At 33.8% G+C, this 108094-nt stretch overlaps 7 protein-coding genes and 3 long non-coding RNA genes across 12 annotated transcripts; 7 read left to right on the top strand and 3 right to left on the bottom strand.

The window, feature by feature from the left end:
• Positions 1-7367: 7367 nt before the first annotated feature.
• On the top strand, positions 7368-37656 carry LOC144555376 (putative peroxygenase 5). Of its 2 annotated transcripts, none has more exons than XM_078303679.1 (6): positions 7368-7539; positions 7803-7919; positions 8079-8164; positions 8247-8341; positions 9008-9133; positions 37402-37656. In XM_078303679.1, exons 1-6 carry the CDS (start codon positions 7521-7523, stop codon positions 37559-37561), a joined length of 603 nt encoding a protein of 200 aa, XP_078159805.1. In that variant the 5' UTR covers positions 7368-7520; the 3' UTR covers positions 37562-37656. The 2 variants fall into 2 exon arrangements, with proteins under 2 accessions (XP_078159805.1, XP_078159804.1); XM_078303678.1 differs by lacking the exon at positions 37402-37656 and adding an exon at positions 9376-9704 and having other exon boundaries at positions 7381-7539.
• Positions 10381-14391, bottom strand: LOC144555974 (uncharacterized). Its single transcript, XR_013512165.1, has 3 exons — positions 14136-14391; positions 12461-12558; positions 10381-10651 (listed from the first exon to the last, which is right to left on the bottom strand). It is a non-coding gene; the product is annotated as an uncharacterized LOC144555974 (long non-coding RNA).
• LOC144555190 (putative peroxygenase 4) lies at positions 35061-37069 on the top strand. The gene is made up of 5 exons (XM_078303433.1): positions 35061-35139; positions 35406-35534; positions 35690-35775; positions 35867-35961; positions 36949-37069. The coding sequence occupies exons 1-5, from the start codon at positions 35118-35120 to the stop codon at positions 37067-37069; spliced, it is 453 nt and encodes a 150-aa protein (XP_078159559.1). The 5' UTR covers positions 35061-35117.
• A 2386-nt stretch (positions 37657-40042) lies between the features above and the next one.
• On the bottom strand, positions 40043-41128 carry LOC144555735 (uncharacterized). Its single transcript, XR_013512095.1, has 2 exons — positions 40586-41128; positions 40043-40530 (listed from the first exon to the last, which is right to left on the bottom strand). It is a non-coding gene; the product is annotated as an uncharacterized LOC144555735 (long non-coding RNA).
• Positions 41129-47251: 6123 nt separating this feature from the next.
• On the bottom strand, positions 47252-48337 carry LOC144555712 (uncharacterized). The gene is made up of 2 exons (XR_013512087.1): positions 47795-48337; positions 47252-47739 (listed from the first exon to the last, which is right to left on the bottom strand). It is a non-coding gene; the product is annotated as an uncharacterized LOC144555712 (long non-coding RNA).
• A 13111-nt stretch (positions 48338-61448) lies between these two features.
• LOC144555378 (putative peroxygenase 4) lies at positions 61449-64319 on the top strand. 2 transcript variants are annotated; one of them, XM_078303680.1, is made up of 6 exons: positions 61449-61586; positions 61782-61898; positions 62394-62479; positions 62571-62665; positions 63363-63479; positions 64007-64319. In XM_078303680.1, the coding sequence occupies exons 1-6, from the start codon at positions 61568-61570 to the stop codon at positions 64152-64154; spliced, it is 582 nt and encodes a 193-aa protein (XP_078159806.1). In that variant the 5' UTR covers positions 61449-61567; the 3' UTR covers positions 64155-64319. The 2 variants fall into 2 exon arrangements, with proteins under 2 accessions (XP_078159806.1, XP_078159807.1); XM_078303681.1 differs by having other exon boundaries at positions 61498-61589; positions 61785-61898.
• An 8326-nt stretch (positions 64320-72645) lies between these two features.
• On the top strand, positions 72646-76124 carry LOC144555375 (plasmodesmata-located protein 6-like). The gene is made up of 4 exons (XM_078303677.1): positions 72646-73368; positions 73791-73998; positions 75493-75591; positions 75713-76124. Exons 1-4 carry the CDS (start codon positions 72802-72804, stop codon positions 75718-75720), a joined length of 882 nt encoding a protein of 293 aa, XP_078159803.1. The 5' UTR covers positions 72646-72801; the 3' UTR covers positions 75721-76124.
• Positions 76125-78868: 2744 nt separating this feature from the next.
• LOC144555607 (HSP20-like chaperones superfamily protein) lies at positions 78869-79702 on the top strand. The gene is made up of 2 exons (XM_078304004.1): positions 78869-79164; positions 79296-79702. Exons 1-2 carry the CDS (start codon positions 79023-79025, stop codon positions 79577-79579), a joined length of 426 nt encoding a protein of 141 aa, XP_078160130.1. The 5' UTR covers positions 78869-79022; the 3' UTR covers positions 79580-79702.
• Positions 79703-84811: 5109 nt separating this feature from the next.
• LOC144555754 (uncharacterized) lies at positions 84812-85340 on the top strand. The gene has a single exon (XM_078304174.1). The coding sequence runs from the start codon at positions 84890-84892 to the stop codon at positions 85286-85288; it is 399 nt and encodes a 132-aa protein (XP_078160300.1). The 5' UTR covers positions 84812-84889; the 3' UTR covers positions 85289-85340.
• A 7128-nt stretch (positions 85341-92468) lies between these two features.
• Positions 92469-95882, top strand: LOC144555374 (mitochondrial metalloendopeptidase OMA1-like). The gene is made up of 4 exons (XM_078303676.1): positions 92469-93109; positions 93739-94090; positions 94941-95092; positions 95425-95882. The coding sequence occupies exons 1-4, from the start codon at positions 92598-92600 to the stop codon at positions 95672-95674; spliced, it is 1266 nt and encodes a 421-aa protein (XP_078159802.1). The 5' UTR covers positions 92469-92597; the 3' UTR covers positions 95675-95882.
• Positions 95883-108094: the final 12212 nt, after the last annotated feature.

Here is a 108094-nt window from a genome sequence, read left to right as displayed (position 1 = left end):
TACATAAATGTTTTATTTTAAATGTACCCGGAAATAAACTCGGCTGACTGGATTTTTTGTAAAGATTTATTTAATATATCATGTCATTTTTGTGGTTCTTTTTAATCCACTAATCATCTTTTTGTGCAATGCACCTTCTCTTTTCAAATATGGAATTGGATTGTACAACATAATAACTTTATGTTTAAGGGATCTACTATGGTTGATATATGGTTTATTAATGCTTCTATTCCTCTTAAAGATAAGCCACTAGTAGAGCTTGTCTGTGGTGCTGTGCTTTGGTGTATATGGCTTGAATGAAATAAGCTATGTTTTCAACAATCTCATATGCCTACTTTAAAGGCCCTTGGTTTCAAAATTATTGCTTTAGTTACATTTTGGTGTAAGACTTTAAATAATGGCTCATTACTTAATTTGTCTTTAATTATGCCTTTGGACACTAATGCCTTGCCTTCTCAGTATCTGATTGTATTAGATCAACAAGAAACAGTTCAGGAGGGGGATTCAAAGATAGAGGTCGAGCACCCTATACTGACACCAGAAGATTTAACCCATATGCTTGGGTTAGAGTTTCTAAATGACTAGGATTGTTTCTTTGTTGTCTGCTGTTGTTAGGAGTTTTTTTTCGTTGGCTGCTGATTGTTTTTGATGTTTCAGTTCTACTCTTTGGGCGTTTGTTTGCCTAGGCTTGTTTCTATGGACTAGCTTTTTTGGTTTTTTTTGTTTGTTTGTTTTTTGGTACAACCTGTATGCATTTCCTTCTCCAATTATTTGGAGATTGGAAGCAAACAATTTTATGGTTTCTAATGAAATCGGTAGGTAACCACTTTTTCAAAAAAAAAAAACAACATAAATGTTTTATTTTTTATTTTCTTAATTTAATTTTGTGATTTCTTTTCTTAAAGTTTATATATCTCAATTATCCAACAATTATTTATTTCGTACCTGTATTCAAATCCGTATTCGTAGATTATCCGTTCCATATCCATATCCGTTTAAGGCAAATTTGATTTTGAAATTTAATTAAACTCTTTTTATATGTATTAGCCCTCTATTTTATTTTTAATATGTGCTACTACCATCTTTTTTGGCGTGTTAATTTAATTCTTTGATTTTCCTTTTCTTTTCAGCACAATAATTATTTTTATTAAATATTTCTGTTTAATTTAATAGCATATTTTTCAAAAAATTTAAGTAATACATAATATTTTAATTTTAAAGGACTACAAATTTCCGTGAAGAATCTTATTAGTTTTTAATTGAAATAACTTTTAACAATGACATTAATTTAATTAGTCTCCTAGATATTTAAAATCCTAGTTTTTCCCCTGGTTTTTTGGATATATGAGCATAGAACCGATTTTTTTATTTATATCCAAAAATTAAATCAAATTACAAAAAATAATCGAAGCACCGTTGAAATTCGAAAACTACCCAATCCGGTTACTCAATAACTGGATTTTTTTTTTCCGGTTACCCAATTCCAGAAATTAGAAAAAATGTCCGGTTATTGGATAACCGGAAATATGGTTTTGGTCCGGTTATCCAATAACCGTTTTTTTTTAACTCATTTTTTATAACCATATTTATATGTATATGTATATGTATATGTATATGTATATGTATATGTATATGTATATGTATATGTATATGTACATGTACATGTACATGTACATGTACATGTACATGTACATGTACATGTACATGTACATGTACATGTACATGTAGATGTAGATGTAGATGTAGATGTAGATGTAGATGTAGATGTAGATGTAGATGTAGATGTAGATGTAGATGTAGATGTAGATGTAGATGTAGATGTAGATGTAGATGTAGATGTAGATGTAGATGTAGATGTAGATGTAGATGTAGATGTAGATGTAGATGTAGATGTAGATGTAGATGTAGATGTAGATGTAGATGTAGATGTAGATGTAGATGTAGATGTAGATGTAGATGTAGATGTAGATGTAGATGTAGATGTAGATGTAGATGTAGATGTAGATGTAGATGTAGATGTAGATGTAGATGTAGATGTAGATGTAGATGTAGATGTAGATGTAGATGTAGATGTAGATGTAGATGTAGATGTAGATGTAGATGTAGATGTAGATGTAGATGTAGATGTAGATGTAGATGTAGATGTAGATGTAGATGTAGATGTAGATGTAGATGTAGATGTAGATGTAGATGTAGATGTAGATGTAGATGTAGATGTAGATGTAGATGTAGATGTAGATGTAGATGTAGATGTAGATGTAGATGTAGATGTAGATGTAGATGTAGATGTAGATGTAGATGTAGATGTAGATGTAGATGTAGATGTAGATGTAGATGTAGATGTAGATGTAGATGTAGATGTAGATGTAGATGTAGATGTAGATGTAGATGTAGATGTAGATGTAGATGTAGATGTAGATGTAGATGTAGATGTAGATGTAGATGTAGATGTAGATGTAGATGTAGATGTAGATGTAGATGTAGATGTAGATGTAGATGTAGATGTAGATGTAGATGTAGATGTAGATGTAGATGTAGATGTAGATGTAGATGTAGATGTAGATGTAGATGTAGATGTAGATGTAGATGTAGATGTAGATGTAGATGTAGATGTAGATGTAGATGTAGATGTAGATGTAGATGTAGATGTAGATGTAGATGTAGATGTAGATGTAGATGTAGATGTAGATGTAGATGTAGATGTAGATGTAGATGTAGATGTAGATGTAGATGTAGATGTAGATGTAGATGTAGATGTAGATGTAGATGTAGATGTAGATGTAGATGTAGATGTAGATGTAGATGTAGATGTAGATGTAGATGTAGATGTAGATGTAGATGTAGATGTAGATGTAGATGTAGATGTAGATGTAGATGTAGATGTATATTTTTCTATAATTTTAAATTTCAGATTTGATTTACAAATTTTTTTTGTATAAATTTGATAAATCTAAATACGTATTTTATTTTATATGTGTATGTGTATGTGTATATAATATTCTAGTTCGAAATAGGTCCCACCCAGTCACAATTTAATCCACAGAAGACAAAGTTGCAACAATTTAATCCACAGAAGATAAATGCCGCCCAACCATAAGTCATAACTTGTAAGTCGTAACCCTCGCTCTCAGTTCTAAAACCCTAAACGACTTTCATCTCTCACTTTCAGCGACTATGATCACTCTTCCTTGTCGTAAAAAAGTTTGTAATAGATTCAAAATTGAGTTCGTAAAAAATTCAATTCGAAATTAATTCAAACCAAACTTAGTTCAAAATTAATTCAAACTAAACTCAAACTAAGATCAGTTTGATTCGGTTCGATTCGTTTGCAGCCCTATAGGGGAAGATTGAGAATACACCATTTTGGATGCCTAAGAATTTTAATCAAAATTCTTAGGCATCCAAAATGGTGTATTCTCAATCTTCCCCTATAGGGCTGCAAACGAATCGAACCGAATCAAACTGATCTTAGTTTGAGTTTGGTTTGAATTAATTTTGAACTAAGTTTAGTTTGAATTAATTTTGAATTGAATTTTGAAGCCAAACAAGATTGATTACCAACCATTGTTGGCATCAATCCAAAACAGATTGGAAGGATGGAAATCAAATTTCCTATCTTATGGTGGACGAATAACTTTGGTAAAAGCGGTGCTCACGGCGATGCCATTGCATTACATGCAAGCACTAAAGATCCCAAAAGGAATAGTGAGGCACATCAACAGAATGAGGAGGTCCTTTCTATGGAAGGGCAAAGACACATGCCGAGGTATAAACTGCCTTGCAAATTGGAAATTAGTGTGCGCACGCAAGAAAAATGGGGGTATGGGTATCATTGATCTAGAAATTCAGAATAATGCATTACTAACCAAGTGGTTGTGGCTTATTCACCATAATCCAAATGGGTTATGGGGCTCCACCTTACAGAGATTATATGTCATTACCGAAACTTCACAACTAGGTACATCTGCAACATCCTCGTACTTCCTCAAGGATTTAGCTGGCCTACTCCCGTTTTTTTGCGTCTCAGTGAATCACGATGCAATAAACCAAAAATGGGTCTGGCGATGGTCACCGACGAAGAATTTTACATGTAAATCAGCATATAATATGATGTGCAACCCAGGGGTAGTATCAGCATACCATAAAGTCCTGTGGAAAATGAAAATCCCGAAAAAGGTTCAGGTTTTCATCTGGTTGATGCTTGAAAATAAAATCCTAACACAAGAAATCCTGATGGTAAGAGGATGCACGGTGCCGTTCGGATGCAAACAATGCCATAGTGAAGAAATGGAAACAAGATACCATCTTCTATGGGACTGTAGCTTTGCCTTAAGGTTCTGGAGAGGGTTGTGTGCACAATTTAATATCAGGATGAGGGATGCCCGGGAGGTTCGCAACATGTGGCTAGGCTTACAGCATCTTTCTAGCCGAATGAAGAGACAACAACGAGTAGTCTGGGCGGCAGGAGCATGGGCAATTTGGAAAGAAAGGAATAGAAGACTCTTTTCGGACAAGAGTAAACCAGTGGATATTTTAATTAATGAAACATCCATTATCATCATGCAGTGGTTGTGTAATATTTAAAGAAGGGCAAAGGAGTAAGGGTAGGGGTTTGCTCTCGGGTAGGGTACGGGTACCTCGGGTATACCCGGGACAGGTAGTCGGGTAGGGCGGGTACGGGTAGGACGGGTAGTCAGGTAGAACGGGTAGTCGGGTAGAACGGGTACGGGTAGGTCGGGTAGGTTTTTAAAAAAGTGTACCCTACCTGTTTCAAACCCGTGCCCGTCTCGGGTAACGGGTACCTCGGGTACGGGTAATCGGGTAGGGCGGGTAGGGTACGGGTATTTTTTTTTTTTTTAGTTTTTTTCGTTTTTTAATACTGTTTTTTAGTTTTTTTTTCTGTTTTTAATACTATTTTTTTTGGCGGCAAAATAATTTTGAATTTTGAATTTTAAAAAACGGGTAAAGGTACACAGGTAAACGGGTAAAGTTGGTCGGGTAAACGGGTGCGGGTACGGGTAAAACGGGTGCGGATAGACGGGTTTCGGGTACGGGTAAAACGGGTACGGATTGGACGGGTTTTTTTCCCAAATCATTGAGTCCGGTCCGTCTCAAACCCGTACCCGTTTACCCGCCTATACCCGGGCACAGGAACGGGTCAGGTAAAACGGGTAATACCCGAATGGGTATTAGCAAACCTCTAAGTAAGGGTATGAGCCAGGTGGGTGCATACGTAACACAATTGGCGGTTTTATCAACGATTTGAAAAACGGAGCGAGCTCTTCTTCTTTTTCCGTTTACCTTTTTTCTATCTTTCTTTGTGTAAATGGAGTGGTTGTGAATACTTATTGTACATAAATTTTTTTTTATCAATATATTGTTGATCTAGGCCAACCTTCAAAAAAAAAAAGAATTTTGATTAAAATATGTAATATTTGTATAGATTTATTCAATTTTACATTAGTATTTGGATAACTATTATTTCATTACTTGTCTTCATGATAATTTTATAATTTTCCAACATCAAACATTTGTTATTAATAAGAGAAAATTGATTATTTGTCACTCCAAAACCTTCAAATTGTAAAAATGTCATTCCAAAATTTGAAATTATAAAAATGCCACTCCAAACTTTATTAATTTATAATTTTACTATTACAAATAATTAATGACTAAAATACTCTCCTCCTCTTCTCCTGCCTCCTCTACAGAAGGCGGCCAGGTGTTCTTTGTTCGTTCTTTCTTTAAATAAGCGATTAAATAAATCCCCAATTTCACAACAATGCAATTTAATAATCCCCAATTTCACAACGACCAAGTGATTCAATAAATCCTAAACCCTACAGAAGGCGACCAATTGGTCGTTAGGAATCGCCAATTTAATAATCCCCAATTTCACAACAATGCACTTTGCATTGACCAATTTAATAATCACGTGACCAAGTTTTGCCTCTTCTCTTTTTGCTCGTTAGGAAATTGGAGGTCAGAAGAAAGTTTTGTTTTTATTTTGAAGGCGATTTATTATGCTCTCTCTACTTTTGTCCTATGTTGAATTTGCTTTTAGATTTTTGAATTATATATTTGTATCATATATCTGAGGTTTGCTAATTTGGCGCGAATGCACCTGACCTTCTCCTCACCTCAGCCAAATAATTATTGGGTTTGTTTTCTACTGGCACTAGATTCGCCATGACAGGAGAAGAGGAGGAGAATATTTTAATCATTAATTATTTAAAGTGACAAAATTATAAATTAATGAAGTTTAGAGTGACATTTTTACAATTTCAAATTTTGAAATGACATTTTTACAATTTAAAGGTTTTGAAGTGACAAATAATTAATTTTCCGCCAAACATATTAAGATCCAATGGAGTGCAAAAGACAAACTCAATATTTGATGCACAAAAAATGAAAAAGAACCAAACAAGTTCTTTTGGGCCTTAAAAATATTATTTTGTACATATATTATTTGGGCCTTACAATTGTTTTTGCATGTTTTATTTTTTTTCTTTTAATAATTTTTGGGTTTATCTCATTCAGCCGAACCGCTTAATTGACAATTTCGGCGGTGGATCAAACAGACGAATCTGGTAAAGCTAGGTTTCAGGTGTGTCTCTGTTCCGTGATCGAAGAATTTTCAATTCAGTCTCTAAATTTTATTTTTATTTTTTGGAGAGATCGAATTGGAGATACGGTCTCTACATTTTTCTCTGTTTCGGTTAGTTTCAGCCTATTTCAACTTTTTGTGAACACGCTGTATTTATGTGATGTATTTTCTCTATTTCGGTCCCTGTTTTAAGCTATTTTCGCCAGAGACAGTCACTGTTTTGGTCTATTTCAGTTAGAGACAGCCTCTCTGTTTCTTTCAGAAATAAGTTATTTCTGTCAGGGACAACTCCTGTTTCAAATTAATAAAAAGAAAAAAACAATCATACTGCTTTACTAAAATTAATTTAGTTAATTATGATTTATAAAAAAAAATTCGTGGTCGAATCTCTTTTCCTCAAAAAAAAAAAGAAAAAAGAAAAAAAAAGAAGAATCTCTTTTTCTCTAAACGACGCTGTCTTGGGCTCTTAGCTAACCTGAGGTTGCTTTCCAGACAGGGTTCCAGCACCTAATCCTCCACCGAGTTATATTTGTAGGGAGATCACGCCAAGCGACTCATCACTTGCGCTGTTGTGCACAAACAAGCATATATCTTTCTTATCGCTTGCTTACTCCGACATCTTTGCAAGATAAAGAGATACCTCCTTTGATTGCGAGGAGGGAAGCAAGCAACCCATAAAGTGTGAAATAAAGCGGCGCGTGGGGCACACGCGCTCTCTGTCCTTTTGTTGTTCACTTGTTCACATCACTTTTTCTAAATATCTTTCCCTTTTATAATTTCGCTCCCAGTTTACCCCTTTCTAGTCGCCTCTCACTATCTCTCTCACGATCGATCGTTCTATTTTAAGCCTATTTTTCCCTTTCAATTTTCTCAAAGCTTTCTCTAAGCTTCGTCTCCGAAGGGATTTATTGACATGGCGTCTTCTTCTAAAGGTGGTGCATGTGATCCTTTTTTCCTTATTTCGTTTCGATTCTTTCTGGTTTTGTTCTGTGGGCAAAGTATCGTCCCTTTTAACGCATGTATCTATAATTCTATTGAAAACAGGTGAGAAATTTTAGGATGGTTTCCGAGTGTACGGTTTGTTTTTATCACTCTTCAGCAGTGGCTGAAAGTTTTGGTGCTCCTGCAATAATTTAATATGTAAATATACTGTAGCTCTTTGTTTAAACCGTGTGTAATCGTTCTTTATTTGCAGAAGGAAAAAAGTGCGAAGAAAAGTTGAAGTATGAAGATATGACGCCATTGCAAAAGCATGTAGCATTCTTTGACAGGAACAAGGATGGGCTCATCTACCCATGGGAGACCTTTCAAGGTATATCTTTCGATCTATGATCTATCTCTTTCAATTTGACCACACTCTATTAATTTTGTTTTGTTGGAAGTCCAATTTAAGGCTTAAAAGTATATATACCTTCTGGGTTTATGGTTACAATAATTTCAAGCTTAATTGATGTTTAATCGTCGGTCTCAGGCATGCGTGCTATTGGTGCTGGTATTGGCTTGTCCACAGTGTCCGCAATCTTCATCAATGGTGCTCTCAGCCCCAAAACAAGCCCTGTACTTTCTCTCACACGCCTCTTTAGATTGTATGATTAAAAATTAATAAGATATTTTCTGAACCAAACCATTTGTACACCAGGGAAAATTGCCATCACTACTTTTCCCTATTTATGTGGAGAACATCAGCAAAGGGAAGCATGGTAGTGATTCTGGTGTCTATGATTCAGAGGGAAGGTATGTGTATTTTTTTTTTTTTTTTCCTGATCATTTCTTTCAAAAACATTGACAAATCATTGGTTCAACTAGAAACAGATAGTAATTTTGTTTTCTGTTTCCATTAATCATGGGAGTTCACTAACAATAATTTGGTTCCCAATAATAATGGAAATGAGGAAAATATTTTGTTCTTTTGATTAGAATATGGTAATTGTGTTATGCTTGTAAGAGCTAGGATTATGTTGGACTTCCTATAATTAAAAACATCTAGTCTTTTCTTTTCTTTTTTTTGAGCTAGATTCAATATATCTAGTCACTTATTATGATCAGAAAGAGGGAAAAGGATAAAAGAGAAATGGGAGGACAGAAGGGCAAAAACTGCATCTACGTATGGTTGGCTTTTATCTATGATAGAAGCAATCATTATTTGAAGAATTTGTGATTTGGAATGGTGGCCAAACAATTAATTTCATTTTGTTTGTTTCTTTTAATCTGTTCTCTGATTCAATGTAGTTTTTTGAAATGTAAATAAAATATGCCTGCTTACTCTTGACTACTGTTCATACAAATTCATATGTATAATAGGAATTAGCTCCTTAGGAACTGGACAATATGATCATAAAGAGTGCATTCCTGAACTCTGTTAGAAAGTTCTTGGAGCCTAACCTAATTGTGAAATTATAGGTTTGTTCCTGAAAAATTTGAAGAGATATTTAAGAAATATGCAAAAACAAAACCGGATGCACTCACATCAAAGGAGTTGGAAGACATGCTTCAAGGAAACAAAGAACCAGCAGATGCCAAGGGGCAGTAAGTTTTTGCCTCTTAATTAAACAGATTCTACCTTGGATTTTTTTATTTTGTTAGTATAGGTTTAATTTGAGTATTTAGAGTTGCTCTGTTTTGGATCAGGCTATTTAGCAGTTATCTTAGGCTTGACCATAAATAGTAGTAGTGGTAGTGTGGTACATCCAAATAAAAATTATTAGCAAACTGGTAATGATATATACGAAATTTTGTTTTGCTATTACTTAATTTATTGTTTTTCTCAGTTTTGCTGCTAAGACTGAGTGGAAAGTTCTATACCTGCTTGCCAAAGATAAAGATGGTTTTCTCAGCAAGGACATCATAAGGGGTACGTATGATGGCAGTCTCTTCCTAAAAATGGAGCAGGAGAGATCTTCTTCCCAGAAGAAATCATATAAAGAATAGTGCTGACAATGTTATTGCTTCAATCGGCAACATTAGTGGGTGAATGTTTTTTACATGGCTTGGTTGTTACTGAAATTTCTTTTGTATGATTGATGTTGTTGTCTTGATGTGAACTTGTGAAGAATTAAGTTTTAATATTGTATAGTCTAGTAGAAAGCTGTAAGTTGATTTGTTGCCCAAAAAAAAAGGTGATTTGTAATGTATTCTTTTGTCAAACTGTTATTAGATATTTTTTAGGGACGTTTGATGGGTCACTAGTACAGAAAAAAGCATAAACTGCATATTATACATGTTTGTTCAAAATTCTCACTAAATCTATCTCTAAAGCAGAAAAACATTGTTTTGAAAATTTTCTCTGAAAATATAGTCAAATTGTACACGGTTTTACTGTTTATAACCGTGTATAAATGTGCTCCAACATTCATACACAATTGTAAATAGTAAAATCATGTACAATTTGATCAAATTGTACACGGTCGTGTATGAACATTGGAGGGTACCTTCGAAAGTTTCAGAGTGCATTTTCAAAAGGTCATTTTCGGATACTCCAACAATTATATACAGTTTTATTGTATAGTCCGTGTGTGATGAAAGAAATACAAATTTTGCCACATCAATGATATGTATTTTCATGTTATAATGCATCTCTCAATTTTTTCCAAGTTAATTTAAAACATCTCTCCCTTGTAGTCATTTTTAAGTCGAGTAAATATAAACAGGTGAGACTAGGGTAAGGGATAATGTCACACCCCAAACCAGAAATTCTGGATTAAGGTGTGATCAACCTCGCCTCGTGCTTAATTAATTATTAAGCACGCAAGGCTAATCATCAATAATAAATCAAATAGCAGCGGAAGCAAAATAATATAAATATCAAGCATCAGTCACATAGCAAATAAATAAACATACACATACATAACATATAATTCGATCCATCTCGGATCCAAATCACACCATCTATAGAAGGGGATACATGATCTATCGAGCCCGTATATATAACACAGAAAATACGGGACTCGTAAACCTAATCAAAAGCCTAATCCTAACTAGGTCAAGTGGTGTGGCCCTCGGGGACAGCTCCTGACATCTCCTGCTGCGGACCGCCAGAACCTGTACCTAAAACCCACGAAACAACTTGTGGGTGAGCGATGAATCGCCCAGTATGTGACCCAGAATTATCCCCTCAGGGATCCTCTACGGTCAAAGCACTTTTATTTGTATAAATTTCGTACAGTTATGACTACAATTAAATATGCACAAGTGTAAACCTATCTCAATATCTAATAGTCATAAAACACTTTTAATTAATGCCATGATGCGATTGTTCTAATATGCCAACATGCAAAATAAACCCAAAGTCAAAAATACAATATCAGATAGCAATCAATTCAGAGTCCAGTACCAAAGCACTGTGTGAACAAATATAATAATAATAATATTACGGATTTAAGTAAATCACCCCGTGCTGTGCCAATAGGATAGAAAGAATCTGAATGATATAATCCAAGGACTGTGATCAGGGAACAATGATACACGTTGCCTAATGACATCGCGCATTGCCCGCAAGATTAGCATTACACTAGCACACTAGCCGATGGTTATACCCTTACCAAAAAGAATCTGAATAATATAATCCAAGGACTGTGATCAGGGAACAATGATACACGTTGCCTAATGACATCGCGCATTGCCCACAAGATTAGCATTACACTAGCACACTAGCCAATGGTTATACCTTTACCAAAAAGAATCTGAATAATATAATCCAAGGACTGTGATCAGGGAACGATACACGTTGCCTAATGACATCGCGCATTGCCCACAAGATTAGCATTACACTAGCACACTAACCGATGGTTATACCTTTACCAAAAAGAATCTGAATAATATAATCCAAGGACTGTGATCAGGGGACAATGATACACGTTGCCTAATGACATCGCGCATTACCCACAAGATTAGCATTACACTAGCACACTAGCCGATGGTTATATCTAAATCCGGTGTGTCATCTCACCTAAACGATTCATCAATCAAACATATAAAATAGGAGAAATCATACCATGCAAGTCATAAAATAAGTCAATCAAAAGTAGTGCCAGCCTCGAACTGGTGCACTAAAGTGCCACGGCCTCGAACCGTGCAACACAACGCCACGACCTCGAACCGTGTAGCGTAATATCAAGGCTGTCAGTCCAGCTGCGCAGCCCTGAAACAATGCCATCGGGGCCTCGAACCACCGATGGGGTAAATCACAGGATCAATAAGTAGTGCCAGCCTCGAACTGGTGCACTAAAGTGCCACGGCCTCGAACCGTGCAACACAAATCCGCCATGGAACTCGAGATCGGAACCATGCGGTAGCGTAAAACAGACCTACACAGAACTCGAGATCGGAACTGTGCAGTCTCAATAGTAAAAACATGCCACCACGGAACTCGAGATCGAAACTGCTCACGTCAAATAGTAAAATGATCGAAAATGATATATAATCAAATGTTTATACATATAATATAAATCCTAAAGCCATCCGAGAGTCAAGTGACGCTCGGCTCAGTGGCTGTCGGGCTGTCCCATGCCAAGTAACACCAAGACAGAACGAAGTCACTCGGCTCTACTCAGCTCTCACCAATGCATGCGTATGCACGTAAAATAATAATAATATATTGTCTTCCACGAGAAGAAGACAAACTAGTAATCTAATATTCTAATAATACATATATATAATATTATTTAATTACTCTACTCCTAAAATATAGTAAATTCGGATTTTTCAGGGTTATGCAATTCTACCTACAGTGCAGAAAGGATAAACATGCTCTATAATTTTAATGCAACTACTTAAAAATAAAGTGCGGATGTCAGGTCAGATGGATCGACTGGTAAGAGTACGCCCACGAAAGAAAATAATTCAGATATCCCACACCTGAGGGGGCTGGAGTCTCTGTCGCTAATAATCAGCGTGCTCCGCGTATGCTCCCAACTGCGGGTCAGTCGGATCGGACTCGTACGGAGTCAACTGATCTGAAATTACGAAATTATAACTAATTAAGATCTACTCTAAATTATTCTAACCCTCGCCCCAATTAATGTGTAAGTCGAATTCTCGATTATTTTGATTTTATAAAAATTACCAATTCAGTCAATCTGACTGAACTGGTTAGACAGATATTAATTATTTACTTTGATCTAAATTAATCTAATTTAATTCTAAAATAATTTATATTTTTAATAATTTAATTTGAAGATAAATTGCTTGTAAAAATTCTAATGTCGAAATATTCGCAAAAATAATCATTTGTTAGTTACGGTAATTTTAAACGTGTCTTACATATTAATATATCCTAATTACTTATCTATTTGATTTATGTTAGCTTAACTCTAATTATTTGAAATCGATCGAAATGCGATTTCAAAGGTTAACTTATTATCAAAAATTCCTAATGTTATTTATTTTTATAAACATGCATAAATTATGTAGTTATTCCTAAACTAATAAGTATTAAAATATACTTTTAGTTATATTATAATTTAGATACGTAAATTAGTCTTACAAAATTTTAGATAATAAATGTTTACCTATTGTACGTGTTTTTCTAATTATTCCTAAGTCGAGCAATTCATTATTTTATAACTAATCTAATTCTACGCGTAATTAGTCGTTTCGAATCTAAGTCAAAAATAAATATTTCTCGTTGCTAATTAATTGTTCTTGATTAATTAGCAACGAGTTTTTGTACAAGTTCGAAAATGTTTAAATACATATTTTAATTTAAAAAAAAAAAAACTTATTATGAAACTTTTATTTTATTTTAAATATGTGGAGTGCTTTAATTTTATGCGATTCTTTATTTTAAAAACCTAAATTTTAAAGCCGCGTTTTTATCCGACTAATTACGTCTTTTGACCTAAGTCAAATTCCATAATTTAATTCAAATTCCTTTTAATCCAATTCTTTTGTATTTTCGGATTGGGCCTATGCCCAATAAAATTAAAAAGGCTCCCTCAACATTTATCTATTAAGGTCTACATAAGCAAAGACCCAAGGGCCTCAATCAATTTAATTAATTAGTTCACAAGCCTAACAGCGAAGGTCACAGCAAAGGTCACGGCTCCAAACTCAAATTCCATCACATTTTTCAGATTGGTCCTTGATTAATATAATTTCACACAAGGGCATATATTTTACCAAATCAGCCCCTAATAAAATTTAATTGTAAATTGGTCCCTACCAATTCAAATACTGGTCTAATACACCATAACAAAAAATCTCCCAATAAGCACAAATCAAGGCACCATTCAAGTTATGGACAAATACCATACCAGATTAGACAAGGAAACCCCAAGAATTTTCAGAACCGAGAAAAGATACAAATCGACATAATCAAGTCAGAATACACAAGTTTAATTTAGGTGAAAGAGGCATAAGGGGTGCCCAAGTCTAGGTTGTTGCCAAGAACTGAAATTGTTCCTTTAATCAAGATCACACAAGCAATTTAGGCAAGCAAAAGGGCGCAGGTCAACACAGGTCCAGCCGGGAAAATCAACAACCCGAGCAAAGAACAAAATCCGATCAATTAAATGAGCATTTCAGAATTTACCCGATTAGAGCTAGCACAAGATGGAGAGGGAAAGAAACGGTCGGCTCCAAGCGAGGCTTGCGTCTCAGCCGTCCTAGGTCAACAATCGTAACGACGAGGGAATGCTCGGCTTAGAAACACTTCAAGGACAGCCAACGAGCAAAGGATTTACAGTCACACAGAAAATCAGATAATAAGATAGGGGATTTTTCTCAACACATAAGAGATAGGCGGAAAGAGAGAGAGAGGGGGAAAGGGAGACCCAAAAATCCATCAAACAACCATTATATAGGTCGAAATTACCAACCATGCTGCCAGTGGACGGGACAGAGCAACCAAAGTCGCAAGAGGGGCGTGGGTTCGCTGACTAGCGAAGGGACGGGCGTACGGCGCCACAGAGAGAGCGGAGCAAAAATCAAACCGCGAAATCCTTCTCCAGGAAGGAAGAAAAAGAGAGAGCACGGGAGACGTGGGCCCTGCGGATCAGTGAGAGAAGAGAGGAGAGATCAGGTGTGGGGTGCGCCACACAGAGACAGAAGAGAGGAAGAGGGAGGCCTTGCCTCCTTGCGCGAAACAGAGAGGAAGACGAAGAGAGGGAGGGGGTCTGGTGGACCCGAAATGGGCATTTAATTTGGTTAAATCCAAATTTTCAACTTTAATTCAAGCTTCAAGATTCGTGCAAACTTAAAGATAAAACAAGTGAACGAATTAGAATATTTGGGCGGACCCGAACTCAAAATTTGATTTGGTTAATTCCAATTCTTTAATATAAAATAAGCCTTGAGATTGGTGCTAGATGAAAAATGAACGGTTGAGATTTTTCAAAAGAAACAAATATGCATACATAGATGTATATGGTGCGAATCCATTCCGACGGAATCAAAGGGATATGTTATAAATCATTCTCTTTTAATTATTGATGTATATGTATATGGTGTGAATTCCTTCTCTGTTAATTATTAAGTTTCTTTTATAACTTCGAATCGAAGTTTTTTAAAATATTATAGTGTCGTACGAAGATTATTATGTGTTTTATAATTTGATTCTAAAATTCAAATAGTTCAATATCAAATAGTATATAAGTCATACTTCTATAATTTATAATAAATCATGATTTATAAATTTTATAATATAATATTTTCAAATATTTCACGTGTTTAATCTCATTTGTAATCTCGAATAATTCGATATTAAATTATGTATGTTTTTACATAAATATTTATCTATTCAATTTCTATACTTTATTTATTTATACGAATCTTATTATTATTTTTTTTTTTTCCTAACTCTTATGTTGGTAACGAATTTCCATGGATAGTTATAAAAATTATTTTAAGTCTGTAATATTAATGTTTCTAATATACATAATATCATATTTGGTTTATATTACGAAATTTTAGATTCGTTTTATATTGGTCAGATAAATCTGAGCATTCGTTAATCTAATAAAATTTTATTTAGGCGAAATGATCAATTTAACAATTAAATAATGTTTTAAAATTTAGGAATATAACAGATAAGACAAGAGAGACGAAAAAGATGATTTTAGATGGAAAACTCCAAACGGCTTTCGAGTGTCCGATTTCAGCAAATGACCAATTTTCGGAAAGTTTGTGTGAAATTACATGCGTTAATGACCGCTATGTCGTTTTCGAAAATTTAAATTGCAAAAAAACATGGTAATAGCCTTAAAAGTTGAGTTGAAGTTTTCGATTAAGTTTTTTATTTTTAATTTTCAATTTTTTTGTTGTTTACCATACTTTTTTCTTAAACATTATTTATATAAATGTATAAAGTCTCAGATATAGTATTTTTTTTTTGTTATATATTCATATTTTTTAGTTAGAGTGTTATTTATGTAACTAATAATATGTGATGTAATTATAATTGTTGTTTATATATTGGTAAATGTAGTATTGTAGTGTATATTTGAAATTTAGTTTAGTGTTTTTGATATTTAGATGTATGGTTTAATTTGAATTCAGATCTAGAGTTTGATTTGAATTAAGATCTAGAGTTTTGTATTAAAAACCGTATAGGATGTGTTTTTATGTATGGTTTTATTTTTATAAGTGCATGATAACTTTTCACAAAAAAAATCAATTATTATTATTATTATTTTTAGATTGTACACGGTTAATAAAAAATCATATAGGATTAGTATTTTTGTACACAGTTTGAAAACTGTGTAAAATTTAGAAGAAAAAAACATACACGACTCGTAAACATGCACAGATCGAAAACTATATGAAGGTCCATTTTTTGCTTGTGGTTAGTAGCGTTTTCTGTAACAGGTCGTAAACATACACAATTCCCGATTTTTTTATTTATATTCAAAAAAATATATAAATTTAAAAAACTAACCAAACCACTTGTTTATTTCGAAAACTACCCAAACCGGAATTTTTTTTTCCGGTTTCAATACCAATTTCCGGAAATTGAATCCTAAATCCGGAATAATTTTTTCTGGATTTAGGATTTCTTTTTCTTTTTCTTTTTTCCTAAATCCGGAATAATTTTTTCCGGAATTAGGATTTTTTTTTTAGGAAATTTCTTTTTCCGAAATTTTTTTTTCAGGATTTTTTTTTTCATTTTTCAGTTTTTATTTATAATTTATTTATTTTTTGTATTGAACTATTACAAATATTTAATATATTTTTAAAAAATAGATGGAATACTATATAATTTGATTTATTCGAAAGACTGCTACAAATAATCCGGATCAACATTTTTCATGCCTGATTTTTTACGGCCGTAAGAAAAAATAATATAATATAATATATGTATATGTATATGTATATATAATATAATATATGTATATATATGTATATATAATATAAGAGGAGGGTTCCAATGCCTCATTTTTTTCATACCTCATCATACCTCATATTTTATATTTTCGTTTTCAAAGTCCAAATTGTCGATCCGAACCGTTCAATAAAATATTTATACTAAAATATGCATGAAGATGAAATTTTATATTTTTTGGAATTTTTTTGGCATTTTTTAAGATAGGTACAAAATTACTGTTTTTGAACCATTCAAAAAACAGTGATTTTCTACTCATCTTAAAAAATAGCAAAAAAAATCCAAAAAATATAAAATTTCATCCCTAATCATATTTTAGTATGGATATCATGTTGAACGGTTCGGATCGACAATTTAGACTTTGAATATGAAGAAAATGTAGATATAAAATATGAGGTATGATGAGGTATAAAAAAATGAGGCATTGGAACCCTCCTCATAATATAATATATATGTTAAAATTTTTATTCGACCCGAATTGTTCAAAAAACAGTGATTTTCTACCCATCTTAAAAAATAGTAAAAATTTTAAAATGTGCTTGCATATCAAATTTTACATTTTTCTAAATTTTTTTACTATTTATTAAGATGGGTACAAAAATTCAATGGTCTGAATATAACGATTTTATTAAATACTTAATAAATAGTAAAAAAATTCAAAAAAATATAAAATTTGATATGCAAGCACATTTTAACATATATATTATATTACATATACATATATATACATATATTATATTATATATACATATACATATATTATATTACATATACATATACATATACATATACATATACATATACATATACATATACATATACATATACATATACATATACATATACATATACATATACATATACATATACATATACATATACATATACATATACATATACATATACATATACATATATTATATTATATTAATTTTTCTTACGACCATAAAAAATCCGGCATGAAAAATGTTGATCCGGATTATTTGTAGCAGTCTTTCGAATAAATCAAATTATATAGTATTCCATCTATTTTTATAAAAAATATATTAAATATTTGTAATACTTCAATACAAAAAATAAATAAATTATAAATAAAAACTGAAAAATGAAAAAAAAGAATCCGAAAAAAAAAATTTCAGAAAAAAAAATTTCCTAAAAAAAACAAATCCTCATTCTGGAAAAATTTATTCCTGATTTAGGAAAAAAAAATTCCTAAATCCGGAAAAAATTATTCCGGATTTAGGATCCAATTTCCGGAAATTTTTTTTCCGAAAATTGGTATTGAAACTGGAAATTTTTTTTTCGGTTTGGATAGTTTTTTAAATAAACAAGCGGTTTGATTAGTTTTTTAAATTTATATATTTTTTTGGATATAAATAAAAAAATCGGTACACGACTCCCGTAAACATGCACAGATCGAAAACTATATGAAGGTCCATTTTTTGCTTGTGGTTTGTAGCGTTTTCTGTAACAGGGGATACTCGACATTATTCATTTCCTGTTGTACAAGGAAAGAATGAGCGGATCAAGTGTCGTCGATCAAATGAATCCAGCAAAACACCTAGCCGTGTCTCTCTGCTATTACTCATCAATTTTCATCCGTATAGCGCGACACTATATATTATATATTCACTCGTGGATTTTACATTTCCAAATCATATTTTTGAATAGTTGATTTATGACAGCGAACTGCCACAGAGGGATGGACGGACAAGGGGCCGGGTCTCGCTGAAAGTAAGAAAGCATATAGTAATACGTACGTGTCTCATTAATTAGCTGTCTGAATCAGCCTAAATATCTCAAATTAGATGAACCAGTGATTCCTACCGGGTTTAATTTTTTTTTTCTTTTTTTTTTCAGCAAAACTCGTAGATGATTTTATTAATTTAAATAGTTACAAATCAGCTGTTATATAAGATGAGACAGAAAATGTGTTAGAAACTACTCAGCTGTAAGCAAACTAAAAATACACAGTGATATGTGCATCATGTGGACACAATTTTAGTCATCCTTGCTTGATTGAAATGATGCGCATAGTTGTTCTGCTAGCAGACTTCATTGTATAAGGCACTGAATCAAATCATATTTGGAACTAAATCAATCGGATCAGGACAATCGCCACTCAGAATTCCCAAGAGATGTACTAAATCAAATCGGACTTGGAACTGAATCAACCAGACTGGAACAGTCACCATTCAGATGTCTCAGTGAAAAACTGCCAGTATAGAAAACAGAAAAGAGAGAGAAGAGGAGTAGAAGAAAGAGTGCACATAAAACAAACCCAGCACAAACAACATATAAAATAAGTAACTATATGTACAACTCGTTTCACTCACTCTTCCATTGCTAATGAGGGGACGAAGAGCTCAAGAGAAGATAAGAAAAAGTGAACCACTGGTATTGGAGAATAAAACCCCACACAAAAACGATGCAATTAAAGAGCGGTGACCAGATCCACGAAGCGGAAGAACCAAAAAATAGTTGCCAAATCTGATAGATGGAGGCACCGGCTCGAATGACGACGGAGGAATGAGCAGTGGCCATATCTACTAGATAAATAAACCATTTAATCTTCTGATTGATTGATTGATTTTGAAAACAAATGGTTAGTTTTTTTTTTATCTGTAACTCACAAACAAGCATATGCTTAAAATGTCATGTATCATAACTAGATAAATAAATCATTTGTCATTCAAAAAAAGATAAGTTTGAAGTAAAACAAAAAATATGTTTCTTAAGCAAACTATATACTTTTTTTAAATAAATAATTAAATAAGTACTCTGTAAATATAAAATGAATTTTGTTAGAAGGGTCAACTAATTGAGAAAATTTGTGAGTTTTATAATTTTTGAAGGGTCGTATAATATTATGGATTTTTAGAATGGGGATTGTGTAATTTTGAGGTTTTTGAAAAGTATACATGAAATTCCCCTTAACTTTTATGATATATCCAACTATTATAATATATATTTAAAGGATATTATTCAAGTTTTTGATACGTCCAAAGGGTATGGTAAAAAGCTTCAATACAACGAGATGTACCTTTTAAATCCTAAATACACTTTTGGTTCAGATTGCAAGTATACAATCCTATCAAAGTAGTATATTGTCGGGTATCGATCCAAGGGAGTATGATAAATACTTAGTTTAAACTTTACTAATTAATTTCAGAAAATAAAAGGAAAGTAAAGTGCAATAAAAGTAAATTGGGTGGGGGGGGTTTGTTCTAATTAATCTTAACTTTGGGTTCAATACCCTCAAGAGAGGAATTAAAAACAATTAAAGTAAATAAAGGAAAGAAAGATTGGTTTGCTTTCAAGTAAAGGAGATCTAGGGGTATTTGGTCTACAATCCCTTGCTAACTCTATTTATTCGGTATTTGTTTAAATTCATGTATGATTTGATGAGGTTTCTAACCTAATATGTTATTAAGGGTTACTTTCGTAAATTAATAACATGTCTAGGTAACTCGAACTTCTCGATTAAATCCCCCACCCTAGCTACCTAGATCCATTGAGCTCTTGTTAGTCTCTCCTCTCCTCAAATATTGGTATTTCACAATTAAGTCCATCATACCAATACCCGATTCGAATTGAGATGTCCTAATTAGGGTTTGACTTCACGGTTAGGTTCTTTACCAAGTCCCTAACCTTAATTTCTATAGTTCCGGCTTAGATTAAATTGGTTACAATCTTAATCTAAACCTAGGGTATTTGCATTTATAATTTGGTACTATCCTGTTGATCACAGTCAATTTTGGTTCTTTCGAATCCAAAACGGGATACTACAATTCAAGTACTAACTATGTAATTAACACAAATTATTAAATCACAGAAATTAACAATCAAATCCCATAAAACAATCATAATAAAAACAAATAACCGAATAAAATAAAATTAAACAAGTTCATGCATTGACCTAAACCCTTAGAGAGAGAACTACTCTCTCTTAGAGAGATCCATTACAAAAAGTTGGCAAAGTAAGAAAAAATGAAATAAAGAAATGATTATACCCTTTATTGAATCAAGAATCTCTATCTTGCCGAACTCTTCCTCAGGACCCTTCTTCTCCTTGCTTGAAAGCTTTCCTTACTTTATAATTTATCGCTAAGTATTGTGTGTGTGGAGAGAGAGAATGAGATGATGAATTGATTTTGATTGGAATAAACCCCCTCTTTTATAGCCAAGGATCATGCCCAATTAAGAGCCTGGGAAGTGGAGTTAGTGGGTGCTATATTTGGATTGTTTCTCAGGATGCCTTGTCCACATGTGGCTATTAAAACGCGTCCATGATGTGCCAAAAATAGAAAAACTGTCAAAAACGTGCAATTTTGGCTTTCTGCTGGTCCAGTGCGGATGCTCCGGGCCGCACTGCGTATGGTCTCACCCGCACTTGAAGAAATTTGATATTTTTAGTTTCTCATGTTGTAGATCTTCTCGTTAGCTTTCCAAAAAGTGGTCACAAGCCTTAATCGGAGTTACGAGTCAAAAGTTATGGCCGTTTTAAGTTCAGACTCCATTTTTGGCTGACTGCTACAGTGCGTCCGCACTGCTACAGTACCATCCGCACTGGGCTCGGTCTTTTGCGTGACCAGAGTGCGGCTGCATCGATATTTATGCGTCCGCACGGATTTTTGATATATAGCTTATTATACCTTTTTAAAATTGGCACGCGTCCAGAAATCCATCTAATTACTTATTGCAGCCATATCACAAACCGTGTATCCGCACTGAGCATTTTTCTTCGGTTTTCTTCATTTTTCTTTATTTCCTGCAAGTTAAAACCAAGCAAACAAAGAAACTTGATTCGAGGTGTATTTTATTCACTTTATATTCAAAATACAAGATATTTTGTGTTATTTTGTGATAAAAATCAGATCAAATATGTATATAATTTAGGCCTATTAGTTTTAATAGTGTTTTTCACAAATATTAATAGTGAATTTATCAAGTCTATATGAAAGTCTTAATAGTGTTTTTTTTCAAGTTTTAATAATCATTACCAAGTCTTTAAAAGTAATATAATAAACTTAAATTTATAGTTGGCTTAATAGTGTTCGATTCAAGTTTTAATAGTATTTGTCTCGATCTTAATATTGTTTTTTCACAAATATTAATAATGATTTTCTCAAGTTTTTATATTTGTATCATATCTCTCCTTCTCTATATCCTTCTTCCTCTCAAGCTCATTTTCTCTCTCTTCATAAATTGATATCATGTCTTCTTGTACATGTATTATTTTATGATGTACGTCTCTTATTAGAGGCAGGACAAGACACAGAGCTTGCGATCCCAGTCGCAGGTTGTCCAGAGGTAGTGGAGGCTGGGATCGAGAGTTTTTTTAAAGTCGAGTTTTAAATAATAGTCGTAACTCGTAAGAAGAGAAGACGTGCCGGATGTGGATGAAAGAGGAGGTACAGACAATTTGACAATTAGCGAGTTGGGATTAGAGATGGAAAATTTCGAAGACAAAGGATCGGGAATTAAGATAATTACTAATTTCTTTATAAAAGAAATCTAAAAAAAATATCAATTATCTAGATTTGGACGTGTATTAAATTTGAGTCAATTTTAAAATTAGGGACGTGATATGAGTACCCGCAATCTCATTCTCCCATTATCCTCCTAATTTTATTTGTTCAATGTCATCCACATTTCTCATGATCTATAAGAAATTTTGTGAATCTAAAACCACGAACGTCTTCTACGCAATTTTATCTTTCAAATGAGATCCATGATGACATATTTTCGAGCTCGTCATCACACAAGTATTTATACCTCGTCATTTAAGTATTTATACCTAGTATTTTTCACATATGACACTGCTGACATTTAAAAATATTAATATCAAGTATTTATACCTATGCACGGAAGTATTTATACCTATGTGGTCAACTATTTTTGTTAGAGAAAGGTTGACGCAGAGACGATTAGGGAAATGCGATGCGGAGATGCGGGGTCAACGATTAGAGATAAAATACTTACAAGTATAGTTATAAATACTTGCACGATGAGGTATAAATATTTGCACAATGAGGTATAAATACTTGTGTGACGATGAATCCGAAAGTACATCATTATGGATCTCATTTGAAAGATAAAATTGCGTAGAATACATTCATGGTTTTAGATTCGCAAAATTTCTCATAGAACGTGAGAAATGTGGAAGATATTGAAAAAAAAATCCACCTCTAAAAACGTGTATGATTCTTCTCCCATGTAGTTTGAGTGGTCCCTCTATATAGTTATATCAAGTTAGATATACAAGTATTAATATCTTAATTTGCAAGTATTAATTTATTATCTTCCAAGTATTTATACCCATGAATTTAATTAAACTTGGAAGATCACAGTGTTGTGAATAAATTTAATTAAACTAGTTAGTTAAGTTAGTTTATGGGAAGTTAAAATCTGTTTAAGAGATGGGGGTACAATGCGGGTACTGGAGTGTGGGGATTGAAATAATTATTCTTAAAATTAATTGCTTATTTGATGGAACGCTAAATAAACTGTTTAGATATTTGATGGAATGCTAAATAAACAAATTGACTCAAATTTATCTATCTTTAGATATTTGATGGAACGCTAGATATATAACAAATTATCTATCTTTAGATATTTGATGGAACGCTTGATGGATTTAACGCTAAATATCTTTTTTGAATCAATCTTAATTTTAAGGATTTTCTATATAAATAATTTAGAACGCACATATAATTTTATTATTTTAATTTGAATAATATTTGTATTTAGAGGAGGATTCAAATGATTTCATTTTTTGTATCTCTATTATGCTTTCATTTTTAAAAACTTTAATAATTTCAATTTTAAAACTTAAAAGTCAAAATAAAATCATTGGATATGATTTACATCATTTAATTATGCACATGTAAAAAATTATGACATTAATTTTCACTTTGTTTTTTGATTGTCATCAAGAGCTTGTGAAAATGTATTAATGTGGATAATTTATAAACGTTTATTTTTCAACTTATTAATTCACATAAAAACAAAATTTAAATAACTTAATTTTTTATAAGCACATAAAGAAAATAATATATATCATATCCAATGATTTTATTTTGATATTTAAGTTTTAAATTTTGACTTATTAATATTTTAAAAATAGAAATATAGTGGAGACACAAAAAATGGAATCATTTAAACCCTTCTCTTGTTAAATATATGTATCATAATAAGTATTGAATGTTTAAAGCACAATATTTTCTGAGTGTCATATATACATGATACGAATTCAGGTCATGCCTGGCCTAAATAAATTCAGATTTTGGAAAAATTGATGGGGAACGCTAACCATAAATCAAACCTGTCCTTATTTTGGAACGAATTACAATAGAGGTAGGTCCTCTTATGCCATATACGGCCGAGGAGCCGAATATTGTTTGCTTCTAAAGTGTAAACGCTGCACGCGTGAGGCCGAGATTTTTATTTTTATTCAAAAAATAAATAATTTTATTATAAATAACTACTTTTTTCGAAAAATTATATTTATGCCCAAACCGCATATATTCTAGGCGGTCCGAATCGAATTTTTTTTTTTTTTTTTTTTTCTTTTCTTCCTTAAGCACTATAACTAAAATGCAAGTTATCAATAGTTATGCCAATACACCAATTATTAAGGTTAGGAACTTTAAACTTCGAAGTAGATAGGTAATTATAATCGTTAGTTAAATAAAACGCGTTTAATTTATCACGAATAATTAGGGTGTTCTAGGATGAAACTTGGCAGTGTTGTTCTAGGATGTCGAGACTGTATGTCGGTAAATTTTCATGATTTTTGGAGATGTTTTGCTAAGGAAACCAGAGATGCAAAGTTGGACCCCGGATGAAACATTCATCGGTTGGGGCTATTTTTGCGAGCTTATATCTCCCGTTCTGTTCGGATATTCTGCATGAAACTTGGCAGTACTGTTCTAGGATGTCGAGACTGTATGTCGGTAAATTTTCATGATTTTTGGAGATGTTTTGCTAAGGAAACCAGAGATGCAAAGTATAGTCTTTAGGGTTTTTAGAGTTTTTAGGGTTTTTTCGGGCTCAGATTCGCGATCTGAGCCTTCCTTCATGGACTTTTGGTATAGTCTTTATAATTTTAGAGTTTTTAGGGTCTTTTATGTATCTTTTATGTATGTATTTTCTGTTTTAGGGTTTGTATGATAACAATAAATGAGCAATTTGGATGATATTTTATTTAGTGAGTGTTATTTGTAAATTATGATGAATTATTTAATATCTTTGTTTTATATATAGTTAAGCAAAAATATATGAGCATTCCAGAACAAAAATTTTCATTTTTAGAATTTTCTATGATTTATAGTGAATTTTTGAAATTTTTTTTTTTAAAAAAAAAAAAACATTAGTGTCGGCTATTTATTAAAAAGCCGACACTAATAAGTATTAGTGTCGGCTTTTTAATAAATAGCCGACACTAATAAGTATTAGTGTCGGCTTTTTAATAAATAGCCGACACTAAAAGTTAGTATTAGTGTCGGTCATTTACTAAACAGCCGACACTAATGCCTTACTTTTAGTGTCGGCTATTTACAAAGTATTAGTATCAGCCCGATTAGTGTCGCCTAATGTCCGACACTAATACCCATAAACAGCCGACACTAATACCCATAACTATTGATAACTTGCATAACTATTGACACTAATACCCATAAACAGCCTGGATAAGGAGAGGGCCGAAATTTTAGCAAACCGCCCATACTGGAGGGGCTTCATGCCATTACCAAACCGCCCCAGGGGTGGGCGGTCCACCTTTTTTTTTTTTAAACGCCCCAAGGATGGGCGGTTTGATTTTTTTTTTTTGAAAAAAAAACGCCCCAGGGTTGGGCGGTTTGATTTTTTTATTTTTTTTAGAAATCTTAGTATTTTGATTTAAATAATTTTGTGAAGAAAAAATTGTTTAGAGTGTATGCCAAAAAATAAAACATTTGACATATTTATGAAGTGATGTCGTAATTCTTTATAACTTTGATTTTATTTGTCAGTTGGATGTCACAAGTCTAAATATAACACTAAAAATATCAAATTTGACTTTTGCTGGTAAATCAGCAAGTCTGGAGTGATACAAGGACCAAACTGCAAAAGTGATTGCACCAGCATGTAGAGCATTCAAAAATACACAGAATTGATATAAATTTCAACTTATTTGGATTTTTCTACAGTCAGTTATGAACTTTCAAAGTTTAATTTTTGAAAAACCTTTAAACAACCATAATTTTGGCTAGGAAACTCGGATTTACGCGTATGAACACTTTTCGGAAAGGGGAGGACGAGACAGATCCATTTTGCCCAATGGTACACTGGGCATCCTCATATTGTAAGCATCAGAATTTCAAAAAAATATCGTTTGGAGCCTCAAAAATTAAATTTAAGTTTTCGTTCGACGGTAGGCATTAAAAACAGTGATTTTCAAACCATCTTAATAAATAGTAAAAAAATTCAAAAAAAATGTAAAATTTGGTTTCCAAGCACATTTTAATATAGATTAAACATCTAATGGTTTGGATCGGCTATTTGGACTTCAAAACTAGAGATATGAGCGCGAATTAAAACGCCCTGTTTAATTTACGAAATAGCGTAGCCTTACTCTACATGTATATATATGTATATGTATATATTTATAATATATACAGATATACATATATTATAAATAAATGAGTTTATAAAAAAAAATTGTATATATGTATATGTGTATATGTGTATATGTATATGTGTATATGTGTATATGTATATGTATATGTGTATATGTGTATATGTATATGTATAAATGTATATGTATATATGTATATATGGAGTACGGCTAACGCGCTTCCTCTAGCATATGGGCCGAAATGCTTCCGGTGGAAAGTTGAAATTTTAAAATCCAAAAAGTCGATCTGAACCGTTCATCTTCTTCTCCATATTAATATCTGCTTGGAGACCAAATTTTACATTTTTCTGAAATTTTTTACTATTTATTAAGCCATTTTGAAAATCGCTGATCCAACGGTAGCTTCTGATTTTTACTGTTTGGTAAGCCACCGTTGGATCAGCAATTTTCAAAGTGGCTTAATAAATAGTAAAAAATTTCAGAAAAATGTAAAATTTGGTCTCCAAGCAGATATTAATATGGAGAAGAAGATGAACGGTTCAGATCGACTTTTTGGATTTTGAAATTTCAACTTTCCACCGGAAGCATTTCGACCCATATGCTAGAGGAAGCGCGTTAGCCATACTCTGTATATATGTATATGTATATATGTATATATGTATATATGTATATGTATATAAAGAATTACGACATCACTTCATAAATATGTCAAATATTTTATTTTTAGGCATACACTCTAAACAATTTTTTCTTCACAAAATTATTTAAATCAAAATACTAAGATTTCCAAAAAAAAAAAATCAAACCGCCCAACCCTGGGGCGTTTAAAAAAAAAAAAATCAAACCGTCCACCCCTGGGGCATTTAAAAAAAAAAAAAGGGGGTGGACTGCCCACCCCTGGGGCGGTTTGGTGATGGAATGAAGCGCCTCCAGTATGGGCAGTTTACTAAAATTTTGGCCCGCTCTGTATCCAGGCGGTCAGGGCATATATATATTAAAAAAAAAACGGAGGTTATATATATAGGTTTATATATATATATATATATATTTTTTTTTTTTTGGTATTAAAAAAAATGGCCGTAAAAACTATTCTTAGATCAATTTGTAAAACTGGGATAAGTTTTAAATAAGATCCCGGTTACTTTATTCCGGCCTATTTGATGAGGGTTGGCAATGCATTTATGAATTAGAAGTGAGAACCAAGCTCTTACTGAAGTAGTGTTGAGTGATGTTGACAGAGTTTTTAGCCTATGAAAGCGGAATAGCAGACAGTCCAAATTCATGGACTCTTTTGATAGTGCTTCAAATTAAACCCAAGCCTCCAGGTCATTAATATAGACCAGCAAAAGAAGTGACAAAGAATGGTCTGTGAAAAAGTTTTGGGTTTCAGGCCCATAATAGGCCCACCCAAACACCGGCCCCGTGGCTGATTAGTTTAAAAGCTTCTCTCTTTTATTTTTACGGCAAGGTATTTTTTTTTTTTTTTTTAATCTAGGAACTTTTAGTGTGAGAGAGTTTAATGTTTGTCAATATTGATCAATGTAGAATGTGAGACAGCGCTTGAGTTATTATTTGTTTAAGTGATTGTTACTGAATTTTGTATTTGTTCGCTTTAATAATGATGTTATTTGTTTTGTAGTCTCTATCACGCTACAAGTATTAAATAATGTTTCTTTAGCTGGGTCAAAGGAGTGAATGTTAATAAAGAAAGCTGCATCAATTAAGCATCATTAAAGAAATAGAAAATAAGAAAAATATAACAATAAAAATTGAAAAATAAGATACTCAAAGAGTTTGCTAAGATATTACTCTTCAATACATGCATGCAGCTAGCATGCCCAACTTTTCAGGAAATTAAATTAATAGTGAGAATGACTACAACATCAATATTCCATTTTGTGAAGAAACACATTGTGAAATTAGCCTCAGCGTTAACAGACAAAATAATTAAGTCGACACTAATAAAACTGCGCAAGATATATATATATATATATTTGTTTCCTTTGAGCTAGCTAGAAATCATGCATGGGAGGCTACTACGTACCTACTAACTCGTGTGTCAAGATTCGGACCGTTACCTGGGAATCAGCAGATTCCATTTTCTAGTAGGCCCAAGGATCAAGGTCTATATAGCCTCATTTGATTGTTCAAGGTACGTATGATATATCAAAACAATTAACATATATAATTAATAGGACGCTATATTAATTGAAATAATATGTTAGATACATAACAATTCTGCGGAATATGGAAATGGAATAACAAAATAGAAGTTCAACTAATTACATTTATTTATTATCTATTATTATTTTATTAATTCAAAGAATTAGTTTTTTATCTAATGACTAAAGTAATGTCGACGTATGTTTCAAGTTCAACTTAGCTTATGAATATATAAAGTTAGAAAACTTAAGTCCCACTTTTATCTTTAAATTATTATATCATTGTAACTAACATTTTAATTAGTAAATATTATAAACATATCATTTCAGGAAGAATATGAAAATGTTCTTCACTACTTTAATTTAAAATTTAAAATAGTACTATTCTACTATTTTTAATGTTTTATAAATTCCGTAATAATTAACCTTGGGGGCAGTTGCCCAAAAAATTTGATCCGAGATCATATTAGTTTATCATAAATACTTTAACTTGATTTTTGTTTACAATTTCGGAAGAAATATTAGTTTTTCACTTTCAGTTTAGATAAGAGACTCCACCTTTTCGTTTTCTTTTAACAAATTCTTAAAGAAATGTAAAATATATATACTTGTACTTTTCAATTACAGAAAGACACTGATAAAATATAAGGGCCTGTTCGGCAACTCTATTTCCCAAGAATTTTCCTGTTTAAAAAAACTTTCTAGGTAATTTTTCCTTGTATGTGTTCAACAGCCTGTTTTTTTACCCTACTTCAAATTTCCAAATGGTTTTATTCCCTTGCCCAACTTCAATTCTTATAGGGAAAAATAAATTAGCTCAAAGTTCTGGTTTTTTTTCCCAAGCAGCGAAGCTCTCTTGAAGACCAAAAACTTATGTCAATGTGAAATTAAGTAATCAAATAGCGGAGCTTTTGGACAATAATTTTTAAAGGTAGAATTTTTTTTATCTTCGTTGAGAGTGGAAATTAACTAATTAATAATTAATATTTGTTTAATTAATTAAAAAAGAGGAATTACACTAATTAATATTTTTTAATTAATTAAACTACAATTATACTTGTACAATTAAGCTAACACAATTTAATAATACAAAGACTGAAATTAATTAAACAAGCATAATTAACTAGCAACACTTAATTTTAATAGATTAAGCTAATTTTAAGTTAAGTTTCTATTCTGACGTCTAACATAATCATCCCACATAAGTCTAGCAATTTCATCTCTTTTTTTCATTTCCTGCCGGACATTGATTGTTGAGTCTTTCAACATCTTCGCCGTACTCCTCATCTCCATCTGGTACGTCCACAATATCATTTGGATCAATTTCTAAATTAGCGTTCGTAGTCTAAGCGGCATCGTCATTATGATATACAATAAAATTATGTATAATACATGCTGCTTGATATCTCCATATTATATCTAAATTACGGCCCTGATTTACACTGAAACCTGTGCTTTAAAGCCTATAAATGTGGACTTTTTACTTATATTTCGATGAAATGTGGTACTGCTATGCTTTGTTTGGTATTTTGCAGGAAAAAGGGCGAAAAAATGGATCTGACTACTTTTCATACGGCCCGTATGACATTTTATACGGCCCGTACAGGATCTGCCCAACTGCACATAAGGTTCCACAACAGAGGCACAAAGTCTCCAAGACAAAGCACAGGCATACGGCCCGTACGGGGTCCCATACGGCCCGTACGGGGTCCTCTACGGCCCGTATGACGCTAATTCGGAAAATCCAGCTGGAATCTGAAATGAGCATAATTTAAGGAGGCCGAAAAGGAAGCCTCTGGGGACGTGATCTGGGGCATTAAATGAGATATTTCCTCACCAAAAAAAGGGAGATTCACCACAGGGAACTTGGACAACCTTTCTTGGAGCAAAAGACAGGAGGACGAGAGGACGAAGAGAAGTGAAAAATGCGAGTTTGCAACGGATCTTCGGATTTTCCACTGTTTTGTCATGAACTCTTTTATTTTCTGTTATTTGTGTTATCTTATGAACATGAGTAACTAATTTACTTTGTTTCTAGGGTTAAGATGTAGTTTCTAGTTTGGTTTTGTTTGCATGCTATTTGGATTTTGTGTTGAATGCTTTGTTTTTACCATGTTGAGTAGTATTTTGATTGCTTTATTTGTGCTTGCTTGAATTGATTAGTCATCCCGTTAGATGAATGCGCACATCTAAGTGTTAGGAGCCAAGTCTATGACATTTAATCCAACCGAATAAAATATATGAAGTAGGGTGAAACCAAAGAGTACTCGAAAGGTGAAACTTTCCTTGAGGCGAAAGTCCTTGGATACTTTTAGTAAACCAACAAGTAACTTGGATAAATTAGGCCAAAATGCGAAAGTTGAGGTTTAACGCATCTAAGAGGGAAGTATTTGAGTCCGGTAATCGGGTACTAGGCCAAAATGCGAAAGTTGAGGTTAGGTATCTAGATCTGGTCGATAGAAACCCTAAACATTAGCATCAACGCAGAAAACAGTAGCTGCAGCATTAACTCGGGGTCCCCTACGGGCCGTATGGGAATCCGTACGGGCCGTATGCCTCGGGGCTGAACAGAAATGAAATCTGAACCCTGGAAACGCCTTTTTATCAATTGGAAACAACTTTAATTCTCTTTTATTGCTTTTTAAACTTGTTATAAATCAGTAGAATTGTTAGAACTAAACCAAACCAATTTCTCTCACTTCTAGAATCTCAAGTGATTTTAGGATAAGTCCGGTCATTTTCTTCCGTCCCTGTGGATCGATACCTGAGCATACTCATCGATAGGATAGTACACTTGCTATCTGATTTGACAGAGTATAACAAAGGTTTAAAATGTATAGCTTGCTATACTGAAACTTTGTAGCATATATTCTGTGCGAACACTGCTTGAACTATGTCTGCTTGTTTATATAATTATATTGATCATAATAAGTGATTAGTATTAATACACTTAATATAGTTTAATTGTAGTATTACATCTTCTATAAAAAGAGAAAACAAACCAACATCCTAACAAATTTCTCATGCACTTGCCGAACACCTATATTCTAAAATTTTGCATAGTTAATAACTTTGGTTTTGACAAATTGAAATTCTCATTCCCATATTAAAAATTCTCATGCTACTGAACAGGCTCTAAATATGTCAATTTAATTGGACCCACAAAATTAATGAATACTCTATATAGAGTCCGGCTAGTCAGTGTCATTTAAGCCTATATAACACTAACTTGACAAATTGAAATTCTCAAAATGATTTTCCAACATTTTAGCCCTCTTGACTTGATACTAAAATAACTTGAATTTTTTTTTTTACATGTAAATATATACATCACTCATAGTAAATCAGTTTGAATGGTTTGAATTCACCATTAGAAATCATTTTGATAGGTTTTGAAGTTGATATCATATGATACTGATATCATATTAGCCGGACTCCTTTATATAATACAAAACCTATCATATATATTTATGTTTACTAGCCATGATTTATTCTCCTAACCTTTTATTCTGGAAGTAAAAGAAATTGTGCTTTTATCATAAATATACATAGATATGCAAATCGCAATGCAACACGTACACATCTAGCTACTCTAAATATTGAGATATAGGTCTGTAAAAAGCGCATACTAGATGAAACCCCGGTGATAAGATTTGTCTTTTGCCCTTGTGATTCATTATAATCCTATGGTGATCAGACAACGCTTAATTTTACCTTTAAAAAAAAAGAGAGAATCATACCACGTAATGCATAGTGGTACGCCATATTGGAATCATGGAGGATTTCAAAAAGAAGTAAAGTACAGATCACCACGTCGATCGATCGCGCATGGCGTTTAACTTTGCATCCATAAAATTTTATGTCAACCCCATATTTATTAAGAACCTATTTTACAGCTGCGAATCATGCGGATTTTGTGAATAAGGAACTTTATTAATTATATAATACAATTTTCTGGATTTCATAAGCACCATCTTAAGACCCCACCTAGCAAAACGTGTCATTGGTTTTTTACATGTTTGAATGGGTTTCGGGATGAATTTTAGAATATATGAGGGGATCCGAGAGGATCGGAGAGGATAGAGATAGGCACATGATGGTATATTTTTGTCATTTTTAATTTGAAGTTAGTTTGATATTTGAAAATTATGGTACAAGGAGGAGGTGCGTGTCAAGTTGGTGGCTGAAGATGATATATAAAAATGTTTTTAGTACTTTTGTATAAAAAGGTAAACTAATTTTCAAGTAATAGAATTAAAATATGAACAACTTCCTTATTCGATTGATAATCGATTGCTTGAAATCTCATTCCAATACAAAATAACAAAACAACAAGAAAAAAATGAAATGAATTCAACCAACAAATTGTTCGCAATAATTTATAATCTAAAACAATTCTCAATAACAACAACAACAACAACAATAATACTGACGGTAATAATGATTATTATTATTTCAACAACGACAAAAATCAAATTCTGATTTAGTGACGAAGAGTAACATCCTCTATGTGAGATGTTGTGGGTTTGAAACTTAAATAAATAGAAGATCCTTAATTAGAAACATTAAAGGAAAGTTGATAGAAAAGACCTCTATCTTTATATATATCAAAATTATTTCAACAACAAAAACAATAATAGCACGTAATAGAAGAGGAGAGACCACGTAATAATGATTACTTTTAACAATCTTTACAATATACTTTAAAATAAAAATCAAATAAAATCGAAAAGTAAATTTATAGGTATTTTATTGGACATTTGGATAGACTAACAATCAAACTTCATGCAATTTAAGTATTATTTGATGATGCATATCCAAGATATTTATTTCAGACATTTGAAATTTCAAGTTATTTGATCAGCTCTCATTATTTTTTAGACATTATATGTGAATAATATAAATCACATCTATAATGTTAAATTTCCAATTTAAACATTAATATAATTTAAATATTGTTCTAGTAAAAAAAATATAAAGAATTGTCAAATGAGCTCTCCTCTAGATAGAACTCGAAATACTTTGCATTAACTTGTTAAGAACTAGCCATGCGGATTATGACAGATGGAGCATATAATTAATAAGGAATTAGATTGAGAATAAATCATTCGGATACATATATGACAATTTTCATAATTAAGAATATATTATTTTTTTTCTGTTGCTAATGTTTATTTATATAAGATATATGTTTGCATAATATTTTTTAAAAGATGCATGGGAGTTATATATATATATATATATATATATATATATCATAACATTCTATGGATTTACTTAAAATTTTAAAGTGAGACTTTACTAAATTTGCGGGGCAAAAAGTTAAAAGACTAAAATTTTAAGATTCAACATGCATGGAATGCCCAGAAATAGAATGTATTGTAGATTTTGGATGAAAAGACAAAACTCATGATTTGATGAGGTTAAAAGACTCCAATTAATAAAAAAAATAACAACCAATTACAGAACACAGAAAAAACTCCTAGCTAGTGTATTGACTATTGAATCATCCAAATACTGACCTAGCATGTATTAAAATTGTTTTGTTACACTTATATACATTCTTTGGGCCTTACAATTGTTTTCGTGGATTGAAGAACTCCTGGAACCAGTGTTTTAATATTCGGTCTATTCGGCTGAATATTCGTATTTAGTTGGAAACCGAATAGGAAATGAGTATTCGGTCCAATATTCGGTTTCGAATATTCAGCCGAATATATTTTTCTGCATATTATCTATTCGGCCGAATATTTCCGAATAGAGAATAAGAATCCGAATAAGAACCGAATATTTCCAAATATGAACCGAATATTTCTGAATATGAACCGAATAGAGAATAAGAATCCGAATAAGAACCGAATATGAACCGAATAGAGAATAAGAATCTGAATAGGAACCGAATAAGTTATAATTTTATTTATTTAAGTTTGAACTTATGTTTTATTTATGCTTATTTGTAGTTTTGTAATTTGTACCGTGGGTTGTTAACTTGTTCTAACTTGTGTTATGTTTTATTTATATTTATTTGTAATGTTTATCTATATATGTTTATTAGAGTTAATGTCTATGAATTTTCATTTGAAAATCCGAATAAAAATCTGAATATTCGACCGCATACTATATATTCGGTATTCGGTCACTTTCCGAATACCGAATAAGAACTGAATATTAAAACACTACCTGGAACCAAACAACCAATAAATCAGGAACTAAAATGGTGCGTTATGCGTTGGCGGTAGACACGTCACATGAACGTTCCTTTTGCTTTGCTTTCCCTATATAATTCGCTGCAGGTTTTAGCCTTTCTAGTCGCCTCTCTCACTCCTCTTTCTTGATTTTAAGCCTAATTAATTTCTTTACGTTCAATATTCTCAAACTTTTCTCTGCACTTCGTCTCCAAAGAGATTCACTGACATGGCGTCTTCTTCTCAAAGTGGTGCATGGATTTCCTTTTTCCTTTATCGTTTCGATTATTTTTTCGTTCTGTACTGTGCGCAAAGTATCGTTCCTTTTAACCCTCATATTCATATCTATAATGAAAACATCGGAGAAATTTTATATGGTTTCCGTGCGTACCATTTGGTTTTATCACCCTTCACGAGTGCATGAAAATGGTTCTTCTGCAATTTAAATTGTAATAATACTGTTGCTTTTTGTTTAAAGTTTATACCGTGTGTAATTTTTCTTTATTCATTTAAATAGAATTGAGGAATCCATTGCAAAAACATGAGGAAAATTTGAAGTATGAAGATATGACGCCATTGCAAAAGCATGTAGCATTTTTTGACAGGAACAAGGATGGGCTCATCTACCCATGGGAGACCTTTCAAGGTATATTTTGATCTATCTTCTTCAATTCGACCATGCACTGCTATTACTTTGTTGGAAGTTCAATTTTATACTTAAGTGTGTGTGTGTGTGTGTACTTTTTGGGTCTGTGATTACAATAATTTCATGCTTAATTGAGGTTTAATTGTCGTTCTCAGGCTTTCGTGCTATTGGTGCTGGTATTGGCTTGTCCATAGCGGCCTCATTGTTCATCAATTTCAAACTCGGCCTTAAAACACGCCCTGTACTTTCTCTCACATGTGCTTTTGAGTTTGCATGATTAGAAATTATGAGATGTTTTCTTTTTTTAACCCCAAGCATTTGTAAAAATGCAGGGAAAATTTCCATCACTATTTTTCCCTATTCATATCAAGAACATCAACAAAGGGAAGCATGGTAGCGATACTGATACATTTGATTCAGAGGGAAGGTAGGTGCAATTTTTTTTTTTATGAATATTGCTGATATACTTTGGGACAAAGAAGTGAAAGAACATTGACAGATCATTTCTTTCAAAAACATTGAATATTCATTGGTTCAAATAGAAACGGTTTAGTAATTTTGTTTGCTGTTTCCGTTAATCATGAGAGTTTACTCAAATAGGGTTTTCGTAATATTGATAATTAGGAAGATATTTTGTTCTTTTAATTAGAATCCATGGCTTGTGTTATGGTTGTAAGAGCTAGGATGCATGCTGGAATTGGTTAGGAGCTAATCTATAAAATGTAATATGTGAAAAAAAAAAAAAAAAACGTGGTTAGTGAGAATTGAACCATGACCTTATATACAAATACCAATTAGACTCAAACCACTAGACTACCAATACATATTTGTACATTTATGAGGGGTGCTAGACTATATAAAAGTCCAAAAAACTCAAAAAGTTTAATTAAATCTTAATATACATAATTAAGAATTTTAAAATTATAAGGTGTCTTAGATCCGCCCCTAGAATTGGTATAATTTGAAACATATATACATCTAGTCTTTTCTTTAATTTGTTTTTTGAGCTAAATTTAAAAAATTTAGTCCTTATTATGATCAGAATAGAGAAAAGGATAAAAGAGAAACAGGAGGACAGAAAGGAAAAAACTGCATTAACTATGGTTGTCCTTTATCTAGCTCTTGGTAGAAGCATCATTATTTGCAGAACTTGTGATTTGGCACGATGAACAGAGAATTAATTTCATCTTGTTTGTTTTCTGATTGAATGTACGTAGTGTTTTTTTTAAGTGTAGCAAGCTGTTAAAATAAAATATGCCCGCTTACTCTTGACTAATGTTCATACAAACTCTTATATATAATAGCAATAACAAGCTCCTGAGGAATCTGACAATATGATCATATATAGAAAGTGGATTTCTGAAATTTGTTAGCAAGTTCTTCTAGCGTACTTAACCTAATTGTGATATTTTAGGTTTGTTCCTGAAAAATTTGAAGAGATATTTAAGAAATATGCAAAAACAAAACCAGATGCACTCTCATCAAAGGAGTTGGATGACTTGCTTAAAGGAAACAAAGAATCAAATGGGCAGTAAGTTTTTCTCTTAAACAGATTCCACCGTGGAATTTGTATATATCAGTATAGGTTTAATTAATTTCTGTCTTTAGAGTTGTAATGTTTGGATCAGACTATTTAATTAGCAGTCTTGACCATAAATAGTGGTAATGGAACATTTTATAAAATAGTGGTAATTAAGCCATCCAATTATTTAATAACATTGTCATTTACAATAAATTTTTTTTTCCTATATGAGTTTCGAACCCATTATCTTTCACATGAGTAACCACTGCCTTTGCCACTACATAGACCAAAGGATAGATACGAAATGTTTGTTTCGCCATTTAATTATTTTATTGTTTTTTGCAGTTTTGCTGCCAAGACTGAGTGGAAAGTTCTACACCTGCTGGCGAAGGATAAAGATGGTTTTGTTACTAAGGACACCATAATGGGTATATATGATGGCACTCTCTTTCCAAAATTGGAACAGGAGAGATCCTCTTCCAAAAAGAAATCACCTAAAAAATAATAGTCCTGATATTATAATTAATGGGTGCATGTGCATGTACTTGGCTTTGTTGTTACAGAAATTTCATTTGTATTATTGATTTTGTTGTCTTGTTGTGAAGAATTAAGTTTTTATATAGTCTATTAAGTGTTTTTTAAGTTGATTTATTGCCAAAAAAAATAAGTTGATTTGTAATATAGTTTTTCATATTTGAATGAATTGATTGATCTTTGTATTGAATTATTATTCATATCGTTACAATATAGAATTGCTTTCCTTAATTATATTTTTACATGGCTTAGTAGCCGTTAGAGATACGAGTAAAGATGGAAAAAATAGGATGTTTTTTTTTTTTAGGATAGAATAGGATGCATTTTTAACCTTTCTGGTATGCATCGGAAAAAAAACAAAATAATAAGAGAAATGAGGCAAGGGGTTAAATGTGCAAATATCCAATGGATGTGCTATGTGTACTCAAGTAGAAAACACTAATTATCTTCAACAGACGCGCAACGTTTTGATCCATTGGCATTTGAACCATAATCAGTAATTACTAATTAATCAGTCTTTTGTCAATCTTGTTGTTACATATTTATTGGGGTCTGGGGACATGGGTTATTTTGTATTAGTTATTAGAATGAGCGGATAAGGTGTTTGATATATCATGTGAAGCCGAAATTGTTTTGGGCCCGGCCCATTTTGAGTTTCACGGAAGTCAATTCCGATTAGAATTAAAAGGAGACAGAGAGAGAAAAAGCGTTTTAAGTCTTGAGTTTTTCTCTTCATCATTTTATTAGTGTAAAAAATTTAAAACTTAAAAGTCAAAATAAAACCGTTGGATATGATCTACATTATTTTATCTATACAAGTGTAAAAAATTATCACATTTCAATTTTATTTTTATTGTCATCAAGAGCTTGTAAAAAATGCACTAGTGTGGATAATTTCTAGACATTGATTTTTGTACCGAGTATGGCCAATATAATATCAGTGTCATTTCAGTCTATATAACACTAACTTCAAAACATATCAAATCGAGTTCAAATGGTGAATCCAAACCGTTCAAATCAATTTACTTTATGAGTGATGCGTTTACATGCAAACTTTTTATATTTTCGAGTTATTTTAGTATCAAATCAAGCGGCAAAAAAATTGAAAAATGAATGTATTAAAATTAGCTTAAAAGCTCAAACATTTGACCGCTTGACTTGATACCAAATAAACTCAAAAACATGTAAATTTTACATGTAAACGCACAACTAATGAAGTAGATCGGTTTGAATGGTTTGGATTCATCATTTGAACTCGATTTGATAGGTTTTGGAGTTTGTGTTATATAGACTGAAATGACACTGATGTTATATTAGCCATACTCTTTTGAACCTATTGATTCATATAAAAACAAAATTGAAATGTAATAATTTTTTATAAGCCCATAGAGAAAATGATGTAAATTATATCCAACAATTTTATTTTGACTTTTAAATTTTAAAAAATGAAGGCATTTGAACCTTCCTCGTATATATATTTATATATATATATGGAATATTTAGGTTTATACGTTACTTTGGAGATCTTTATTCCTTGTCAAAGGGAAAACAACACCCCTTTTTTTCATATTTTATTTATAAGCATAGTTGGAAAAATTAGTAATTTTTTTTTATTTCAGTCAGATAATGACATCTCTGCTAGGCAGCGTGTCAAATGGCCGAGAGCAGATCAAATGGATATATAATCCAACTATCCAAGCCAAGAGTGGAGTTACGTGAACAACCGTCTTTCCCATTTGATTTATTGAGCACTTTTTTCGTCGAAAAAAGCTCCTTCCCTTTTGTGTTCATTCTGCAGAGAATTTGATCGAGAGATTTAATGATATGATCATGCGTGACTACGGACCTTGTCGTGATCAAACTATTTCATGTGTCGTGCTAATTTTTTGAAAGATATCACATCATGCGAATGATTACGACACATGACACAAGAGTTACACACAAGTTTCATGCCGTGGTGTCTCACTTATTTACAATATCTCATCTCAAATTTTATGAATTTTAACAATAACTTATATAACATAATTTCTACTTGAATTATATATTATTCATCTAATTAAAAAAGAATTATGTACATATTATCAAACTGACAAATTTTAATTCTTGCATAATTTTTTTGAGTTCGGAAATTATTACTTTGTTGACAGAATATGTAATGCAAGAAGTCTACGTTCAAATCAGTTTGACAGAGAATCCTTTTTTTTTTAATACGGAAAGGTGGTCAATACTAGCTTTCATATGATTTAATGTCGGTAAAGAACTTTTCATCTAGATTTTGAACTCACGATCTCTTACACAGAGATCACTAGATCAAAATTTGGTTCTTACACGAAATTCTTTTTGTCACACCCCGCGGCCCAACGAGGCGCGACAGGTGCTTCTGCCGTAGACATACGGTTGCCCGTATGCCTACAAGGCAATTACGATATAATAGGAAATAAAAACACAAACAAACAACCAAACAAACAAATAACATAAATCCCAGCTGGTCAGGTAATATCATACAAACCCGTATCTCGATGGATACGCATCACAAAATGACATAGAGACTATATATATACACAATCAAAACATAACTATATACATAATCTCTAATGTCAAAATACCAGACAGTCTAAGCAGCGGTGAAACCAGGCCTACCGACCTCGTGCCTCTCTCGGATCTGCCGAACCGGAACCTGAAAAATTAACCCAAAAAGGGGATGAGAAATAAATTCTCAGTGCGATAAATTTGCCACATTTCGTTCCTGGACTTGCAATCACAGATTATATTCAAAAATAAAACACAAATAAAGCTCAGATCAGTTTATAATAATATATAAACATGAACGCATAAACCCGACATCAATTAGGCAAATGAAATCACAAATCAGGATTTGTCAAAATGGAATTCAATCACACAATATTTGGTTTAACTCGAGCTCAAAATATCTGGTAGTAACTACAGATGTTCCACCAAACTGGAACTCATTTCGTTCCCACTCATCTGTAGTTACAGGCTTAACCGTTTAAGTAAAAGTCTGGTTCCATTTCATATCCGAAAAATCCATTTAAATCCAATTGAACGTCCAAACGCATTACCCCCTGGGTAATGCCTCCGATACACAAGTCACCCATAACCAAAATCATAATACAGAGTCACTTACCCCTCGTCCCAACCGGTACTGGGAACTGCCGAGGGCCAGACGATCTAAAGCTTTAGAACACTGGGCATCAAAGTCCATGCATAGACTTTGACAAATCCGAATTCACCCCCTGGGTGACGTCGCCACGATGGGAGACATTAATACCATATCCACCAACCGATGGTGAAATAAATCACGGTGACTTTTAATTCCAAATTAGATCATTCAGATCAACACAAATAATAACCATACCAGCATGCAGATCAATCAGATAAAACAATTCAAGTTTCAATTAATTTGGGCAATGCAATGTATATGCAACACAATTCGATAATGCAATTTAATCAATAAACAACATGTCAATCGAAACACAGTTTAATTCTGAATATAAAATATCAAACAAGTCCAGAAACCCCGCACCTGATCGAGTCACGTATCCCTCGCCTATGAATCGGACGTCTTGAAGGATCCGGAAATCTCTTGCCTTACCAAGTTACCACCTATTTTACACGTTTAATTGATTTATTTTATCACCATTATAACCATTCCATGTTACAATTCTTTCTTAGCTTTAGAAAATATAATCATGCTTTACATGTAAAGTTATGTATTCATGTCATGCATTTAAAAGAAATACTTATGCATCCATATCATGCAAATGGGTCATTTAAATCAAACTCATGATTTAGCAAAGTTGCTTTGTACCATGTTGCATTTATAACAAGAGCATGGTTCATATAAAACGATGTATCATGCATGCAAGTATATCATGCAAAATTTGTGGTTCAACTAACCCTAATTCGATCGATATTCAATTGGTATTCGGTTTAATCAACAGATCTCGTTTTCTTATATATGTCAAGTTTATACGGTTAACTAATCAACAGATCGACAAAATTCGCAATTTCTCGAATTCATTACAAAACCCTAATTCCAGAATTTCAAGGTTTTAATCCATTAAACAAGAATCGATAAATTCCACAAGTTATGATTTACTCCATTAAATCCTAATTTCAATTATCAAACCCTAATTCGAGTTTCAAACGAAAATTCGACAAATCGAGAAAATTAGGGTTTCAAGAAGGGTTAAGAGAGTTAGAGATATACCAAATTGAGAGTTTGAAAGGATCGATAACTTGGTTCTGATCTCGAATCTCCGGACAGTTCGATCGATCTCGCGGCAATTAAGTTTCCTTTCTCTCTTTCTTTTCTTTTCCTTGCGCACACAACCACACCCTCATGCATCCCCCGAAATGAAAAGGGTCTCGGAAGGGAAGGGAAAAAGGGGTTTTATTAAGTTTTGGTTCTTTTGCAATTAAGCCCCTCCAATTTGCTAATATTACATAGTTGATGAATTTTGCATATAAACCCTCTTATATATTTTTATTGTAATAAAATTGTTATAACGTGACATTTCTCTCCCCCTTAAAATAAAGTTCAGTCCTCTGAACTTGATTTCGTACCTGAATCGTCGAATAACTCTGGATATTTTTCTCGGATGCTCTCCTCGAGCTCCCACGTCGCTTCCTTATCGGAATGGCGTCCCCATTTTACCAACACGAGCCGGATCACTTTGCTTCGTAGCCGTTGCTCTTTTCGATCCAATATCCGCATCGGTTCCTCTTGATAGGTCAGATCGTCTTGCATGTGTAAATCAGAATGGTCAATACAATGTGACGGATCTCGCACATATCTGCGCAGCTGTGATACATGAAACACCGGATGAACCCGGTCCAGCGCTGGTGGTAGCGCAAGCTCGTATGCTACCGGCCCAACTCGTCGCAAAATCTGAAACGGCCCAATATAACGAGGACTTAGCTTACCCGAAACACCAAATCTGTGTACGCCTCTGACAGGCGAAACTCGAAGCCATACGTGATCACCTTCTTGGAATTCTAACGGTCTTCGATGAATATCCGCGTATTTCCTTTGTCTTTCTTGAGCCGACTTGAGCCGACTCAGAACCATTTTCGTTTTCTTAGCAATTTCTTCTAACATTTGCGGCCCTGTAGGCGGATATGTACCCGCTGGTCCCCACCACAGCGGAGTACGGCACTGCTGCCCTGTCAGCGCCTCTTGCGGTGACATACCAATACTGGAGTGATAACTGTTGTTATATGCGAACTCCACCAGATACAAGTGATCAACCCACGAACCTTGTAAACTTAGCGCGCAGGAGCGCAACATGTCTTCCAATGTTTGGATAGTGCGCTCGGATTGACCGTCAGTCTGAGGATGATGCGCTGTACTAAATCGCAGCTTAGTACCCATTGTCTCTTGAAAGCTCTCCCAGAAATGAGAAGTAAACCGAGGATCTCGGTCCGAAATAATATTGCGCGAGCAACCGTGGTATTTGAATTGATATTTCAAGAACAAGTCTGCTAATTCTTGCCCCGATGTCTCGACTCGAAGCGGAATGAAATGAGCTATTTTCGTCAGCCGGTCCACAATAACCCAAATAGTGTTATATCTACCAACGGTTCTCGGAAATCCGGATACAAAATCCATTGTAATCGACTCAAATTTCCTCGTAGGTATTTCCAGCGGTCTTAATAATCCTGCTTTTCTCCGTCGATCTGCTTTAACTTGCTGACATATCTGACATTTTTCAACGTACCTTTGCACTTCTCGCTTCATTTTCGGCCACCAGAAATATTTCTTCAAATCTTGGTACATTTTTACTTCCCCCGGGTGAATAGCGTAACCCGAATCGTGCGCCTCCGATAAAATCAGATCTTTCAGTTCAGATGTACTTGGTACATAAATGCGGTCGTGAAACCGCAGGATGTCATCTCCTTGAACTTTAAACGGGGAATCAGCATTTGACTCGTAGTGCAGTTTATATTTCTGACATCTTGGATCATTCTGTTGCGCTGCACGAATCTGTTCGTGTAATTCCGATCGAATCTCCACCGCTGCTAGCACAATCGACGCAATTGCAGTTGCGCTAATTCCAACCTCACTTCTATTACACTTAGATGCAACTTCCAACGCTAAATCACGTGATGCGCCAACATGAATTTCCAATCTGCGCATTTCCTCAAGAAGATGCGCTTCACTTGTAATTACCGACGCTAGGTTTACCTGACTCTTTCTGCTTAACGCATCTGCTACACTGTTCGCTTTTCCTGCGTGATACTGGATATCCAAATCGTAGTCTTTCATCAATTCCAACCACCTTCTTTGCCTCAAATTCAATTCTTTTTGCGTGAAGATGTATTTCAGACTTTGATGATCGGTAAATATACGGCATCTCACGCCATACAGATAATGCCGCCAAATCTTCAGCGCAAATATCACCGCCGCTAACTCCAAGTCATGAGTCGGGTAGTTTTGCTCGTGCGGTCGCAATTGCCGAGATGCATAGGCAATTACATGATCATCTTGCATCAATACGCAACCCAACCCTGATCGAGATGCATCGGTGTAAACCGTATACTCTTTATCAGCAGTCGGCATAGCAAGAATCGGCGCGGATACCAGCCGACTCTTTAATTCCTCAAAACTTTTATCTTGCGCGGTACCCCAATCGAATTTCACGCCTTTATGCAACAATTTTGTAAGTGGCGCAGCTAACCGCGAAAACCCTAGTACAAATCTCCTGTAGTACCCGGCTAACCCCAGAAAGCTGCGAATTTCAGTAACTGTCTCCGGCCTCTTCCATTCAGTAACAGCCCGAATCTTTTCGGGATCCACCGCTAACCCTTGTCCCGAAACAACATGCCCCAGAAAAGTAACTTCATTCAACCAAAACTCACATTTCGAAAACTTTGCGAATAACTGATGTTCGCGCAATCTTTGCAAAACAATTCTAAGATGTACCTCATGTTCTTCTCGGGAGCGCGAATACACCAATATATCATCAATGAAAACCACAACTGTCAAATCCAATAGATCGTGAAACACACGGTGCATCAAATCCATGAACGCTGCCGGTGCGTTCGTCAGCCCAAACGGCATAACAAGGTATTCATAATGCCCGTACCTTGTACGGAATGCTGTTTTGTCCACGTCGCTCGGCCGAATCCTCAACTGGTGATACCCTGTTCTCAGATCAATCTTTGAATATATCGAAGATCCCTGCAACTGATCAAACAGATCATCAATCCGAGGTAACGGATATTTATTTTTCACTGTTACCTTATTCAGCTCGCGGTAATCAATGCATAATCGCAATGTTCCATCTTTCTTCTTGACAAACAGCACTGGCGCGCCCCACGGCGACGTGCTGGGTCTGATAAATCCATTCTCCAACATGTCTTCCAACTGCGCCTTAAGTTCTTTCAGTTCTGCCGGTGCCATTCGATACGGTGCCTTTGAAATCGGTGTTGTGCCCGGTACCAGTTCGATACCGAACTCCACTTCTCGCTCAGGTGGTAACCCCACAATCTCTTCCGGAAATACATCCACAAATTCTGAAACCACCGGTATAGTGCTGATCTCTGGAACTGCCGCAGCCGCATAAACCACGGCCGCCAGATAAGCTGTACACCCTGTTTCTAATAAATGTCTCACTTCTACAGCAGAAACACACGGTGTTAGTTCCCCCATTTCTCTACATTTCAAAATACACGACATACCTCTTGAATTCGCAAAATGAATCCGTCGATGCGGACAGTCAATGGTTGCCGCGTGCCTCGTCAACCAATCCATTCCCAGCAATACATCATACCCCATAATATCCATAACCAACAAATCAGCCTCGAATTCCCTTCCGTCTACTTTAATATTTCGGTTTCGGCATATAGTAATTTCTCGATCAGTTGAACCAAATGGGGTTTGGACGTTTAAAACTTGGTTACTCGTCTCAATTGGCCAACTACACTTTTCTACGAACACCCTCGACACAACAGAATGACTGCACCCCGTATCAATCAAACAATACGCATCATGATCAGATATAGAGAGTATACCTGTCATGACATAGGTCTGGCCACCTCCCTGCGCAATTGCAGCGTTGCGCGAAGTTCCAGCGATGTTAAGCGCATGCGCCGCCGCCCTGCCGTCGTTCCTGCCGGCGCTGCCGGCACTGCCAGCGCCGCTAACCCTGCCGATGCTACCAGCGCTGCTAGCCCTGCTAGCGTTAGCCCCGCTAGCTTGAAATGCGCCACGTCCGCGCCACGTCGGCGCGCCGCGCCCAACGCTAGCCGACCCTCCCGCGCTACTAGCGCCTTGCATCCTCATAAGCGCATTCGGGCATTCCCTCGCCCAATGTCCCGCGCTACCACACACGAAACAAGTGCTAGTCTTGCGCCTACACTCAACCTCATCGTGCACTTGGTTGCACGATCGGCACCATTGCGAAGGCATCACCGGTTTAAAACCCGGCATAGAGATCTGTCTGAATGGGGGTCTCGGCGCCATATTCGGCCGAGGGGTTCTAGCAACTGATGGTCCTCCCCTCGACTTCGACACTTGCCTGCTCTGATCTTCTCGCTGTTTCACATTTCTTTCAGCCACTTGCGTCTTTCTCCTCTTACCATGCATTTCAACCTGTTCAGCGTGATCCATCATTGCTTGTAACTCCGTCGCCATTGGAGTATCCACGATCATAGAAATATGCCCATCCAACCCATCCAAGTATTGCCTATTATATCTTTCCATATCATTTCTTATATCCGTAGCATAGCGCGACAAGGCCAGAAATTCACTATTGTATTCCACCACCGGACGCCCATCTTGCCTTAACTCCAAAAATTTTCTCCGCAGCGCTTCACGCTGTATATTGCTCAGAAACCTCCTATTAAACTGTTGTTCGAACCATTCCCAAAGAATCCTCGCTTCATCCCCGTCATAATTGCGTCGGGCCCCGTCCCACCAGAATCTAGCATCACTCTCCAACTGCTGCTCAACTAACTCCACTCTATCTTCCTCGGGGGCACGGCATAAATTCAGCTTTGCATTTATCTGCGCCAGCCATTCCTCAGCTACCGCATACCCGCCGGTTCCATCATAACGCGGCGGATTCAAGCGCAGAAATGCATCATATAACCTTCTGAAATCTTCGGGTGCCCCACCGTGAGCCACCGGTGCGGCATCCCGCATCTGTGCTTGACGACCTCTCTCATAGGCCGTAATTAACCGGTCATCCAAGTCCCGGTCTCTACCCGGCGCTCTACCAGCTCCTCCAGCGCCACCAGCCCCTCCAGCACCTCCAGCACCAGCTGGACCAGCCCCAGCCTGATCCACAACTGGCTCGATAACTATTTCCGGATTAGGTTCGGGATTCCTCCGAGGTCTGCCTCTACCTCGGTGTGTTTCCATTTTCTGAATAAACAAAGTTAGTTTATAACATTCTATATTCCTTATTTATCATACGAAATTCGTATAGTCGTGCCGGCCCCAATTAATGCGCATACCACTCTCGTATCCAAACAAGTCTGGTTCAGGTTCTAAACCATGCTCTGATACCACCCGGGGAAGACCTGTCACACCCCGCGGCCCAACGAGGCGCGACAGGTGCTTCTGCCGTAGACATACGGTTGCCCGTATGCCTACAAGGCAATTACGATATAATAGGAAATAAAAACACAAACAAACAACCAAACAAACAAATAACATAAATCCCAGCTGGTCAGGTAATATCATACAAACCCGTATCTCGATGGATACGCATCACAAAATGACATAGAGACTATATATATACACAATCAAAACATAACTATATACATAATCTCTAATGTCAAAATACCAGACAGTCTAAGCAGCGGTGAAACCAGGCCTACCGACCTCGTGCCTCTCTCGGATCTGCCGAACCGGAACCTGAAAAATTAACCCAAAAAGGGGATGAGAAATAAATTCTCAGTGCGATAAATTTGCCACATTTCGTTCCTGGACTTGCAATCACAGATTATATTCAAAAATAAAACACAAATAAAGCTCAGATCAGTTTATAATAATATATAAACATGAACGCATAAACCCGACATCAATTAGGCAAATGAAATCACAAATCAGGATTTGTCAAAATGGAATTCAATCACACAATATTTGGTTTAACTCGAGCTCAAAATATCTGGTAGTAACTACAGATGTTCCACCAAACTGGAACTCATTTCGTTCCCACTCATCTGTAGTTACAGGCTTAACCGTTTAAGTAAAAGTCTGGTTCCATTTCATATCCGAAAAATCCATTTAAATCCAATTGAACGTCCAAACGCATTACCCCCTGGGTAATGCCTCCGATACACAAGTCACCCATAACCAAAATCATAATACAGAGTCACTTACCCCTCGTCCCAACCGGTACTGGGAACTGCCGAGGGCCAGACGATCTAAAGCTTTAGAACACTGGGCATCAAAGTCCATGCATAGACTTTGACAAATCCGAATTCACCCCCTGGGTGACGTCGCCACGATGGGAGACATTAATACCATATCCACCAACCGATGGTGAAATAAATCACGGTGACTTTTAATTCCAAATTAGATCATTCAGATCAACACAAATAATAACCATACCAGCATGCAGATCAATCAGATAAAACAATTCAAGTTTCAATTAATTTGGGCAATGCAATGTATATGCAACACAATTCGATAATGCAATTTAATCAATAAACAACATGTCAATCGAAACACAGTTTAATTCTGAATATAAAATATCAAACAAGTCCAGAAACCCCGCACCTGATCGAGTCACGTATCCCTCGCCTATGAATCGGACGTCTTGAAGGATCCGGAAATCTCTTGCCTTACCAAGTTACCACCTATTTTACACGTTTAATTGATTTATTTTATCACCATTATAACCATTCCATGTTACAATTCTTTCTTAGCTTTAGAAAATATAATCATGCTTTACATGTAAAGTTATGTATTCATGTCATGCATTTAAAAGAAATACTTATGCATCCATATCATGCAAATGGGTCATTTAAATCAAACTCATGATTTAGCTAAGTTGCTTTGTACCATGTTGCATTTATAACAAGTGCATGGTTCATATAAAACGATGTATCATGCATGCAAGTATATCATGCAAAATTTGTGGTTCAACTAACCCTAATTCGATCGATATTCAATTGGTATTCGGTTTAATCAACAGATCTCGTTTTCTTATATATGTCAAGTTTATACGGTTAACTAATCAACAGATCGACAAAATTCGCAATTTCTCGAATTCATTACAAAACCCTAATTCCAGAATTTCAAGGTTTTAATCCATTAAACAAGAATCGATAAATTCCACAAGTTATGATTTACTCCATTAAATCCTAATTTCAATTATCAAACCCTAATTCGAGTTTCAAACGAAAATTCGACAAATCGAGAAAATTAGGGTTTCAAGAAGGGTTAAGAGAGTTAGAGATATACCAAATTGAGAGTTTGAAAGGATCGATAACTTGGTTCTGATCTCGAATCTCCGGACAGTTCGATCGATCTCGCGGCAATTAAGTTTCCTTTCTCTCTTTCTTTTCTTTTCCTTGCGCACACAACCACACCCTCATGCATCCCCCGAAATGAAAAGGGTCTCGGAAGGGAAGGGAAAAAGGGGTTTTATTAAGTTTTGGTTCTTTTGCAATTAAGCCCCTCCAATTTGCTAATATTACATAGTTGATGAATTTTGCATATAAACCCTCTTATATATTTTTATTGTAATAAAATTGTTATAACGTGACACTTTTCATTACACTAATTTCAATATATATTTGAATTATACAAATATTAACAAACTGATAAATTCTAAGTTCGAAAAATATTGTTTTGCCTGACAAAATATGAAATGTGAAATGTCTACGTTCTAGACAACTTTACAGAGAATATATATATATATATATTTTTTAATATAGAGATGGTCAATTCTACCAATTTTTATTTAATATCTATAAAGAACTTTTTATTTGAATTTTAAACTCACAATTTCTCAAAGTCACTGGATTAAAGGTTGATTCTTGATTCTTACACGGAATTCTTTTTATGACACAAATTTCAATATATAAGAGTGATTCCAACTTATATTTAAACTTGTATATTACATCCAACTGTGATGATAGACATCTAGTGAAATAATATCATTTTAATTTAAAAAATAAATCGTAAAAAATATATATGCTCAATATTTAGATAGGGTGGTGTGCACTTAATTCGAGTCAATTATAAATATTGATTGCGCATTCAGCTTTAAAGCAAATAAAACTCTATCAGTAAAATCTGGAATAAATCTTAAAATATTTGATGGAACTAGAGGTGACAACCGATAATCCGTATCTATTATAAATTATTTTTATTCGTATTCTATCTTTACTTACTACAAATTATCTTGGATGTATTCTACTATCACCCGTTATAGTTGTCGAATAACTAAACAACAACAAATAAATAATAGATAATGTTAATATAATAATTATTTATATTATTTACTTAATAAAATATTAAAACACATTTATTTTACACATGTATACATGATTAATTAAGTGTAACACAACTATCAATCATAGTTAGAGAATGAATATTCATTGCTCATTAATATATATAACATATATAATTTCTTATATAATTATCTAATCGGATAACAGGTACGGAATATACTTTATCCATATCCTTATCCGTTTAGATAACGGGAAAAAATTACCCGTATGTGGTTACTTTATTAAAAAAAAATTCTTACCCTTATCTGTCTTATCGAATACGGTACGGATCAGGTAAAAGAGTGTCATTGACACCCCTATACGTCAATAATTTAATTTTTAATTTGATTAATATTTTTTAAATATATGTACCGTAAGTATTGATGTGTCATAAAGTTAAATGTATGCTAAAAATTATATTTTCTCAGTGTCAATACAAATATAGGGTAAGTACCTAAATATATAGTTTTATTTTTTAATCTAATAATATTTTCAATTATATTATGCTATAATAAAAAATCTTTTGTCCTATATATTTTCTCGGTTTCAGGCATGATAAGAATTCAACTTGTATACCTCACCTAAAATTCAGATTTTGAAAAAGGTATATAACCGAATCGTCTGTCCTCCTGAGGGCAGGAAATTCCTACCCCCAGAGTCACTGCAGAGTGGGTCCCCATCTAACTCTAAACTCAAAACTACTTTAACCCTAAACCCTTTACCAGTAACTGGGCCTACCCGCAGTGACTCTGGAGGCAGGAATTTCCTACACCCCAGGGGACAGGAGATCTGGTTCCTTGAAAAAGATGATGAAATCAAAACTGTCCTTCTTTTGGAGACATAATTAATTACAGTAGGCCCTTGGTCGAAACTTTAGTCCATAAACTCTAACCAAATTTTATAATAATATATAATACATTAAATAAATTTTATAATACTATATAATATATTGCAGTTATTATTAATATATTAATATTATATAATTAGTATCTTATTATAATAATTAACTAATTTAGGCTTTCAAAACTTTAGTTCACCAACTCTCATCAAACAATAAATAGTTTAAGCTATGATTTAACTTTAGATCTCAAACAAACATGAATAATTTAGACCGACCTAAGTTGAAATAACTAATTTAGGCTTTCTTAGTTTTAAGTCACAATCAAACATGGGGTATATGACCAAGCAGATATTATTTGCTTCTCAGGGTGTAAACGCTGCATGCGTGACGCAAAGTTGGTTGATTCTTCAAAAGCGTGAAAGAAGAATTAATTTGATTTTGGTAGATTTTGGATCATAAATTATTATTGAAGATATGTGACAGCTTTATGTAAATTTTGGATCATACGTGGGTCGAGACAAACTTCAGAAACCAGCTGTATTATTAAAAATAATGAGGACAGATCACAAATGCGTCGGTTGCGTTTGTTATTATATTTCAGGAATTAGCAACCTATAAATTAAGTATTTAATTAGTATAAGCTTTTACTTCCTATTTATTGGAATTATTTGGTCATTGAGCTGCGCCTTTTTTTAAGAATATTTCTCTTGTTCATTTGTAAGGAATATATAGTTTTGCAAACATGATTTTTGTGGAGAATATATATTGCAGAAAGAAAACGAGTAATTTGACATGCTCATTTCGAAGGAAAAATATATATTCTTACAAATTTACAACCTTTACAACATTTTCATTTTCTAATATTGTTAGATTATTATTATTTTAAAGTAGAAAGCTTTTATTAAGAAAATCAAATTATCTTAAAAGCTTGCAATTTGTGAATATGCCCAAACAAACACCGGCCACGTGGCTCATTAGATCAAAAGCTTCTCCCTCCTGTCCTATTTTATGGTGCGGTTTATTTTCTTTATTTAAATATTTTAGAGTGAGAGAGTTTTTTTTTTTTTTTTGGTCACATATTAATTGTTGTAGAGAATATGAGAAAACTTGAGTTTGAGAGATTCTTTATTTTGTTTAATTTGTGTCCAATTTTTTAATTTAATGACGGTGTGATTCTTAATGGTTGATTGCGGGTTTTTGTTATGACAGGTTCGAAAATCGTTAAAAGAATCAATTCTTTATCTTTGATGGTATCTTGGATGCACGAAAGATGTTTGCAAAATTTAGTAACAAGATAGAAAAAAGGGAGAGGATCGAGTAGCTGAATTCGTATCTTGTACATATTAGATCCGTACTAATATTAAAATCAGACGGTTGAGATTCATTAACTCGAAAAATTCTTTTTAATGCAGAGGATACGGATTCAAAGTAGCTAGGTATTTCCTACAATTTAAAAATAAAAAATCTTATATTTTTCAAGTACAAATAACTTTTAGCTTCTATAATGAAATTAGAATCACACTACACTATATTATATTATAATTTTACTTCTGCGGAATTAATTAACTGCTAATTAATTAACTCGGTATTTTCAAATGTCTGATTTCCTTCTGAGGAATTAATTATGGACTAATTAATGGTATTTTGAACAGGACATTATGTCTACGAAGGATATAGAAATATAACATGAAAGAAAGACAATTGTTGCATATGCAACTAAAGAAATTTAATGAATAGATATATAATGAAATCTATTTGTGTAGAGCATCGCAAGTTTGAAATTCAAATAAAAATTCTTTGTGGATATATAATTAATTGAATAGCTTGAGCTTCCAACTTTACTTATATATATATAATCCATGAAGTCTCTAAATAGCTTCAACATTAACAAGTTCAAGTTTTCAAGAAAAATTAATGTTAGTGAAAATAACTCCAGCTATCTTTAAAAGTCCATTTTGTGAAGAAAAATAATTGTGAATATATATTTAAAGATAAATTATTTTAAAAAAATGAATGATTTAATTACCTGAACAAATGAATCATGCATATATCGACACTAACGAAACTGGCCAAGACAGGTTTTTTTATGAGCTAGTGTCAATATGCGAACCGTAATAATTACCATTCAGTTTTACTATTCCAATTACTTGAGCTAGCTACCAAGGTCTTACGGCCTCATCTAATAGTGTTAGAGTACATCAGTTTGGGATCAAAATAGCAGAATGTTACGCTACTTATATTCAAAATAGTATGTCAAACCCAAAAGAAAATTTTGCTAAATATTGTTTTGTTTGAATATATTATTTTGCTATTTACTAAATAAATTGGAATAACAAAATAGAAGTGCATCTAACATTAAAGTATAAATTATTATTATGTTATTTTAGTGATAAAAAACAATTAATGTCTTATATATATGGAAGGTCACATGTTCGATATCCACACTTGACATATTTGTAATGAAATTTTCAATTTAGAATTAAAGCTTGCTCCCCAACTTAATCTCAAATTATTGTATTATTATAACTAACATTTTTCCTCACAATTTCGAAAAATGTATATAGGTTTTTTCACTTAATTTCAGCCGATGTTACCTGACACATCTAGGAAGCCATCGTACCTGTATCCGACGCCGACACACCTCTAATACGCGTACGATACGTATCAGACACGCCAGCTAGCGTGTCAGGTGAGCTAGCGTGTCCCTACCCTCTTGACACGGTCTCCGACACCTGATTGACTCCTGCCGATACGGCTTGAAAATTCTGATACGGAGGGGATACGCCTCAAGAGCATCTGATTTCTGCTGTGAACTGCGCGTGGACCAAATCCATTTCAATTTTTGTGTGAGCTGCAACGAAATTAGCAAAATTCAATGGCTACAGTGGGATTCAAACCCAGGTTATGAAGGGACCAAAGCTGCGCCTTTACCACTAGAATAGAACAACTTTGTTGTTATTATGTATTAGCTTATTATATATATAACTTATATTGAATACTTATTCAGAATTTTTTATATTTATTTTATATAATACAAGTGATGAATTAATAATATAATTAAAATAATATATAATAGCCGTGACATATCTTCTATTTTTGAGAATTGTCGTGTCGCCGTACCCGTGTTGTGTCCGACACGATACCTGTACTCGTATCCATGCAACATAGATTTCAGCATAGGTAGGAGCTTCTCCGCGTTTTTTTTTCCCACAATTTTTTAATATATTTTGTATTTATACTTTCCAATTACAGAAAAAAAACCTGATAAAGATATCAATTTAATTGGAATCACAAATTAGAACTTTTATGTAATACAAACTATAACTATGATTTTCTTCTCCTAATTTTTTTTGTTTCTAAGTAAAATAAATTGTGTTTTAATCATAATTAGATACACACACACATATATATATGTAGGTATGTATATATATAGGTATATATATAGAGAGATGGGCTATGGTGCATTGCAATGCATGGAGGGGTTTGTGCATTGGACCATAAATCTAAAATTCAAAATCCAAATGACCGATCCAAACCGTTCATCTTGTTCTCCATATTAATATGTGCTTGCAGACAAAATTTTACATTTTTCTGAATTTTTTTACTATTTATTAAGTATTTTACAAAATTGTTAATTCAACAGTGGCTTAACAAAACAGTAAAATCAGCAGCCACCGTTGTATCAACAATTTTGTAAAATACTTAATAAATAGTAACAAAATTCAGAAAAATATAAAATTTGGTCTCCAAGCACATATTAATATGGAGAACAAGATGAACGGTTTGGATCGGCCATTTGGATTTTGAATTTTATATTTATGGTCCAATGCACAAACCCCTCCATGCATTGCAATGCACCATAGCCCACCTCTCTCTCTCTCTATATATGTGTGTGTGTGTGTGTATACTCCCATATATATATATATATATATATATATATATATATATATAGAGGTTGGCTAAGATCAAAGTGGTAGTTCCTGAGCTTTGGTGCTACCAATTCGTTTTTCAATTTTCAAAGTTCAAAACGTCGATCCGAACCGTTCAAGTTGTTCTCCATATTAAATTGTGCTTGGAGACCAAATTTTATATTTTTCTGAATTTTTTTACTATTTATTAAGCCACTTTGAAAATCGCTGATCCAATGGTGGCTTAACAAAACAGTAAAATCAGAAGCCACCGTTGGATCAGCTGTTTTCAAAGTGGCTTAATAAATAGTAAACAAATTCAGAAAAATATAAAATTTGGTCTCCAAGTACAATTTAATATGGAGAACAACTTGAATGATTCGGATCGACGTTTTGAACTTTAAAAATTAAAAAACAAATTGGTAGCACCAAAGATCAGGAACTACCACTTTGATCTTAGCCAACCTCTATATATATATATATATATATACACACACACACACAAATCGCAATGCAACACAAAAGCTATATGATTTAAGTAATTAACAAATCGCAATGTAACACAACAGCTATCTAATTTAAGCAATTAACAAATCGCAAAGGAACACAAAATATATCTAATTTAATTAATTAACTTATCTCTAACTAGTGAGAGGCATTTGTAAATGTTTGTTTCAATACTGCGCATACTTAATGAAATTTGGTGTTCCATTAAAAATTTAAAATGCTATTGAAAGCTCACCTTGAAAAAACAAAAAATGTGACAAAACTTTTTTAAAGCATAGTGCATGCATGGTAGTATGGTACGCCCGAAATGTTTATTCATATCCTCCGTTAAATAATAAATTACACAAATACCCATAATCTCTTTTTTATTAATACCCCAACTGCCCAGAATCTGAGTAATTTTACTTTTAAAATTCTCAAAAATAACATATAGAATAGCATCAGGGTTCTCAAACAAATTCTCAAATAATATTAGAGGATTAATTGAGAAGTAAAATTGTTCATCAATTAATTTAATAATTAATATCAATCTCACAATGTATAACTCTGACTAAATGACAGAATAAAACAAAAACATTATATTAGTTCAATTAAGAAAATGAGGAGCATCATTCTTTCGGACAAGTGTATATGAATGCTTCAACAATTGTACATGATTTTACTATATATATAATCAGTATGTGATAAAAGATATACAATTGATCAGTGTCTTCCAATTATAATGCACCTTTATCTATTTTTTTCTAAGTTATTTTAAAGCATCTTTTTTCTGTATATGTATTTCTCTAAGACATCTCTTCTAAACATGCGAGACTAGAGCGAGGGATAAGGCAAAAGAGGTGATATTTTCACCGAGAAAGCGATCTCTGACGAAGAAACTTCAAACGGGCGTAGCTCAGCGCTCAACTGTCTGATTTCAGCATATGAACAATTTTCAGAAAGTTTACGAGAAGATCTACAACAATTACCACACTTTTTAAGCCCCAAAAAACAAAGGAAGAGCCTTAAAAGTTGAGTTTAAGTTTTTTTTTCTTTCTAATTTTCTATTTTCTTGTTCATTACTATTCTTTTTCTTAGACATTGTTCAAGTAAATGTATGAAGTTTCATATTTTAATTTTATTTTAGTTCAAATGTTATTCATATAATGTTTTCATTTTGAAATTTTATTTAGCATTTGAGTATTCAGGTCTAAGTATATTATAGAAAAAAGACAATCGGTAAGATTTAATTTAGCATTTACATTTTAGAATTATAAAAAAAAAAAACCCGCTAAGATCCTGGACAATTGTCTAGAAAGTGAACCGTCTAAAATCTGAGCGGTTGGTGCATTTTTTTTATCATAAAAAATGGGTATCTATGTAATTTTTAATTTACTGGCGGATATGAATACAAATTTCGGATGGGACGCCATATATTGGAATCATGGAGGATATGAAAAAGGTTACGTACAGATCACAATATATATAATTAATTAATAGCTAGTACAGAAATTGATTAGAAATAAGTTAGCGTACGCAACGTTTATAACTTTGCATCAATCAAATATATATTAAGAAGCATGATAATTGTATCTCAAATAAATCTACCAGCCAATACATCAAGTATTTAATATATAATTTTTATATTCAGTGTTTATATTCAATTTTTTAAATTAAGTTTTATTTCTAACATTTTAAAATGCTACTCGCAAGTATTTAAACCACTATCTACAAGTAACTAAATTCTAAATCTGTGTAGTTATAACTTCTAACTATTTTTGTATTCAAGCCAAAAAAATGAAAGATTTTTTCCACCCACAATTTTTTTTTCTTTGATTATTCTCGTCCATTTTTCCAATAATCTGTGATGAATTTTGCGAATCTAAAAATATAAACATTTTTATACTCTATTTTCTCTTTCAAATGAGATCCATGAAAAAATATTTTTGAGTTTTTTTCAAGTCGTTTATTATTTTTTATTTTTTTTGTAAAGCCAATGATTACTATTTAAATGTTGGGATCGACTAACAGTCACTCTACTTTAGTTCCCTAAACGTCCCTCTAACTAACTGATGCATAAAGTATGATAGGGACCACTAACTATATGGGGGAACTACTAACTACTTGGGGGACCACTTATATTTGAAAAAAATTACAACTGTCACGTGTATGTATGAATACTTATGCACGCAAGTATTATCATATAATATATTAAGTAGTCATACCTAAGACATTAAGTATTATAAAAAATAAAAAAAACTGGTGATCAACTTTCTTTTACACACCCATATTTTACATGTTTTTAGAAGAATGTTTTTTTGTCCGTTTAATCTCGTCAGTATTTTTAACGATATGTGAGTAATTTTGCGAATCTAAAACCACAAACATCTTTTATGTAATTTTCTCTTTCAAATAAGATCCATGATGAAGTACTTTTGGGTTCTTCATCATTCAAGTATTCATACCTCAGTGTGCAAGTATTCATACCTTGTCAAGTATTTTTATCTAAAATGACGAGTATTCATACTTACTCAGTAAAGTGTGAATATTTCTATTGTAAAGTATTTCTGAGAAACCCATAGATGTGTCTTTAGCATTAACTACCTGGGGGATCACTATCGACTTTGGGGGGCCGCAAACATTGCGTAATGACCATCTCAAGTGGCAGCATTGTAATTGTTGTAAACATTCATTTTTAAAATATCAAGTGTTCATACTTACACATTAAAGTGTGATTTTTTTATGTTGTAAAATATTTAAAAAAAATTCCTAAATTTGCTTCGTGAATTAACTACCTAGGGGACCACCACCGCACAATCACCGGCATGGTAGTTTTTGTAAAAATATTAATATATGAAATTTCAAGTATTCACACTTATGCATTGAAGTGTGAATTGTTATGGTATAAAGTAACTTAAATCAATAAATCAGTTACTCTATTTGGTGCTTGAATGTATTGATAGGTACTAAATAAAGTATTCATACTTATAACTAAAATATGAATTGTTTACATATGACATTTGTATTTCTAAAAAATATATAACATATCAAGTATTCATACTTACACATTGAAATGTAAATTGTTATGTTGTAAAGTTACTTAAATTAATTAATTTGTTTGGTGCTTGAACATATTGATAGGTACCGAGAAAAGTATTCATACTGATAATTGAAGTATGAATTGTTACATTGTAAAGTATCTTAATTTAATATTTTTTTAAATTGACAATATTCAAACTATTAATATATGAAACAATAAGTTACAATAGTTAAGACAGCAAGTATTCATATCTACTTGGTCAAATTTTGTTGTTACTGTGACGCATATGTTTTATCAATTTTAAGACATAAAGTATTCATATCTATTTGGTCAAATTTTTGTGTTACTACGATGCATATGTTTTACTAATAGTTAAAACATGAAGTATTTGTATCTAGTCGTTTATGTTATTATTCTTTTCATGCATACTTTATCTGATTTATTGATATCTAAAATACTTAGTATTCATACTTAAGCGTGAAGATGTGTATTGTTATGAAGCAATATTTGACTTTAATTTTTTTGATATTTATAGATAATAGCAATCATACTAACAGGTGTATTCATACCTATGAATTTATGTACGAATATTAATTTTAAAAAGAAATTTTAATAAACCTCAACCATCTGCAATATTTATCAACAAATTTGTACATGTTGGTAATAAGCACCTGGATGGTCCTAGTACTTTTTTTTTAGTTAAAACCCATACAGGGATAATTCAATGCAATAAACAAAGTAAAGTATAAAGTACATAGAAAATCTAGAACAATTTGAAATGCTAAAACTAAAATCTATAACACTTGAAATATTATTGAATCTAAGAATGAAAGCAAGCATGACACTTAACAAAAAAGTAGCTTTGCTGAAAATGCCTCCCTTTATGTACAGGTACCAATTCTTTTGTATTGTACCGGAGCACCTTCAATAATACTTCAAAAAAGTAGCACGTGTTATTTCAACAAACAATTCAAGATCTAAGTTTATGGATAAATTAAAGATAACTAACGATCAGTCCAAAATCAAGATCCATGCACCTGCTCGATCACCATGAAATTGGTACCTAATTCCAAGAGTTTATTATCGTAGTCACTTTCAAGTGACATTTGCCGCCCCCAAAAATCGATAGTGATCCCCAGGTGGTTAATGCGAAAGACACGTCTGTGGATTTCTCAGAAATACTATACAACATAAATATTCACACTTTACTGAGTAAGTATGAATACTATGCATTTTAGAGAATAATACTTGACAAGGTATGAATATTTGCATACTGAGGTATGGAAACTTGAACGACGAAGAACTCAAAAGTACTTCATCATGGATCTCATTTGAAAGAGAAAATTACATGAAAGATGTTTGTGATTTTAGAATTGCAAAATTACTCACAGATCGTTAGAAATACTGACAAGATTAAATGGACAAAAAAAAAGCATACTTCTAAAAACATGCAAAAGGTGGGTGTGTAAAATAAAGTTAATCACCAGTTTTTTTTTTAATACGTAATGTCTTAAGTATGAATACTTAATATATTATATGGTAATACTTGCACGTATAAGTATCCATATATGCGCACGCCAGTTGTAAATTTTTTTCAAATATAAGTGGTCTCCCAAGTAGTTAGTAGTCTCTCATATAGTTAGTGGTCCCAATCATACTTTATGCATCAGTTAGTTAGGAGATAATTAGGGGACAGACTCAAGGAGGACAACATCTTTACTCTTAAATGTTTAACAAAACTACTTTTAACGATTGTATACAAATGTTTAAATGTATCATACTACGTGAGTTTAAATGTATCATACTACGTGATCAACATCAGAGATTTAAACGATTAAACATAGTAGTTTAAATGATGACACCAAATATTTAAATGGTTATATACTGAGGTTTAAAAGTTGAAAAAAAAATGATTTCAAAATAACTCAAAAGTATTTCTTCATTGATCTCATTTAAAAGAGAAAATCGAGTAGAAAATGCTCGTATTTTTAGATTCGTAAAATAATCACGGATTGTCGAAAAAATGTATAAGAATGATTAGAGAAAAATTAAAAAAGAGTGGATAAAAGGAATTTTTTTTCTTTTTTGACTTGAAGACAAAAGTAGTTAGGAGTTAAAACTACACATATTTGAAATTTTATTGCTTGCGTATAGAGGTTTAAATGATTGTAAATAAGATTTTAAAATGTTATAAATAAATCTTTAAAAACTTGAATATGGGCGCTGAAACTTTTTCTGTTAAACTAGCTAGAGGTGCGCTTGGGTATGATGGCTTGGGGGACCTAAACATTTCTCTATATATTATGTCATCCATACTTTTTAATAACCTATTTTCAAGCCGCAAATCGTTCAGGAATTATTTTTTTAAATAACTTAATAAGAAGAGGGTTCAATGCATCATAATTTTGTGCTCCAATATACTTCATATTTTTTATCTTTAATTTCAAAGTCTGAATAGTCAATTCGAACTGCTCAATATGATATTCATAATAAAATATACTTGGAAACTAAATTTTATATTTTTTTTAAATATTTTTACTATTTTTTTAGATAGGTATAAAATCACTGTTTTAAGGAGATTATGGACCATCTGATAAAGTGATATTGTATCTATGTAGAAACATAGTAAAAAGTTCTAAAAAATTATAAAATTTGGTCCCCAAAAATATTTTATTATGAAGTCATGTTAAGCGGTTCATATTGACTGTTCGAACTTTCAAAACAAAGATAAAAAAATGTGAAATATATTGGACTACAAAATCATAGTGTTTGAAACCCCCCTTAATACAATTTTCAGAATCTCATGTGCACGGTCTTAAGACCCGATCTGGCCGATATATATAGTCTTTGGTTTTCTAAATGTTTGAAAGGGATAAGTTTTTGGATATATATATAAATGTAGAGGATAGAGATAGGCCCATGATGGTAAATTTTTGTGATTCTTGAAGTATAATTCTGATATTATAAAATTGTTTTTGTATATACATTCTTGCAATTGTTTTCGTGGATTGATGAACTCAAAGCGGAAGCAACCAACAAAGCAGGAATAGAGCGGTGGTACACGTCGCACGCTCGTTTTTTGCTTTGCTTTCCCTTTTATAAATCCCTCCCGAATTTTTTTTCCTAGTTGCCATTCTCTCACTCTCCTCTCTTTCTCGATTCTAAGCCTTTATTTCCGTTCGATATACTAAACCTTTCTCGGCGCTTCATCTCCGAAGGGACTCTGACATGGCGTCTTCTTCTAAAGGTGGTGCATGGTGGTTTCCTTTTTTTCGCTTCGATTCTTTTTGGTTCTGTACTGTGTGTAAAATGTCGTTGTTTTAACTGTCATATCCATAATGAAAACTAGGAAGAAATTTTTCGATGGTTTCTGAGTGTACGGTTTGTTTGTATACTCTTCAGCAGTGCAATTTAACAGTATGTAATTGTTCTTTATTTGTAGAAGTAGAAAAGCGTGAGGAAAAGTTGAAGCATGAAGATATGACGCCATTGCAAAAGCATGTAGCATTCTTTGACAGGAACAAGGATGGACTCATCTACCCATGGGAAACCTTCCGAGGTATATTATTTGTAGAGAACCCTCTGCTGGCACAGGAAGATTTAATCCATATGCTTGGGTTAAAGTTTCTAAATGATTAGTCTGTGTTTCTTTTGGCCTGGTGCTATTAGATGCTTACTTTCGCATGTTTTTGTTGTTTTGCTGGTTTTATTAGATGGTTTTATTTCCTATTAGTTTTAGATGTTTGACTGGGCATGTTACTGTGTACTGCCTATATGTTTTTTTTTGGTACATACTGTTTGCGTTTCTCCAGTTGTTTGGAGTTAGACCCAAAAACAATTTTTATGATTTCTAATGAAATCGGTAGGTCACCACTTTTTCAAAAAAAAAAAAAAAAAAAAAAAAAATCTCCTTTAATTTGATCACACTCTACTAATTTTGTTTTGTAGGCAAGTCCAATTGAAGGCTTAAAAGTATATATATATACTTTTTGGGTTCATGATTACAAATTTACAATAATTTCAAGCTTAATTGAGGTTTAATTGTCTGTCTCAGGTATGCGTGCAATTGGTTCTGGTATTGTCTTGTCCATAGCAGCCTCATTGTTCATCAATGGCACTCTCGGCCCCAAAACACGCCCTGTACTTTCTCTCACACACGCTCTTTAGTTTATATGATTAGATATTGATGAAATATTTTCTGAACCAAAGCATTTGTAAAAAATTAATGCAGGGAAAATTTCCATCACTACTTTTCCCTATTTATGTGAAGAACATCAGCAAAGGGAAGCATGATAGCGATACTGATGCCTATGATTCTGAGGGAAGGTATGTACATTATTTTTATTATTGCTTATATTTTGGGACAAAAAAATAAAAAATCATTGGTTCAAATGGAAATGGTTTAGTAATTTTGTTTTCAGTTTCCATTAATCATGAGTTTTCACTCCAATTGGATTTTCATAATATTCATAATTAGAAAAATATTTTGTTTTTCTTATTAGAATCCATGGTTGTGTTATGCTTGTAAGAGCTAAGATTTAGGTTGGACTTTGTATAATTTAAAACATCTAGTCTTGCCTTTTTCTTTTTCTTTTTGAGCTAAATTTAAAATATCTAGTCACTTATTGTGATCAGAATGAGGGAAGTGGATAAAAGAGAAAAAGGGGACAGAAAGGCAAACACTCCATTAAGTATGGTTGGATTTTATCTAGCTCTATGATAGAAGAACATAGTAGCAGACATTATTTCCAGAACTTGTGATTTAACATGATGAAGAAATAATTAATTTCATTTTGTTTGTTTCTTCTAATCTGTTTTCCAATTCAATTTAGTTTTTTTAAATGTCGCCAGCTGTTAAAATAAAATATGCCTGCTTACTCTTGTCTAATGTTCATTCAAACTCTTATACATGTATATATAATTGCAATTTCCCCCTTAGGAATCTGACAATATGATCGTAAAAAGTGCATTTCTGAACTCTGTTAGCAAGTTCTTCTAGCCTAACCTAATTGTGAAATTATAGGTTTGTTCCTGAAAAATTTGAGGAAATATTTAAGAAATATGCAAAAACAAAGCCGGATGCACTCACATCAAAGGAGTTGGATGACATGCTTCAAGGAAACAAAGAATCAAAAGGACAGTAAGTTTTTACCTCTAAAACAGATTCAACCGTAGAATTTGTATCCTATCAGTGTAGGCTTAATTTCAGTCTTCTTTTTTTCTTTTTCTTTTTTCTGGTCAAGCAGCATAGCTATCAGTATAGGCTTAATTTCAGTCTTCTTCTTTTTTTTCTGGTCGAGCAGCATAGCTATTAGCTGCTGACAAATATGTGGATAAAAAATAGAACAAAGTATATTTACAAGGTGCAGGGTAATTGACTCCTTTACATATTTAACGCCGGTATCCCTCGCAGATAGCCGACAGTTACACGTTATCCTAATTCAAAATAATGTAACTTGCGCTATTTGCCGCCAGAAGATTTAATTAATTTCAGTCTTTTGTGTTGAAATATTTGGATCAGGCTATTTAGCAGTTCTCTGAGGTTTAATCATAAATAGCAGTAATGACACATCCAAAAATGTTAGTGGTAAACTGGTAATGAACTAATGATGATATATAAGAATTTTAAATTGTTTCCCCATTTATTTAGTTTATTGTGTGTCGCAGATTTGCTGCCATGGTGGAGTGGAAAGTTCTTTTACTGTTGGCTAAGGATAAAGATGGTTTTCTCAGTAAGGACACCATAATGGGTGTTTATGATGGCACTCTCTTTCCGAAATTGGAACAGGAGAGATCCTCTTCCCGGAAGAAATAATTATATAAAGAATAGTCCTGATACTAAAATTAATGTGTGGATGTTTACTATTGGCTTGGTTGTTATAGAAATTTCTTTTATATGATTTGATTATGTTGTCTATGATGTGAAGAATTAAGTTAAAGATTGTATAGTCTATTCAGTGGTTTTTAATTGTGATATATGTAACTTTTCACACAACGTTTTGATGGCATTTGAACCATCATCAATAATTAGTCTTTTGTCGATCTTGTTGCTACATATATATTTGTTAGGGACAATAGATGGGTACTTTTGCATTATTTATTTCTTATTGTACAAGAAAAAAATGAGCAGATCAGGTGTTGCGGATCAAATGAATCCCGTAAACTGAGCATATATATATATATAGGGGAACATCAACAAATTTTGATGTTCATTCTTCACAATTAATTCAACTCATTACATGCTTGCCAACTGCCATAGAGGGATTGACAGGTGGGTCTCACTGAAAATAAGAAAAATTTGTAAAATTGTAATTTATACTCTCATTATTCGTGCTTTAAGAATTTTTCATTTACTTGATGAAAATATATATTAGCATTTCAATGTATTATTTTAAATAAACCATGTCTGGATTATCCATGCATGTATCATTTTTTTTTTTAAATTACATGCATGTATAATTAAAATGACAAATTTTAAATCTCGCCTAAATTAGTACTTTGCCTGATAGAATGCAAGAAGTCTACATCCTAGACTAGACTTGACAGCTTTCGTCTTTGAACTGGAGATTTCTTTTCTTTTTTATATATATACATATATTTATTTAAAGATATTATTGAGCTGGAGCTTGTCTTTCAGCTTTTTATGATACGTCCAACTCTTATATATGATACATATATTGAAAGATACTATTTAAATTTAAATATTTAAAATTGAAAAAAAAAATTGTTCTCAATTATATATTTAGATAGGACATGTAATTAATAAATAGAGTCATTTTTTAGTATCGATTGATCATTCATCATGATAAAGCCATTGAAACTCCATCGTTTAATATTTTCATAAATCTTAAATTATTTGATGGAACGCTAAGTATATATATTTTGAATCGATTCAAATTTGGTGTGTCATATATAAATAATTCAGAACACATCTAGAATTTATTTTTGTAATTCGAATAATATTTTTAAAATATGCATATCATGGGTACTGAATATACCAGTGTTCTAAATAGCGGCGCTATAGCGTTTTTGGATCCTAAACCCTAAGCTATGGCATAAATGTGTTCCATCCGGTCCTTTGAAATAAGTTTTGTTTGACCATTTTGGATTAAATGTGTTCCTGTCACTATTTTGAAAATTTGTGTTCTTATAATTTTTATGATTATACTTATACCTAAATGCATGATTTTGTTTAGCATTTGAGGTTTGAGAGGTATTCTCTTTGTTTGACTCCTTTTGTAAGGAAGTATTACCCTTTTTGATAAAAAAAATTGATAAGTATAATACTTATCACAATTAAACTTAAGTTTGAAATTTTTTGTGTTTGAAGTTTGAGTACGTTCCCATTTTCCTTTCAGGCCTTGTATGTGGTTAGATTCAAATGAGGATTAACCCTTCTCGAATCCAAGACCAATTTTATCAATTTTGCGATAAGATTGGTCATTGATCAAACTATCCACATAGTAAGGATCTAGACTAGTGACATTTGAAAATTCACTCGGAGACCTTAATGCCCTATTTTCGGTCTCTAAGGTTTGAACTATAACCTTTAATATGCCTATTTCACCTATGTGCGATGTTTTTAAATTCCTAACTTCACATTCTAACATGTCATTTTTAGCAATCAATTTTTGAATAATACATTTCTTTTCAACCAAGATTCTATTGGACTCATCAAAGAGAGATTGCCACCTAGGTTCATCATCATACCGTGTTAGAATCTCATTTGTGAAATTGCTTGTATCATTGGTTTCTAACCGATTGATACACAAGTCATGTTTGGTCTCATCAATTGAATCATTATATTCTTCACCACCTTCTTCCTCATCAGTCAATTCATCTTCGGTATCAAGATCATTAAGACCAAAATTTAAATGTACCTCATTAGCGGAGCTAGTTGAGGCTTCAATTTCATCACCTTCCTTCTTGATGTTCCTTGATTTGACAAGGTCTTTAAGGAATTCGATGGTGGTCTCATCGGTGATATTTTTGCTTGCGATAATCGAGTCAACATCAATTGCCGAGAGACCTTCATCTACACTTGCCATCAATGCAAGGTTTGTCTCTTGTTCATTTTTCGACTCCGTGTCGGATTGCTCTGCCTTGCTCTCATCCGAGAATAAGGCTTGCAAGGCTTTGGCCTTTTTCTTGGCCTTGTACCCGTCCAATTGGAAGCAAGTTTGAGTGGTGTGCCCTTTTCTATGACATACGAAGCACATCACTCTTTTGTTCTTCTCTTCTCGTTCCTTGTTGTAATTTCTTTCGAGATCAAGCATGTCTTAAAACATTTTGGATAGGAGAAGGGTGTTTTTGGAGGTTTCATGATCAATTTTGTTTATAAATTGATCATTTGAGAGACGAGTGTTTGAGGAGCTAAAAGATTTTTGATTTTGAGCCGGAAAGGCCATGGTTTTGAATTTTGAACTTTGCTTTGGGTTTCCGGATTGCCGAAGTTTCTCTTCGAAGCTTAGTAAGTGTGCATAGAGGTCATCCGGTGTGAGTGAGTCGTGTGTGCCTTGAATTGCTTCTAGCGCACTCACCAAGTCGGACCATTTGTCTCTCATGAGTATGATCCTCAATAGCTTCCCTACAATTTTATTGTTAGAAAGTGGTTCTCCCAATTCGGTAAATTCATTTTGGATATGCAAGTCTATTATACATATCATCAATGCTTTCGCCATATTCAACCTTAAAGGTTTCAAATTTGGCTTCTAAACCGGTTAATTTGGTTCGTTTAATTTGAGTATTTCCCTCATACTGGTTTACAAGGGCATCCCACATTTCTTTTGCGGTTGAAGAGCTACCAAAGATTAAGGCAGCTGATTCACTAATGGTTTTCTTCCAATGCAAAAAATTTTTGGTCGAATTGCCAAAAATTAGGGGTTCCTTCACGGGTCTATAGGGTGTCATTTGTCAAGTTGATCTAACTCTAATTAAGTGTGCCTTAATTTGAGTAACTCGCTCTGATACCACTTTGTTATAACTAAGGGGCACCGCTAATTAGCTCAAAAAACTGAAAATAAATGTGATTGAAAGTAAATAGATGAGTTTAGAGAAAATTGACACGCGGGATGATAACGGAGTTCGGCAAAACAAAGGCTTACGTCTCCGAGGCGTCGCAACCTCTTTCTAGGTGCGCCTTTCTATTACCCAATAAAAATGTTTACAACTTGTGAACCGGCGAGCCCTTACAACCAAGGGAAGTCACACGGCCAACAAAAGATGGGCGCCGGCGAGCCCTTACAACCAAGGGAAGTCGCACAAGCTACTTGAGATGAGCGCCGGCGAGCCCTTACAACCAAGGGAAGTCACACGAGCTACTCGAGGTGAGAACAAAGTCTCAAAGTCTAGATGAATAAGAGAAACACTCAATAGATCACTCTAACCTAATCTAACTTGATATTAGTGAAGTGGGTTTGAGGTTGTTTGAGAGATATTGAAGTTTTAAGCTCAATCAACAATGGTGGAACCAAGGTCACAGAAAATCACCTCTTTTGCAATTAGGGACGGCTAGGGTTGCTTTTGGAAAGAAAGCCCAAAGCCTTATTTATAGAGACAGCTGTTTAATGAGCTGTTTGGCCTAAAACGTTACCAACGTTTTATAAAACGTTACAACGTTTTAGGTCAAAATGCGATTTAGGTCTGGCAGCTTTGAAATTGATCAAAACGTTACCAACGATTGTATAATGTTTCTATAACGTTTTGCTCTGTAATATCTTGATAAAAAGCAGGGATTTCTGAAGCTCATATTTAATTAAAACGTTACAACTTTTGTCAAACGTTACAACGCTGATTTAATTAAATCGTTGTAACTATTGACAAACGTTATAACGTTTCTAACTTTATTTTGAATTTGATACAACTTTACTTCGCAGTTCTGACTTTCCTAAAACGTTATAACGTTTGTAAAATGTCACAATGTTTTAAGTTGATTCTGGTACAGCTGTGCTTCAGTAGTTCTTACATTCTTAAAACGTTATAACGTTTTAAGTTGTTTCTGAGTTTGATCAAGTTGTTACTTCAGCGTTTCTGACAGGCTGAAAATGTTACAACGTTTTGCCAACGTTTGTCTCTGTTTAAACAACCTCAAACTTACTTTACCAAGTTTATGATTTTACAATTTGTGTTTTTGATAATCGTTTTCATGATTTCTTTAGTTCAAATATTCCATATTGGAATTTAATTTGACTTGAACCTGTATATCATTCAAAAATAGAAGAAATCATAAAATTCAATAATTGTATGTTTTTGCAAATTAGTCAAATAGACGAAAAAGATTATTGCTAGAACAACAATAATTGTCTTTTCATAGTTATTAATAGATGTTTTATAATAAATAATTATAAAAAGAAATGATATTATCATTTTATTGGGTATTTATACTGTTATTGGGTCGGATTCGATTATGATTGGATAATTAAATGAAACCCATATCCTAACCATTATAGTATCAATTCCGGTTCAGATCTGGATCGGATATTAAATTATTAATTTTATAGTTGTACCCATAATTTAACCGGTTATATTTTTTAAACCATACCATATCCAAATTAATCGGATTCGGGTCTGTTCCAGTTCGGTTCCAGATCGGATCCGGGTAATTGGGTAAAAGTAGCACCTCTAGATAAAACTATATATCTGTTATTAATTTCTAAATATAGATATGGATCAGATATTAGACCAATACAGATCATACGATCAGAAATATATTAAAAAATACAAAAGTTTACAATATTTATCTAATTATAATAATGAATAACATAATTTTTTCATAATATATATTAAACTATATGACATATATTTATAATTCAAATACGGATAATTAAAACGTAAAATTATATATATATATATATATAGAGAGAGAGAGAGAGAGTTGGGCTATGGTGCATTGCAATGTATAGCCTTTTTTGTACATTATTGGACTATAAATCACTAGATTCAAAGTCCAAATAACCGATCCAAGCCATTAATCTTGTTCTTCATATTAATATGTATTTGGAGACCAATTTTACATTTTTTTCGGAAAAATTTTACTATTTTTTTAGATTTATTGAAAATCGCTTTTTTTTATGGTCCAGATTTGTCTGAAAACAGCGATTTTCAATAAATCTAAAAAAATAGTAAAAAATTTCCAAAAAATGTAAAATTTGGTCTCCAAACACATATTAATATGGAGAACAAGATGAACAGTTTGGATCGGTTATTTGAACCTTGAATCCGGTGATTATTAGTCCAATGTACAAAAATATCTATACATTGCAATGCACCATAGCCCATCTCTCTCTCTCTCTCTCTCTCTATATATATATAGAGAGAGAGTGAGAGAGAGAGAGTTGGGCTATGGTGCATTGCAATGTATAGCATATTTTGTACATTGGACTATAAATTACTAAATTCAAAGTCCAAATAACCGATCCAAACTGTTCATCTTGTTCTCCATATTAATATGTGTTTGGAGACCAAATTTTACATTTTTTGGAATTTTGTTACTATTTTTTTAGATTTATTGAAAATCACTGTTTTCAGACAAATCTGGACCATAAAAAGCAGCGATTTTCAATAAATCTAAAAAAATAGTAAACAATTTCCAAAAATTGTAAAATTTGGTCTCCAAATACATATTAATATGGAGAACAATTTGAACGGTTTGGATCGGTCATTTGGACTTTGAATCCTATGATTTATAGTCCAATGTACAAAAGAGGCTATACATTGCAATGCACCATAGCCTAACTCTATATATATATATATATATAGAGAGAGAGAGAGAGAGAGAGAGAGAGAGATGAGCTATGGTGCATTGCAATGTATGAGCACCCTTGTGCATTGGACTATAAATCACCGATTCAAAGTCCAAATGATCGATCCAAATCATTCATCTTGTTTTTCATATTAATATGTGCTTGGAGACCAAATTTTACATTTTTTGGAATTTTTTTACTATTTATTAAGCCACTTTGAAAATCGCCGATCCGGTGGTCCAGAAATTTTTACTGTTCATCCAGATTTTCAGATTTTCAAAGTGACTTAATAAATAGTAAAAAAATTCCAAAAATGAAAAATTTGGTCTCCAAGCACACATTAATATGGAGAACAAGATGAACAGTTTGGATCAATCATTTGGACTTTGAATTCGTGATTTATAGTCCAATGCACAAGGGTGCCCAGGCATTACAATGCACCATAGCCCATCTCTATATATATATGTGTGTGTGTGTCCATATTCAAACGTATATTCAAATATCAGATAAAATACTATTATCATCCGTTTATCCACCCCTATATATTGACCTGACTCAAATAAATTCAGATTTTGAAAAAGATGATGGGGAAGTGGGGGACGCTATGCATTAATGCATAAATCAAACTTGCCCTTATGGAACAGAAGTTCAGTAGGCAGCGCGTCTTATTCCATATATAGCCATCCAGCCGAATAGTGTTTTCTTCTAAAGTGTACGTAAACGTTTCATGCGTGACGCAAATTAAGTTGTTTGGATCTTCAAAAAGCATAAAATAATAAAGAGGGATTCACTTGTAATATTTGTAAATTAAATATCAAAAATATGTTAGATGTGGTGATACAATATCTCTGTTATATATTAAATATTATAGATACACCGTTATACCCTAATCTAAGGTTAGCGAGTTCGATTCCACGGAGCGCAAAAAATTTTGATTTCTATTACTGGATGGTCTATGAGCGGTGCATTGATTGGAATTTGCCGCTGGCTCATGCGCGGTCCACGGATTATATTAAGTTCAGAGTGTCGCTGCGTATCCCAACCGTATCTGTTACAGAAATAACGTATCGGCGAGTTTCAACGGCGTATCGGCGATCGTATCAGATAAGTAGAGATACGTCACGTCATCTGGCGTATCGTGGCCGTATCGGATGCGTGTCGGTATCCGATACGGATACGGTGCTTAAATCGAAGTATCGGAGTAACATAGGTTTGGGGTTTATTTTCAGACGTCTCAGACAGTCCTTTCTATTTCTTAAGCAGATGTAACAGTTGTTTTTCTTTTCCTCGTTTTTTTCCTCGATTGTTATTGTCCATCCTTCTCGTCTATAATTTAATTAAAAAATAATACTTAAAAAAATCTGTAACATAATAAAATACTATTAATTTGCAAGAATAACTGACTGTTAGTTAAGTGTGATATGAGAAAATAGTACAATTAACTACATTCAGAGGAGATGGTTTCGATGAAATTGTTAAGTTAGAGGAGATGTATCTAATCAAAATAGTTATCAATACATACAAATAAAGTTCATACAAAGCTCAAAATAAAAATAGTTTGCAAAATAAAGTTCATCTAATTAAATAAGTTCTCAACACATTGAAATAGTTCGCAAGTTAATTTTTATGATCTCTCTTGATCTTTTGGAGATTTTGTATGAAATTTTACAGTCTTGTTCTATGATATCAAGACTGCATGTCAGTCAATTTTCATGATTTTTAGAGATATTTTGTTATGTTAACCAGAGGTGCAAAGTTGGAATAAACCCCAAACCCTATGATAGCAACTGAAAATAAACCCCAAATCCTATTTATAGTGCAAAAAAAAACGTGGATATTTTTCACGATTTGGAATAAAAATATCCAGGGATTGAGTACTTTTAAAAATTCGACTCAATCATAGTTTTTTTATTGAAATATTTTACAAAATGGATATTTTTAAAAATGTCGGAGAGTAACTAGTAAAAATTTGCATGACCGCATATGCAATCGCATATTCAAATCTGCATGGGAGAGAATAAATGACATTCTAAGCGCCGCATATATAATATATATATATAAATATGTGGCTGTATTAAAAAACACTGGTTGAAAGTAACAGAGAAGAACGGTTTGGATTTAATCTCAACCGGATCCAAAAAAATTTCCTAATTTTATTCTCAGGTAACCGGAGAGATACGGATCCAGCAGTAGCAGGATCACCGATTTATCGAGGCTGATAACGACGAAGTGTCCGGAAGATCTCTGGAAAAACATAAATACACCTACTTGCTAATTGGGCCGTTCTGTTGGGCTGGAGAGGATTGGTTTTAGCCTGCCTTTCTTCTATAGCTGAGATCTCGGTTTATCACAAGACAAACGAGGCTTTTCTCTGGGCCGGGTTTACGCTCCCCTCTTTATTTTTTGTGTGGCTAAAGAGTTAAAAATGTTTTGATTTGATGCAATCTGTCTCGTTTCTTCAAGCCAGCACAACAAAGTGCCAATCATGAAGTTTGACGCGGTAACAAATGAAAAGTTAAAAAAAAAAAGATACAAAATAATTACTTAGGCAACTAAATTTAATAAATGGTGTTATCACATTATATGCTTTAACTTAAACCAAAACAGCTTATTTAAAAGGTAAAACCCATCATTGCATATGCTCCCATCTCCACTACTCCACTATCTCTAGTTCTCCACACTCACACCCACAACTGGAAAGAACTCATCTGAAAACACACCATGACCAATTCCAACTTTACTCTCCTCTCTCTCTTCATAATCATCTCTATCTTCACTTTACCTGTCAGAGCCGATGAAGACTTCAACGGGTTCGTCTACGCCGGTTGCTCTCAGCCACACTACGACCCGGGCTCTTCTTACGAATCATCTGTCAATTCAGTTCTCACATCCCTCACCAATGCTGCCGGCTCCACAACATACACCAATATCACCTCCCCTGACTCCACCTTCGTTTGCGGCCTGTTCCAGTGCCGCTCCGACCTACCCGTATCATATTGTGACTCATGTATCCATGATGCTGTATCAAGGCTCTCAACACTTTGTCCCTTAGCAGCAGGTGCAGGTGTGCAGTTGCGCTCGTGTTTTCTGAGGTACGGGAATGATTCATTCCTGGGAAAACCTGATAATAACGTGTTGTACAAGGATTGCGGAGCGCCACCACCCAACGGAGGGTATAATGATGCCGAATTGCCGGGGATGCGTGATGCGGCTTTAGGTGCACTGGTTGCTGCAGCAGCACCTCCATCTGGAGGAGCCTACCGTATTGGTGGCGCCGGCTATGTTCAGGTAATATCTAACTTCAGTCTTTCCGGTGGCGATTTTTTTATTCATTAAAATTTTCCAAGCAAGTATTTTATTGACACGCATGCTGCATGTGGACTCATCAATTTCTCAAGAAACCAAATTATGATGCTGGACAAGTAGATTGATCTAACAAAGTTATTGTTACTTTATAGATCAGATAAGAAATTAAGAACTTTGCAAGTGTATTTTACTTCGGCCCTACCTGTTATATATAAATCGATCCATCAGCAATTATGTGTTGCTGAGATCAATTGGGATTAATATTCGTTCCTATGACTGACGATATGTAAATTTTTACCAGTACAGATTTATCAACCAGTCTTCCCAATAATATGAATTCCTGAAACAATTGCAGAATGTCCTATTTATGCTCTAGTTTATCTAATACTTAATCCATATTTTAGGCCATGTCACAATGCGTAGGTGACCTCAGTGCAAATGAATGCACTAACTGTGTTGGTGTGGCAGTAGCACAGCTGAAGACCGAGTGCAACTACGCATCAGCCGGCCAGGTTTACCTTGGAAAGTGTTATGCAAGGTTCTGGTCGACAAACACAAATTCAAATTCGGGATATACACCGTCTATTTTCCCGTCCAGCAACATATCACACGGTATGCTATTGCTTGTGTTCATATGGCTCAATTTTTTTTATTTGATTTAACTTCTTGGTTGGTTTTGACTTGATGGTAGTGTATTCTGCGTGATACTTGGATTTGCATTTTTATTCAATGTACTAATTGTAAAATAATGAAAATATTTTCAGTAATTAAGTAAAATGTTTGATACAATTATTTCCTTGTGTTATATAGAAAGCACACATCATATTCAGTACTACGTACAGTGCAATGCTGATTTAGGATATCTAATGACAGACGGTATATGTAATTCAAATATTCAATGCTAGCTCATACACTCTCAATTTCTCAACAATTTGTTCTCCTTTATTGACTGAGAACATTCTTGTGAGATTCATTCCAGTATAAATATAGCGCAGAACTAAGAAAATTAATGGGCCCAGACAAAACTCAGAACTAAAAAATATTATAGTAATGAGTGTTCAATAAAAGATGAAGGCAATTGAAAAGGCTGACTTCCATTGCGCCTAGTGTTTTGCTGCTCTGGACTATATATTTTTTTTTTCTCTATAAGATTTTTTTTTTCTTCATTGGTAAGCAATGCAGTATAGACTGTATAGTCCTTTTATGTATCAGAAGCTAGCACACAAAAGTAGAATCATGCAGAGATATTGTTCTGTACACGGTTTAGCTCTCGTCAGATTTGGTCCATTGAATGCACATGCAAATTGTTGAAAAATAAAACATAAAAGATAAAATGAAACAGATATGTCTTGATCTTTCGTAAAGAAACAAAAAAAGAAAAGAAATAGACTGTGCATAATTTGTACTGTACCATTATATATTACTATTTTTTATCAATTAGGCTTTTTCATACCCAGATAACATACATGTAGTTATTTTGCTTAAATTAGGTGTTTGGCTGAATAATTGTATCTATTTAATTTCAGACAATAAATTCTTAGGAGCAAAAAAGTTTAAAAAGAATCTAATCAGGATATTGCAATCCCTGCAGTTCCATTGTTAAATTCTGAGGAATATGCAAAAAAAAGCTTTGCTGTCCAACCAAATTTTCATTATTCCATCAAGCATAAGAATATCCGAGATTTCCCAAGACTACACAAAACAAACAGCCTTCCCTTTGTTAGTCCTTAAAGGCTTTTTATGATAAAAGATCCCAAAAAGCAAAAAGAAAAAAGAAAAAGTCTTTTATATTTACAGTTTTGTCCATAATCTCACCATTGAAGCCACTTTTATTCCATGTATATTCTTGCCATGGCTTGCATTTACTTTGTATGTTCGCAAGGTGTATAAGTCTTTTATTAATGCTTCTCACTGTAGTTCTCTTTAATTTTTTTATACTTTTGAAAAACAATGCAACGCTGTTAGGTTTGGACTGCTTCAGAAAAAAAAAATGGCATTTTTTTTTCCTTTTGCTTGGCTTTGGGAAGTTCTTTTTCAGTTATATACTACTGAGCACAGGACACACATGAAATAAAATAAGTGAGCGTTATAATTATGGTTTTGCAGGAGGTGAATCCGGTAAAAAGCTAGCAATTATTATAGGGGTCTTCATAGCTCTAGCTATAATAATCGTCGCCTGCTCCTTCCTCAGAAGAAATGCAGCTGGTGCGTGTATTTTTTTTTTTTTTTTTTAAATCAATGCGCAATAAACTCCTAAAATTGAATAATAATTAGATGATTCCTTCTCCTTCATAAGTCGTAACTTTCTTTTTTAAAATATTTGCAGGTAAATGATCCTATAGGTGTAGGACGGTGGTATCTTTTGCTTTTAGTGCTTTTGGGTTCAAGTGTAAGCTTTTGCTTTTTCTCACTTTTTTTCTCCTTGGAGTTTTCTTTATTAAACCAAAAAAAAGAGAGGGGCCTTTTCTTAAAGGAGGAAAGGAGAAAGGAGAACATTTTATGAATGAATTGAAGATTCAGGTTGCTTGGCCGGGTGGGTATCACTTATCATTGTAAAATTTGGTTAAATACATACAAGCTATATTCCTTACAATATGTGCATCTGTGCATGGTTCTATTTTTTTTTGTCATCATCAATTGAGGTAAACTAATATATTTCTTAAATTTATTTTTTCATTTCTCTTTTCTTTTTTAACCTTCCATGCATCAGAATTGTATCTCAATTTGTCCCGTCTTCTATTGAATTTTGATCTGCTATAATATAATCTATGACGAATACATTAGACGGTACATTCAGATATGATCCAACGACCGTACATCTATCTAGCACTAGAACCAAATTTAATAACAAAAATCAACTCAATCTTGATCCTCCAATATGCTCATTAATTTATCTCCGGAGAGGATTTTGATCCATAATTTTTTTTTCTATCTCAATTCAGATTGGGTCCCGGTATATTATGTCTAAAGATCCTTCGATTATAATGGATCTGAATAAATTAATATCCATAGTTTGTTTGTGAATGATCAGCTCCGGATGCTTTCATAATGGATCATTACTAGTGGATGAACTTTTTTCTTAAAAATTATAATTCTCATGACCTCCTTTGTTTAAACATTCCGCATCAAATATATTATAGAGTAAAGATGTTGTCCCCCTTGAATCTGTCCCCTATCTGTCCCTCTAATAACCTTTCTTTTTTGTTCCCTCACGTGGTCAAAATCCACCATCTTCAATCTTCTCTTAAAATTAAAAAAAAAAAAAAAAAAAAAAAAAAAATTCAACACAACTCAAAACCCACTCTGTTCTTCTCCTCTACTGCTCGCCACCAGCTACCCACGCCGATGGTTGTGATGGCGGTCGAGATCCGACGAGGGGAGCGTGGTGCACCGTCGAGATCCGGTGAGTAGAGCGTGGTGCACCATCGAGATCCGGCGAGGAGAGCATGGTGCACCGTCGAGATTCAACGAGGAGAGCATGGTGCACCGTCGAGATCCGGCGAGGAGAGAGTGGTGCACCGTCGAGATTCGGCCGGGAGAGCGTGGTGCACCATTTGAGGGGATCCATGCTAGCCTAGCGAAATTTGTCACAGTGGAACATATGAATATTTTATTAGTTAGATATGAATACTTTATTTGTTAGATATGCATACTTCATGTTAGATATGAATACTTCTTGGAAGAGGTGGGGTGAGAGAGATGAATCTGACTTTTGAATGTTGAATTGTATAAATTATTTCGAACATGTATGAATACTTCGTAATCGTCAGTATGAATAATTCTTTAGTTAGATATGAATACTTCATTGTTTTAGATATGCATACTAGTCTGTTGAGAATATTTCTTGGTCCCAATCTGGGCAGGTGTGAATATTATTAGTGTCAGATGTGAATATTGTTAGTGTCATGTGTGAATACTTCATTAGTTAGATATGAATAGTTATATATATAAATATTTCATTTGTTAGATATTGAGTACTTCATTAGTTAGATATGAATACTTCATTTGTTAAATATGCATACTTCATGTTAGATATAAATACTTCTTGAAAGAGGTGGGGTGAGAGAGATGAATTTGACAATGAATTTTGAATTGTATAAATTATTTCAAACATGTATGAATACTTCGTAATCGTCAGTATAAATACTTTATTTGTTTAGATATGAATACTTCTTTATTTAGATATGAATAATATATAGATTCGCTGTAGTAGTCTCCAATCTTGGCAAATGTCGCTTTCAGACGATTGCGGTCCCCAATCCAGGCTGTCACAAGACGTCAGCGATCCCCCTGGTTATTACTGGTCCCCTCCAACTTATGTTTACATATGACGAATGGTTCTGATAATAAGTATGAATACTATAAATTCGTAGATATGAATACTATACGTTTTGACTATTAATAAAATAGCATTAATCTTGCTTTTTGGTGGTAGTTAGCACGTTTTAACTATTTTTTTTTGTCTTTTAGTGCAGGGGACAGATAGGAGACTAAAGTAGAGGAAGTGTTAGTCGATCCCTATATTATAATGAAATTTGAAAACATTGTTCTTATCAAACTTATATTATCGTTGATTATAATAATAACACAACACAATAATTAAATTAAAAATAGAAACTCTAAATAGATCAAGTCTAAAACAGTCTGAACAGATCGTTACTTTTTGTTCATTCTTAAATACTATGTAAACTTTTTCATAAATATTTTTTTTCCGTATTTTGATACATTAACGTTAATTAATTCATAAGAAATTATGTCACAATTACCTCCTCTGTTTATATGGGCATCGTGTCTAGTTCATTTTAGGTTGGATAAGTAAAAAATCATACCCTACCCATTATAATAATGTCGGATTGAGGTATGATTCACATTGTACATAAGAAAAACACTAATATTATAACAGTCAAATCATATCCTACTTAATTTGTTTGGGCCTGGATCGGTGTCGGTTGGAATCCAATTTTAGACCGGATCGAAATCATATAATCGGATAAAAATAGCTCATCTAGCTACAGCATAATCCTACCTCTAGTAGTTATGCTTTAATTGGGTTGACATTATAAATCTCATATCAAAAGCCCACATAGACAAAGCCATAAAAGGTTGTTAATTGAAGCGAAATTCAGTTGCTTCTATGTTTCAATATTAAAATGATTTATTAGTCTAAGATATAATTTATTGTCAAAAGAAAAAAGTAAGAATGTTTAGTGAATATATCACACCTTTTAATCACAGCCCAATCCAGTCCAGCCCAACCACTAACATTATCCTACTATACTGTACGAGCTCTTCTGTTGAGGATAAAAAAAATTTAATTAATATCCGCGGCTTTTATTGCCTTAAATAAGCAGCCTTTTTCTCCCATCTAGTACGTCCAATGTAAAATAAACGGACCAGATCCATAACAGCGCGCTTCTTACTAACTGATACCTTCTTGAACCTTCTACTGACATACCATCTCTGATCTCTCTCGTGCACTATCGAGAACCATCCTTCTCGATTTGTCCGGGAAAGGTGACTCTAAACAACTCTCATTTATAACAACCAATCAGCACCTTCCTCGTACCGCAACTCGTGTTATTAAAATCCCAGCAGCTCCCAAATCCAATCCATCTTTTGGAAAGCAACAAGTCTCCATGGCTGATCTGTTTCTTGGTAGCCCCTTCAGGCGATTTCTGTGGGGCCCAACAGTGCTCCGAGAATGGCAGGGATCATCGGCTGGTGCCATGGACTGGGTCGAGACCCCTTCTTCCCATCTCCTCAAATTCAATGTTCCTGGTACAATATATATATCCTTTCTTTTGTCCTTTGAATTAATATATATAATTTTCACTATTTTTTATTTGAATTTTGGTAGTGCTGGAGTGCTGAATCCTGATTGCGCAATGGAATTTTGATAAATAAAACAGGGTATGGAAAGGATCAGATCAAAATTCAGCTGGAGGAGGACAATGTGCTGAGCATCAGAGGCGAGGGTTTAGGTGCGAAAGAAGAGGTGCCGAAGGATTCAGTGTGGCATGTCAGTGAGAGAGGCAAGGGGGAATTTGCAAGGAATGTCGTGTTGCCAGAGAGCGTCAGAGCCGATCAGATCAAGGCGCAAGTGGAGAATGGTGTTCTTACTATTGTATTGCCCAAAGAGCCAGCACCGGCCAAACCGAAAACTAGACCCATTCCTGTCTCAAGCAAGCTTTGAGTGGTGTAGGTATACTTTGGTGTGAAAATGTGAAAAAAAAGAATGTGACGCCGAGACTATAGAGAGAATAATAAGAAAGGAAATGATACTATAGAGAGAATAATAAGTTTGGTATATTATTTATCTGCTCCCCTATTTCTTACTGCCTCTGATTAGTGTTCTTATTAATATATATCCTTTTCGTTGTATTAAGCAAAGTGTGGACTAATGAAGAGTAAATAAGTGAAACTCTGATAATAATGCAATAATTAGGAGATTCTAAACATATATATTTTGGTTTTTGTTACGCATGCACTGGCTATTATGAGATATATAGCAGGTTATTTAAACAAAGAGATGGTTCCACTGACAACTGCATCAAATTCGATCCATAAAAAGTTCAATTTGGATAATAATTAACTTGTTAATCTAGGGAAGCTCCTAGTCGTCGGACTCGAATGACAATATTGATTTACTTTTTTTTTCGATGAAAGCCCGTAGATAATGAAGCATTATAATGGCGGAGGCATACTAATGAACAAGGTTCTAAATAGCGTTTATCGCGTTATAGCGAATAGCGTTGCTATAGCGAAAGCTATGCTACATAGCATTTTCTTATTTTTTATAAAAATTATATTATATATTTGTACAAAATATCAACATTATCTAAGTCTTATAAAACAATAAATAATATCAAATTGATTAAAAAATTATAATATTCATATTGAACCAATACAAAATCTAAATTGCGACTCAAAATATCCATAGTAATACTAATATCATAAACTATCTATCTTTTTCTATTCAAAATATATTTAGCATCATGACATAATTTATCTTTTTTCTATTTAAATTTCAAAATAAACTAGACATTATGGCATAATTGACTATCTTAATATATTCAAAATATTCAAACTACTGTATAGTAAATATCATTTTGTTACTTCAAGAAATATCTTAATATATTCAATCTAAGTCTTTATTTAAAACCCATATAAATTGAAAAGAAAAGAAAACAGCTCATGTTACATAGCGCGTTGTAGCTTCCTTATTTTGATTTCGTTTAATGGATCTCTCATTAAATATTTAATAGTTTAATATAAAGCTTAGTACGTCAATTGGAAAAAAAATTACGGTTAAAATCCAATCTAAGTCTTTTTTTGAAGCTCGTATAAATTGAAAAAAAAAACCGAACCGAATCGATTAAACTTATAAATCGATTAAGAACTAAACCGAATAAATTGAAGTAAATTTCGGTTTGTTCGGTTCAAATCGAAGTAAACCTATTGATGCCGTTATTAATGAAAATTACACATGTTCATACATAAATTGTTCAATTCCATACAAAATATGTAGATATTCTAAAATATTAAAACTAAAATGAAGGAAAGGAATAAAATAAAAGAAAGGAAGCAATAATTGAACCGAACAAAATATAAACCATACTTGAACCAATATAATTCGGTCAATTCAGTTTAGTCGGTATTGAAAAGTATAAACCAAACCGATCCATTTGAACCGAGATAATTCAAAAATTCAACCGAACCAATCAATTTAAACCGAAAAACCGAACCTTTTAAATCGAAATTTTTTGGTTCGGTTGAAAACTGAACAAACCAAACCGTTTGACCACCCCTAGAGAGCACAGTACAATGAAAGTTGTAAGCTGTGTTCGGAGAGGAGTTATTATCTATCGTCGATCTCTATGGTAAATAATTCGGGGAGGCTTCAGAGACAGTGGTTTACCCTCCTACGGATGTAAGTGGTTTGAGTCTGTTTATCTCCAATTTGTGAAATTAACTAATACTATGATAACGATAGCATCAAATTTTGTTATTTAATATTAAGTCAAGTGGTCAAAAAGTAAAAAAAAAAAAAATTGTGTGCATCCTAATACATTATTTTTATGAAAAAAAATTATTTTCAAATATTCTAAAAAAAGTAAAAAATATCTAAAAAATGTAATATATTTTAATATGAAAATTATGTTGGTCGGTTCAAATTTATAATTTGAACTTTAAAAATATATATATGACTTATAAATATATATTGTGTAAATATATATCTCTATATGTTTAAATAGGTATATATGTTGAAATAGGTATACAGGTAACGTAGTCGGACTTTGGTTAATGTATATATAAGTTGTCTATTTTTTTCTCTGAAAAAAACAAGTTGTCCATTTTAGATGGGACATCCGAGATTTGGTGAATGTATATCTAAATGAGAAAAGGTTCTTGTCCACTGGCATTTGTCCACCATTTGTCCACAGCCTCCTTATTCAACTTTCGTTTTAACTGTCGGTCTCCACCTTCCGACTTCGTCTTGCTATTTAAACAGATCGACCTTCCGTAACCTTCCTTTTTTGAATTTCATTTCCTAAATTTTGAAATCCGATCAGATTTGCTCCGACTAGTGCCTCTGCTTATTCGATCTGCCTCTTCTTATTTCATTGTCACCGACTAGTGCCTTTGCCGTGACTTGGATTATAAGTTTCTTGTCTTATCCTGCGCACCCCTAGTCTCGCCACCTCCTCGTCAATACCTCTCGTGAAAACAAGGTTATTTCTGTTGAATCTGAAATTTACATAAATTGACCTTGTTTTTTCTTAATCTGAAAAAATCACCAGATTCACCACATGACTACAAATTTGACGAGAGGTATTTACATAAATTTTTTTCTCATCCCTTGAATAAGAGCACAAAGGCGGCGGAGGCCCAGACACCAGTTCTCATCAAAACTAGTAAGTTATTGTTTCGATCAAAACTAGATTTTTATGGATCTGACTTCATTTCTCTGATTTCATTTCACGTCTGATTAGTACGAATTGGGCCAGCAATGACGATTTTCTTTTTTAGAATATTGTTTCGATCTCGTTTTTTATACATGATCGCAATAGAACCTTCAATCGTGGAGCGCGATCGAATAGAAGTTTTTGTTGAAGAGCACGGCAAAATTCAAATCTAGTAAGTTATTTCTGTTGAATTTGTTGTTTTCGTTGTATGCAGTAACAGATCTAGCATTTCAAATGAAATCTGGAGGAAAGAGATGATAGAGAGGCGATATGGAGTATTGATCTGTTAATTTTACTGTATTGCCCCGTTAATTTTACAGTATTCATCTTGTCATTTTACAGTATTCATCTTGTGGAAATCTGGAGGAAAGAGATGATAGAGAGGCGATATGGAGTATTGATCTGTTAATTTTACAGTATTGCCCCGTTAATTTTACAGTATTCATCTTGTCATTTTACAGTATTCATCTTATGAAAATCTAGAAGAAAGAGACGATAGAGATGCAATATGGAGTATTGATCTGTTAATTTTATAGTATTGCCTCGTTAATTTGACAGTATTCATCTTGTCATTTTATAGTATTCATCTTGTGGAAATCTAGAGGAAAGAGATGATAAAGAGGCGATATGGAGTATTGATCTGTTAATTTTATAGTATTGCCCCGTTAATTTTACAGTATTCATCTTGTCATTTTATAGTGTTTATCTTGTGAAAATCTGGAGAAAAGAGATGATATAAATGCGAATATGGAGTATTGATTTGTTAATTTTACAGTATTTATCTTGTAATTTTACAGTATTCATCTTGTGAAAATCTGGAAGAAAAAGATGATAGAAAGACTTCTTACTCATCCAAACAATATTCAATTGAAAATTCTACTGTATACAAGATTCAATTTTACAGTTCTGTTGATTCAATTTTACAGTATTCAAGATTCAATTGTATATTTTACTGTGTAGAAGATTCAATTTTACAGTATACAAGATTCAATTTTACTGTATACAAGATTCAATTTTACAGTATATAATATTTAATTTTACAGTATACAAGATTCAACCCAGTGCTAATAACCGCTAATAACTAACTCTAACTGCCAATAACTTCCTATAACTATATTTTTCGAAAGTACAGTCTGAAAGTACAACCTTTTTGTCCTGTTGTGCAAGTTGCAATCTTTTTTTAACTATTTTGGGACCACTTCAAATAGTTGCTGGATGTTGTATGATTAACTGATATATTTTATGTGATATGTTGTATAATTGTATAGCATGTAGAAGTAATTTTACAGTATTCGAACAAGTCAAAGCTGTGGACAAATGGTGGACAAAAGGCTGTAGACAATTAGACGCTTCCTATCTAAATCGTCCATTTCATGTGACGTCTGAATCAGATTCGACTCGTTCTTCACAGTCCAGGTATTTTGGCCGAACTCGATTTTTTAACCGACTGATTTTTATTTATTTTTTAAGAAATGTGGGAGTCATTTCATTATAAAAACCGATGAACGGGATTATAAATGAGAAAAGATTTCTGTCCACTAGGTTTTGTCCACAACCTTATCCACTCTCATCTAACTGTCTTTTTATAGTATACAAGATTCAATTGAAAATTTATAATATTATTTGAAAATATTACAGTATATGAGATTCAATTTTACGGTATATATTTTACAGTATGCAAAATTCAATTGACAATTCTACTGTATACAAGATTTAATTTTTACAGTATACAAGATTCAATTGAAAATTCTACTGTATACAAGATTCAATTTTACAGTTTTGCTGATTCAATTTTACAGTACACAAGATTCAATTGTAAATTTTACTGTGTAGAAGATTCAATTTTACAGTATACAAGATTCAATTGAAAATTTTACAGTATACAAGATTCAATTTTACAGTATACAAGATTCAATTTTACAGTATACAAGATTCAACCCAGTGCGGACGCTAATAATTAACTCTAACTGCTAATAACCGTTAATAACTAACTCTAACTGCCAATAACTTCCTATAACTGTAATCTCCAAAAGTACAATTTGAAAGTACATTTATTTTGTCATGTTGTGCAAGTTGTAGTATTTTTCTAACTATCATGAGACCACTTCAAATAGTTGCTGGATGTTTTGTGATTAACTAATATATTTTATGTGATATATTATATAATTATACAGTATGTAGAAGTAATTTTACAGTATTCGTGCAAGTCAAAGTTGTGGACAAATGGTGGACAAAAAACTGTGGACAATTAGACGCTTCAATTATAAATTAATAATGTCTCGTTTTGGACCATTTGAGAGGAACCGATGATGTAGACTGTAGAGGCAACTTTGAGCGAATCCAAAGGCAAGTCCTGTTTTTGTTTGCACATAAGTACCTACGTGTCTGTTATGCATCTCACCAGCGACACGCGTCTCTCACTTTTAACACATTAGGCCACCTCCCCTCTACTACAAGGACTCTTTCTCTCTCAAAGATAAACAAACAGAAAAAAAATAGAGGAAACGAAGAAGCAATTCTGAAAGAAAAAATTGTAAATGGCATTAGAGTGGATAGTCTTGGGCACAGCAGCTAGTGCAGAGGCAGTAATGCTTCTCCTCCTAACCCTTCCTGGCCTAGACGGGCTCCGGCACGGCGTCATATCTGCTGTGCGCAGCACTTTACGGCCCTTGTTAGCAGTCATTCCATTTTGTTTCTTTCTCCTGATGGACATCTGCTGGAAGTACGAGACCAGGGCAAAATGCGAGCACGGTTCCCATGCTTGCACGGTTGCTGAGCAAATGCGGCACCAGAAATCCATCATGAAGAGCCAAAGGAATGCACTCTTGATTGCGACGACACTGCTCTTTTACTGGCTGCTGTTTGCTGTTATGTCTCTGGTGGCCCGGCTTGATCAGCTGAGTAAGCATGCCAGTAAGGTCGATCACGAGGATTAATTAGTGTAGTTATAGTGGGATTGAATGGGGTTTGTCTTTCTTAACTTGTTTTTCCTTTCTGGTTTTCAAAAATGTATGAAGCGTTTGTAGCCTCATGAATCTGTTGGTCAATCCTTAGTTATGTTTATTTGACGCTGTGACAAACAGTGTGTGATATAGACTGTAATTTGTTGGACATTTGTCATGTGACAGGCAATTAGCGTGCTTATTCCAATAAAGAGTATTTCTTTTGTCTGTGCTCGCAAATGGAAACGGAATTAAAAAAAAAAAAAATGCTTGGACAGTAAACAATTCGATGCTTGTAGTCGGAGTGAGAATCCATTTTTACTTTCAGCTACATTATAAGAGCGTATATTCTGAATTGTCCTATAGATGTAGCGACAAATTATATTCTTTGTTCATCCCAACCTTGTAGTTACTATATTAAAATATACGAACAAATAAGTCCCTGACTTATCTACTAATTAAAACTGACCTTGTAACTTCCGGAAAACAACACAAATTAATCCTTGATAGTCTTCACAATCCCACAGTTTTATATTGAGTAATGCAACCAGAAGCCGACTGAGAATTGTCTCTGTTACTGATTTCGTTGGCCTATGAAGATCAAATTAGGCCTCCATTAGTGCCTTGTATTCTGATTAGCATTTAATTACCAAATCATTAAGAGTGGTAGAAAATGTTGAATTGGTTCTTACAGTACTGACCCCTGACATGTCCTCTTGCAAAATTATGTGTTCAGACATATTAGATCATAATTAATTAGATGACTCTGCGGCGTTTATAATTAAAGCAGAGATGAAGGTTTCTTATGAACCAATTTGAGGCACAAACCAGTAACCTATCACCAAAATTTGCAGAGAATTAACATGGTCATTTGCTCCATGTACAGAACTATTATTGGCACCAGGAACTAAAAATTTAATATAAGTTTGAGCAAATATGTCACAAAATCGCATTTTAACAAGTTAAACTGCGACTTCAATCAGGTTTTAAAACAAATCACATCCTATAACAATAAACCTAATTCTGACCAAAATAGTGCCCACCCATTTCTTGTTGAAATATATACACTGACAAGCAAGTGTGTCAGATAGGCAAAAGACAAGCTTTAAGGACATTGCAGAAAATATTTTAGTAGACAGCACCAGATAGCAGAGTGTAGACAAATATAAAGCTCAAATGCAAATGCTTAGATCAAATAACCAACTTGTCACTTGAGAAAGCAATTAAAATTTCTTCAAGCTTTTCTGAGCAATGACCTAATGTTACCATTTTATAAAGGTATTCTTGATGTTATGAGGTTTTTCGGGGATTGCCATCAATATGCTTCCAATGAACATCAGAGTGAGATCATTAACACATTAGCACTTCAGAGATTCGTGACAACAAATCTAACCACAAACAAACCTCTGGTAAAATCGTTAACACATTAGCACTTCAGAGATTCATGGCACCAAAATCTAAGGGTACTGAAGCAGAAGGGATCTAAAAAACAATAATCGTAGATGAATCTGAGCCTCATCTTTAGCAATACGTTCTCAATTCTAATTCAGTTACTATAATTTTTTATAGAAAATAAGTTGCGCACATTTTCCTCAACCAACATTTCAATCTGTGTTTTCTTATTTGTCATTCACAACACCATATCCCCAGTACAAGTGCCACATTGCACCAAAAAGACCTCCAATCTGGCTAGGCCAGTAGGCCTTGAAACAGAAAACAGATATTCTCAAAAGTTCCATATCCTCGGTATGTTTCAAAGGATAAGGATCTGCATCAGCGTAGCAAAAGCTCCAGATTTGATCTTAAACAGCAAACAAGAATATAAACGCAAGTGTATTGATAAAACGCACCAGATTTAAAGCTTAAAAAGCAAACAAGACAAGGTTTTGTATGGGGCAATCAAGGGTCAGCTCCCGAAAGGGAAGAGACAGGGAAGAAAGGTCTAGATTAACCTTGCTCCCTAGTTGAAATACACAAGACACAAGATGAACGGAGTTGGACGGAGGAAAATGAGGCTGAATTGCTTACACATTTCTCCAACTTCTATTCATCTTCAATTTGAGGTGTAATCAATTGAGTCTGCATCCTCTGCATTAATGCACCATTTGAGTTTAACTTCAAACTGTTCGATCAGAATCCGGGTCAATCCGGCCCACTCCTGCAATGCACATGGACCCCCTTTAAATTCGTTCTGATATGTAACAGACGGATCGGATTTAAACTCAAACAGTGTTAGTGCAGGTGATATGAATTCTATTCAATCTAGCACATTCAACCCATTTCCTTTCCATCGCTTTACTTTCTCTTAAACTCAGGAGCACATCCTAATTACAATCCATTTATTGCCAAATCCATATTCTAGCCATTGCATCTTATTAGTACAGATAACAATAAAAGTATGTATGGAAACCCAAAAAGCTGGTATAGATGGACAGAATGAGAGACAAGAATATTGTATGCTCCAGAATGATAACGGAAACTTTCCAATTAATATTTGCACATTTTTTTTTTCTAAAAACAATAACCACAGTAAGTGATCCAGACTGGACTTAGAAAACCTAAAAATTCCCTTGCTATCATTATTATTCCAACATGAAAGGCACAGGGTCTGGGAGATCCAAGAGTCAGCAATAGAATATATGTTTAAGAAAAAAAAAATCGGTAAGCAAGGCAAAAATGGAATGAGGATCGGATTGGCCTTTGCTCCATCATGTTTATTAATCTCTCTTCTTTTCCTTTTCTCACTCAAATCAAATTCATATTTGGGGCTCAGAAACAGCCAGAGAGGTGAAAGTAACTTTGTATCAGATCCTACTAGCAGGTGAAAGCAATTACATCCAATAAAGCAGCTCCTAAAAACCTAATTTGAGCTGAAAAGGAGCAAAGAATGAAAGGCATTGTAGGATTATAGATCACCAAATCATCCCATCATATCTATACTTTCAATCACCATCATTCATCACCTCTCTCCGTTCAAAAATATATTAGTCTAGCAAAGCAAGAATAAGTATAAGGTTCTGAAAACAAAGAACCTAAAAATAAGACACCTTTCTTTTTTCAAGAAATGAACACTGGCAGGCACAAAATCCAAATGCCAAAAATTGGTCTTGCAAAGTTTTCCTCAAACAACATTTCAATCCATGTTTCTTCTCAAAATAAATGCTCTTAAAAAATTCATAACCTCAGTTAGTTCTAAGATTGGGATTCATGGCATTGATGAAAAAGCTCCTCCCAAGAATAAGAAAGCAAGTATATATATGATATTTTGATAAATAGCACCAGATCTGAGCCCAAAGGACAAACCAGGAGAGGTTTTGTATGGGCAAACAAGAATCGCCCAATTGTCCTGCCAAATCCATATTCTTGCCATTGCATCTTTTAGTGCAGATAACAATAGATGCATGTATGGAAAATAAAAAGGTGGCTAGAGAGAGACGAGAATATGGATATATGAGATAAGAATCACAATATATCATTCAGGTATATTTATAACTTCATAATGGAAATTTTCCATGTAGCATTTCCATATTTTACTTATTGTAAAAAAAATCCAGGAGATCAAAATCCATGTAGCATGTCCATATGTAAGACAAAAGATCCAGGAGATCAAGAGTTGGCAATATGTTTCAGCAAACAATTTTAATGACTAGTTTGGAAAGGGATGAGGCTCAGATTCGCCTTTTTTCCGTCATTGCTACTCTCTTTATCTTCTTTTCTCATGTCACTCAAATCAAATTCTTATTTGGTGTCTGGAAACAGCTAGAGAGGTACCCTCTTGCAAGGCATCCTAACAGCTAGCATGTTCAAGAACCAAATAAAAGAAGCTATTTTACATCAAATCCTACTAGCTCTGAAAGCAATAACATCCGATGAAACAGCTCCTAAAAAACCTGATTTGAGCTCAAAACAGCAAAGAAGGAGAGGTGTTGTAGGGTTTATCGAGTATAACCCAATTACCCTATCAGGTCTTTAAGTTTTTGAATCATCATCGCCTCTTTCACGCATAACATATAATAGATATATGCAAAAGTTAAAAGATGCAGATACTGAGAAAGGGAAAGAGAAGAGAGAGAGGGGAGGAGACATCCCCTTCCGATAACAAACTTCTCCTTCAATTCCACCAGATCGTCAGTATCTAGGTTTTTTCTTCGTGTGATTAAATAATTCAATGAGAACCGAATTTATCAGAAGAAAAAAAACAAAATCAATGAATTAACCCCGAATCTAGAGTTTCTTAAGTCACTACAACGGTTGAACAGCTGCAGTAGAGAATTCAGGGAGAGATAAAAGGGAAAAGAGAAGAACGCCGATACAGAAAATTGCCTCAGAAATAAACAGTTAAAGAGAGATGGAGGCGCAGAAGGAACCTGAAAGAAGCACATAATTTTGACGAATGCAATAAACACCTTCCATTGAAAACGAAAGTGGTGCGAGTGTGGGAGAGTTGCTATGTAGTCGTCAAAGGTAACACAGCAGCTTTCTAGGGTTCTTCTCAAGGATTCATTTTCGCGGTTATCCATCTAATATAGCACGGAAAGTACGGAGCTATTAACCGTTTGATTGAGATCCTACGGGTCGAATAGGATAATGACTGGAATTGAACCCCAGTGGCAGAGTGGCAGTAGACTACTGAATACGATTTATTGTAAACCTGGAATAGATGTAACGAATAAGCAAGGTGAATTCCTTTACAAGATCTGTCTGTAGAAGTAATAAGTTAGCGGGGGTCATGCAAATTCGAATCGGATTATTCCATTATAAACATTCAACGGTCCATATGTGACATATTATTTCGTTGATAAGAAAAAAAAGTATGATAAAACTCGATGAAAGAAAATTAGGGGGACAAGAGGGAGACGAAATTTATATATATATATAAATATGAATGATTTTTTGTCAAACCAAATAAAATAGAGAATTTGTGCAAGGGGTTAAAATAGGCCCAGATTACTCTTCACCAGATCAAATAGGCCAGGAGTACTGTAGGTCTGTGGTTCTGTTAATTTTCTAATCGACCTGGGCTTCTGTTCAAAATTTAAGCTGAAGTCGGTTAGGCCAGAAATTTTGCTTATTTTGTCTGGATTAAACCTCCTTGTTAAATCCTCTTGCTCCACTTATTTTATTGATCACGTTTGATTGTGAACTAAAGTTAATAATGAGAATTAAATTACTTACTTCATATTACTTCACATATTCTACATCTCATTTGATAGTTTAATTTATGACTTAAATTATTATGTCTAAAGAAGTAAGGTATTGAAAAATGAGTCTCTGTCTATAATAGTTTAATCCAGACTAGACTGTAGAGTAAATTAATTTACTTAGAGAGGTTGAGCAATTTTCCGGATTAACTCACTTCTCACTCCACCTTTCTCTTTTTCTTGTACTAATCGTTTGGTTTATTAAGTGTGAAGTAAGAATCTACAAAGGGCTATGGGTAACAGTTCAGCTGAAATCTGGAGTGAAGGCCGACAACAACTGAGGGGCCAAATCAAACAATGCTGGGATGTGACATGGGCAGCAGGCTCGTGGGCACTATGGAAGGAAAGAAACAGGAGGAGCTTCAGCCTCAAGAGTAAATCAAAGCATATTTTAATTAATGAAGCAATAATTGATGTACATAATTAGATGCTATTTAGTTAAAAGTAATAGAAAAAATAGTGGGTTAGATACTATTGGAGCTTTTTTTATTTTGTTGCCGGAGCTCTTTACCATATCATGGGGGAGGGGGGCGCTATTAGCTTTTAACTTTTTTTTTTTTTTTTTTTTTTACTCTTACTGCATTTTCCATTTGGTTCATGTAGCACTCTTGTAAATATTTTTTTATATATCAACATATCTTAGTGGATCTTCCACTAACCCTCAAAAAAGTGTGAAGTAAGAAATTTACTCCATAATCAAATATGCAGTTAGTTTTAATATTAATTCTAATTAATTTATTATAAAATATTAATTTATTTCTAATGAAGAATTATAAAGTTAAAACTATCACTGTCTATGTTTATTCTGTGACCATCTTTGCAACGTTTTTTTTTCCTTCTCAACGATATGTCTTGCTCAACTTTTAGATAATCAAAGATTTTAGAACTTTATTCCTAGATGGACTTGTGAGGTTTGGCATACATCAGGCGAAGACATATATTCAATTACGCACTTATGTTGAAATTTTCTTTATTATCTATTTTATTTTATAATTTTATATCTAATTAATAAGAATACCTATCCTTTTTTTTAAATGAATGGTAAAGATTAATAAATATATCATGTCATACGATATATTTAATTTTAAAATTTAGACATATATGTATCTAAATAGAAAATCATTGATGGGTGCACGTCTGATTTTCAGTTGAGAAATGAACCAATCATCATAATTTTCGATTGAGAATCAAGGATAATTTTGACTTGTAATTCTTAATAATAAAAAATAAACTAAGATTTTTAATGAGTTAACATGAGATTAATTACATTATAAATAAGAAAATATTGTAAGAGTTGAGATATGAATAATATAATTTAAATATTATCTATACAAATATTAAATAAGGAACGGAAGTTTTGTCAATTTTGGTTCTCTATCTCAAAATTTCTTTACTAATTTTCTATAGCATTAATCCAAAATTTCACTTTTATTAAATAAAAAAATTTCGGAAGAAAAACTTGGATTTATGTTTAGCTCATTTTCTCCGGCTTATCCGTTCTTAAGCTTTACTCTCCTTTTTTTTGTGCATTAAACTTGAGCTTTATTTGCAATGAAATAGGAGATGAAAGGTTCTCTCTTTGACAGGTACCGCACATTACACATCTGAGATCAACCACCATGCCTCTAATATTCAAGACATCTCTTGACAAAATCTTGTCATGCAATACCAGGTACGCAAAAACCTTGACTGAAGGTGGTACCGGGCATTTCCAAACAATCAAAAATTTCCATTTAGCCTTCCCTATGCCCACAAATGAATATATACCTGACCCTTCTAGGTTCCAGCCAATGAGATCCTTCTCCGTATTAAACGAAATATGTGAAGCCAATGGTTCAGGTTGTAGTATATGTGTTCAAACTTTAAACTGACCTGGCTTATGATGTGGGGGCCACCGATCTTCTTGTCCAAGTTACATATTCTGTGCTTAAAATCTGACCGTTCATCCAACAAGCAAAATAGATTATCATCACAAGTGGAAATTTGATCAAGAGCGCCATGCCAAATGCCACCTCCGTCCCTCTCACTGACGGACCCAGTACGGCAGTACCCAGTCCCTCCTCGCTCCGATCCTGATCCGACCAACAAAAACCCAATCAACGATGAAGTTTTTCAACAGAGCGCGATCGCCTCTCTCCTCCCTCCTCTCTCGCCGCGCCGAGGCCGCTGCCTCCACCAGTCTCCGCTCCCTTTCCAAAACCCCCATTCCTCTCCGTTCCCCGCCTATCCCTCCCAGTTTTAATTTCAATCGCACCTACTCCTTCTCTAGATCGCGGCCCCAGACAGAAATATACCACTTCAGCCGTCGCAGGGGGCCCCGCTGGTACCAGGATCCCCGCAAAGTGGTCATTTCCGTGGTGGTATCCGGCGGTGCCATTGTCGTGATCTACTTCGGCAATCTCGAGACGGTGCCGTACACTAAACGGACCCACCTGGTGTTGCTCTCGTCCAGCACGGAGCGCCAGCTTGGCGAGTCGCAGTTCAAGCAGATGAAGGAGTCGTTGAAGGGAAAGATACTGCCACCATTGCATCCTGACAGTGTGCGTATAAGGCTGATCTCAAATCAAATCATAAAGGCGCTACAGCATGGACTGAAGCGTGATGAACTGAAGTGGTATGCCTTTGTAGGATGTTGCTTCAGATAATCTGAACATGATTGATTAAAGTAGCCAGTATGTAAGCCTTAAAAGCTTTACCATGTAAATGAATAGAAGGTGTTTGATCATGTAGTATTTACAAATATTGAACTGTGAATTGCACAAACCATGACCACTTGTAGTTGTAATAGAGTTGATTTTTGGACTAACCAATTTATTACCATTGTCGCTAGCTCCACTATGCACCAACTGGTATGTATAAGGTGCAGCTTTGAATGAGGTACAAGTTTTGTAGCATTGGTATTAAAGTAGGTCTTTTGTGAAGAAATCAGATGAAATAAGTGTTAAAGAAGAGACAGAGAGCCGTAAAAATCTTTAGTCCAATCAATAGATCCCAGACAAGTCTTAAACAAAGCACTGCAAACTACAAAGAGCCAATTTGTTGATATATCTAACAAACTAACAGCGAAAAAAATTAAATTGTTTATTTTATCTACTCGATTTATCAAGCCTAACATGTCATTCTCAGAATCTCAGTCACTGTACCATTTTCAAATTATGTTCAACTTGCATATGTACCGTGTCAAATCAAAAGACACAACTATTGAGAAGTTCAGTTCAATTTTATCCCTTCCTTTCTTTTCAGGAGCGACACCGAGTACTCTGAGCATGTAATGAATGAACCATCCTCTGAATCCAAAGATGAAACAGCTTCTCAACTCCACAGCTCAGTGAAGAAGGAAGTTGACTTAAGTGAAGGATGGAAAACAGAAGAGATTTTGGATGACAAGTGGGTCCAGGAGAGCAGAAAGGCAGCAAAGGGACATGGAAATGAGGTCGCAACAAAGCACCTGGAAGGCCTCAACTGGGAGGTTATAGTTGTGAGGGACGATATGGTAAATGCGTTCTGTCTTCCGGGTGGCAAAATTGTGGTTTTCACTGGTTTGATTGATAATTTCAAAACCGACCCAGAAATTGCTACCGTGATTGGTCACGAGGTACTGTTTCACCTTTATAGTTAATTTTTATTTGATTAACTGAGCCCAATTACTGGACCAATTGATAATTAAGCATCAAATGTGACCAAATAATACCCTGAAAATCTCCATAATCTATAGGTACAATGTCCGAGTATGAGCAAAGATTAGAGAGAGTTTGTCTGAGTTCTTACAAATACTAATTGCCACTCAAGTAGATATATGTGCCTGGCTGTACTTCACCAAATTGCACTTTGATATTTGTATTGTAAAATACACGTGCATAATCTGCAGTTACTGTTTATTTTAACAGTTGACAGAAATATGTTAACGAAAAAAGGTATTTTGTCTTATTTGTAACCAAATATTATCGCCAAATATTAATAGTAGAATTTACAAAGCAAAATTGATTCAAGATAGGTAGGAGTTGTACATTTGGCAATTCCAGGTTGTGTTATACAACAACAAGTATGTATTGATAATTAGGATTATTATGGTCTTCAGTATCTTGTCTGCTTTTATTTATTTTTTAACTATAATACCAATCAATTTATTGTCGGAGAATTATTGAAATAATTTTTTTTATTTGGTGCAAATCTTTTCAGTATCGTCTGTATGACGTTCCTCTTTGGTTATTTTATATACTTAATTGAGGTTTATGTGCTAATGAGGACCACATATCATACTTAAACATACAGATACCACCTTATGGAAAAGAAAAAACCAAATGGCAATAATATACCAGTAAGGGGGGAAATTGAAACCCTTAGTTCATTAAATCCAATTCATTGAAACTCCATCTATACGCTGTTGGCTCCTTGTGCCCTTAATTGCTTGAAACCTTGAATTGCATTTTTTTTTTCTGTAACAGGTGGGTCATGCCATTGCAAGGCACAGTGCAGAGATGATTACACGAAACCTTTGGTTTACAGCTCTGCAGTTAATAGTTTTACAGTTTATTTACATGCCAGATCTTGTTGGCGCCATATCAAATCTCCTCCTTCACCTTCCTTTTTCGAGAAGGTATGCTTCATGTTCTGGTACCAGAATCTATCAGTGTCAACCATGATACGGTACAGCCAATGCAAACTACGGTGTAAATCAGTGACTAGAAAAGAATGGCTGTATAAGAAATTTAGCACTGAGTCAATGAAAAGCCAAATAAACTGAAACAAAAAAAAGGGGATTCATGTGAACAATCCAGCATCAGTTTAAGCATTTTTTTTCCTACAACTAATACTTGATTAATCCCTAGTTTATATATTTGCCAAATTGCTTGATGAGATAGTCAGCTTATTTTCTGAAAATTGATTGATGAGACAGTCAGCTTATTTTCTGAAAATTGATAATAACAGGATGGAGATTGAGGCTGATCACATTGGTATTATGCTTCTTGCGGCAGCAGGATATGACCCACGCATTGCTCCAAAAGTATATGAAAAACTAGGAAAAATAACAGGAGATTCAACTTTGAACAATTACCTTTCTACCCATCCTTCGAGCAAGAAAAGAGCAGAGGTGCTATCACAGGCCCGAGTTATGGATGAAGCAATGGATTTGTACAGAGATGCTGTTACTGGCAGTCGGACTGAGGGCTTCCTGTAGAGAAAGGAGAAACTGAAGAAATGAAACAACCTTTTGGTGGATGATACTGATCATGTTTATGTCTGGTTTAATTGACTTGGTTTTTGATTAATTTATACATGCATTCTGAATGTTTAGTCTATTAAAGGCTGTGAAGTTGTTAAAATATAGAAATAGGAATTTAGTTATTTATAAATGAGGGTTCAAATGCCTTCATTTTTTGTGCCTCCATCATGCTTCCATTTTTAAAAAGTTTAATAACTCAAAATTTAAAAATTAAAAGTTAAAATAAGACCGTTGGATATGATCTATATATCATTTTATATATGTATGTGTAAAAAATTATAATATTTCAACTTCGTTTTGGTTGTCATCAAGAGCTTGAAAAAACGTACTAATTTGGATAATTTATAGACATTGATTTTTCAAATGATTAATTCACATAAAAACAAAATCGAAATGTGATATTTTTTTTATGAGCACATAGAAAAAATAGCATAGATCACATCTAACGGTTTTATTTTGATGTTTATGATTTAAATTTGGATTTATTAACACTTGTAAAAATGGAGGCATGGTGGAGACATTTGAACTCTCCTCTTTATAAATATAAAAAGATAACGATAACGTGTACCGTCGTTACTAGAATATAAAATAACACCAATGGCTAGTTTTAAGCCTTGGAATTATAAATAGGAAATCTTGTAATAAGAAAAACACAACTTTGCAATATATTCGGTCTCCTCATTATTACTTTACTTTCTCTTAAATTCAACATGGTATCAAAGCAATAGATCTGAAAAAAAAAAAAAAATACCGCACAAGTGCTACATAACTAGCGAAGCTAGTCGGTACCAGCAAGAATCACAACACAATTCAGCGAAAAAAAATGACTCAAGAGGAGCAACTCAAGCTAACAAACACTTTGCTCAATGGCCAAAATTATTTGTCACGGGCAAAAGCAGCATCTAGGGCTCTAAGTGGTCAAGAGTTGTTAGAATACATCACTGGCGAGACTAAAGAGCCAAAAGCAACAGATCCAAAAAATAAGACCGAAATCGAAACAAAGGCAGCAAAAAGTTGCAGGACAAAAAAAATGATGGACTCATAACCTTGCTCATGTTATCAAAGGAGCCAATTGTAGCCGACCTCTTCATGATGTTCGATATGGCGTATGAGTTGTGGAAAGCTGTAAAAGCCATATATGGGCAACAAAATAATTTTTTCCACATCTATCAACTCATGCAAGAAATCTAACAAGAAAAACAAGGATCAAGAAGTAATACCGAGCACCTTGGTGCTCTTAAGAAGAAAAAGGCTACTTACCGACCTCTGACCATAGATTTGACCACACTCCAAAAAATAGATGAAGGGGATGATATCTTTCAATACCTCGCCCGGGCTAAATTCGAGCTATGAAGCGGTAAGGTCTCAAATCATGACTACGGTTTCTCTTCCCTCTTACTCTCAAATTCAAAATTTAATTCAACAAGAGGAAAGTAGGAGATCTATCATGGGTGGTCCACAGATTAAAAAGTTTGAGGAACACGAGGCTCATGGTCTAGCCATAAGAAACCCAATTTTAATCAAAATCGAACAAATCAAACCAAAATCGAAAAATACTATCACTGTAAAAAAAGAGGGTCACACTCAAGATCGGTGTTGGTTTTTCTATCCGCATCTCAAGCCAAAAAAATTAGAGGGGCGGAGAAGGGAGGAGATGGGCAAAATTGGCGAAAATCAGTGAAAAAAAATAGATCTTACACTGTTTCAAATGAAGGGGATAGGTTCAATAGATTAATGGATCTAAATCAATTCGGATTGGGACCTTACATGCATCCTGGCGGATTCAGCAACATCACCAGCGGACCTGTTACTCCATGTAGACCCGCTATGGGTTTTGTCGGACCCAACAAAACAGTAGGCGTTGGAGCCAGACCCGCTAACAACAATTTTGGCGCTGGAGAAGGGCTGGTCACTGGAGGGTCGATCCATCCCTTTGGCGCTGGCGGGTCATTAAACAGGTCAGGAGGTGGTTTTAGGTCTGGGAATCAAGTGTAACATATTATGGAGAAGCTTTCTGCGCTGCTTGGTTATGAAGTGTTTGAATGTTTTTTTTAATTTCGATGTCTTATAGAAACTCAATTTAATGCCAAACTCAAAATTTTTAGATCGGATAATGGAACCGAATTTATAAACAAAAAATTTCAAGCCTTTGTAGAGAAAAATACATCATACATCAAACAACTTTTATAAATACTCCCAAACAAAATGGAGTATCAGAAAGAAAAAAATAGGCATTTATTAGAAATGACACGAACTTTATTATTTCAAAATAATGTTCCTAAAATTTATTGGTCGGATGCCCTATTTTGTGCCACACATTTAATTAATAGATTGCCAAGTATCAGTTTATATAATAAAAGTCCGTTATAAATTCTCTACCAACAAAAAATTATATATTACTATTTAAGAATATTTGGTTGCACAAGTTTTGTGCACATCAAAAGAAAAAATAAACTTGATTTTGTATCACAAAAAATTATTTTTCTATGATACTCACATTTTTTTGAAAAAATATATCTTTCTAGAAATGTCACATTTTTTGAATATGAGTCATACTTCAAAGAAAAAGTATTTAACCAAACAAAGAGTTAGGCTGGGGTGCTATGGATAGCATAGTGGCCTCTATGCTACGGCTCAATATTCGAGTTTTCAAAATCCAAACGGTCAATCCGAACCGTTCATCTTATTCTCCATATTAATATCTGCTTGGAGACCAAATTTTATAATTTTCTGAATTTTTTTTACTATTTATTAAGTATTTTACAAAATTATTGATCCAACGGTGGCTGCACAAAACAGTAAAACCGTTGGATTAGCGATTTTCAAAGTGGCTTAATAAATAGTAAAAAAATTCATAAAATTATAAAATTTGGTCTCCAAGCAGATATTAATATGGAGAATAAGATGAACGGTTCGGATCGACCGTTTGGATTTTGGAAACTCGAATATTGAGCCGTAGCATAGAGGCCACTATGCTATCCATAGCACCCCAGCCTAACTCCCAAACAAATACAAACAACAAAGTTCACCACACTGTAATGCCTTACATAGATGACTTAAATTTTGCACCAACCAATATTCATGAAAATGAAGTTAGTGAAATTAACAATACCACAAGTGAAGGTGTAATTGAAAATAACTTAGAGGTTAGAAGGTAACCTGGGGTACCAATACCATCAACTAGACTTAAAGATTATGTGACCTATATGGTTCAATACCCAATAGAAAATTTGGTTTTCTATGACAAAATTTCACCCGAATATCATGCATTTCTCACTTGTGTTGAAAATAAATTAGAACCAAACAATTATCAAGACGTCATTGGAAATCCAATTTGGTACAAAGCCATGAAAGAGAAACTTAATTCTTTGGAACAAAATGAAACTTGGAAAATTGTCCTCTTACCAAAAAAATAAAAACCTAGTTGGGTGTAAATTGGTATATAAAATCAACTACAATAGTGATCGTACTATAGACCGGTATAAGGCAAGACTAGTTGCCAAAGGGTTTACTAAAACCTACGCTATAGATTATAATGAAACATTTATACCGTTGGTAAAAATGAATATCGTTGGAATTTTATTCTCCATTGCGGTAAACAATGGTTGCAACATTTACCAAATGAATATTAAAAATGATTTTCTTCAAGGAACACTTGAAGAAGAGGTGTATATGACATTACCACTCGGTCATAAATTGGAAAACAATTCTAACTTGATTTGTAGGCTAAATAAATCAATCTACAAATTGAAGCAATCTCTAAAGGCATGGTATGCAACTAATCTCTTATTTAATTTCTTGCAATTTCAAAATTAGTAGTGCCGACCATTCTCTATTTACCAATTGTGATGGAACTAATACAACCCTAATTCTAGTGTATGTAGATGACATTATAGTTACCATAAATAATTTAGAACATATCAATGTTGTTCTAGCAATAATTATTTTCGTCTATTTGACTAATTTGCAAAACATACAATTATTGAATTTTACGATTTCATCTATTTTAGAATTATGTAGGTTCAAACCGAATTGGAATTGCAATGTAGAATGCTTGAACTGAAGAAATCATGAAGATATTTATCAAGAATTTAATTTGTAATATTTTAAAGTTGGTAAAGTGTTTTTGATGTTGTTTCAACAGGATAAAAACGTTGATAACGTTTGTAAAACGTTATAACGATTATACTTTAAGAAAACACTGTGAAACAACTCGATCAAAGTCAAAGAAATCGAAAACGTTGCGGTAACGTTTTAAAAAGTTATAACGTTTTAAAAAGTTATGGCTGTAACATTTTTAAAAAGTTATAACGTTTGTGGAAAAAGCTGTAACATTTTAAAAAGTTGATAACGTTTTAAAAAGTTGGTAACGTTTTAATTAATTTTCAAACTTCAGAAATTCCTGATTTTGATCAAGTTTTTACAGTGCAAAACATTACATAACGTTTTACAATCGTTGGTAACGTTTTACTGAGCTTACAGAAAATTGAAAACCCTAAATCGTATTTTGAACTAAAACGTTATAACGTTTTAACAAACGTCTGTAACGTTTTAAGTCAAATTGCTCTTTCTGGAGCTGTCTCTATAAATAGAGCTGTGGGGTCTCTTCCCCAATTTTAACTCAACCACCCCAAATTTCAAAAAGCCAGATTTCTGTGAGCTTGAGTTCCTCCATTGTTGTGAGAGCTTAAAACTTCAATATCCCTTAAATAACCTCAAATCCACTTCACTAATCATGAGTTAGATTAGGTTAGAGTGAGCTTTTGAGTGTTTCTCTTGCGAACATTGATTTAGAGACTTCGTTCTCTTCTTGAGTTGTCCGTGTGACTTCCCTTGGTTGTAAGGGCTCGCCGGCTCTCATCTCTAGTTGGTCGTGTGACTTCCCTTGGTTGTAAGGGCTCATCGGTTCATAAGTTGTAAACATTTCTCGTTGGGTATAGAAAGGCGCACCTAGAAGAGGTTGTGACGCCCCGGAGACGTAGGTCTTTGTTTTGCCGAACTTCGTTATCATCTCGCGTGTCAAATTTCTCTAAACTCATCTATTTACTTTTAATCGTATTTATTTTCAGTTTTAGAGCATTTAGCGGTGCATTTAGTGTAACAATCAAAAGAATCAAAAGACAATTATTTGGTTTGATTTTTCGCCATTTTGAAATTTTGTCAATCATGTTGTGCATGCAATTTTGAATTGTAAAATTCGCTTGGTATATGTTTAATTAATTATCAATACAAATGCTAGTGTAATATATATGGTAGTATTATTCACTCAGAATCCGTCATTATTAGCTTCTGTTAATATAATTTAAGCCCCTGAAAGTTGCGCCATTAGAGAACTTCTCATCTCAATAACTTTACAAATGAAGCTAGAGCAACTCGTTCCAGGTCTTTCGCCATGGCAAGAGAAGAAGAAGAGGAGAAGAAGGGAGAGTATTTTAGTTATTAATTATTTGGGGTGACAAAATTAGAAATTAATGAAGTTTAGAGTGGCACTATTACAATTTCAAATTTCGGGATAGCATTTTTCAAATTTAAAGATTTTGAAGTGGCAAATTAATAACCAATTTTTTCATAAAAAAACACAACTTTACAATACATTCTCTCTCCTCATTTTTACTTTAATGTCTCTTAAATTCAACATAAGTCTTGATCAAGAAGCCGTGTGAAATTCTTGGAAAAGCTTAAAACTAGGCCTGCAAACGAACCGAACCAAATCGAATCTGCCCAGGTTCGAATTCGAATTCGAAATTAATTCAAATCGAACCCAGTTCAAAATTGAAATGATTTCAAACCTAACAGACAGGTTCGAATTCGGTTCGATATAATTCGAACTAATTCGATTCGATTCGATTCGATTCGAAATGATTTCAAAATTGAGACAGAGAACCAATTTTCAGTAATTTTCTGTAGTTCGAAATTGAGACAGTAGTTCGAAATTCAGATAGTAGTTCAAAATTCAGTACTTCGAATTCAGTACTTTGAAATTCAGTAGTTCGAAATCCAAGGAATGAGAGATCCTTGCTTTATCGGAACAATTATTCATAAAGAATGATAAATGTGATCCCCAAAACCAAAAGCTAAAAAACAATTATTCATAAAGAAGAAACTCATCGGCGTAACAGGAGGAGAGAACTCCGCGAGTCGGAGGGCTTGGTTAGGTTAGGTTTAAGCGCCAGTCAAAGGAGAAGAGAGGAGTAATAAGACTTCGTAACAGAGAGGCGTAACAGGAAGAAGTATTATCCAGGTCTGTGGTAATAAATATCGGAGGAGAGAGCGCGAGAGGAGAGAGGAGCGAAAGTCGGCTAGGTTAGATTTAAGCGCTACGAGAGTGAGAGCGAGAGCGAGAGAGAACGTTCATCGTAAATTAAATGGACAGTTCAGATTAATATCGGAGATTCGAACCATACCAGATTCGCGATTCTATCGAATCGAACCATGCCCGGTTTGAATTCGAATTGAATTAATTTCGAATCGAACCGGTTGGAATTAATTTCGAACCGAATTACTTTCGAATCGAATTACTTTCGAATCGAATTACTTTCGAACTTTTGCGAATCGAATTACGAATCTCGAATTTTTTTTGCACCCCTACTTAAAACTATGGTAATATCTCATCTTTTTTTTATGCAACTGTTGTTTACCTTAAAAATGTTAATCTAGCAAAAGCTCAGTTCTTATTTTCACAGCATCATATGTCGGAATCAATTACTCGAGTTTATGTTCTTTATCCATGGACAGTAATGTCTGATGTTAGGATCGGGTAATATATTAAGATGTATATATCTGTCAATGGGGCACTCTGTGGTGTGATTTACCAATTTTGACACTACTATGGTAATCAGCAGTTAGTATGTATCTGTCAATGGGGCACTCTGTGGTGTGATTTACCAATTTTGACACTACTATGGTAATCAGCAGTTAGTGAATGGTGCAGACACAGTGGCGTAATCAGGATTTTCATCAGGGGTAGGCAAAATTAATTATTATTATTTTATTTAAATTATTAAATAATTTTTATTGGAAGCGGAATCGGTAATTGACCATGAATTAAAATCTAGAAAATCGGTAGAAATCAACCGAATTAGATCGAAAACTCGATTTTTCGAAAAATTATTAAGATAAAAAATTTAATCTGAAATATTGAAGTATTAAATTTCACTTTGAAGCATAGTTCACAAGACTCTTCTATTAAAATTCAGTTAATTTTGAATAGTTAAACCTAATAAAAATAATTTAATGCATTATATTAAATTTCAGTATATTACTTTATAAAACATTTTAGTCTATTCCTGTTACGTTACGAAATTTTTACAATTAAATTCAAATGATTTAAAAGAAAGAACTGATAAATTGTGTTAATAAAATGAAAGTTTAAACCTTAACTAAGGTTTCCTTAAATAAGTAAGTTAATTGTGAATTGAAACCGCGTCGAAATTTCGAGATTTCAGAACTTTATAGGCTCAGTGCGGATTAGATTGATCGCAGTGCGGGTGGAAGTCATCCGCAGTGGCTCAGACTTTTTCTGGAATTTTGACAAAAAAAAAATGACTAAGTAGTGAGTGCGGGTGAGGGATCCGCAGTGCGGATGGGTTTAGCCGCACTCATGAATTTCTGTATTGCACTGAATTTTTCTGAAATCGGCTAAGTAGTGAGTGCGGATGAGGTTGAACCGCAGTGCGGATCAGGTTCATCCGCAGTAGGCTCGGACTTTTCCTGGATTCGGCTGACAACCGACTAAGTCTCGAGTGCGGATTAAGTCACCCGCAGTGCGGATTGGCTAATCCGCATTCAGGGTAATTTTAACCCTAAAACCCAAATTAAACCTTCTCTCTCTCTCTCTCTTCCACCATTCCCCATTTCTAAGCTAATTTCTTCCAAGAGAGAAGAAAAGAGCCCGTGAGTTTCCGTTTCTTCCAGACTCCCGATTGTTGCGAGAAATCGAGTTTGGAACCGAGAAAGCAGCCGAGGATCTCTCATAACCCTTCTATTTGGTATTTCTTTCTCTCCTTTTTGCTTTCGAAACCTCGAATTTTCTCGATTTCTCGGATTCTCGTTTTAAACCCGAGATTTGTGCTCGAATTGCTCGAGGACTAGTTCCTCTACACTTCTTACTAGTTTGTTTGTCATTCTTTTTCCCGATTTCTTCCGATTTATGAAATCTGATTTCTAGGGTTTCGTGCCAAAATTGAAAGTTGGCATAATCGGGATTTGATTTGCTTAACCCGACCAATTAGACTTGTAATCGGTAGGGTTGCCTCCTGATCGTAAATTTTTAGAACATTTAACGGCCGATTTGAGGTTTTGACCAAATTAGGGTTAACCAAACGGTAAATTGAAATGAACCGAGAACCAAAGTAGTGAACCGGTGATTGATGGTCACCAAATGGAGAGTTGTATGGTCCCGAGGACCTAGATGAATTTTGTGTGGTTTTAGATGATGTTGGTAAGAAATAATGAACCGAACGAATTGATACCAAAAACATAGAAATTGAATAGGGAAGGTATAAGCCCTAGCACCACTCGATTAAACTCCTCGATCCTGAACCAATGTTAAACCTAGTATACGTATAATATAGGTGTAGGCTCGGTCGAGCAAGAACTTGCGAGACCATACGAGACGTCCGATCCTTAGCTTAAGCGGTACGCTCGTCAAACAGGTGCGGGATTCTTGGACTTGTTTGATACTTTATTTTCAGGAATTAAACTGTGTTTTCGTTTGTCATGTTGAATATCATTGATTGCATCACTGAATTGCGTAGAGCATTTGCATAGCCCAATCAAATTAAACTCGAATTGATCTGAATTGAATGATTTGCATGCTGGTATGGTTATAGGTTATGTTGATCTATTGTGATCTGATCTTGATTGAAAGTCACCACGAACTAAATGATTTGATATGTATGTGAATGGATTTACGAAGTTAAGCACTTGGATCCAATGAATTTGCCAAGTCGGGCTGTATGCTGACTTGGATTCCCAGGATCCTAAATGGCCTTAAGTGAACGGCCCTCGATATTTCCAGTACCGGTTGGGACGAGGGAGGGTGATTATGTCATGAGATGTGTGATTGGAAATCGTGGTTGACTTGTGTAACGTCTATGGCAATGCATTTGAACGGTCGATTGAATACGACGAATATTGGAAACGATTCTAAAGTGGATTTTCTTTATATGATTCGAACCAGACCTTACTAAACTGTTAAGCCAAGCGATTGCAGATGGGTGTCAGATAAAGGGTCCAGCGGTTGGCCATCTGTAGGCGTCTGTAACCCTACAGATGTGGGTTTGATAATGGTTCAGCTCGAAAGAACATCTGTAATTGCTACAAGCCCTACTGAACTGAGTTAGGAATCGAGTTAAGCCAGAATATATGTTGTGTTTGAGATTCATCTTGGAAATTCCGTAAACCGTGTTTCAGGTTGATTAACTGTTGTCAAGTAGTGGCATTCTGTTATTTATGTTTTTCTTATATAACTGTTTGCATTGTTGATTGTTTGGGTTTCATTATTGGATATAGAGTTTGATTGCAAGTCCAATAATTCAATTGTGGCAAATTCGCACTAAGAATTTATTCTCACCCCCACCTTCCCCGTTATTTTACAGGTATTGGTGCGAATGATTCCGGAGAGGCACGAGAGCAGTAGGCCTTAGTAGCTTACCAGTATATGACACTAGATAGCTTTTGTTGTATAGATTTAGGGTAGGCCTCATGGTTGGTATCCGGATGAGATACTTTTATTGTATTATATGCTGACCAGACTGTGTACTCTGATATATATATATTAGAAACTTGTTTGAATTGCTTGTTGTTTGGTTTGAAATGTGAGTAGCCTTGTAAGCATACACGGCGTTGTATGCTTACGGCGGGGGACTGTTACGACCCGTGGCCGCGGGGTGTGACAATTCCTTTAAAAAAAAAAAAACATGTTTACTGTGGTTCCACTATCATACCATTCTTAATCACCTTTCTTTGATGGTACGTACTAATCGTGAGCCGCTCATAACTCGCTCGTTAAAAGCTCGCTTAAACTGGCTCATTTATCTGCTCATTTAAACTCGCTCATTAACAACTCGCTCATTTACTTAATGAGCGAGCATGAGCATGACCCAACTCGCTCATAACTCGTTCATTAAGAATTTGTCACATCTAATCCCTGCCACATTTAATCATATGTAATTATGTGTAACATCAACCTTGCATCATTAAGATTGATAGATAGTGAGCATAGTTTCATATTTAATCTTGTGTAATATAGTGAGCACAATGTAACATTTAATCCTGTGTAATATACTAATATTCATAGTTTCATATTCATTTTTTTTTGTAAATCGACAGAACCAAAACCTCCGCCTAAAGCCCAAAACAAGTAATAGTCATAACAACTCGCTCATTTAAATGAATTATGACAATTTGTTGGATTTTGTTATGCGTGGGCACACTATATAATTTTATTATGAGTCATAAGTCATAACTCGTGAGCCACTCATAACTCACTCATTTATCCACTCATTTAAACTCGCTCATTAACAACTCGCTCATTTACTTAATGAGCGAGCATGAGCATACCCTAACTCGCTCATGCTCGCTCATTAATCACCCCTAGTTAGGAGTAGTGTATTAATTATACCCTTAACGGGTATACCCGATCATACCCGCCCGTGCCCGCCGCCCGGGGTACCCATGCCCGAGCCCGAGTATGGGTCGGGTACGGGCAAAAACCGGACCAGACCCGTTTTATTGGACAAATACCCGACCATACCCTACCCAACCATACCCGTACCCGACTATACCCGTACCCGTACCCGATACCCGACTACTGTTCACTTTAATTCAAAATTCAAAAACCCTATTTTTCCCTCCCACCCGGTGCCATCCCATTTGGACCCAACCGGCCGGACCTAGTGGTTTGCTAAACCCCTAACGGGTTCAACCCGTTTTGCCCGGCCCGTACCCGTTACCCTAGCTACCCGTACCCGTTGTCCGGGTACAAACGGATAGACAGGTAGACGGGTACGGGTAATAAACGGACCGGACAACCTAATTTGAAAAAAAACCCGTTATACCCGTACCCGCCTACCCGTACCCGTCTACCCGCATACCCGTACCCGACCCGTTTCACTTCAAAAAAATTTGAAATTTTTGAAAAAAAAACAGAAAAAAAAACCGGGCGGACCGGACCCGTACCCGTCAACCCGCAACGGGTACGGGTAATAAACGGACCGGATAAAGGTTTTGGGAAAATTACCCGTCTACCCGTTACGGGTTTTACCCGTACCCGACCTACCCCTTTACTCGTCCTACCCGTTACCCCTAACGGGTAACCCGTTAGCAAACCACTAGCCGGACCCACCCGGACCGGACCCGACCGGATGGGATGTTTTTTTTTCTGTTATTCTTTAAAAATTTAAAAATTAAAAATTTAAATTTTATCCCTCCAATCAAAATTTCTTTAAATACCCCTCTTCCTCCCTTCATTTTCACATCTCCATCTCAATTCTCATTCTCTTAATCTAAATTTCTATTATTCTCAAATTTTAAATTTATTGTTAAAAAAAATATATAGTTGTACATTTAATTCCTTCTACAAATACGCAAACGGAATTACGAAGGTATCGAAATTACGAAGTTCGGGACCTTCCGCAAGATTTTTTCGCGAGATATAAAGGTTATATTTATTTCATGTTAGATTAATTTATTTTTGTATAGTAAATTTAGTTTATGTAGATTTATTGGATGTTAAGTAATTAGATATTTAGATTTGTTAGATTTATTTTATGTTAGATTTGTTAAGTAATTAGATTTATTAGATTTATTTAGTTTATGTTAGATTTGTTAGATGTAAAGTAATTAAATTTGTTTTGATGCTAGATTTTATTTTTGAAATTCGGATTTATTTTTCATAGGTTTAAAAAATAGGTTATATTTATTTTTGAAAATATGTGAAGTAATTAGATTTGTTTTGAATAGGTTAGATTTTTTTTTTAAATGTTAGATTTATTTTCAGTTTTTAAAATTTTGTTTTTTTTTTATTTCTGTTTTTTAGATTTATTCTTGAAAATGTTAGATTTACTTTTAAATATGTTAGATTTATTTTCTGTTTTTTAAATTCTGTTTTTTTTTTGTTTCTGTTTTTTAATTTCTGTTTTTTTGTTTCTGTTTTTTTATTTCTGTTTTTTTATTTCTGTTTTTTAATTTCTGTTTTTAATCTTTATGTTTTCAAATTTCTGTTTTTAAATTTCTGTTTTTTTGTTTCTGTTTTTTAATTTCTGTTTTTTAGATTTATTTTTGTAAATGTTAGATTTATTTTGAATAGGTTAGATTTATTTTTGAAAATGTTAGATTTATTTTGAATAGGTTAGATTTAATTTCTGTTTTTTA

The sequence above is a fragment of the Carex rostrata genome, chromosome 6 (genome assembly GCF_964058835.1).
Source record: "Carex rostrata chromosome 6, lpCarRost1.2, whole genome shotgun sequence".
Taxonomy (NCBI): Eukaryota; Viridiplantae; Streptophyta; class Magnoliopsida; order Poales; family Cyperaceae; genus Carex; species Carex rostrata.
This window is presented reverse-complemented; position numbering and strand designations above follow the sequence as displayed.

Coding starts and splice junctions, on each gene's coding strand:
- LOC144555376 (XM_078303679.1), top strand. Junction 8,165..8,246: donor TCAGCCCCAAAACAAGCCCT/GTACTTTCTCTC, acceptor TTTGTACACCAG/GGAAAATTGCCATCACTACT. Junction 9,134..37,401: donor CCAGCAGATGCCAAGGGGCA/GTAAGTTTTTGC, acceptor TGTTTTTTGCAG/TTTTGCTGCCAAGACTGAGT.
- LOC144555190 (XM_078303433.1), top strand. CDS start 35,118: ATGGCGTCTTCTTCTCAAAGTG. Junction 35,140..35,405: donor GGCGTCTTCTTCTCAAAGTG/GTGCATGGATTT, acceptor TCATTTAAATAG/AATTGAGGAATCCATTGCAA. Junction 35,962..36,948: donor ACATTTGATTCAGAGGGAAG/GTAGGTGCAATT, acceptor GTGATATTTTAG/GTTTGTTCCTGAAAAATTTG.
- LOC144555378 (XM_078303680.1), top strand. Junction 61,899..62,393: donor CCCATGGGAAACCTTCCGAG/GTATATTATTTG, acceptor TGTCTGTCTCAG/GTATGCGTGCAATTGGTTCT. Junction 62,480..62,570: donor TCGGCCCCAAAACACGCCCT/GTACTTTCTCTC, acceptor AAATTAATGCAG/GGAAAATTTCCATCACTACT.
- LOC144555375 (XM_078303677.1), top strand. CDS start 72,802: ATGACCAATTCCAACTTTACTCTCCTCTCTCTCTTCATAATCATCTCT. Junction 73,369..73,790: donor GTGGCGCCGGCTATGTTCAG/GTAATATCTAAC, acceptor TCCATATTTTAG/GCCATGTCACAATGCGTAGG. Junction 73,999..75,492: donor GTCCAGCAACATATCACACG/GTATGCTATTGC, acceptor ATGGTTTTGCAG/GAGGTGAATCCGGTAAAAAG.
- LOC144555607 (XM_078304004.1), top strand. CDS start 79,023: ATGGCTGATCTGTTTCTTGGTAGCCCCTTCAGGCGATTTCTGTGGGGC. Junction 79,165..79,295: donor CCTCAAATTCAATGTTCCTG/GTACAATATATA, acceptor TAAATAAAACAG/GGTATGGAAAGGATCAGATC.
- LOC144555754 (XM_078304174.1), top strand. CDS start 84,890: ATGGCATTAGAGTGGATAGTCTTGGGCACAGCAGCTAGTGCAGAGGCA.
- LOC144555374 (XM_078303676.1), top strand. CDS start 92,598: ATGAAGTTTTTCAACAGAGCGCGATCGCCTCTCTCCTCCCTCCTCTCT. Junction 93,110..93,738: donor AAGCGTGATGAACTGAAGTG/GTATGCCTTTGT, acceptor CTTTCTTTTCAG/GAGCGACACCGAGTACTCTG. Junction 95,093..95,424: donor CACCTTCCTTTTTCGAGAAG/GTATGCTTCATG, acceptor TGATAATAACAG/GATGGAGATTGAGGCTGATC.